Below are 144,179 nucleotides of genomic sequence, written 5' to 3'. Positions count from 1 at the left end.
TCCCATCCCGCAGCCTATTCCTCCCCTCTCATAGCCTAACCCTAACCTCCCACTAGTACCTAACCCTAACACTCCCATCCCGCAGCCTATTCCTCCCCTCTCATAGCCTAACCCTAACCTCCCACTAGTACCTAACCCTAACACTCCCATCCCGCAGCCTATTCCTCCCCTCTCATAGCCTAACCCTAACCCTAACCTCCCACTAGTACCTAACCCTAACACTTCCATCCTGCAGTCTATTCCTCACCTCTCATAGCCTAACCCTAACCTCCTACTAGTACTTAACCCTAACACTCCCATCCCGCAGCCTATTCCTCCCCCTCATAGCCTAACCCTATCCTCCCACTAGTACCTAACACTCCCATCCCGCAGCCTATTCCTCCCCTCTCATAGCCTAACCCTAACCTCCCACTAGTACCTATCCCTAACACTCCCATCCCGCAGCCTATTCCTCCCCCTTATAGCCTAACCCTAACCTCCCACTAGTACCTAACCCTAACACTCCCATCCTGCAGCCTATTACTCCCCTCTCATAGCTAAACCCAAACCTCACACTAGTACCTAACACTCCCATACGCAGCCTATTCCTCCCTCTCATATCCCAACCCTAACCTCCCACTAGTACCTAACCCTAACACTCCCATCCCGCAGCCTATTACTCCCCTCTCATAGCCTAACCCTAACCTCCCACTAGTACCTAACCCTAACACTCCCATCCCGCAGCCTATTCCTCCCTCTCATAGCCTAACCCTAACCTCCCACTAGTACCTAACCCTAACACTCCCATCCCGCAGCCTATTCCTCCCCTCTCATAGCCTAACCCTAACCTCCCACTAGTACCTAACCCTAACCCTCTCATCCCGCAGCCTATTCCTCACCTCTCATAGCCTAACCCTAACCTCCCACTAGTACCTATCCCTAACACTCCCATCCCGCAGCCTATTCCTCCCCCTTATAGCCTAACCCTAACCTCCCACTAGTACCTAACCCTAACACTCCCATCCTGCAGCCTATTCCACCCCTCTCATAGCCTAACCCTAACCTCCCACTAGTACCTAACACTCCCATCTTGCAGCCTATTCCTCCCCTCTCATAGCCTAACCCTAACCTCCCACTAGTGCCTAATCCTCCCTACTGAAGCCTAACTGTAATCTCCCACTAGTACCTAACCCTAATACTCCCATCCCGCAGCCTATTCCTCCCCTCTCATAGCCTAACCCTAACCTCCCACTAGTACCTAACCCTAACACTCCCATCCCGCAGCCTATTCCTCCCCTCTCATAGCCTAACCCTAACCTCCCACTAGTACTTAACCCTAACCCTCCCATCCTGCAGCCTATTACTCCCCTCTCATAGCCTAACCCTAACCTCCCACTAGTACCTAACCCTAACACTCCCATCCCGCAGCCTATTCCTCCCCTCTCATAGCCTAACCCTAACCTCCCACTAGTACCTAACCCTAACACTCCCATCCCGCAGCCTATTCCTCCCCTCTCATAGCCTAACCCTAACCTCACACTAGTACCTAACCCTAACACTACCATCCCGCAGCCTATTACTCCCCTCTCATAGCCTAACCCTAACCTCCCACTAGTACCTAACCCTAACACTCCCATCCCGCAGCCTATTCCTCCCTCTCATAGCCTAACCCTAACCTCACACTAGTACCTAACCCTAACACTCCCATCCCGCAGCCTATTCCTCCCTCTCATAGCCTAACCCTAACCTCCCACTAGTACTTATCCCTAACCCTCCCATCCTGCAGCCTTTTACTCCCCTCTCATAGCCTAACCCTAACCTCCCACTAGTACCTAACCCTAACACTCCCATCCCGCAGCCTATTCCTCCCTCTCATAGCCTAACCCTAACCTCCCACTAGTATCTAACCCTAACACTCCCATCCTGCAGCCTATTACTCCCCTCTCATAGCCTAACCCTAACCTCCCACTAGTACCTAACCCTAACACTCCCATACGCAGCCTATTCCTCCCTCTCATATCCCAACCCTAACCTCCCACTAGTACCTAACCCTAACACTCCCATCCCGCAGCCTATTACTCCCCTCTCATAGCCTAACCCTAACCTCCCACTAGTACCTAACCCTAACACTCCCATCCCGCAGCCTATTCCTCCCCTCTCATAGCCTAACCCTAACCTCCCACTAGTACCTAACCCTAACACTCCCATCCCGCAGCCTATTCCTCCCCTCTCAGAGCCTAACCCTAACCTCCCACTAGTACCTAAGCCTAACCCTCCCATCCCGCAGCCTATTCCTCCCTCTCATAGCCTAACCCTAACCTCACACTAGTACCTAACCCTAACACTACCATCCCGCAGCCTATTACTCCCCTCTCATAGCCTAACCCTAACCTCCCACTAGTACCTAACCCTAACACTCCCATCCCGCAGCCTATTCCTCCCCTCTCAGAGCCTAACCCTAACCTCCCACTAGTACCTAACCCTAACACTCCCATCCTGCAGCCTATTCCTCCCCTCTCATAGCCGAACCCTAACCTCCCACTAGTATTTAACCCTAACACTCCCATCCTGCAGCCTATTCCTCCCCTCTCATAGCCTAACCCTAACCTCCCACTAGTACTTAACCCTAACACTCCCATCCCGCAGCCTATACCTCCCTCTCATAGCCTAACCCAAACCTCCCACTAGTACCTAACCCTAACACTCCCATCCCGCAGCCTATTCCTCCCCCTCATAGCCTAACCCTATCCTCCCACTAGTACCTAACCCTAACACGCCTATCCTGCAGCCTATTCCTCCCCCTCATAGCCTAACCCTAACCTCCCACTAGTACCTAACCCTAACACTCCCATCCTGCAGCCTATTCCTCCCCTTCATAGCCTTTCCCTAACCTACCACTAGTACCTAACCCTAACACTCCCATCCTGCAGCCTATTACTCCCCTCTCATAGCTAAACCCAAACCTCACACTAGTACCTAACCCTAACACTCCCATACGCAGCCTATTCCTCCCTCTCATATCCCAACCCTAACCTCCCACTAGTACCTAACCCTAACACTCCCATCCCGCAGCCTATTACTCCCCTCTCATAGCCTAACCCTAACCTCCCACTAGTACCTAACCCTAACACTCCCATTCCGCAGCCTATTCCTCCCTCATAGCCTAACCCAAACCTCACACTAGTACCTAACCCTAACACTCCCATTCCGCAGCCTATTCCTCCCTCTCATAGCCTAACCCTAACCTCCCACTAGTACCTAACCCTAACACTCCCATCCCGCAGCCTATTCCTCCCCTCTCATAGCCTAACCCTAACCTCCCACTAGTACCTAACCCTAACCCTCTCATCCCGCAGCCTATTCCTCACCTCTCATAGCCTAACCCTAACCTCCCACTAGTACCTATCCCTAACACTCCCATCCCGCAGCCTATTCCTCCCCCTTATAGCCTAACCCTAACCTCCCACTAGTACCTAACCCTAACACTCCCATCCTGCAGCCTATTCCACCCCTCTCATAGCCTAACCCTAACCTCCCACTAGTACCTAACACTCCCATCTTGCAGCCTATTCCTCCCCTCTCATAGCCTAACCCTAACCTCCCACTAGTGCCTAATCCTCCCTACTGAAGCCTAACTGTAATCTCCCACTAGTACCTAACCCTAATACTCCCATCCCGCAGCCTATTCCTCCCCTCTCATAGCCTAACCCTAACCTCCCACTAGTACCTAACCCTAACACTCCCATCCCGCAGCCTATTCCTCCCCTCTCATAGCCTAACCCTAACCTCCCACTAGTACTTAACCCTAACCCTCCCATCCTGCAGCCTATTACTCCCCTCTCATAGCCTAACCCTAACCTCCCACTAGTACCTAACCCTAACACTCCCATCCCGCAGCCTATTCCTCCCCTCTCATAGCCTAACCCTAACCTCCCACAAGTACCTAACCCTAACACTCCCATCCCGCAGCCTATTCCTCCCCTCTCATAGCCTAACCCTAACCTCACACTAGTACCTAACCCTAACACTACCATCCCGCAGCCTATTACTCCCCTCTCATAGCCTAACCCTAACCTCCCACTAGTACCTAACCCTAACACTCCCATCCCGCAGCCTATTCCTCCCTCTCATAGCCTAACCCTAACCTCACACTAGTACCTAACCCTAACACTCCCATCCCGCAGCCTATTCCTCCCTCTCATAGCCTAACCCTAACCTCCCACTAGTACTTATCCCTAACCCTCCCATCCTGCAGCCTATTACTCCCCTCTCATAGCCTAACCCTAACCTCCCACTAGTACCTAACCCTAACACTCCCATCCCGCAGCCTATTTCTCCCCTCTCATAGCCTAACCCTAACCTCCCACTAGTACCTAACTCTAACCATCCCATCCCGCAGTCTATTACTCCCCTCTCATAGCCTAACCCTAACCTCCCACTAGTACCTAACCCTAACACTCCCATCCCGCAGCCTATTCCTCCCCTCTCATAGCCTAACCCTAACCTCCCACTAGTACCTAACCCTAACCCTCTCATCCCGCAGCCTATTCCTCCCTCTAATAGCCTAACCCAAACCTCACACTAGTACCTAACCCTAACACTCCCTTCCCGCAGCCTATTCCTTCCCCTCATAGCCTAACCCTATCCTCCCACTAGTACTTAACCCTAACCCTCCCATCCTGCAGCCTATTACTCCCCTCTCATAGCCTAACCCTAACCTCCCACTAGTACCTAACCCTAACACTCCCATCCCGCAGCCTATTCCTCCCCTCTCATAGCCTAACCCTAACCTCCCACTAGTACCTAACCCTAACACTCCCATACCGCAGCCTATTCCTCCCCTCTCATAGCCTAACCCTAACCTCCCACTAGTACCTAACCCTAACACTCCCATCCCGCAGCCTATTCCTCCCCTCTCATAGCCTAACCCTAACCTCCCACTAGTACCTAACCCTAACACTCCCATCCCGCAGCCTATTCCTCCCTCTCATAGCCTAACCCAAACCTCACACTAGTACCTAACCCTAACACTCCAATCCCTCAGCCTATTCCTCCCCTCATAGCCTAACCCTAACCTCCCACTAGTACCTAACCCTAACCCTCTCATCCCGCAGCCTATTCCTCCCCTCTCATAGCCTAACCCTAACCTCCCACTAGTACCTATCCCTAACACTCCCATCCCGCAGCCTATTCCTCCCCCTCATAGCCTAACCCTAACCTCCCACTAGTACCTAACCCTAACACTCCCATCTTGCAGCCTATTCCTCCCCTCTCATAGCCTAACCCTAACCTCCCACAAGTATCTAACCCTAACCTCCCACTAGTGCCTAATCCTCCCTACTAAAGCCTAACTGTAATCTCCCACTAGTACCTAACCCTAACACTCCCATCCGGCAGCCTATTCCTCCCCTCTCATAGCCTAACCCTAACTTCCCACTAGTACCTAACCCTAACAGTCCCATCCCGCAGCCTATTCCTCCCTCTCATAGCCTAACCCAAACCTCACACTAGTACCTAACCCTAACACTCTCATCCTGCAGCCTATTCCTCCCCTCTCATAGCCTAACCCTAACCTCCCACTAGTACCTAACCCTAACACTTCCATCCCGCAGCCTATTCCTCCCCCTCATAGCCTAACCCTAACCTCCCACTAGTACCTAACCCTAACACTCCCATCCTGCAGCCTATTCCTCCCCTCTCATAGCCTAACCCTAACCTCCCACTAGTACCTATCCCTAACACTCCCATCCCGCAGCCTATTCCTCCCCCTCATAGCCTAACCCTAACCTCCCACTAGTACCTAACCCTAACACTCCCATCCTGCAGCCTATTACTCCCCTCTCATAGCCTAACCCTAACCTCCCACTAGTACCTAACCCTAACACTCCCATCCCGCAGCCTATTCCTCCCCTCTCATAGCCTAACCCTAACCTCCCACTAGTACCTAACCCTAACACTCCCATCCCGCAGCCTATTCCTCCCCCTCATAGCCTAACCCTAACCTCCCACTAGTACCTAACCCTAACACTCCCATCCTGCAGCCTATTACTCCCCTCTCATAGCCTAACCCTAACCTCCCACTAGTACCTAACCCTAACACTCCCATCCCGCAGCCTATTCCTCCCCCTCATAGCCTAACCCTAACCTCCCACTAGTATCTAACCCTAACACTCCCATCCCGCAGCCTATTCCTCCCTCTCATATCCCAACCCAAACCTCACACTAGTACCTAACACTAACACTCCCATCCCGCAGCCTATTACTCCCCTCTCATAGCCTAACCCTTACCTCCCACTAGTACCTAACCCTAACACTCCCATCCTGCAGCCTATTCCTCCCCTCTCATAGCCTAACCCTAACCTCCCACTAGTACCTATCCCTAACACTCCCATCCCGCAGCCTATTCCTCCCCCTCATAGCCTAACCCTAACCTCCCACTAGTACCTAACCCTAACACTCCCATCCTGCAGCCTATTACTCCCCTCTCATAGCCTAACCCTAACCTCCCACTAGTACCTAACCCTAACACTCCCATCCCGCAGCCTATTCCTCCCCTCTCATAGCCTAACCCTAACCTCCCACTAGTACCTAACCCTAACACTCCCATCCCGCAGCCTATTCCTCCCCCTCTTAGCCTAACCCTAACCTCCCACTAGTACCTAACCCTAACACTCCCATCCTGCAGCCTATTACTCCCCTCTCATAGCCTAACCCTAACCTCACACTAGTACCTAACCCTAACACTCCCATCCCGCAGCCTATTCCTCCCCCTCATAGCCTAACCCTAACCTCCCACTAGTATCTAACCCTAACACTCCCATCCCGCAGCCTATTCCTCCCCCTCATAGCCTAATCCTAACCTCCAACTAGTACCTAACCCTAACACTCCCATCCTGCAGCCTATTCCTCCCTCTCATATCCCAACCCAAACCTCACACTAGTACCTAACACTAACACTCCCATCCCGCAGCCTATTACTCCCCTCTCATAGCCTAACCCTTACCTTCCACTAGTACCTAACCCTAACACTCCCATCCTGCAGCCTATTCCTCCCCTCTCATAGCCTACCCCTAACCTCCTACTAGTACCTAACCCTAACACTCCCATCCGCAGCCTATTCCTCCCCTCTCATAGCCTAACCCTAACCTCCCACTAGTACCTAACCCTAACACTCCCATCCCGCAGCCTATTCCTCCCCTCTCATAGCCTAACCCTAACCTCCCACTAGTACCTAACCCTAACACGCCCATCCCGCAGCCTATTCCTCACCTCTCATAGCCTAACCCTAACCTCCTACTAGTACCTAACCCTAACACTCCCATCCCGCAGCCTATTACTCCCCTCTCATAGCCTAACCCTAACCTCCCACTAGTACCTAACCCTAACACTCCCATCCCGCAGCCTATTCCTCTCCTCTCATAGCCTAACCCTAACCTCCCACTAGTACCTAACCCTAACCCTCTCATCCCGCAGCCTATTCCTCCCTCTCATAGCCTAACCCAAACCTCACACTAGTACCTAACCCTAACACTCCCATCCCGCAGCCTATTCCTCCCCCTCATAGCCTAACCCTATCCTCCCACTAGTACCTAACTCTAACCCTCACATCCCGCAGCCTATTACTCCCCTCTCATAGCCTAACCCTTACCTCCCACTAGTACCTAACCCTAACACTCCCATCCCGCAGCCTATTCCTCCCCTCTCATAGCCTAACCCTAACTCCCACTAGTACCTAACACTTACACTTCCATCCTGAAGCCTATTCCTCCCCTCTCATAGCCTAACCCTAACCTCACACTAGTACTTAACCCTAACACTCTCATCCCGCAGCCTATTTCTCCCCTCTCATAGCCTAACCCTATCCTCCCACTAGTACCTAACTCTAACCCTCCCATCCCGCAGCCTATTCCTCCCTCTCATAGCCTAACCCTAACCTCCCACTAGTACCTAACCCTCCCATCCCGCAGCCTATTCCTCCCCCTCATTGCCGAACCCTAACCTCCCACTAGTACCTAACCCTAACACTACCATCCTGCAGCCTATTCCTCCCTCTCATATCCCAACTTAAACCTCACACTAGTACCTAACCCTAACACTCCAATCCCGCAGCCTATTCCTCCCCTCTCATAGCCTAACCCTAACCTCCCACTAGTACCTAACCCTAACACTCCCATCCTGCAGCCTATTCCTCCCCTCTCATAGCCTAACCCTAACCTCCTACTAGTACCTAACCCTAACACTCCCATCCGCAGCCTATTCCTCCCCTCTCATAGCCTAACCCTAACCTCCCACTAGTATCTAACCCTAACACTCCCATCCTGCAGCCTATTCCTCCCCTCTCATAGCCTAACCCTAACCTCCCACTAGTACCTAACCCTAACACACCCATCTTGCAGCCTATTCCTCACTTCTCATAGCCTAACCCTAACCTCCCATAAGTGCCTAACCCTAATACTCCCATCCCGCAGCCTATTACTCCCCTCTCATAGCCTAACCCTAACCTCCCACTAGTATCTAACCCTAACACTCCCATCCTGAAGCCTATTCCTTCCCTCTCATAGCCTAACCCTAACCTCCCACTAGTACCTAACCCTAACACTTCCATCCCGCAGCCTATTCCTCCCCTCTCATAGCCTAACCCTAACCTCCCACTAGTACCTAACCCTAACACTTCCATCCTGCAGCCTATTCCTCCCCTCTCATAGCCTAACCCTAACCTCCCACTAGTACCTAACCCTAACACTCCCATTCCGCAGCCTATTCCTCCCTCATAGCCTAACCCAAACCTCACACTAGTACCTAACCCTAACACTCCCATTCCGCAGCCTATTCCTCCCTCTCATAGCCTAACCCTAACCTCCCACTAGTACCTAACCCTAACACTCCCATCCCGCAGCCTATTCCTCCCCTCTCATAGCCTAACCCTAACCTCCCACTAGTACCTAACCCTAACCCTCTCATCCCGCAGCCTATTCCTCACCTCTCATAGCCTAACCCTAACCTCCCACTAGTACCTATCCCTAACACTCCCATCCCGCAGCCTATTCCTCCCCCTTATAGCCTAACCCTAACCTCCCACTAGTACCTAACCCTAACACTCCCATCCTGCAGCCTATTCCACCCCTCTCATAGCCTAACCCTAACCTCCCACTAGTACCTAATCCTCCCAACTGAAGCCTAACTGTAATCTCCCACTAGTACCTAACCCTAATACTCCCATCCCGCAGCCTATTCCTCCCCTCTCATAGCCTAACCCTAACCTCCCACTAGTACCTAACCCTAACACTCCCATCCCGCAGCCTATTCCTCCCCTCTCATAGCCTAACCCTAACCTCCCACTAGTACTTAACCCTAACCCTCCCATCCTGCAGCCTATTACTCCCCTCTCATAGCCTAACCCTAACCTCCCACTAGTACCTAACCCTAACACTCCCATCCCGCAGCCTATTCCTCCCCTCTCATAGCCTAACCCTAACCTCCCACTAGTACCTAACCCTAACACTCCCATCCCGCAGCCTATTCCTCCCCTCTCATAGCCTAACCCTAACCTCACACTAGTACCTAACCCTAACACTACCATCCCGCAGCCTATTACTCCCCTCTCATAGCCTAACCCTAACCTCCCACTAGTACCTAACCCTAACACTCCCATCCCGCAGCCTATTCCTCCCTCTCATAGCCTAACCCTAACCTCACACTAGTACCTAACCCTAACACTCCCATCCCGCAGCCTATTCCTCCCTCTCATAGCCTAACCCTAACCTCCCACTAGTACTTATCCCTAACCCTCCCATCCTGCAGCCTATTACTCCCCTCTCATAGCCTAACCCTAACCTCCCACTAGTACCTAACCCTAACACTCCCATCCCGCAGCCTATTCCTCCCCTCTCATAGCCTAACCCTAACCTCCCACTAGTACCTAACTCTAACCATCCCATCCCGCAGTCTATTACTCCCCTCTCATAGCCTAACCCTAACCTCCCACTAGTACCTAACCCTAACACTCCCATCCCGCAGCCTATTCCTCCCCTCTCATAGCCTAACCCTAACCTCCCACTAGTACCTAACCCTAACCCTCTCATCCCGCAGCCTATTCCTCCCTCTAATAGCCTAACCCAAACCTCACACTAGTACCTAACCCTAACACTCCCTTCCCGCAGCCTATTCCTTCCCCTCATAGCCTAACCCTATCCTCCCACTAGTACTTAACCCTAACCCTCCCATCCTGCAGCCTATTACTCCCCTCTCATAGCCTAACCCTAACCTCCCACTAGTACCTAACCCTAACACTCCCATCCCGCAGCCTATTCCTCCCCTCTCATAGCCTAACCCTAACCTCCCACTAGTACCTAACCCTAACACTCCCATACCGCAGCCTATTCCTCCCCTCTCATAGCCTAACCCTAACCTCCCACTAGTACCTAACCCTAACACTCCCATCCCGCAGCCTATTCCTCCCCTCTCATAGCCTAACCCTAACCTCCCACTAGTACCTAACCCTAACACTCCCATCCCGCAGCCTATTCCTCCCTCTCATAGCCTAACCCAAACCTCACACTAGTACCTAACCCTAACACTCCAATCCCTCAGCCTATTCCTCCCCTCATATCCTAACCCTAACCTCCCACTAGTACCTAACCCTAACCCTCTCATCCCGCAGCCTATTCCTCCCCTCTCATAGCCTAACCCTAACTTCCCACTAGTACCTAACCCTAACACTCCCATCTTGCAGCCTATTCCTCCCCTCTCATAGCCTAACCCTAACCTCCCACAAGTATCTAACCCTAACCTCCCACTAGTGCCTAATCCTCCCTACTGAAGCCTAACTGTAATCTCCCACTAGTACCTAACCCTAACACTCCCATCCGGCAGCCTATTCCTCCCCTCTCATAGCCTAACCCTAACTTCCCACTAGTACCTAACCCTAACAGTCCCATCCCGCAGCCTATTCCTCCCTCTCATAGCCTAACCCAAACCTCACACTAGTACCTAACCCTAACACTCCCATCCTGCAGCCTATTCCTCCCCTCTCATAGCCTAACCCTAACCTCCCACTAGTACCTAACCCTAACACTTCCATCCCGCAGCCTATTCCTCCCCCTCATAGCCTAACCCTAACCTCCCACTAGTACCTAACCCTAACACTCCCATCCTGCAGCCTATTCCTCCCCTCTCATAGCCTAACCCTAACCTCCCACTAGTACCTATCCCTAACACTCCCATCCCGCAGCCTATTCCTCCCCCTCATAGCCTAACCCTAACCTCCCACTAGTACCTAACCCTAACACTCCCATCCTGCAGCCTATTACTCCCCTCTCATAGCCTAACCCTAACCTCCCACTAGTACCTAACCCTAACACTCCCATCCCGCAGCCTATTCCTCCCCTCTCATAGCCTAACCCTAACCTCCCACTAGTACCTAACCCTAACACTCCCATCCCGCAGCCTATTCCTCCCCCTCATAGCCTAACCCTAACCTCCCACTAGTACCTAACCCTAACACTCCCATCCTGCAGCCTATTACTCCCCTCTCATAGCCTAACCCTAACCTCCCACTAGTACCTAACCCTAACACTCCCATCCCGCAGCCTATTCCTCCCCCTCATAGCCTAACCCTAACCTCCCACTAGTATCTAACCCTAACACTCCCATCCCGCAGCCTATTCCTCCCTCTCATATCCCAACCCAAACCTCACACTAGTACCTAACACTAACACTCCCATCCCGCAGCCTATTACTCCCCTCTCATAGCCTAACCCTTACCTCCCACTAGTACCTAACCCTAACACTCCCATCCTGCAGCCTATTCCTCCCCTCTCATAGCCTAACCCTAACCTCCCACTAGTACCTATCCCTAACACTCCCATCCCGCAGCCTATTCCTCCCCCTCATAGCCTAACCCTAACCTCCCACTAGTACCTAACCCTAACACTCCCATCCTGCAGCCTATTACTCCCCTCTCATAGCCTAACCCTAACCTCCCACTAGTACCTAACCCTAACACTCCCATCCCGCAGCCTATTCCTCCCCTCTCATAGCCTAACCCTAACCTCCCACTAGTACCTAACCCTAACACTCCCATCCCGCAGCCTATTCCTCCCCCTCTTAGCCTAACCCTAACCTCCCACTAGTACCTAACCCTAACACTCCCATCCTGCAGCCTATTACTCCCCTCTCATAGCCTAACCCTAACCTCCCACTAGTACCTAACCCTAACACTCCCATCCCGCAGCCTATTCCTCCCCCTCATAGCCTAACCCTAACCTCCCACTAGTATCTAACCCTAACACTCCCATCCCGCAGCCTATTCCTCCCCCTCATAGCCTAATCCTAACCTCCAACTAGTACCTAACCCTAACACTCCCATCCTGCAGCCTATTCCTCCCTCTCATATCCCAACCCAAACCTCACACTAGTACCTAACACTAACACTCCCATCCCGCAGCCTATTACTCCCCTCTCATAGCCTAACCCTTACCTTCCACTAGTACCTAACCCTAACACTCCCATCCTGCAGCCTATTCCTCCCCTCTCATAGCCTACCCCTAACCTCCTACTAGTACCTAACCCTAACACTCCCATCCGCAGCCTATTCCTCCCCTCTCATAGCCTAACCCTAACCTCCCACTAGTACCTAACCCTAACACTCCCATCCCGCAGCCTATTCCTCCCCTCTCATAGCCTAACCCTAACCTCCCACTAGTACCTAACCCTAACACGCCCATCCCGCAGCCTATTCCTCACCTCTCATAGCCTAACCCTAACCTCCTACTAGTACCTAACCCTAACACTCCCATCCCGCAGCCTATTACTCCCCTCTCATAGCCTAACCCTAACCTCCCACTAGTACCTAACCCTAACACTCCCATCCCGCAGCCTATTCCTCTCCTCTCATAGCCTAACCCTAACCTCCCACTAGTACCTAACCCTAACCCTCTCATCCCGCAGCCTATTCCTCCCTCTCATAGCCTAACCCAAACCTCACACTAGTACCTAACCCTAACACTCCCATCCCGCAGCCTATTCCTCCCCCTCATAGCCTAACCCTATCCTCCCACTAGTACCTAACTCTAACCCTCACATCCCGCAGCCTATTACTCCCCTCTCATAGCCTAACCCTTACCTCCCACTAGTACCTAACCCTAACACTCCCATCCCGCAGCCTATTCCTCCCCTCTCATAGCCTAACCCTAACTCCCACTAGTACCTAACACTTACACTTCCATCCTGAAGCCTATTCCTCCCCTCTCATAGCCTAACCCTAACCTCACACTAGTACTTAACCCTAACACTCTCATCCCGCAGCCTATTTCTCCCCTCTCATAGCCTAACCCTATCCTCCCACTAGTACCTAACTCTAACCCTCCCATCCCGCAGCCTATTCCTCCCTCTCATAGCCTAACCCTAACCTCCCACTAGTACCTAACCCTCCCATCCCGCAGCCTATTCCTCCCCCTCATTGCCGAACCCTAACCTCCCACTAGTACCTAACCCTAACACTACCATCCTGCAGCCTATTCCTCCCTCTCATATCCCAACTTAAACCTCACACTAGTACCTAACCCTAACACTCCAATCCCGCAGCCTATTCCTCCCCTCTCATAGCCTAACCCTAACCTCCCACTAGTACCTAACCCTAACACTCCCATCCTGCAGCCTATTCCTCCCCTCTCATAGCCTAACCCTAACCTCCTACTAGTACCTAACCCTAACACTCCCATCCGCAGCCTATTCCTCCCCTCTCATAGCCTAACCCTAACCTCCCACTAGTATCTAACCCTAACACTCCCATCCTGCAGCCTATTCCTCCCCTCTCATAGCCTAACCCTAACCTCCCACTAGTACCTAACCCTAACACACCCATCTTGCAGCCTATTCCTCACTTCTCATAGCCTAACCCTAACCTCCCATAAGTGCCTAACCCTAACACTCCCATCCCGCAGCCTATTACTCCCCTCTCATAGCCTAACCCTAACCTCCCACTAGTATCTAACCCTAACACTCCCATCCTGAAGCCTATTCCTTCCCTCTCATAGCCTAACCCTAACCTCCCACTAGTACCTAACCCTAACACTTCCATCCCGCAGCCTATTCCTCCCCTCTCATAGCCTAACCCTAACCTCCCACTAGTACCTAACCCTAACACTTCCATCCTGCAGCCTATTCCTCCCCTCTCATAGCCTAACCCTAACCTCCCACTAGTACCTAACCCTAACACTCCCATCCCGCAGACTATTCCTCCCCTCTCATAGCCTAACCCTAACCTCCCACTAGTACCTAACCCTAACACTCCCATCTTGCAGCCTATTCCTTACCTCTCATAGCCTAACCCTAACCTCCCATAAGTGCCAAACCCTAACACTCCCATCCCGCAGCCTATTCCTCCCCTCTCATAGCTTAACCCTAACCTCCCACTAGTACCTAACCCTAACACTCCCATCCCGCAGCCTATTCCTCCCCTCTCATAGCCTAACCCTAACCTCCCACTAGTACCTAACCCTAACACTCCCATCCCGCAGCCTATTCCTCCCCTCTCATAGCCTAACCCTAACCTCCCACTAGTACCTAACCCTAACACTCCCATCCCGCAGCCTATTCCTCCCCTCTCATAGCCTAACCCTAACCCTAACCTCCCACTAGTACCTAACCCTAACACTTCCATCCTGCAGTCTATTCCTCACCTCTCATAGCCTAACCCTAACCTCCTACTAGTACTTAACCCTAACACTCCCATCCCGCAGCCTATTCCTCCCCCTCATAGCCTAACCCTATCCTCCCACTAGTACCTAACACTCCCATCCCGCAGCCTATTCCTCCCCTCTCATAGCCTAACCCAAACCTCCCACTAGTACCTAACCCTAACACTCCCATCCCGCAGCCTATTCCTCCCCCTCATAGCCTAACCCTATCCTCCCACTAGTACCTAACACTCCCATCCCGCAGCCTATTCCTCCCCTCTCATAGCCTAGCCCTAACCTCCCACTAGTACCTAACCCTAACACTCCCATCCCGCAGCCTATTCCTCCCCTCTCATAGCCTAACCCTAACCTCCCACTAGTACCTAACCCTAACACTCCCATCCCGCAGCCTATTCCTCCCCCTCATAGCCTAACCCTATCCTCCCACTAGTACCTAACACTCCCATCCCGCAGCCTATTCCTCCCCTCTCATAGCCTAACCCTAACCTCCCACTAGTACCTAACCCTAACACTCCCACCCCGCAGCCTATTCCTCCCCTCTCATAGCCTAACCCTACACTACCACAAACTATCCCTAACTCTCCGGTCCCTGCAATATGCTGACAGTTTATGCACCGACATTGTGGACATGTAAATATTCTGCCGTTTAGCGCTGACATTTCAGCAATGTCAACATCATAAGTGTAGAAATGATGCTTAGCGTGTGGTAAATACTTAGACACAGGTGTTTGTTATTGTATGTCTTTATATTACAGCTTTTAGCCAGACATGTAATCGTTCAGGTTCAGTTCTAAGGCCCCAACATATTATTATGCAAGAAATCCTCTCTCATAGTTACTAACGTACGTCCCAGTTGTGCTTGTGACAAAGGAAAGTTTCCTGGTATTCCTCTATATAATAACACGTTTATATTGCTGTAACATAATAATGGTTGCCTTATCATAAAAACAATAGCGATTAATGAATACTGCCCCCGCTATCTAATAAAGTATTGCTATTTCTGATTATACATTAATTTACACCCCTAATATATTCATTAAATTATATTGCCCCCATAAAATAACTAATAATGTTTATTGCCCCCTTAATCAGGGACAGACTGGGGCTACTATACAGCCAGGACATATAATTGCGCACAAAAAGGGGGCGGGTCACGGCTTATGTTATGTTTATAAGAAGCTGAGATAATTAGGGTAACACCCATTAACACTGAATTAAGAATTGGACATAACTTTCTTATCCACAAAATATATCAGTAAATAAACTACCAGCATATAAAAAATCATTGTTACTACGCCAATAGGGCATAACACCTTCTTCCACTATAAAAGTCATTTTTCTGAATATTATTACATAACACCTTCATCCTCTCGCCTCTGTAATTACTCTCCAATCCGCTGAATAGTAAATCCAGAAGTTTGGAGGTGAAACGCGCAGGCACAGAGGATTTTTGGTAAATGTGCCCCTCCCCATGTGAGGCCGGGGTATCAGGGAAGTTGGGGGTGGGCACTGTTCTGCCCCCGCTTATCCCTAAATACAATCTGAGACTCTTCATTCAAATGTATGCTGCATATCCGCCAATCACAGGTGTGCTACAGTTACTATGACATCATAAAGGGTCTGTGACACGGGGATTCCATCACCTGGGACCTCGACTGTTGCCAGGACAAGACGCATATTCTCTGCTCTCTTGGTTTTACTTCATAATTGTCATTATTGTGGTGAATTGTCACTATTGTGGAGTATATAGGCGTATCGCTAATTACGGTGCAGTGATGGGCTGCCTGTGCAGCACGATGTGCCTCCCAGCACCGAGGGGAAAGATAAGTATCCGTTATATTTATTGCTTGTACATAGAGGACCTCACAGACCGCAATAGGGGTGGAGGTCACCCAGAATTGGGTGTTTCTGGGCAGAATGGGTGGAGTTTTGTCCAGTAGGCCTAAATATGGGGAGATAGGTATATTGGATTGATATTCTCAATGTGCACACAATTTCCACACTTTAAGTTTTGGTTTTTTTTTACATGTATTGCACATAAAATATAAGAATACACCTGGTGAATGTAGCTCCCTATCACTGTATGTAGCATTAGGGGTACATGGGTGGGCGATGTTCCTCCTCCTTTCTACTCATGGTAGCCCTGGTTAGCTCTTGGCACTAAGGTGACCATAGGGATCCTGCTCATGTGGGTCTTCTAGTAACATTCATATAGGGACACATAGGTGGTATGGGGGGTGTCACAGTAACATGGATGCAGACTCACAAACAATGGAGATTTATCCTCCCCAGCACAGGACCTGAGACGCCATATTTACACCATTATGTGCACCTCCCGTAGCCTCCCACAATTCCCAGCAGCCGTGTCTCATAATGTGGTCATGTTGTGCAGTAACACTCACGTTTCACCATTATCAGCACTGCAGCGTCCATCTCCCCACCCCTGGCTGGGCTTTGTGGTTCAGCAGCACTTCTGCCTCTGTCACACATGTCGGCTCCCCCTGCAGGCGCCCCTCTCTCTGTGCAGTGTACGCCTCCTCCTGCCAGCAGCTGCCTCTTCTCCTCATGCCACGCCCAACTGTCACTAACTGTCCATGCACCCTGGTGACGCTCATACGCCCGGGTGCCCAGGGAGCAGGGTCACTCCGTCTCCAGAGGGTGTTACACTAACAATGTGTATGCATTACTGACAGTATATGACATTTAGTTAATACTAACTGGAGTACCCGGCGTTGCGCGGGATTTTAAGAATATTTGTTTACAAAAATTAATATAAATATTAAACACGCAGTATAAATAACAATACGCTCGTATGTAAAATTTCACAATCTTCGCTTGTAAACTGTGGATTTGTATAAAAAGACAGAAGGGCAGAAGCACAATTTTTTGCTTTTATATATTAGATAAGTACCTAGATAGATCCTCCTCCCCCAAACACTCCACAGTTTCTTATATAGCACAGCACATTATGTATCTCCTGATATACTCTGTGCTGCTTGGGGACCGTGCTACTTCCACTATATAACTCTCAGTGTGTGGGTTTGTACTACCTCCATTCCCCTCCTCACATCATGGCACTGGCCCTGTCACATGCAGCCTTGTCATCACTGACATATCATGCATGTCCTGATATACTCTGTGCTGCTGGCCCACCCCTAGGGGTGCTAGTGGTGTGTTACCCCTAAAGTGTTTGTTCACAGAGTGTAAGTAATATATGTCGCAAGTTTGGTGTAAATTGGTCCAGGCATTCCAGAGTTATGCTGTCTGCTGAAAAACTCTGTGCTGCTGCCCAGCTTGTAAGTCATATGTGTACCTAGTTCGTAGTAAATTGGTGTAGGCATTCTGGAGTTATGCTGTCTCCTGAAATACTCTGTGCCGCTGTTCCACACCTAGGGGTGCTAGGGGTGTCTAACCCCCACACGGTTTGTTCGCAGATTGTAAGTGAGATGTGCCCCAAGTTTGGTGTAAATTGCTCCCGCCCTTTCATAGTTTTGCTGTACCACCGCTAGGGGTGTCTAACCCCCACAGAGTTTGTTCCAAGATTGTAAGTCATATGTGTACCAAGTTTGGTGTAAATTGCTGCAGGCATTCCAGAGTTAAGCTGTCTGCTGAAATACTCAGTGCTGCTGCCCCACCCCCAGAGGTGCTAGGGGTGTCTGACCCCCCACAGTGTTTGTTGCCAGATTGTAAGGCATATGTGTACCAATTTCTGAGTACATTGCTCCAGCAATTCTGGAGTTATGCTGTCTCCTAATATACTCTGTGCTGCTGTCTGCCCCCCTAGGGGTGCTAGGGATTATAAATTGTTTTAGTTGTCTCCGCCATGTTTTAATATGCTTGTATGTAAAATTTCACGATCGTCGCTTGTAAACTGTGGATTTCTATAGAAAGACAGAAGGACAAATTTTCATTTTAATATATTAGATAAGACCCAGTAAAAAAGCTGAAATGATCTTATCTCAGTCATTATACAGTATTTTACTCATTGATACATTACTATAATCTTATATATAACGGTGGACGTCAGTACTGATAGTTATAACAATAAATTATAGGCCACAGTGGGGAAGTTACAGCTAGTTCCACGGCCCTGTTCTGCATTATTGCTTCCGTGGTATACAATATGTGTGCGCTATATAAATAACTGGTAATAATAAAATGCTGGAATTGCGGAGTCTTATGTAGTCACAGCTTATGATGTCTCTTCCTCTGCTCCTTATAGCCAAGCAGGACTGCCAGGCTGCAGAAGGGGAGGAAGGCGGCAGCGACGCACCCCGGCCCAGTGCAGCACCCAATGCCCTGCACTGCACTATCACTCGGAGACCTGAAGAAGGATGATCTGATATTTGTTTCCAGCTGCTGCCAGTAAGATATCAGACAGTATTACTCTGATATATGTATGTATGTCAGCATTACACCAGCAGGGACGTTTTGTAGGTTGTCTAATCATGTCGCCATATCATCAGTGTCGACATTTAGAACATGCTGACGTTATGAGTGTACAGCCCCCCCATATGTACTGTGACTCTCTGTGAGGCCTATATTAGTTATGTGTATGGCAGGCGACACTGCGAGTGACCCATAGGTTGCTATGTAAGAAGCTCAGGGGGAGGCCAGGCTTTTAGGCGCTTGTCTCTGTTGGTGGTAAGATGGGATAATTATGTATTGTAGTCCCATATTACTGGCTGCTGGGATATTGCTGTAATTGCCCCCATAGGGGCACATGCATTGGTGACTGAGGATGGTGAAATGAGCAAAGTCAGGGACTAGTGTGAGTGACCACTCACATGTCATCCTAGTCCCCCTCCTGACAGACGAGAGGCGGGATGTAATGAGGTCAGAGTGCAGTCGGCCACAGAACTGGGACTTCATTACATCCCGGCCGTGGTCTCCAGGTAACATAACTCTTCCAGTGCAGGATAGGCAGCTGCAGTATAACTGGGGAGATGACTCTATGAGGATCTGGGAAACAGACACTGTCGGGGTAACTAATGATCCTCTCTCTTTATAGAGGGGCTCCTGGCGAATCTGCCTAGGGGCTATGCTAAGACATCTGAGGATGAGCACACCTATGAGGACGTGGTGTGTGATGGCATGGCCGGCATTATTACAGTATGTAACATGCAGTTACGCTTTTATTCCCTTTTTCCCTTTTCTTCTGAGCTATAAACGTGTTTAACCCTATAAAATGTACATTTTTTTTTTACTCAATTAATAAAATTGGAACGGAAGCTCAGAGAATGCAAACTGTCAGTGCAGGCTCAGGTTCTCAGGTCACAGGTCACCATACATTACAGAGACCATCCCAGTGCCCACATCCTATACAGAGAGCATACCTGTTATTCACATACTATACAGACACCATCCCATTAAATAATATAATATACATATAGCATCCCAGTGACCACATCCTATACAGAGAGCATACCTGTTATTGACATACTATACAGACACCATCCCATTAAATAATACAATATACAGAAAGTGTCCCAGTGCCCACATCCTATACAGAGAGCATACCTGTTATTGACATACTATACAGACACCATCCCATTAAATAATATTATATACAGACAGCGTCCCAGTGAACGACATACAATACAGAAAGCATCCCAGTGACCACCGTACTATACAAGATCATTGCAGTGATTGCCCAAAAATACAGAGCCCTCTGATGACACCATCATATAATGTGGACGGCCGCTGTAGCTGAATGGTGTGCAATCCGTGTGCTTTATAGCTTCATTTCCCCCAGTTATATTTTACATACATAGTTTTGTGTCTCTATTGACTTTATCTTTTCTCACTGGTTACCTGTTACCGTAGGTGCGTAAGCCGGAACATCGGCAGGAAGTTGAAGAGCCTGCGGCAGAAGATCTTGAGGCTATCCCTGGATGCAGCCATTGGGTGGAAGAGAGCACGGCCTTTCCTGCTGTGATCCTGGTGGATCATGTGACGGCAGTCACCAGCATGGCCTTCCCTCGCAGGTAAGTCGCTGTCAGGTACTGTGGAACATGCGCGTCTTCCGTGCTCTGGTTGCTGGGGTAGATTTCAGGTCTCTTGTCTTACAAACATGCTGTCATATAGAAACAGTATCTCCATATCTGCCTGCACCTGGGCGGCTACAGAAGCTCCGCCTACAGTGTATATCCATGTCCTATAGGGGGAGATCATTTCCCGCAGCAGCACTGTGCTCTAGGCCCACAAGCTGGAACGTTCCCATCATCCTCTGTATGTATGAAGTCCTGTAAATTGGAGAATTAGAAGAATTTATTTCCTTCCTGAAGTCTTACACCCTGTACAGTGTCCTCCTGTGTGAGGCGTCATTGTCATACTACACCCCTATCACCAGCCCTGGTCACTTTCATCAGCCCTGGTCACTTTCATCAGATATTGGTCCAAAAGGCTTCACTATGATAACTGTATCCAGCAGAGGCCACTAACACGGCCCAGACGCTAGATAGTAACGTATCAGGAAATAATGAGATGACCACGTAGGGAAGGCGGCACAGCGGCTATGTGATGGGAACATTCATATTTACTAAGGGTATTAGAGACCAGGGAGACCAGGGAATTTGCTAGAACAAGAGGCTATGGCTGGTCGGCTGTTTTACATTAATATAATGTGTATGCTGTTATTTGGACATACTGTATAATTATCTCCCACTTTATTAAAGAAAACACAAAATGATAACAAATTAACAAAATACTCCAGCTCCATCTTTCCTGCCCCTTGTCTCTCCAGCTTCCTGCCCCTTGTCTCTCCAGCTTCCTGCCCCTGGTCACTCCAGCTTCCTGTCCCTTGTCTCTCCAGCTTCCTGCTCCTTGTCTCTCCAGCTTCCTGCCCCTTGTCTCTCCAGCTTCCTGCCCCTTGGTTTCTCCAGCTTCCTGCTCCTGGTCACTCCAGCTTCCTGCCCCTCGTCTCTCCAGCTTCCTGTCCCTTGTCTCTCCAGCTTCCTGCCCCTTGTCTCTCCAGCTTCCTGCCTCTGGTCTCTCCAGCTTCCTGCCTCTGGTCTCTCCAGCTTCCTGCCCCTGGTCACTCCAGCTTCATGCCCCTTGTCTCTCCAGCTTCCTTCCCCTTGTCTCTCCAACTTCTTGCCCCTTGTCTCTCCAGCTTCTGGCCCCTGGTCACTCCATCCCCCTGTCTTTCCAGCCTCTTGCGCCCTGTTATTCTGGCCACCTGAGGCATCACTCAAGCCCCCTGACCCATCACTCCAGCCTCCTGAGTCACCGCAAAGAGCCAAGCCCCTTCCCCTCCAACTTACCTTCTTATTAGCCCACATGCTCTTCCTTTCAGCAATGCAGGCGTGAGCCATGCATGTGCAGAAGGCGCTGGGTCCTAGTGCCCAGCATCTGTTGACTGCCGTTACACAGAGGCAGCACTGGAAGGTTTACTATGGCTACGCTCCCAGGTCACAGCGCTCAGGGTAATAGCCCTGGCAGCCCATCCCTGGAGACATGGCCATGACACTTTGAATAGCCACCACCCAGGAGTACCTAATACATGGCCAATACATTTCTCAGACCACGTGTTTCACTCAGTACCACGACTCTGGGCCACAGAAGCTGTTACACCTTTCAGTTTAAAGTTATAAAACACTGACCATTTGCATATATATTAATATTGTGTCTACTAAGAATCGGCTCCTATGTGAGACGCTTTTTCTGTACTTGCAGATGGCAAAAGTTTTTGTGTTATTTTAATTACATTCACAGATCGAAGTTTGTTTGTTTTTTTAGGGAGATGATTAACAAGAAAAATGCCTCTTCTGGCTGCTGGATGCTGGCAGAGCCCGATGGGATGCCGAGGGTGAAAGTATAGAGGCGAGAAGCAACCCTGAATTCACACATCTAATGTGCTGTATCTAATGTCTCTCAATTTTTTTTTTCAAGTCGTGTATCTTTTTTTTTTTTTCAAGTCGTGTATCTTTTTTTTTTTTTTCAAGTCATGTATCGAATATCAGTTTCTTCAAGTCATGTATCTTTTTTTTTTTCAAGTCGTGTATCTTTTTTTTTTTTCAAGTCATGTATCTAATTTCAGTTTCTTCAAGTCATGTATCTTTTTTTTTTTTTCAAGTCGTGTATCGAATTTCAGTTTCTTCAAGTCATGTATCTTTTTTTTTTTCAAGTCGTGTATCGAATTTCAGTTTCTTCAAGTCATGTATCTTTTTTTTTTTTCAAGTCGTGTATCGAATTTCAGTTTCTTCAAGTCATGTATCTTTTTTTTTTTTTTCATGTCATCTATCTGGTTTGAGTTTTTTCAAGTCATGTATCTAATTTCTTTTCTCTGATGTCACGTATCTAAGCTATCTCAAATCATGTATCTAAGCTATCTCAAATCATGTATCTCAAATTATATTTAAAAAAAAAAAAAAAAAAATATATATATATATATATATATACACACACACACAGAAATGTATATAGATATGTATGTGGTGTTTCTACAATAACACAGAGAGACATGTCAGTCAGTGGCTGGTGTGGTATTTGGATCTCCTATGTAATAATGTGAGTGTTTCCCATAGTACTATTTGTGTGACCCATATTCATGTGTTACACAGCTCTGGAGATGTAATATGTAATAACAGCACCCGGCGGTGTTGGGGCAGTATTGTGGGCATCTGGGCAGCTACACTGAGCCCCACCCATCACGTGACAAGTGCTGCAATACTTGGTCTGTACTGTACCTGCCCTTTGTTGCTCACTATCATATATTGTGCATATAACACACTCACACTTCCTGTAGGTGCAAGCATAATTGTGGCTGCATAGATCCGCATGATATACCATAATCCTCCCTGGGTTACATAGCATTATCTACTCATAAGGAAGACGCCATAGTGCCACACATACCCACATGCAGCAGGTTACAGTCAGGTGGAAATAGCTATTTGCTTTGCTGATGACTATAGTCCTGAGAGGTACTTTGGTGCTGATGCAGAACCTCTTTTGCTGCAGTCATGATTACGACTTTGTACTAATGCTAGTAACAGGCCTGTCCCCGGTGTAGAGGCGCCTTTCCCCGGCGTAGAGGCGCCTGTCCCCGGCGAAGAGGCGCCCGGCCCCCGCGAAGAAGCGCCCGTCCCCGGCGTAGAGGCGCCCGTCCCCGGCGTAGAGGCGCCCGTCCCCGGCGTAGAGGCGCCCGTCCCCGGCGTAGAGGCGCCTGTCCCCGGCGTAGAGGCGCCCGTCCCCGGCGTAGAGGCGTGTATCTGATACGGGCGTGCATCTGACTGTGCAAGGACTTTCTGCATCATTAGACACTACCATCAGATCCATCATGGAAACTTGCAGGTGCAGAATCTCCATCACATGATGGCCCCAATGTAGGTGATTAAACGCCTGAGCTCAGAACCTGTTATGCGACACACGTGTAACACGCCCATCGCACAGCGCATCTCCATGTGTGCGACGGCCACCGCCCAGGAACACCCAATACTGCTCCTCCTTACAGCACATACATACCGCAGGACGCATGCACTGTGCAGCTCACTAGTGATTAGATGCAGGCGCAGTTATTACACATCAGCCACCTGCGCACATATCACCACTGCCTGTGACTCAGATCCGGGCCCTTTACCTGCACAGAGAGACGCTGTAACGACACGCCCAGTGCTTTTACATGACATCACTGTAGTATCGTACAGTCAGTAAAACCTCTCCACATGGTGTCATACAGTACGTGCGTTACATTCTCAGTGATGAGTCTAACATCGGCATTCTGGCGGCCGGGATCCGAGTGTCATTATGCCTACCGCCGGGAGCCTGTTTCCAACCCGTATTGCCAGAGCCATGCAAAGCCTTCCACTGTATATAGACCCTCATTCCGAGTTGATCGCACGTTTTGCTGCTCGTGCGATTAACTTGACTCCGTCTATGGGGGAGGGTGTTTTAGCATAGCAGGGCTGCGATCGCTCGTGCAGCCCTGCTATGCTAAAAAAGTTTTTTGCAAAACAAGACCAGGGTCAGACTTACTTACCCTGTGCGACGGATCCAGTGACGAAGGTCCCGGAATTAACATCAGACATCCGCCCTCCAAACGCCTGCGTTCGCCTCACCACGCATGGAAAACGGTCAGTTGATGCCCCAGAACGCCTCCCGTCTGCCAGTCTTCTTGCGATCGCCTCTGCGATCACTTTTTCTGCTGGCGGCGCACTGCCCGACGACATCTATCGCCGGGCAACGACGCGCGTGCGCAATGTGTCCTCCGCACATGCGCAGACCCGACCCGTTCGCACCGCTGCAACAAACTGCAGCGTGCGAATGGTTCGGAATGCCCCCCATAGGGTAATACATGTCATATCCATGGGCAAGGGGGTTTCCTTCAGCGCTTGTCAGCACGCAGGTTACTTAAACGATTGTGTATTTATTTACTTACGTTTTGCTATAAATAGGATTTTAATACTACATACTGGTAAATCCTTTTCTCGTAGTCCGTAGGAGATACTGGGAATCCATTTAGTACCATGGGGTATAGACAGGTCCACTAGGAGCCTTGGGCACTTTAAGAATTTAATAGTGTGCACTGGCTCCTCCCTCTATGCCCCTCCTACCAGACTCAGTCTAGGAAACTGTGCCCGAGGAGACGGACATACTTTGAGAGAAGGATAGATAAGCAAAGTGGTGAGATTCCGAAACAGCACAACCATAACAAGAGGAAAGCCATGCTAACAAAACTTGAAACAGGAACAGCAACAGCTGAACCGAACAACAGTACTTAAACAATTAACAGTGCAGGAAGAACGAAGCACCGGGTGGGCACCCAGTATCCCCTACGGACTACGAGAAAAGGATTTACTGGTAGGTAATTGAAATCCTATTTTCTCTTACGTCCTAGGGGATACTGGGAATCCATTTTGTACCATGGGGGATGTACCAAAGCTCCCAAACCGGGTGTGAGAGTGCTGAGGGTCCTGCAGAACTGATTGACCAAACTGAAGGTCCTCAGAGGCCAAAGTATCGAACTTGTAAAACTTTGCAAACGTGTTCGAACCTGACCAAGTAGCTGCTCGGCAGAGCTGTAAAGCCGAGACACCCCGGGCGGCCGCCCAAGAAGAACCCACCGACCTAGTAGAGTGGACCTGTACAGATTTTGGAACTGGCAAGTCTGCCGTGGAATAAGCATGCTGGATTGTGAGCCTGATCCAGCGTGCAATGGACTGCTTTGAAGCGGGACACCCAATCTCATTGGGATCATAAAGAACAAACAGCGAATTTGATTTCCTGTGATGAGCTGTTCTCTTAACATACATCTTCAAAGCCCTCACAACATCCAAAGACTTTGAAGTAGCAGAAGTGTCCGTAACAACCGGAACCACAATAGGTTGGTTGATATGAAACATAGACACCACCTTAGGAAGAAATTGCTGACGAGTCCTGAGTTCAGCTCTGTCCTCATGGAAATTCAGGTAGGGGCTCTTGTGAGACAACGTCCCCAGCTCCGACACACATCTTGCTGAAGCCATTGCCAACAGTGTGACGGTCTTCCACATAAGGGCCTTTACGTCAACCTCCTGTAATGGTTCAAACCAGTCCGATTGGAGGAACTGCAGCACCAAGTTGAGATCCCAAGGTGCCGTCGGAGGCACAAAGGGAAGTTTGATGTGCAGAACACCTTTCACGAACGTCTGAACCTCAGGGAAAGAAAACAGACAAGGCCGAAATCTGGAATTTTATGGAGTCTAGACGTAGGCCCGCATCCACTCCCCACTGCAGAAAAAGCAGGAAACGTTCCAGATGAAATTCCACCGCAGAATATTGTCTGCTTTTGCACCAAGAGACATATTTTCTCTAGATACGATGGTAATGTTTAGACGTTACCCCCTTTCTAGCTTGAATTATAGTCAGAATGACCTTGTCAGGAATCCCTCTCCTGGCTAGAATCAGCCGTTTAACTTCCATGCCGTTAAACATAGCCGTGGTAAGTCTTAATAGCCGAACGGGCCCTGTTGAAGGAGATCCTCACTAAGAGGTAGAGGCCACGGATCTTCGAGGACCATCTCAAGAAGGTCCACATACCAGGACCTTTGTGGCCAGTCTGGAGCAATGAGGGTTGCTTGAACCTTTTATCTTTTTATTTTTTTTAGAATGCTTGGGATTAGAGGAAGTGGAGGAAACACATACACCAGTGGCGGAACTAGCGAGCGGTGGTCCCAGGTGCGACAAAATGCTTTGCCCCCACCCCCCCCCCCCATCCCATCCAAATCCACCCCCTCACCCCTGGAGAGGATCTGGTGAGGGGGACCTGCTCAGGGCCAGAGAAATGGATACCTAGCAACAGTGCCGTAACTAGACATTTTAGCACTGTGTGCAAGAAACGGTATCGGAGCCCCACCCCTGCATGCAAAACAGGGCCAGTGCGCGCCGTAGGCGCACAGAAAAATATATAGGGGCGTGGCTTTGTGGGGAAGGGGTGTGGCCACAAAATAATACCAATTCATAGTACGGCGCACAGTAGTCTCCATTATTCAAATTACGCCACACAGTAGCACCACTACACCAGGTAGAGACCCTTTTACACCTTATGGCGGACAGATTCCCCTTTTTACACATTACGGCAGACAGCGTCCCCCTTTTTACACATTACGCCAGACAGCGTCCCCCTTTTTACACATTACGGCAGACAGCATCCCCCTTTTTACACATTACGGCAGACAGCAAACCCCCATTACACATTACGGCACACAGCGTCCCCCTTTTTACACATTACGGAAGAAAGAAAGAAAGAATTATACTTACTGTCTCCGCTGGCAGTCAGGCTCCTCGGTGCAGCTTCTGGCAGAGATCCCGGCCAGGAGAGAAGGAGGAGGAGGGAGGTGGAGGGAGCCGCAGAAGCGCTGTGTTATTGATGGAGGCCCTGCTGCTGCTGTCCCTGTACTTCACCATAGGCTGTCCTCCGCCGCTGTGAATGCTGGGATGCGCTTCCCAGCATTCACAGCGGCGGAGGACAGCCTATGGTGAAGCAGAGGGACAGCAGCAGCAGCGCCTCTACCAATGACACAGCACTGCTGCGGCTCCCTCCTCCACCTCCCCCGTGGCCGCTGCAGTGCGCTCCTCTTCTCTCCTGTGTGCTGCGAGCTGCGGTTGCCCTCAGCACACAGCGGCATGTAATGATTCAGTTTGACTCATTACATGCTTTGGGCCACTGGACAGTGGCGGGCCCCAGTGCACGGCACTGCCTGCACTGGCGGTAGTTCCGCAACTGACATACACCATCTGGTAGACCCACGAAGTTGTCAGAGCATCTACAGCCACTGCTTGTGGGTCTCTCGACCTAGAACAATACCGCTTGAGCTTCTTGTTGAGTCAAGGGGCCATCATGTCGATTTGTGGATATCCCCACGAGGTGTCAACCACTGGAACACCTCTGGGTGGAGGACCCATTCCTTAGGGTGCAGATCGTGTCTGCTAAGGAAGTCTGCTTTCCAGTTGTCTACCCCCGGGGATGAAGACCGCCGACAATGCCACTGCGTATTTTTCCGCCCAGAGGAGAATTCTTGACACCTCTGACATTGCGGCTCTACTTTTTGTTCCGCCCTGATGCTATGGCAGTGTCGGCACGCCGGGGTTTATGGCTACACCAGTGGACTGCGGATGCGGACTACAGGAAAGGCGTGGAAGGCCTACCTTTCACAGGTGAGGCCCTATTTGGAGATGAACTCGACAAATTGATCTCCAAAGCTACTGCGAGTAAGTCAACATACATTCCTTGACGGTGGTCAAGTCAAGAAGTCGTCCTTCCAATAAACATCCTGGAACCCAGGGCTATCTACAACGTCCTTCAGCAAGGTGCATTTCTTCTTCAGAATTAGGCTATTCAGGTCCAGTTGAACAATGTGATGGCAGTGACATACATAAACCATCAGGGCGGAACAAAAAGTAGAGCCGCAATGTCTGAGGTGTCAAGAATTCTCCTCTGGGCGGAAAAATACGCAGTGGCATTGTCGGCGGTCTTCATCCCCGGGGGTAGACAACTGGAAAGCAGACTTCCTCAGCAGACACGATCTGCACCCTGGGGAATGGGTCCTTCACCCAGAGGTGTTCCAGTGGTTGACACATCGTGGGGATATCCACAAATCGACATGATGGCCCCTTGACTCAACAAGAAGCTCAAGCGGTATTGTTCTAGGTCGAGAGACCCACAAGCAGTGGCTGTAGATGCTCTGACAACTTCGTGGGTCTACCAGATGGTGTATGTCAGTTGCGGAACTACCGCCAGTGCAGGCAGTGCCTTGCACTGGGGCCCGCCACTGTCCAGGGGCCCAAAGCATGTAATGAGTCAAATTGACTCATTACATGCCGCTGTGTGCTGCGGGCAACCGCCGCCCGCAGCACACAGGAGAGAAGAGGAGCGCACTGCAGCGGCCACAGGGGAGGAGCAGGAGGGAGGTGGAGGAGGGAGCCGCAGCAGTGCTGTGTCATTGGTAGAGGCGCTGCTGCTGCTGTCTCTCTGCTTCACCATAGGCTGTCCTCCGCCGCTGTGAATGCTGGGAAGCGCATCCCAGCATTCACAGCGGCGGAGGACAGCCTATGGTGAAGGACAGGGACAGCAGCAGCAGCGCCTCCATCAATAACACAGCGCTTCTGCGGCTCCCTCCTCCACCTCCCTCCTCCTCCTTCTCTCCAGCCCGGGATCTCTGCCAGAAGCTGCACCAAGGAGCCTGACTGCCAGCGGAGACAGTAAGTATAATTCTTTCTTTCTTTTCTTTCTTTTTCTTCCGTAATGTGTAAAAAGGGGGATGCTGTCTGACGTAATGTGTAAAAAGGGGGATGCTGTCTACCTTAATGTGTAAAAAAGGGACGCTGTCTTCCGTAAATGTGTAAAAAGGGGGACGCTGTCTTCCGTGATGTGTAAAAAGGGGACGCTGTCTTCCGTGATGTGTAAAAAGGGGGACGCTGTCTGCCGTAATGTGTAAAAAGGGGGACGCTGTCTGCCGTAATGTGTAAAAAGGGGGACGCTGTCTGCCGTAATGTGTAAAAAGGGGGACGCTGTCTGCCGTAATGTGTAAAAAGGGGGACGCTGTCTGCCGTAATGTGTAAAAAGGGGGACGCTGTCTGCCGTAATGTGTAAAAAGGGGGACGCTGTCTGCCGTAATGTGTAAAAAGGGGGACGCGGTCTGCCGTTATGTGTAAAAAGGGGGACGCTGTCTGCCGTAATGTGTAAAAAGGGGGACGCGGTCTGCCGTTATGTGTAAAAAGGGGGACGCTGTCTGCCGTAATGTGTAAAAAGGGGATGCTGTCTGCCGTAATGTGTAAAAAGGGGACGCTGTCTGCCGTAATGTGTAAAAAATAAGATTTTAAACCTACTGGTAAATCTATTTCTCCTAGTCCGTAGAGGATGCTGGGGACTCCATAAGGACCATGGGGTATAGACGGGCTCCGCAGGAGATAGGGCACCTAAAAAGAACTTTTACTATGGGTGTGCACTGGTTCCTCCCTCTATGCCCCTCCTCCAGACCTCAGTTAGAGAACTGTGCCCTGAGGAGATGGACAATACAAGGCAGGATTTAGAAATCCAAGGGCAAGATTCATACCAGCCCACACCAATCATACCATGTAACCTGGATCATACATAACCAGTTAACCGTATGAACAACAACAGTAACGGTCCAAGACCTATTCCAACTGTAACATAACCCTTATGTAAGCAACAACTATATACAAGTCTTGCAGAGTTTCCGCACTGGGACGGGCGCCCAGCATCCTCTACAGACTAGGAGAAATAGATTTACTGGTAGGTTTAAAATGTTATTTTCTCTTACGTCCTAGAGGATGCTGGGGACTCCGTAAGGACCATGGGGTTTATACCAAAGCTCCCAATCGGGCGGGAGAGTGCGTATGACTCTGCAGCACCGACTGAGCAAACGCTAGGTCCTCATCAATGTCGCCGCTCGGCAAAGCTGTAATGCCGAGACGCCTCGGGCAGCCGCCCAAGAAGAACCCACCTTCCTAGTGGAATGGGCCTTAACCGAATTTGGTATCGGCAATCCAGCCATAGAATGAGCCTGCTGAATCGTATTACAGATCCAGCGAGCAATAGCTTGCTTCGAAGCAGGTGCGCCAATCTTATTGGCCGCATACAGGACAAACAGAGCCTCTGTTTTCCTAATTCTTGCCGTCCTGGCTACATAAATCTTTAAGGCCCTGACTACGTCCATGGATCTGGAATCCTCCAGGTCACTTGTAGCCACAGGCACCACAATAGGTTGATTCATATGGAATGAAGAAACCACTTTAGGCAAAAATTGCGGACGTGTCCTCAATTCAGCTCGATCCACATGAAAAATCAAGTAGGGGCTCTTGTGTGACAAAGCCGCCAATTCTGACACCCGCCTTGCTGATGCTAAGGCCAACAACATGACCACCTTCCAGGTAAGAAATTTCAACTCAACCTTGTTAAGCGGTTCAAACCAGTGTGATTTTAGGAACTGCAACACCACGTTCAGGTCCCATGGTGCCACTGGAGGCACAAAAGGGGGCTGGATGTGCAGCACTCCCTTTACAAACGTCTGGACTTCTGGAAGAGAAGCCAATTCCTTCCCTCTTGTGGCTGGGGACCCCAACCCACGTGGATAATGGTGCCTTCACCTTGCAACCAAAAGGAAAGTGACAAACGCAGTTCCGTTCTCCGCCTGTCTTGGAGCAAGCCCGGCGTCTCCAAGCTCCGCCTTCTGCCGGCTACCGATGCAGGGACCTGGTCAGTGACCAGTGGGGGCCAGCCGAAGCCAACCGGGAGGTGTGGCAGCAGCGTGTCGACGCATACACAGCAAGCCTGATCCAAAACGTGGTTCTAGGTGCCACATTGTAGGAGCCTGAGGTGTCAGCAACATACCCACATAATGCGCAGTGGGTGGAGTCAGTAACAGGCGGTTGCTGATGGCAAGAGAGAATCCCCTATTGGCAGGTGAGAGCCGAACCCAATGTGTAATAAGTGGGTATAGGCGTGTCTGGTCACACCTTTCCTTCCATACTATGCATAGACAGGGACAGCGACAGGTCATACCATGCATAGACAGGGACAGCGATTGGCCATACCATGCATAGACAGGGACAGCGATTGGCCATACCATGCATAGACAGGGACAGCGACTGGTCATACCATGCACAGACAAGGACAGCGACTGATCATACCATGCACAGACAGGGACAGCGACTGGTCATACCATGCACAGACAGGGACAGCGACTGGTCATACCATGCACAGACAGGGACAGCGACTGATCATACCATGCACAGACGGGGACAGCGACTGGTCATACCATGCATAGACAGGGACAGCGATTGGTCATACCATGCATAGACAGGGACAGCGATTGGTCATACCGTGCACAGACGGGGACAGCGACTGGTCATACCATGCACAGACAGGGACAGTGACTGGTCATACCATGCATAGACAGGGACAGCGACTGGTCATACCATACACAGACAGGGACAGCGATTGGCCATACCATGCACAGACAGGGACAGCGACTAGTCATACCATGCACAGACAAGGACAGCGACTGATCATACCATGCACAGACAGGGACAGCGACTGGTCATACCATGCACAGACAGGGACAGCGACTGGACATACCATGCATAGACAGCGACTGGTCATACCATACACAGACAGGGACAGCGATTGGCCATACCATGCACAGACAGGGACAGCGACTAGTCATACCATGCACAGACAAGGACAGCGACAGGTCATACCATGCACAGACGGGGACAGCGACTGGTCATACCATGCATAGACAGGGTCAGTGACTGATCATACCATGCACAGACAGGGACAGCGACTGGTCATACCATGCACAGACAGGGACAGCGACTGATCATACCATGCACAGACAGGGACAGCGACTGGTCATACCATGCACAGACAGGGACAGCGACTGGTCATACCATACACAGACAGGGACAGCGACTGGTCATACCATACACAGACGGGGACAGCGACTGGTCATACCATACACAGACGGGGACAGCGACTGGTCATACCATACACAGACAGGGACAGCGACTGGACATACCATACACAGACAGGGACAGCGACTGGACATACCATGCATAGACAGGGACAGCGACTGAGGCAGCACAGTATTGGGGGTGATCAGTACCTACACAGCTCAGCTGACTCCTACAGTATATAGTATGTACCACAGTCACTGGCACTGCATCATGTACATGTCCTCCTTACAGAGCTCAGTCCCCGGCACTACAGCCGGCCTGATCCACCTGCTGCTCACACTGACACCTCCATACAGCACACACAGGGAAAGGCGGGAGTGGAGCACACTGCGGGCGGGGCGGGAAGGCGGGCCAGGGAGGGGAGTACACTGCGGGCGGGCCGGGGAGGGGAGTCCGGGGTCCCGGCACAGACTCTTCCTTCTTCCCTGTGGGGCGGGGACACGATAATGAAACTTTATTACAGATAATATCGGAGCAGCAGAGCCGGAGGTTCCGGAGAGCAGAGAGGAGAATGGTAATATACTGTATATATAGTGCTGCTGCAGCAGCCTGTATGGGTGCAATGGTCTGCAGCCTGTATGGGTGCAGTGGTCTGCAGACTACAGACAATAATGATGCTGCTTTATACAGTATGTATGTATAAGGAGGGCATGTAGCCAGCCTGGAGTGGGCCTACTCATTCCCCCAAGACTGTGGAACCCTCCTTGTGGAACTGCAAGCCTCAGCATGCCCGGTCAGTCCTCTAAAGGAGAATTACTGAGGTGCTGCGACTTGTAGTTCCACAAGAGCAAGTTATAGAGGGGGTCATTCAGACCTGATCATTCGTTAGAGGTTTTTTTGCAGCGCTGCGATTAGATTGTCGCCGCCTATGGGGGAGTGTATTTTCGCTTTGCAAGTGCGCGATCGCATGTGCAGCCGAGTGGTACAAAAAAGTTTTGTGAGGCTCTGAGTTGCCCAGAACTTACTCAGCCGCTGCGATCACTTCAGCCTGTCCGGTCCCGGAATTGACGTCAGACACCCGCCATGCAAACGCTTGGACACGCCTGCATTTTTCCAACCACTCCCAGAAAACGGTCAGTTACCACCCACAAACGCCTTCTTCCTGTCAATCTCCTTACGATCGGCTGTGCGAATAAATTCTTCATACAATCCATCGCTCAGCAACGATCCGCTTTGTACCCGTACGACGCGCCTGTACATTACGGTGCATGCACAGTTCTGACCTGATTGCAGCACAGTGAAAAATCCTAGCGTATGATCAGGTCTGAATGACCCCCATTGTCTCTGAGCTTTACCTTCATCATCACTTACTGAGTAGTGACACTTCCTACAGCTGCCTCTAGGGGGCGACTCTGCTGTTCTGTGGTTTCACTATCTTGAGATCTGAAGGGAAGTGAAAGTAAAACCAAGAAACATAAGTTACTTTTTCCTATAATGATGACCCTATTGGGTGCATGGTAGAGGCTAGATCCAAGTGGCCTAAGGGACCTTTTCCGTCAGGGGGAGGAGCCACGACACAAGGGGGAGGAGCTACGCCAGCGGTACAGGTGGTCTAGTATCCACACCACCAACTATTACCTTTAGTAATTAGGTGGCAAGCGAAGCGAGCCACCGTGCCCGAAGCGTGGCGAGCGAAGCGAGCCCGCAAGGGTACTTTTCGGGTACCTTGTTCGGCCGCAGCTCCTCCCCCTGGTGACGGGTCTCCTCCCCTAGGTACGTCAGAAGGTCCCTTCTCCCACTTCAATATAGAACCAACCTTGGGTGCATGGCAGGGTGCTGCTGAGTCTTCCCACACCCCAAACAGGTCTTATCCATTAATCTGCTGTCTGATACCCCATACTTGAGGAACTGCTAGGATGTTACAAATGAAAATATTTTAGCTGAGCGGTGGCCATGGGGAGCCCGGTGGCTGGCCATACAATGAATGATAGCCCAAAGTGATAACCATACATTATTTTTATTCCCTGTAGTTGAGAATGAGAATTACAGATCCTCCGCACTTCCTGATGAAGCTCTCTAGTGCTATATTCTGCTACATAAAGCTGTCGCTGTAATAAGTTTCCTGTAAGAGACAAATGCTGGAAATACATTACACATTATCAGTGCAGGCTTGCTCCAGCCCTGTCCTTGGCGCAAGACATACGTCTGAGAACAGGCGTAATTATTCCTCCAGCCAACTCTGCTAGTCCGCAGTTCCACTGACATGCGCTCACTTGGCGCAGTGCTACAGCCCAGCTACACTCCTTCAGTTCCAGATGGAGATTCATACTGAAATGAGTGCTGTATGGCTCTTCATCACTGTATTTGTGTGCACACCATTCTAGAGCATGTACACCGCATAAACACTTAGGATGCGCTGCGAAAAGGAACGCACGTTCAACCCTCCGTAAGACCTATTATTTAAATGGACTGTGGGAAGAAACCAGAGCACCCAGAGGAAACTTAGTCATTCATGCACATCTCAAATGGAGAGGACCCTGGTCAGATTAGAAAGCATGGCAATACTAACCACTGTGCTACAATCGCAAATTTCAGATGATCTTTTATTTCCTATTTATACATAGGCCAGTGGTTCCCAAACGTGGTCCTCAAGGCACCCTAACAGTCAATGCACAGGTGACTTTAGTAGTACATTTGATTCTACAATCTGTGCACAAGGGATGTACTATAAACCAGGACTGCTGAGGTGCCCTGACGACCATGTTTCTCTGACGTCCTAGTGGATGCTGGGAACTCCGTAAAGACCATGGGGAATAGACGGGCTCCGCAGGAGACTGGGCACTCTAAAGAAAAGATTAGGTACTATCTGGTGTGCACTGGCTCCTCCTGCCCTGGGCAGCAATTGAAGTACCTTTTGGCAATAAAAATACATATATACAGTCTGGCACTGTATATATGTAAAAAACCCCGCCATTTTTTTACACAGAAAGCGGGTCAGAAGCCCGCCACTGAGGGGGCGGGGCCTTCTTCCTCAGCACACCAGCGCCATTTTCTCTTCACAGCTCCGCTGGAAGCAGCTCCCCAGGCTCTCCCCTGCAGTATCCAGGTACAAGAAGGGTAAAAAAGAGAGGGGGGGCACATAAATTTAGGCGCAAATAAAACATATAAGGCAGCTATTGGGTAATCACTTATTATAAGTGAAAATCCCTGTGTTATATAGTGCTGTGGTGTGTGCTGGCAAACTCTCTCTCTGTCTCCCCAAAGGACTTTGTGGGGTCCTGTCCTCAGTCTGAGCATTCCCTGTGTGTGTGCGGTGTGTCGGTACGGCTGTGTCGACATGTTTGATGAGGAGGGTTACGTGGAGGCGGAGCAAGGGCAGATAAGTGTGGTGTCGCCCCCGTCGGGGCCGACACCTGATTGGATGGATATGTGGAAGGTCTTAAACGACAATGTAAGCTCCTTACATAAAAGGTTTGATGACGCTGCAGCCTTGGGACAGCCGGGGTCTCAGCCCGCGCCTGCCCAGGCGACTCAGAAACCGTCAGGGGCTCATAAACGCCCTCTATCTCAGATGGTTGACACAGATGTCGACACGGAGTCCGACTCAAGTGTCGACGATGATGAGGCACATTTACAGTCTAAAATGACCAAGGCCATCCGATACATGATTATTGCAATGAAAGATGTATTACACATTTCTGAGATTAACCCGGTTAATACCAAGAGGGTTTATATGTTTGGGGAGAAAAAGCAGCCAGTGACTTTTCCCCCATCTGATGAATTAAATGAATTATGTGAGGAAGCGTGGAGTTCCCCTGATAAGAAACTAGTGATTTCTAAGAGGTTACTGATGGCGTACTCTTTCCCGCCAACGGACAGGTTACGTTGGAAAACATCCCCTAGGGTGGACAAGGCGCTGACACGCTTATCTAAAAAGGTGGCCCTGCCGTCTCAGGATACGGCCGCCCTAAAGGAGCCTGCGGATAGAAAGCAGGAAGCTATCCTGAAGTCAGTGTATACACACTCTGGTACTCTACTGAGACCTGCTATTGCTTCAGCCTGGATGTGTAGTGCTGTAGCAGCATGGACAGATACTCTGTCAGACGACATAGATTCCCTCGACAGGGATACTGTTTTGCTAACCCTGGGCCATATAAAAGACGTCGTCTTATATATGCGGGATGCTCAGAGGGACATTTGCCTGCTGGGCTCTAGAATTAATGCTATGTCCATTTCTGCCAGGAGGGTCTTATGGACTCGGCAATGGACAGGAGATGCTGATTCTAAAAAACACATGGAGGTTTTGCCTTATAAGGGTGAGGAATTGTTTGGGGACGGTCTATCGGACCTCGTGTCCACAGCGACAGCTGGAAAGTCGACTTTCTTGCCTCAGGTTTCCTCACAGCCTAAGAAAGCACCGTATTATCAAATGCAGTCCTTTCGTTCTCAGAAAGGCAAGAGGGTCAGGGGCGCATCCTTTCTTGCCAAGAGGCAGGGGTAGAGGTAAGAAGCTGCACCATGCAGCCAGTTCCCAGGAACAAAAGTCCTCCCCTGCTTCCACTAAGTCCACCGCATGATGTTGGGGCTCCACAGGTGGAGCCAGGTGCGGTGGGGGCGCGTCTCCGAACCTTCAGCAACCAGTGGGTTCGCTCACAGGTGGATCTCTGGGCTGTACAAATTGTATCTCAGGGATACAAGCTGGAATTCGAAGCGACTCCCCCCCCCCGTCGTTACCTCAAATCAGCCTTGCCAGCTTCCCCCATGGAAAGGGAGGTAGTACTGGCGGCAATTCACAAGCTGTACCTCCAGCAAGTGATTATCAGGGTCCCCCTCCTTCAACAGGGAAGGGGTTACTATTCCACAATGTTTGTGGTACCGAAACCGGACGGTTCGGTGAGACCCATTCTGAATTTAAAATCCTTGAACACTTATATAAAGAAATTCAAGTTCAAAATGGAATCACTCAGAGCGGTTATTGCAAGCCTGGAAGAGGGGGATTTTATGGTGTCGCTGGACATCAAGGATGCTTACTTGCATGTCTCCATTTACCCACTTCACCAGGAGTACCTCAGGTTTGTGGTACAGGACTGTCATTACCAGTTCCAGATGTTGCCGTTTGGCCTGTCCACGGCACCGAGGATATTTACCAAGGTAATGGCCGAAATGATGATACTCCTTCGGAAGAAGGGAGTTATAGTTATCCCGTACTTGGACGATCTCCTCATAAAGGCGAGGTCCAGAGAGCAGTTGTTGATCAGCGTAGCACTCTCTCAGGAAGTGTTGCAACAGCACGGCTGGATTCTGAATGTTCCAAAGTCGCAGCTGATTCCTACGACGCGTCTGCTTTTCCTGGGCATGATTCTGGACACAGAACAGAAGAAGGTGTTTCTCCCGGTGGAGAAGGCCCAGGAATTAGCATCTCTGGTCAGGGACCTCCTGAAACCAAAACAGGTATCGGTGCATCACTGCACGCGAGTCCTGGGAAAGATGGTGGCTTCATACGAAGCCATTCCCTTCGGCAGGTTCCATGCAAGGATCTTTCAGTGGGATCTGTTGGACAAGTGGTCCGGATCGCATCTTCAGATGCATCGGCTGATCACCCTGTCCCCAAGGGCCAGGGTGTCTCTTCTGTGGTGGCTGCAGAGTGCTCACCTTCTCGAGGGCCGCAGGTTCGGCATACAGGACTGGGTCCTGGTGACCACGGATGCAAGCCTCCGAGGATGGCGAGCAGTCACTCAGGGAAGAAACTTCCAAGGGCTGTGGTCAAGTCTGGAGACTTCTCTACACATAAATATACTTTAACTAAGGGCCATTTACAACGCCCTGAGTCAAGCAGAGCCCCTGCTTCGAAACCGGCCAGTGCTGATTCAGTCAGACAACATCACGGCGGTCGCCCATGTAAACCGCCAGGGCGGCACAAGAAGCAGGATGGCAATGGCGGAAGCCACAAAGATTCTTCGGTGGGCAGAGAATCACGTGCAAGCACTGTCAGCAGTGTTCATTCCGGGAGTGGACAACTGGGAAGCAGACTTCCTCAGCAGACACGACCTCCACCCGGGAGAGTGGGGACTTCATCAAGAAGTCTTCACACAGATTGCAAAGCGATGGGAACTGCCACAGGTGGACATGATGGCGTCCCGCCTCAACAAAAAGCTAAAAAGATATTGCGCCAGGTCTAGGGACCCGCAGGCAATAGCTGTGGACGCCCTAGTGACACCGTGGGTGTACCAGTCGGTATATGTGTTTCCTCCTCTTCCTCTCATACCCAAGGTACTGGGAATAGTAAGAAAGAGAGGAATAAGAACAATACTCATTGTTCAGGATTGGCCAAGAAGGACTTGGTACCCGGAACTGCAAGAAATGCGCACAGAGGACCCATGGCCTCTGCCTATCAGACAGGACCTGCTGCAACAAGGGCCCTGTCTGTTCCAAGACTTACCGCGGCTGCGTTTGACGGCATGGCGGTTGAACGCCGGATCCTAGCGGAAAAAGGCATTCCGGATGAAGTTATTCCTACGCTGATAAAGGCTAGGAAGGACGTGACAGCAAAGCATTATTACCGTATATGGCGAAAATATGTTGCTTGGTGTGAGGCCAGGACGGCCCCTACAGAGGAATTCCAGCTGGGTCGATTCCTGCACTTCCTACAGTCAGCGGTGACTATGGGCCTAAAATTGGGGTCCATAAAGGTCCAGATTTCGGCCCTATCCATTTTCTTTCAAAAAGAACTGGCTTCACTGCCTGAGGTTCAGACGTTTGTTAAGGGAGTGCTGCATATTCAGCCCCCTTTTGTGCCACCAGTGGCACCCTGGGATCTTAACGTTGTGTTGGATTTCCTGAAATCCCACTGGTTTGAGCCACTTAAGACCGTGGAACTAAAGTATCTCACGTGGAAAGTGGTCATGCTGTTGGCCTTAGCATCGGCTAGGCGTGTGTCGGAATTGGCGGCTTTGTCATGTAAAAGCCCATATCTGATCTTCCATATGGACAGGGCAGAATTGAGGACTCATCCCCAATTTCTCCCAAAGGTGGTATCATCGTTTCATTTGAACCAACCTATTGTGGTGCCTGCGGCTACTCGGGACTTGGAGGACTCCAAGTTGCTGGACGTAGTCAGGGCTTTGAAAATATATGTTTCCAGAACGGCTGGAGTCAGGAAGACTGACTCGCTGTTTATCCTGCATGCACCCAACAAGCTGGGTGCTCCTGCTTCAAAGCAAACTATTGCGCGCTGGATCTGTAGCACGATTCAGCTGGCTCATTCTGCGGCTAGATTGCCGCATCCAAAATCAGTAAAAGCCCATTCCACAAGGAAGGTGGGCTCTTCTTGAGAGGCTGCCCGAGGGGTCTCGGCTTTACAGCTTTGCCGAGCGGCTACTTGGTCGGGTTCAAACACCTTTGCTAAGTTCTACAAGTTTGATACCCTGGCTGAGGAGGACCTGGAGTTCTCTCATTCGGTGCTGCAGAGTCATCCGCACTCTCCCGCCCGTTTGGGAGCTTTGGTATAATCCCCATGGTCCTTACGGAGTTCCCAGCATCCACTAGGACGTCAGAGAAAATAAGAATTTACTCACCGGTAATTCTATTTCTCGTAGTCCGTAGTGGATGCTGGGCGCCCGTCCCAAGTGCGGACTTTCTGCAATACGTGTATATAGTTATTGCTTAAATAAGGGTTATTGTTATGAGCCATCCGTTGAGTGAGGCTCAGTTGTTGTTCTTACTGTTAACTGGGTATGGTTATCACAAGTTGTACAGTGTGATTGGTGTGGCTGGTATGAGTCTTTCCCGGGATTCCAAATCCTTTCCTAGTAATGTCAGCTCTTCCGGGCACAGTTTCCCTAACTGAGGTCTGGAGAAGGGGCATAGAGGGAGGAGCCAGTGCACACCAGATAGTACCTAATCTTTTCTTTAGAGTGCCCAGTCTTCTGCGGAGCCCGTCTATTCCCCATGGTCCTTACGGAGTTCCCAGCATCCACTACGGACTACGAGAAATAGAATTACCGGTGAGTAAATTCTTATTTTTGGGGCCACTGACATAGGCTAAAGCAGTAAATACAGCCCATATGTCCTGCTTTAAGCAAAACTGATGCTTTGTGCCGCTGTCTCAGTTCTTCTCTGTGGACAGCACGTACAATGTAATGGTTAGCATTACTGCCTCACAACTGTAAAGCGCCGCGGAATATGTGTGTGCCATGTAAATAACTGGTAATAAAATTAAATAAATGGGGACAGCAACTTACACTGTCCGTATGGCAACAATTTGGACAAAGAGAGATCTTTGCACCCCTCATTGGCAGCCTAGGCTTTGGGGGGTGCATGCAGAGATGGTAAGCCAGGTCAGATCTAGTGTCTGCCAGCGCGCAAAATGTTGAATTTCTCTGACGTCCTAGATGATGCTGGGGTCCACATTAGTACCATGGGGTATAGATGGTTCCACCAGGAGCCATTGGCACTTTAAGAGTTTGAGAGTGTGGGCTGGCTCCTCCCTCTATGCCCCTCCTACCAGACTCAGTTAAGAAAATGTACCCGGAGGAGCCGGTCACAGCTAGGGGAGCTCTACAGAGCTTTTCTAGAAAAGTTTAATTTAGAGTTTTTTTTATTTTACAGGGAGGCTGATGGCAACAGCCTCCCTGCAGCGAGGGACTAAGGGGGGGGGGCAGTGTCCGCCCTGGAGGGTCTGAGCCACTGTCTCCGCTGACTGGACACTGAGCTCCAGAAGGTTCTGCTTGTTCTCCGCCACAGGGGATCGCTAACCCCAGCAGCATGCTGCCACCCCCTTACAGAGCTGAAGAAGTGGTGAGTGAGACACAGACCCCCCTAGCAAGTGTGGGGCCGGTGTGAAGATGGTGGCAGCGGGGAAGGGAGCGCAGTATTAACTCCGCTCCTGGGAAGGCTCAGCGGTACATGGTGTGGCGCTGTGAGGGGCGCCCTGGGCCAGCGCTTACCCCCTACACTGGTCCAGAAGCCTGTCGGGGTCCTCGGATCTCAGCCAGCACTAATTCCTCAAGCCAGTATAATCCATGAAGAGCGGGAAGACAGCGCTATTAAGAGGGCGGAGCTTCTCCTCAGAGTGGACCCAGCAGCGTTTCAGCACCATTTTCCTGACTGCACAGCGCTGAGAAGGAGAACAGGTCCCTCCACAGCAACTCCAGCTATCTGTACATAGTACCAGGGGATTGTAGAAGGGGGGGGCTGCAATACGACTGTGTAAAAGCGCTGTGTGTGGGTTGGCTCCAATCTTTGTGTCTCTCTTGCCATTCTTGGGGGGGAAACTCTGTCTGCCCTCACGTGTGTGTGTGTGTGTGTGTGTGTGTGTGTGTGTGTGTGTGTGTGTGTGTGTGTGTGTGTGTGTGTGTGTGTGTGGAGTGTGTGGTGGTCTCCTTTAGCTATGTCCAGGGACACTGTGTCATATGCTGCAGAGGATTTGTCCTCCCAGGATGATCCCATTCCATGTAATCAGGATAGCACTGGTTTAGCACAGATACCAGCAAGGGAACCTGAGTGGTTTTCCTCTATCAAATCTTGGATTTCTCAGATATCTGACAGGGTTGCAAGTAATCAATCTGCAACCCAGGTATTACAGAGCTCTATGGCAGTATGGCCGGTTTCTGGTACCTCAGGACACCCCGCTATATACCCCCACAAACGTACGCTTGTGCATGTCACACAAGACGACACGGATACCGATTCTGACACCACAGACGGTGATGGGGATGTATTGCGGGGTCTGCATCTCTTGCAAAGGGGGTGCAATTGTTGATAGAGGCTATCAGGGATGTGTTGAATGTTAATGATATCACACCTGAGCAGGTTGAGGAGGCTTTTTTCACTGAAAATAAAAAAGCCTCGCTAACCTTCCTTGCGTTAAAGGAATTGAATGCTGTGTTTGAAAAGCATGGGTAAACCCTGAGAAAAAATTCCAGGTCCCTAAAAGGGTCCAGGTGGCGTTTCCTTTCCCTGAGGAGGATAGGAAAAAATGGGAAAACCTGCCGATTGTTGACGCATCTGTGTCCAGACTCTCAAAGAAGGTGGTTTTGCCTGTTCCAGGATCTACCGCCTTAAAGGAGGCGGCTGATAGAAAGATTGATAACACACTTAAATCAATGTATACTGTCTCTGGGGCCATATTACGTCCCACTATTGCTACCGCATGGATTGCAAAGGCAATAGTAAAGTGGTCGGCTGCCTTACTTGAGGATTGGATACGATGGACAGGGATGATGTTGCATTATATTTACGCAACATACATGATTCAGCAGGTTTTATGGTAGAATCCATGAAAGACCTGGGTTTCATGGCTGCGGAAATCTCTTCCATGTCTGTTTCAGCTCGTCGGGGACTGTGGCTGCGCCAGTGGTCGGCCGACGCGGAATCCAGAAAGAGTGTGGAGTCCCTACCATACACAGGTTAGGCTCTCTTTGGGGAAGCTCTAGACCCGTAGATATCCACAGCTACAGCGGGTAAGTCTCCGTTTCTTCCCTCAGCAGCACCTGCTCCGAAGAAATCCTTCTCTTCATCTGCAACGCAGTCCTTTTGGCCTAACAAGCCTAGAAAGGCCAGACCGTCCAATACCTTCTTTAGGGGAGGTGGAGTTAAGTCCAAGAAACCTGCCGCTGCAGCTTCCCAGGAACAAAAGCCTGCTTTAGGTACGCCAAAGCTCTCCGCATGACGGTGGACCGCGGCCGGGAGGTGGGGCCAGTGGGAGCGAGACTGAGACACTTCAGTCAGGTCTGGGTATCGTCCGGCCTGGATCCCTGGGTGATAGATATTGTATCCCAGGGATACAGGCTGGAATTTCAAAGTCTCCTTCCTCATCGTTTTTTCAAATCAGGCTTGCCAACTCTGTTGGCAGACAGCACTGTACTACAAGAAGCTGTCCAGAAGTTGGTGGAGGCACAGGTCATTGTGCCAGTGCCACCTCACATGCAGAACAAAGGTTACTATTCGAACCTTTTCGTGGTACCGAAACCGGATGGTTCGGTCAGGCCCATTCTGAACCTAAAATCATTGAACCCCTTTCTAAAGGAGTTCAAGTTCAAGATGGAGTCTCTCAGGGCTGTGATATCAGGTCTGGAAGAGGGGGAATTCCTGGTATCACTGGATATCAAGGATGCGTACCTCCACATTCCGATATGGCTGCCGCATCAGGCTTATCTCCGTTTCGCATTGCTGGACTGTCATTTCCAGTTCCAGGCCCTGCCATTCGGCCTCTCCACAGCACCGAGGGTGTTTACCAAGGTGATGGCAGAAATGTTTGTTCTCCTCCGCAAACAAGGGGTGAACATCATTCCATATCTGGGCAATCTGCTGATAAAGGCATCATCCAAAGTGAAGTTGCTGCAGTCCATTTTTCTCACAACACGCCTCCTCAAGAGTCATGGTTGGATTCTGAACCTTCCAAAGTCACATTTGGAACCAACCCAGAGGTTGTCCTTCCTGCGAATGATCCTGGACACAGAAGTGCAGAAGGTGTTTCTTCCGCAGGAAAAGGCGTTGGTGATACAAACTATGGTCCGAGATATCCTGAAGTCAGCCTGGGTGTCGGTTCATCAATGCATTCGCCTGTTGGGAAAGATGGTGGCCTCTTACGAGGCTCTCCAGTACGGGAGGTCCACGCTCGGACCTTCCAACTGGATCTTCTGGACAAGAGGTCAGGATCTCATCTCCACATGCACCAGAGAATTCGTCTGTCGCCGAGGGCCAGGATTTCACTCCTCTGGTGGTTGCAATTACCTCACCTTCTGGAGGGCCGCAGGTTCGGGATTCAGGATTGGGTCCTTCTAACCACGAATGCGAGCCTTCGGGGGCTGGCGAGCAGTCACTCAAGGAGTAACCTTCCAAGGTCGGTGGTCAAGCTTGGAATCCGGCCTGCCCATCAACATCCTGGAACTAAGAGCCGTCTACAACGGTCTTCTTCAGGCGGCCGCTCTTCTACGAAATCGAGCCATTCAAGTGCAGTCGGACAACGTAACAACAGTGGCTTAGATAAACCGACAGGGCGGAACGAAGAGCAGAGCGACAATGTCAGAGGTGACAAGAATACTCCTCTTGACAGAAAATCACGCATTGGCACTGTCAGCCATCTTCATTCCGGGAGTAGACAGCTGGGAAGCAGACTTCCTCAGCAGACACTATCTCCATCCAGGGGAGTGGGGACTCCATCCGGAGGTGTTCAAGGAAATAACAGACATTTGGGGATTACCCCGTTAGACATGATGGCCTCTCAACAAGAACAAGAAGCTTCGGCGTTATTGTTCCAGGTTGAGGGACCCACAGGCAGTGGACGCCCTGGTGTCTCCGTGGGTGTTCCATTCAGTGTACGTGTTTCCACCACTCCCACTCATCCCAAGAATCCTAAAGCTTGTAAGGAGAACAAGGGTTCAAGCGATCCTCATTGCACCGGACTGGCCAAGAAGGGCTTGGTACGCGGACCTTCTGAATCTACTGCAAGAAGAGCTGATGCCTCTTCCTCTTCGGGAGGACCTGCTGCATCAGGAGCCGTTCGCCTATCAAGACTTACCGCAGCTACGTTTGACGGCATGGAAATTGAGCGCCTGATACTTGCTCGGAAGGGCATTCCGAAGAAGGTCATTCCTACTCTCATACAGGCTAGGAAAGGGGTAACGTCTAAATATTACCATCGTATTTGGAAGAAATATGTCTCTTGGTGTGAATCCAAGAAGTTTCCTACGGTGGAGTTTCAACTTGGACGTTTTCTCCTCTTCCTGCAAGCAGGTGTGGATATGGGCCTGAGGTTAGGATCTGTGAAGGTCCAGATTTCGGCCCTATCCATTTTCTTTCAGAAACAATTGGCTGCCCTCCCTGAGGTTCAGACTTTTTTGAAGGGAGTTCTGCATATCCAACCTCCCTTTGTACCGCCTACGGCGCCTTGGGACCTTAACGTGGTGTTGCACTTCCTCCAGTCGGATTGGTTTGAGCCTCTACAGGAGGTTGAGGTCAAATTTCTTACATGGAAGGCGGTCACGTTGTTGGCCTTAGCTTCTGATAGACGTGTGTCCGAATTGGGGGCTTTATCCTGTAAAAGCCCTTACTTGATCTTCCACGAAGATAGAGCTGAACTTCTGACACGTCAGCAGTTTCTTCCGAAGGTTGTGTCGGCATTTCATATCAACCAACCTATTACATCAGAGTCCTTGGATATTGTGAGGGCTTTGAAGATCTATGTGAAGAGGACTGCTCGTCACAGAAAGTCGGACACTCTGTTTGTCCTATATGATCCCAAGAAAATTGGGTGTCCTGCTTCTAAGCAGACGATCTCTCGCTGGAATAGGTTCACTATTCAGCACGCTTATTCTACGGCAGGATTGCTGTGTCCAAAATCTGTTAAGGCCCACTCTACTTGTAAGGTGGGGTCTTCCTGGGCGGCTTCCCGGGGTGTCTCGGCAGTGCAACATTGCCGAGCTGCTACTTGGTCTGGGTTGAACACGTTTGCAAAGTATTACAAGTTCGATACTTTGGCCTCTGATGATCTGAAGTTTAGTCAATCAGTTCTGCAGGAGCCTCCGTGCTCTCCCTCCCATTCTGGGAGCTTTGGTACCTCCCCATGGTACTAATGTGGACCCCAGCATCCTCTACGATGTAAGAGAAAATAGGATTTTGGTTATCTACCGGTAAATCCTTTTCTCGTAGTCTGTAGAGGATGCTGGGCGCCCGCCCAGTGCTTCGTTTTCCTGCAAATGTTATTTGGTTCAGTACAACTTCATTTTAATTGAGTACTGCATTGTTACTTGGTAAGTAATGTTTCAGCAGTTTCTGTGTAGTTAAAGCTAGTTATATTGATGTGCCTTGTATGTGTGAGCTGGTATGAATCTCGCCACTTTCTGTGTATAATCCTTCTCTCGAAGATGTCCGTCTCCTCGGGCACAGTTTCTAGACTGAGTCTGGTAGGAGGGGCATAGAGGGAGGAGCCAGCCCACACTCTCAAACTATTAAAGTGCCAATGGCTCCTGGTGGACCCGTCTATACCCCATGGTACTAATGTGGACCCCATAATCCTCTGCGGACTACGAGAAAAGGATTTACCGGTAGGTAACCAAAATCCTATTTTCCCCTCGTAGTGGTGAGGAGCAGCATTATCCTCTTGGCCAGCTGGCAATACCACTCTCGGCCAGAAGGGGGAATTATTGCTGCATAGACTAGCAAGCACATACTGGTATGATCTCCCCAGCATAACATTGCAATCCCTTATAGTGTGCAGGCAATGTGCTGGGTGGAGGAGGCACATTTTTAACACATTTGCGTAAACTATATTCAAAAACACACCAAGAATAAAAATTGGCTACTTTTTTTTTTTTGTCGACTTTTTCTACTGTCAACCTTTTATATGTCGGCATTTTGACCCTGTCGACCCTATGGTGCTGACCTTTTGACTATAGACCTTTTTATATTAGACTATGCATTTAATTCAATTCAGCCAGTGCCGCAACCTACATTGGCCGTTGTGCCCCATTAAATAAGGCTGGAAGCCGTTTACTTTTAAACCTTCTGCAAAGAATAATGGCCCTCATTCCGAGTTGTTCGCTCGCAAGGCGAATTTAGCAGAGTTGCTCACGCTAAGCCTCCGCCTACTGGGAGTGTATCTTAGCTTCTTAAAATTGCGAACGAAGTATTCGCAATTTTGCGATTAGCACACGTCTTAGCAGTTTCAGAGTAGCTTCATACTTACTCGGCATCTGCGATCAGTTCTGTGCTTGTCGTTCCTGGTTTGACGTCACAAACACACCCAGCGTTCGCCCAGACACTCCTCCGTTTCTCCAGCCACTCCTGCGTTTTTTCCGGAAACGGCAGCGTTTTCATCCACACGCCCATAAAACGCCGTGTTTCCGCCCAGTAACACCCATTTCCTGTCAATCACACTACGATCGCCGGAGCGAAGAAAAAGCCGTGAGTAAAAATACTATCTTCATAGCAAATTTACTTGGCGCAGTCGCAGTGCGAACATTGCGCATGCGTACTAAGCAGAAAAACGCTGCGATGCGAAGAAATTTACCGAGCGAACAACTCGGAATGAGGGCCAATAGCTCGGAGCATTACCGCAGAGCTTGCAATCAAACCAAACTCCTCAATAGGCTGCTAGAGACTAATATTAGATGGACGACAACCAGATCATTTTTAAGTGTATTGCGCAAAGCAGAGGACGCACTCTGTGACTGCTGATGCGATGTTATGACATTGGCACCTGTTCTCCTGTAAATATTTGTTACAGGATCCCCGGTCCTTCCTCTTCCTGCCATCTCCCCCTCCCCCCTCCTCCTCCTAGTCTGCGCTCTATTAAAATCTTTTTATTTTTTGTTGACAAACCAGCTGCTTCCCCGGTGTCAGAAATGATTTCACTACAGTTCCCTTCCTGAATGCCGGGATGTACTGTAGTTGCAGGACGCGAGAAGTCTCTGGCATCACAGCCCTCGTGCAACTTTTACTTCACAAGTAGTTACAACTAGTTAAAATGGAATGTGAACTACCGAAGTAGGGATGGCGCTGACAGGTGTTGTGAATCCTCGAGCTGCTAAATAGGAAGGGCTAGTTAAACCCTTTGTAAGGAACAATAAATAGAAAGTAATTCAGCGCTCATTACTAGTTAAATACTTGAGAAATGTATTAATTATAAACAAATGTAATTGGTTTCTTATGTATCGACATACATTTTACTGTTGCAACAGATAATAATAAAAATTGGTGGTACCACAGAACAAAAAAAAAATGCAAAAAATATATATAAAAAATTATTGGTTAAAAGTTCCAAAAAATAGGGCCTAGATCAACACTGCTTATTTGTTGAAGAATTCTTAAATTGCTGGGTAGGTAGCAAGATGCCTTATCCTAGGGAAATGAATATACAGTGTTACCAGTTCGCTGTAGTGAGTGAATTCTTCAACAACTAGTTAAAAGCCTGTCAAAACGACGGACACCAGGGCCGGATTATAGGGTGGGAAGGTCGATACTCACACAGGAATTGCCAGGGTTCTGGATGTCCTGCTGCTGGGAGCTGGGGCTCTGTCATGCGGAGGGTGTAGCGTTATATATATATATATATATATATATATATATATATGCACTATATACACCAGTACTGGCACGTGTAAACTCACCAGTCCCCCGCACAGCTCTTGCCCAGTCTGGGGGTAGAGGAGACCAGTAGCCACCAGCAGCTGGCTGGAGAAGTCTGGGCATGACCTGTGCGGGGATGTGGGAGGGGCGAGCACCGTACCCCACCCCTCGACCGATGCGCAGTGTATATATAGCAGTTGAGCCAGTTATTTGCATCCTCCTCACCCGCATCATCTGCAGCCCCAGCACCGACACCCCCCCCCCCCCCTCCTCCCAGTCATCGCACTGCTCACCCCACAATGGGTCTCACCCCTTCTTGCCAGACTGATTCACCTTCTCCCACCGCCGGTAAGTGGCCACACGTGTCTCCGGTGCCTCTGCTCTGAGCGCTGCGGGACTGTCTGGTGGTTCCAGCATCTGTTTTCTGGTTACTGCCGCTACCTGTTGCCGATTGCCGGGATGGCAAGTAACCTGGGGTTGCAGCATAATATATGGAGGAGGGGGTGCAGAGTATGCGGTATATGGCGGAGGAGGGTACCTTGTATATAGGGGGCACTATATGGAGGGGTATGGGGGTGCAATGTGTATATAGGGGCAGTATATGTTTTGGGGGGGGTGTAGTGTACATACAGTAGGGTATGTGTGTGTGCCCTTGTCCCAAACAGCACTCTGAGAGGCAGCCTCCAGAGGTGAGGAGCAGAATTAGATTTAATCGTAATTGGAAATCAAAAAAGGATAGAAAATCCAGCCAATTCTGAATATGAAAGGTTGTTTTAACTGGGAACTGCCCCACCAAATATTCTACCCCTATCCCCCACTCCCCCCCCCCTCTCTCTCTCTCTCTCTCTCTCTCTCTCTCTCTCTCTCTCTCTCCAGCACCCTCCTTCCATATTCAGCAAGAGTGAAAGAGATCAATATTTTTTATTTATTAGCTGCAGACAGTAACATCTCCCTGCATTATCACTTACATTTGGTCTGTGTGGCGGCCTCTAGTGGCCACCGGCGCATATAACAGGCGAGAAGCAGCTTGGCCTTTTATCATATAGGATATTCCTCAGTCTTCTATATCCACTCACATTTGGATCCAGAGTGAGGCGTCCTATTTTGTTATATAACTTTTGCCATAAATTGATGGTCCTTCTTCCTTAAAGACCAAAGTATATACCTCTACCTTTTGGTTATTAGCTAGATGTGGTTTGATACGATTTTTTGTTTTATTTTATTGTTTATTTCTCTTACGTCCTAGAGGATGCTGGGGACTCCGTAAGGACCATGGGGTATAGACGGGCTCCACAGGAGACATGGGCACTCTAAGACTTTAGATGGGTGTGACCTGGCTCCTCCCTCTATGCCCCTCCTCCAGACCTCAGTTAGATCCTGTGCTCAGAGGAGACTGGGTGCACTGCAGGGGAGCTCTACTGAGTTTCTCTGAAAAGACTTTTGTTAGGTTTTTTATTTTCAGGGAGCACTGCTGGCAACAGGCTCCCTGCATCGTGGGACTGAGGGGAGAGAAGCAGACCTACTTAATTGATAGGCTCTGCTTCTTAGGCTACCGGACACCATTAGCTCCAGAGGGTCGGAACACAGGTGTCGTCCTCGCTGTTCGTCCTGGAGCCGCGCCGCCGTCCTCCTCACAGAGCCGGAAGATAGAAGCCGGGTGAGTATAAGAAGAAAGAAGACTTCACAGGCGGCAGAAGACTTCTGATCTTCACTGAGGTACCGCGCAGCGGTCACGCTGCGCGCCATTGCTCCCACACACACACACACACACACACACACAAGGCACAGCATGGGCGCAGGGGGGGCGCCCTGGGCAGCAATAATTACCTCACTAACACTGGCACAGGTATCAGAACCTGCAGAGGCAGTATATTATAAAACCCCCGCCAGTATAAAAATTTGAGCGGGACCGAAGCCCGCCGTCGAGGGGGCGGGGCTTGATCCTCCAGCACTAACCAGCGCCATTTTCTCCACAGCAAGCTGCAGAGGAGCTGCTCCCGGACTCTCCCCTGCTGAACCAAGTAACAGAGGGCAAAAACGAGGTGGGGGGGGGCACATTTATTTGGCGCAAAAGGTGTATTCACATATATATATATATATATATATATATATATATGTATTTCTCTGACATCCTAAGTGGATGCTGGGACTCCGTAAGGACCATGGGGAATAGCGGCTCCGCAGGAGACTGGGCACAACTAAAAGAAAGCTTTAGACTACTGGTGTGCACTGGCTCCTCCCACTATGACCCTCCTCCAGACTTCAGTTAGAATCTTGTGCCCGGCTGAGCTGGATGCACACTAGGGGCTCTCCTGAGCTCCTAGAAAGAAAGTATATTTAGGTTTTTTATTTTACAGTGAGATCTGCTGGCAACAGACTCACTGCAACGAGGGACTAAGGGGAGAAGAAGCGAACCTACCTAACTGGTGGTAGCTTGGGCTTCTTAGGCTACTGGACACCATTAGCTCCAGAGGGATTGACCACAGGACCCGACCTCGCTGTTCGGTCCCGGAGCCGCGCCGCCGCCCCCCTTACAGAGCCAGAAGCAAGAAGTGTTCCTGAAAATCGGCGGCAGAAGACTTCTGTCTTCAACAAGGTAGCGCACAGCACTGCAGCTGTACGCCATTGCTCCTCATGCACACCTCACACTCCGGTCACTGATGGGTGCAGGGCGCTGGGGGGGGGGCGCCCTGAGGGCAATATAAGACACCTTGGCTGGCAAATCTACACCATATATAGTCAGGAAGGCTATATAGGTGTAAAAATACCCCTGCCAGAATTTCAGAAAAAGCGAGAGAAGTCCGCCGGAAAAGGGGCGGGGCCATCTCCCTCAGCACACTGGCGCCATTTTTCCCTCACAGCTCCGCTGGAAGGAAGCTCCCTGGCTCTCCCCTGCAGTCTACAAGCTACAGAAGGGTAAAAAAGAGAGGGGGGGCACTAAATTTAGGCGCAGTATATATAATATAAGCAGCTGTAAGGGAAAAAACACTCATTTATAGTGGGATCCCTGTGTTATATAGCGCTCTGGTGTGTGCTGGCATACTCTCTCTCTGTCTCCCCAAAGGGCTTTGTGGGGTCCTGTCCTCTGTCAGAGCATTCCCTGTGTGTATGCGGTGTGTCGGTACGGCTGTGTCGACATGTTTGATGAGGACGCTTATGTGGAGGCGGAGCAGATGCCGATAAATGTGATGTCACCCCCTGCGAGGTCGAAACCTGAGTGGATGGTGCTGTGGAAGGAATTACGCGACAGTGTCGACTCCTTGCATAAAAGGTTTGACGACATACCAAATGTGGGACAGCCGGCTTCTCAGCCTGTGCCTGCCCAGGTGTCTCAAAAGCCATCAGGGGCTCTAAAACGCCCGCTACCTCAGATGGCAGACACGGATACTGACTCCAGTGTCGACGACGATGAGACTAATGTAACTTCCAGTAGGGCCACACGTTACATGATTGAGGCAATGAAAAATGTGTTGCACATTTCTGATGTTACCCCCGGTACCACAAAAAAGGGTATTATGTTTGGAGAGAAAAAACTACCAGTAGCTTTTCCTCCATCCGAGGAGTTAAATGAAGTGTGTGAAGAAGCGTGGGCTTCCCCTGATAAGAAACTGGTAATTTCTAAGAGATTACTAATGGCGTACCCTTTCCCGCCAGAGGATAGGTCACGCTGGGAAACATCCCCTAGGGTGGATAAAGCGCTCACACGCTTGTCAAAGAAGGTGGCACTACCGTCTCCGGATACAGCCGCCCTGAAGGAATCTGCTGATAGAAAGCAGGAGGCTATCCTGAAGTCTATATATACACACACAGGTGTTATACTGAGACCAGCTATTGCTTCAGCATGGATGTGCAGTGCTGCAGCTGCGTGGTCAGATTCCCTGTCGGAAAATATTGATACCCTTGACAGGGACACTATATTGCTAACCGTAGAGCATATTAAAGACGCACTCTTATACAAGAGGGATGCACAGAGGGATATTTGCCGGCTAGCATCTAAAATAAGTGCAATGTCCATTTCTGCCAGGAGAGGGTTATGGACTCGGCAGTGGACAGGAGATGCAGATTCTAAAAGGCACATGGAAGTTCTGCCTTATAAGGGTGAGGAGTTGGTCGGGGATGGTCTCTCGGACCTCGTTTCCACAGCAACAGCTGGGAAGTCTACATTTTTACCCCATGTTCCCTCACAGCTAAAGAAAGCACCGTATTATCAGGTACAGTCCTTTCGGCCCAATAGGGGCAAACGGGTTAGGGGCGCGTCCTTTCTGCCCAGAGGCAGAAGTAGAGGCAAAAAGCTGCAGCATACAGCCAGTTCCCAGGAGCAAAAGTCCTCCCCCGCTTCCTCTAAGTCCACAGCATAACGCTGGGGCTCCACAGGCGGAGCCAGGTACGGTGGGGGCCTGTCTCAAATATTTCAGCAATCAGTGGGCTCGCTCACGGGTGGATCCCTGGATCTTTCAAGTAGTATCTCAGGGGTACAAGCTGGAATTCGAGACGTCTCCCCCCCGCCGTTTCCTCAAATCTGCCTTGCCAACCACTCCCTCAGGCAGGGAGGCAGTGTTACAGGCAATTCACAAGCTGTATTCACAACAGGTGATAGTAAAGGTGCCCCTACTTCAACAAGGACGGGGTTACTATTCCACAATGTTTGTGGTACCGAAACCGGACGGTTCGGTGAGACCCATTTTAAATTTTAAATCCTTGAACACATATATAAAAAAATTCAAGTTCAAGATGGAATCGCTCAGGGCGGTTATTGCAAGCCTGGACGAGGGGGATTACATGGTATCACTGGACATCAAGGATGCTTACCTGCATGTCCCCATTTACCATCCTCACCAGGAGTACCTCAGATTTGTGGTACAGGATTGTCATTACCAATTCCAGACGTTGCCGTTCGGTCTATCCACGGCTCCGAGGGTCTTTACCAAGGTAATGGCCGAAATGATGATACTCCTTCGAAAGAAGGGAGTTTTAATTATCCCGTACTTGGACGATCTCCTGTTAAAGGCGAGGTCCAGGGAGTAGTTGTTGGTCGGGGTAGCACTATCTCGGGAGGTGCTACAACAGCACGGCTGGATTCTAAATATTCTAAAGTCACAGCTGGTCCCTACGACACGTCTTCTGTTCCTGGGGATGGTTCTGGATACAGAACAGAGAAAAGTGTTTCTCCCGGAGGAGAAGGCCAAGGAGCTGTCATCTCTAGTCAGAGGCCTCCTAAAACCAAAACAGGTGTCGGTGCATCACTGCACGCGGATCCTGGGAAAGATGGTAGCTTCCTACGAAGCAATTCCATTCGGCCGGTTCCATGCAAGAACCTTTCAGTGGGACCTGTTGGACAAGTGGTCCGGATCGCATCTTCAGATGCATCGGCTGATAACCCTGTCTCCAAGGACAAGGGTGTCTCTGCTGTGGTGGCTGCAGAGTGCTCATCTTCAAGAGGGCCGCAGATTCGGCATACAGGACTGGGTCCTGGTGACCACGGATGCCAGCCTTCGAGGCTGGGGGGCAGTCACACAGGGAAGAAACTTCCAAGGACTATGGTCAAGTCAGGAGGCTTCCCTGCACATAAATATTCTGGAACTGAGGGCCATTTACAATGCCCTAAGTCAGGCAAAACCCCTGCTTCAAAACCAGCCGGTACTGATCCAGTCAGACAACATCACGGCGGTCGCCCATGTAAACCGACAGGGCGGCACGAGAAGCAGGACGGCGATGGCAGAAGCCACAAGGATTCTCAGATGGGCGGAAAATCACGTGTTAGCACTGTCAGCAGTGTTCATTCCGGGAGTGGACAACTGGGAAGCAGACTTCCTCAGCAGGCACGACCTCCACCCGGGAGAGTGGGGACTTCATCCAGAAGTCTTCCAACTGATTGTAAACCGTTGGGAAAGGCCACAAGTGGACATGATGGCGTCCCGCCTAAACAAAAAGCTAGAAAAGTATTGCGCCAGGTCAAGAGACCCGCAGGCGATAGCTGTGGACGCTCTAGTGACACCGTGGGTGTACCGGTCGGTTTATGTGTTCCCTCCTCTTCCTCTCATACCAAAGGTACTGAGGATAATAAGGAGAAGAGGAGTAAGAACTATACTCATTGTTCCGGATTGGCCAAGAAGAGCTTGGTACCCGGAACTTCAAGAAATGATCTCAGAGGACCCATGGCCTCTGCCGCTCAGACAGGGGGACCTGCTGCAGCAGAGGCCCTGTCTGTTCCAAGACTTACCGCGGCTGCGTTTGATGGCATGGCGGTTGAACACCGGATCCTGAAGGAAAAGGGCATTCCGGAGGAAGTCATTCCTACGCTGATTAAAGCTAGGAAAGAAGTTACCGCAAACCATTATCACCGCATATGGCGAAAATATGTTGCGTGGTGTGAGGCTAGGAAGGCCCCAACGGAAGAATTTCAGCTGGGCCGTTTCCTGCACTTTCTACAGTCAGGGGTGACTATGGGCCTAGAATTGGGTTCCATTAAGGTCCAGATTTCGGCTCTATCGATTTTCTTCCAGAGAGAACTGGCTTCACTACCTGAAGTTCAAACTTTTGTTAAGGGAGTGCTGCATATTCAGCCCCCTTTTGTGCCTCCAGTGGCACCTTGGGATCTCAACGTGGTGTTGGATTTCCTAAAGTCACATTGGTTTGAGCCACTTAAAACCGTGGAATTGAAATATCTCACGTGGAAAGTGATCATGTTGTTGGCCTTGGCTTCGGCCAGGCGTGTATCAGAATTGGCGGCTTTGTCATGTAAAAGCCCTTATCTGATTTTCCATATGGATAGGGCAGAACTGAGGACTCGTCCACAATTTCTCCCTAAGGTGGTATCAGCCTTTCATCTGAACCAACCTATCGTGGTGCCTGCGGCTACAAAAGACTTGGAGGCTTCCAAGTCGTTGGATGTAGTCAGGGCCCTGAAAATTTATATTTCCAGAACAGCTGGAGTCAGAAAGACTGACTCGCTATTTATCCTGTATGCGCCCAACAAGTTGGGTGCGCCTGCTTCAAAGCAGACTATTGCTCGCTGGATCTGTAGTGCGATTCAGCTTGCACATTCTGCGGCTGGACTGCTGCATCCTAAATCAGTTAAAGCCCATTCCACGAGGAAGGTGAGCTCTTCTTGGGCGGCTGCCCGAGGGGTCTCGGCTCTTCAACTTTGCCGAGCAGCTACTTGGTCGGGGTCAAACACGTTTGCTAAATTCTATAAATTTGACACCCTGGCTGAGGAGGACCTAGAGTTTGCCCATCCGGTGCTGCAGAGTCATCCGCACTCTCCCGCCCGTTTGGGAGCTTTGGTATAATCCCCATGGTCCTTACGGAGTCCCTAGCATCCACTTAGGACGTCAGAGAAAATAAGAATTTACTCACCGGTAATTCTATTTCTCGTAGTCCGTAGTGGATGCTGGGCGCCCATCCCAAGTGCGGATTGTCTGCAATACTTGTATATAGTTATTGTTTAACTAAAGGGTTATTGTTGAGCCATCTGTTGAGAGGCTCAGTTGTTATCATACTGTTAACTGGGTATTTGTATCACGAGTTATACGGTGTGATTGGTGTGGCTGGTATGAGTCTTACCCGGGATTCAAAATCCTTCCTTATTTTGTCAGCTCTTCCGGGCACAGTATCCTAACTGAAGTCTGGAGGAGGGTCATAGTGGGAGGAGCCAGTGCACACCAGTAGTCTAAAGCTTTCTTTTAGTTGTGCCCAGTCTCCTGCGGAGCCGCTATTCCCCATGGTCCTTACGGAGTCCCAGCATCCACTACGGACTACGAGAAATAGAATTACCGGTGAGTAAATTCTTATTATATATATATATATATATATATATATATATATATAGACGTCTAATTCAAACAGCAGCGGCACTCGTGGGATTTAAAGTCAAAAATCAACGTGTATTTCACATCAAGATAGCCGACGTTTCGGGGCACACACGCCCCTTTGTCAAGGTGAGTAATTTTTGACTTTAAATCCCACGAGTGCCGCTGCTGTTTGAATTAGACGTCTGCATCATTTTCTCCAGAAGGCACCGGGGTATTACTGACAGAGGGGTGAGTGCCGGTCCATACAAAGACTTTATATATATATATATATATATATATATATATATATATATATAAAAAGCACTGTACAGACTGGGACTTTGTTCCAGTGTCCAGTGGCGCGGGCTGTGTGCTGGCATACTCTCTCTCTGTCTCTCCAAAGGGCCTCATTGGGGGCTGTCCCCATATTTGTATATCCCAGTGTGTGTGGGTGTGTCAGTACGTGTGTGTCGGCATGTCTGAAGCGGAGGGCTCGTCTAGTGAGGAGGCAGAGCAGATGATTGTGGTGTCTCCGTCGGCACCGCCGACACCTGATTGGTTGGATATATGGAATGTTTTAAATGCAAATGTGACTTTATTACATAAAAGATTGGACAAAGCAGAGTCCAGGGAAACAGCAGGGAGTCAATCCATGGCTTTGACTGTGTCACAAGGCCCTTCGGGGTCTCATAAATGTCCCCTTTCCCAGATAGCAGACACTGATACCGACACGGATTCCGACTCCAGTGTCGACTATGATGATGCACGGTTAAACCCAAGGGTGGCCAAGAGTATTCATTATATGATTATTGCGATAAAAGATGTTTTGCATATTACAGAGGACCCCTCTGTCCCTGACACGAGGGTCTGCATGTTTAAGGAAAAGAAACCTGAAGTAACGTTTCCCCATCTCATGAGCTGAACGCTTTATTTGAAAAAGCTTGGGAAACTCCAGACAAGAAACTACAGATTCCCAAGAGCATTCTTATGGCGTATCCTTTCCCCTCACAGGACAGGTTACGGTGGGAATCCTCGCCCACGGTGGACAAGGCTTTAACGCGCTTGTCCAAAAAGGTGGCGCTACCGTCTCCAGACACGGCAGCCCTCAAGGATCCTGCTGATCGCAGACAGGAAACTACCTTAAAATCAATTTACACACATACGGGTGCCCTGCTCAGACCGGCATTAGTGTCGGCATGGGTGGGTAGCGCAATTGCAGCGTGGGCAGATAACTCTTCATCTGACATTGACACCCTAGATAAAGATAGCATTTTTTTGACTTTGGGTCACATTAAGGACGCAGCGTTATATATGAGAGAGGCTGCGAGAGATATTGGGCTGTTGGGTTCAAGAGCCAATGCCATGGCAATTTCGGCTAGAAGGTCCCTGTGGACCCGCCAATGGACAGGTGATGCCGACTCAAAGAGACATATGGAGATTTTACCTTACAAGGGTGAGGTTTTATTTGGAGAGGGCCTCGCGGACCTGGTTGCCACAGCTACCGCGGTTAAGTCTTCTTTTTTTCCTTACGTTCCCCCACAGCAAAAGAAAACACCTCAATATCAGATGCAGTCCTATCGGTCGCATAAGTTCAGAAAGGGTTGGGGCTCTTCCTTCCTCGCCAGAGGTAGAGGGAAAAGAGCGCCTGCTACGGCTAGTTCCCAGGAACAAAAGTCTTCCCCGGCCTCTACAAAATCCACCGCATGACGCTGGGGCTCCGCTGAGGGAGTCTGCACCGGTGGAGGCACGTCTTTGACTCTTCAGCCAGGCCTGGGTTCAGTCGGATTTGGATCCTTGGGCGGTCGAGATTGTATCCCAAGGTTACAAACTGGAGTTCGAAGAAGTGCCTCCTCGCCAATTTTTCAAATCGGTCTTGCCAGCTTCTCCCACAGAGAGGGAAATAGTTTCAGCTGCCATACAAAAGCTGTGTCAACAGCAAGTGATCATCAAGGTTCCCCTAATGCAACAGGGGAAGGGGTATTATTCAACCCCATTTGTGGTCCCGAAGCCGGATGGCTCGGTCAGACCTATTCTGAATCTAAAATCCCTGAACCTGTATTTGAAAAGGTCCAAATTAAAGATGGAATCTCTCCGGGCAGTTATCTTCAGTCTGGAAGGGGGGGATTTTATGGTGTCACTAGACATAAAGGATGCATACCTTCATGTCCCCATTTATCCCCCTCGTCAGGCGTACCTGAGATTCGCTGTACAGGATTGTCATTACCAGTTTCAGACGTTGCCGTTTGGGCTTTCCACGGCCCCGAGGATTTTCACCAAGGTAATGGCGGAAATGATGGTGCTCCTGCGCAAGCAAGGAGTCACAATTATCCCATACTTGAACGATCTCCTGATAAAGGCAAGATCAAGAGATCAGTTACTGAGAAGTGTGTCTCTCTCCCTGAGAGTACTACAACAACACTGCTGGATTCTAAAGCTACCAAAGTCACAGTTGGTTCCGACAACTCGGCTGTCATTTTTGGGCATGGTTCTGGACACGGAATAAAAAGAGGGGTTTTCTCCCAACAGAAAAAGCCCAGGAACTCCAGAACATGGTCAGGGACCCGCTAAAGTCAAAAAGAGTGTCAGTTCATCACTGCACTCGAGTATTGGGAAAGATGGTGGCAGCCTACGAGGCCATTCCGTTCGGCAGGTTCCACACGAGAACTTTTCAATGGGACCTTCTGGACAAGTGGTCAGGGTCCCATCTACAAATACATCAGAGGAGAATCCTGTCCCCCAGGGCCAGGGTATCTCTCCCGTGGTGGCTTCAGAGTGCTCACCTTCTAGAGGGTCGCAGGTTCGGCATTCAAAACTGGGTTCGTGTGACCACGGACGCGAGCCTCCGAGGATGGGGAGCAGTCACACAAGGAAGAAATTTTCAGGGAATATGGTCAAGCCAGGAGGCTTGTCTACACATCAATGTGCTGGAATTAAGGGCCATATACAACGGCCTACAACAAACGGAGAGTCTTCGCAACCTACCCGTTCTGATTCTGTCAGACAACGTCACAGCCGTGGCGCATGTAAACCGCCAAGGCGGGACAAGGAGCAGAGCAGCAATGGCAGAAGCCACCAGGATTCTTTGCTGGGCGGAAAATCATGTAAGCGCTCTGTCAGCAGTCTTCATTCCGGGAGTAGACAACTGGGAAGCAGATTTCCTCAGCCGACACGATCTCCATCCAGGAGAGTGGGGACTTCATCAAGAAGTATTTGCAGAGATAACAAGTCGTTGGGGACTTCCTCAAATAGACATGATGGCGTCACGCCTCAACAAAAAGCTTCGGAAGTATTGTTCCAGGTTGAGGGACCCTCAGGCAGTGGCAGTGGACGCCCTGGTGACACCGTGGGTGTTTAATTTGGTCTATGTGTTCCCTCCACTTCCACTCATCTCAAAAATATTGAGAATCATAAGACGAACAAGAGTGCAGACAATACTCATTGTTCCAGATTGGCCTCGAAGGGCCTGGTATTCAGATCTTCAGGAGATGCTCACAGAAGATCCGTGGCCTCTTCCTCCCAGGGAGTACCTGTTGCAACAGGGGCGCTGTGTGTTCCAAGACTTACCGCGGTTACGTTTGACGGCATGGCGGTTGAACACAAAATCCTAGCTAGGAAAGGTATTCCGGGGGAAGTTATCCCTACTCTGATCAAAGCTAGGAAGGAGGTAACGGCGAAGCACTATCACCGTATCTGGAGGAAATATGTATCTTGGTGTGAAGCCAAGAATGCTCCTACGGAAGATTTTCAGCTGGGTCGTTTTCTCCACTTTCTACAGACAGGAGTGGATATAGGCCTAAAGTTAGGCTCCATTAAGGTGCAGATTTCGGCCCTATCAATATTCTTTCAGAAGGAATTGGCTTCTCTCCCAGAAGTCCAGACTTTTGTAAAGGGAGTGCTGCATATCCAGCCTCCTTTTGTGCCCCAGGTGGCACCATGGGACCTTAATGTGGTGTTACTGTTCCTTAAATTACACTGGTTTGAACCTCTTCAAACGGTTGAATTAAAGTTTCTCACTTGGAAAATAGTCATGTTGTTAGCCTTGGCATCTGCAAGGCGGGTGTCCGAATTGGCGGCTTTGTCTCACAAGAGCCCCTATCTGATTTTCCATGTGGATCGAGCAGAATTGAGAACTCGTCCTCAATTTCTACCTAAGGTGGTTTCATCGTTTCATATGAACCAACCTATTGTGGTGCCTGTGGCTACGGGGGACTTGGAGGATTCCAAATCCCTTGATGTAGTCAGGGCCTTAAAAATTTATGTGGCCAGAACGGCTCGAGTTAGGAAAACAGAGGCACTGTTTGTCCTGTATGCAGCCAACAAAGTTGGCGCTCCTGCTTCTAAGCAGACTATTGCTCGCTGGATCTGTAACACGATTCAGCAGGCTCATTCTACGGCTGGATTGCCATTACCAAATTCGGTAAAGGCCCATTCCACTAGGAAGATGGGCTCTTCTTGGGCGGCTGCCCGAGGCGTCTCGGCATTACAGCTTTGCCGGGCAGCTACTTGGTCGGGTTCAAACACTTTTGCAAAATTCTACAAGTTTGATACCCTGGCTAATGAGGACCTCATGTTTGCTCAGTCGGTGCTGCAGAGTCATCCGCACTCTCCCGCCCGGTCTGGACCTTGTATATAGTTGTTGCTTACATAAGGGTTATGTTAAAGTTAAGATCAGTCTTTGGCTGATACTGTTTTGTTCATACTGTTAACTGGTTACGTATATTCCAGGTTATACGGTGTGGATGGTGTGGGCTGGTATGAATCTCGCCCTTAGATTAACAAAAATCCTTTCCTAGTACTGTCCGTCTCCTCTGGGCACAGTTCTTTAACTGAGGTCTGGAGGAGGGGCATAAGGGGGGGGGGGGGGGCAGTTCACACCCATCTAAAGTCTTAGAGTGCCCATGTCTCCTGCGGAGCCTGTCTATACCCCATGGTCCTTACGGAGCCCCCAGCATCCTCTACGGACTAGGAGAAAAAGATTTACCGGTAGGTTTAAAAACTTATTTTTATTGTGATTATGAACGTAATACAAATTCACATCTTATTACGCTTGTAGGAATTTCCCTTTCTCTAGATGCCCAGTACGGTTACAGTAGCTAGCCTGTTCCACTACTGCTCCTATTATATTCAGTAGATATATATGAAAACATTATACAGCAGTTGCCTCCAGACCGTGTACGCTGGTACAGTAGGTACCGGCTAGGTGTCTGCTTCCCCTGATGTGGCCGAGGCTTTGCAGGGAGCTTTGAGTGTGATGAGAAGGGAGAGGACAGTTTATGGAGATGTAATACGTCATAGTCACCATATAGGATAATGGGCGGGATGTACTAAGCGGAAAATGCGGTAAACTCCCTGTTTACCGCATTTTCATGATGTACTAACCCCCGGCCGGCAGGACAGCGCCGTGGCGGACGTCCATAGAAGCCTATGGGCTTCTCTCCGCGGCGCTGTGTGAGGGATCCGATCGGATCCCTCCCAGCATGCCCTGCGGCCGCCCCCCGTCACCCCGCGCATTCGCAAACTGACTTCTGGGGCCGAATCCCGGAAGTCTGGCTGCCGCTGCGCATTGCGGAGGACATCTCTTATTGGAAGAGCTATCCTCCGCAATGCTGATTGCATATGTTAGTACATATGCGATCAGCATCGTGGCGCAGGGCGGCGATGTACATTAGTACATCCCGCCCAATATCTTAGAGCAGGAGCAGCCAACTTCTGACACACCAGCTGCTGTGGAACTATACTTCCCAGCATTCCCTGCCGCAGTTTTACTATACCTTAACAGCAAAACTGTGCCAGAGCAGGCTGGGATGTGTAGTGCCACAGGTTGCCTATAACCACATGCTCATAGGTCTGAGATCATTTCCATCCGTCAGCTTCCAGCCACGAGGGTAATACAGGTTTGGTATCTGTTATGCAGAATGCATGAGACTCGTGGTTTGATGGCGATTCTCCATAGTTTGGAGCACGATGCCTAAATTATACTCTCTTACCCCTGTTTCTCTGTATACGGTTCCCGGCATTGCCATGCTAATTCAGGGGTGGGGGGGATTCTGAGTCGGATTTGTTAAAACAGATGCATTTCCCGATTTCCGAAATGCATCTTAGAAGAAGAAGTACCAGGGGGGTAATTCAGACCGGATCGCTAGGCGGTGTATTCGCAGAGCGCGTGATAAGGTCTAAACTGCGCATGCGTATGCACCCCAATGCGCAGGCGCATCGCACGGGTACAAAGCGGATCGTCGCTCAGCGATGGGTTTGTGCGAAGAATCCGTTCGCATGGGCGTTCGCAAGGAGATTGACAGAAAGAGGGCGTTTGTGGGTGGCAACTGACCATTTTCTGGGAGTGTTTGGAAAAACGCAGGCGTGTCCGAGCGTTTGCAGGGCGGGTATCTGACGTCAATTCTGGTCCCGGACAGGCTGAAGTGATCGCAGCGGTGGAGTAAGTCCTGGGCTGCGCAGAGACTGCACAAAATCTGTTTGTACAGCTCTGCTACACATGCGATCTCACACTTATACAGCTGAAATACATTCCCCCTGTAGGCGGCGACTATCCGATCACATGACTGCAAAAATCGCTTGCTAGCGATCAGATCTGAAATAGGCCTCAGGAGACTGTGCCAATCGTTATGATATTATATGCAATTATGCAATACGTATATTGGAGGTCATTCCGAGTTGTTCGCTCGCAAGGCGATTTTAGCAGAGTTGCTCACGCTAAGCCGCCGCCTACTGGGAGTGAATCTTAGCTTCTTAAAATTGCGAACGATGTATTCGCAATATTGCGATTACAAACTTCTTAGCAGTTTCAGAGTAGCTTCAGACTTACTCTGCCAGTGCGATCAGTTCAGTGCTTGTCGTTCCTGGTTTGACGTCACAAACACACCCAGCGTTCGCCCAGACACTCCTCCGTTTCTCCAGCCACTCCCGCGTTTTTTCCGGAAACGGTAGCGTTTTTTCCCACACGCCCATAAAACGGCCTGTTTCCGCCCAGGAACACCCATTTCCTGTCAATCACACTACGATCGCCGGAGCGAAGAAAAAGCTGTGAGTAAAAATACTACCTTCATAGCAAATTTACTTGGCGCAGTCGCAGTGCGAACATTGCGCATGCGCACTAAGCAGAAAAACGCTGCGATGCGAAGAAATTTACGGAGCGAACGACTCGGAATGAGGGCCATTGTGTGTGACTGAGTCTGTATACAGAGCACGACGGAACTTTGCCGCTGCATTGTAGCACTTTGTATACAGATGTGGATTCAGTCACACATCATATACTGTTTCTGATCGGAGTGTTGAGGGTGTGCCTGTGTGACTCTTACGTACGGGGAAGCAACGCCTGTTTCTGACGGATGTCTTGTACCTTGCAGTGGGGCTGGTGCCTGTGCCAAATCTAATGGTGGCTGCATCTGCAGATGCTAGAACAGCGGACAGGACAGGATAGCGCTTTCAGGCGCTCAGATTTGCGACTCTCTTTGGAGTTTTGTCGCATTAGCGTATAAAAGTAAGTAATATTCTGCAGATGTGGGGGAAAGCAGCTGCAGAAGCGTCCGACTCAGAAACCACCCCCTAAATATTTTAGCGCTGCTCCTCACAGTGACTAACATGAAGCAGGCGGTGATCGGGCCACTGTAAGGCGCAGCTTCTCAAACACGGCCCTTAGGACCCCTAGCAGTTCATGTTTTCCAGGTCACCTGTGGTTTTTTTTAAAATGTGACAGTTGGTTATACACAGTGCAGCTGCCGGGTGACCTGGAAAACATGACCTGTGCGGGGTCTGGAGGACCGAGTTTGAGAACCATTGCTGTAAGGAAATAATCACAGGACAGCAGGAATTATTTATTTCTCTTCTCCTTTGTGATTCTTCTTGATATCAGATTTCCAGATCCGATATTACCTGATGACAAACTGTGCATACATCCTATTTTCTTGTTTAAAAGTATAAGAAGACTTATAGGCCCTACACACTGGCCGACATCACTCAAAGAAATGAATGATCTTGTTCATTAATGAACGAGATACCGTTCATATCTTTGAGTGTGTGGAGGCTCCAGCGATGAACGATGCACGGCCCTGCGCTCGTTCATCGCTGGTGCCTCGTCGGCTGTGCATGCAGGCCAATATGGACGATCTCATCCATATTTGCCTGCACTGCTACGGAGCCGCGTGACGGGGGGAGTGAAGTCACTGCCCCGTCGGCCGTATCCGCCGTCGGGCAGCTCGGCGGCGGATCGGCCAATGTGTAGGGCCCTTTACAAAATCAGGTTCAGATAATATCCTATTATATCACTACAGAGGCCCCGTAGCCTCATACTGACGTCTAAGCGTTCTTCTTTTTCCCCCATAGATGGCTGAAGAGCAGGATGATCTGGTCCCTGAGTGCACTGTAAGTGGGGGACAGTGTTCCGAAGAAGCCCTTGGAGATACTGTGGACGCAAAACCGGACCGAAGCCAACGGTTTTCGCTATTCTCAAAGTAAGACGCAGCGAGTCACCGTCTTCTGTGCCTCTGTCTTCTGTGTCACCCACCGTCTGCTATATGGGTATGCAACGTCTGGTACTTCAGCTGCCGTGGGACTACAAATTCCAGCATGCACTGCTACAGATTTAGCATGCCCTAAACGGCAAGACTGTGGCAGGGCATGCTGGGATGTGTAGTTCCACAGCAGCTGGTGGGCTTCACATTGCCTACCTCTGTACTCTCAAGGGTAGTAATCTTAGAATTGTGAAGGATGACTTGATTACAAGGAAAGAAGACATTGGATTGAAACAAAATGTAACCAATTGGGGAGAACAATGCATAACACGCCTCCATGTGATCCCTCTGTTCTAACTGTACCATAATTGTCCAATAGCTCAGCCTCTTTCCCTAATCCAGGAATAACTGAAATATAACAAAGAAACAGTTATGCCTTTAGCCATTAGATGGCAGTAGAGTCACATTTATGGCTTGCAAGTATAACGGACTGTATATAACTTATAATTGGGAGACAATACAGTTTGACCCATTAGACATAGGTCACCCTATAGCTAAATGGAAGGACAAAACACCTATTAGGAGGAATTTGTTACTTGCAATTAAAATAAGCCTCCTACAGATGAATGACTGGCAGTGAAATTATTCTACTAGAATATGTATCAAATAGCTGGCATGGGGTTTGCTTTAAAAAATAGTACAATTTGTGTCTCCTTGTATTAGAATAAAGTTAGTAAAAGATGAGCAAATCATTTACAGTATATTTAAGTGGATCCTTGTTACTTTTCAAATTGTATGTTTCAATCCGCATGTAATATGAATCACTACCACTGGATGGCGCAGCAGTGCAGTGTCAAGTTATTAGTGTGGAAAATACTGGTATATAATGTTGAAATGTGGTATGCAGGGCCCACCGGGGGAATGCAGAGGTAGGGGCCCATTTTAGGGGTGTGGCCAGTCTGCAGAGGGGTGTGGCCTGCCATCTCATTGGTTTGACTAACCATTAGTCTGGGCCTTTTCAAAAATATATACAGTAAATTCAGCTGCTGCATGCATGATAATGTACCAGATTAATAACAGATTTATAACAGCAATGCACTGTAGAAAATACACCATAGTCCAGTATAAGGTAACATATGTATAATGTATATTTCAACTGCATAGTCTGAAACCTGAGCCTAAAGGGCCCCATACACTACAATGATATGTCTGAGGCTGAAGTCGGATGTAATTTCCCTTGAACTCCCCCGGGACCTTCCCGGGAGTGATTCCATACGATTTGGTACTTTTGTGCTATTTTTGCATAAGATATATCGCATGCGATTGATGAAGCCGCTATACATCGCATGCAATATATCGTACGGCATACAATTGTACCATGAGATATATCTGATGGGCTAGATAGAGGGCTACGAGGGCTGGGAATGTCCTGAGAATGCCAGTCACACTTCCCTGTGATACATCGCATGCCATATATCACATGCACAAAAAACACACTTCTGTCATCCGATTCCATCCAATTCCGATATATCATTAGTGCAGCACCAACGACCTAGGGGAGCCTATCCGACAGCCACGGGGACGCGCATAAGATTGGATACGATCTAAAACACATACGATTATACACAATTTCATACAATATATCAGACAGATATATCGGAATTGTATGAAATCGTGTTAAATCGTACTAGTATATGGGGCCCTTTAGAGCAGGAGGTAGGCCCCCAGACAGTGGGGCCCACCGGTGGTTTCCCCTGTACCCCTGTGGGCCAGTCCAAGCCTGCTGGTACATACTGTAGGTGAAAATTTAGGGTCCGATCCCATTCGAGTTTGATTTTTTTTTTCTAAGTGTTATCTCGGGAATTTACTAAACACAAATCTCGGCAGTGTTGGGGCTATTCGTATTGTGATACACTTCCGACCACACAAATACGAATCAATAGACCATCGGTCAAACGTGGCTGTTATTTTATACAACACAACAATTTACTAAGAATTCGTATTCTCAAAGCATAGTATTCGTACAGAAATGGAGCTTTCAAATAGAACTGCGTTTTGCGGGTTTTGATAGTCATGCACGTATCAGTGAGATCCGTCCATGCTTCTCTGTGTCTGAAATAGTTAAAAATCAAGAAAAAAAATTGCGTGGGGTCCCCCCCCTCCTAAGCATAGCCAGCCCCGGGCTCTTTGAGCCGGTCCTGGTTGTTAAAATACCGGGGGGAAATTGCGTAGGGTTCCCCCGTATTTATACAACCAGCACCGGGCTTTTGGTCTGGTCCTGGTTCCAAAAATATGGGGGCAAAAGAAGTAGGGGTCCCCCGTATTTTTTAAACCAGCACCGGGCTCCACTAGCCAGGGAGATAATGCCACAGCCAGGGGACACTTTTATATTGGTCCCTGCGGCCGTGTCATTACCCCCCCAACTAGTCAACCCTGGCCGGGGGTTCCCTGGCGCAGTGGGGACACCTTAAATCAAGGGTGTCCCCCCCCCTCCAGGCACCCAAGGGCCAGGGGTGAAGCCCGAGGCCGTCCCCTCCACACAGTAACTCTATGGGGCAGACCTACTGGGGGGCAGGGTAATTTTTGAAGTTGAAAATTTTTGTATGGCCCCCGAAGGATTTTATAAATATCCAAATGGCCCTCGGTAGAAAAAAGGTTCCCCACCCCTGGTCTAAAAAAATACAATAAAGAACAAAACAAAAACATACTGACTCAGTCTCACAGGCCCACAAAATAAACCATACATCAAGATAACATCTCTCTAAAGGAGACCGAAAAGTGCCAAACAACATCATTCGGGAATATAGAGCACCCAGGGCTCAGAGCAAGAGGAACCAATAGCCAACAACTCACTACCGAGACGTAACAGAGAAATAACTAGACAGAGACCCACACCAAGTGAGCTAATGCAAAACCATAGAATCACCTGAATATATAACAGTCATATAACAAATAAAAATTATCAGAAGACACCTTAACGGGTATACTAAAAAAAAACCCAGCAAGGACAGAAGCAGAAAACCTGGTCAAAAGTGTTCATACTTACTAAAAACAACACAAAAGATAACTAGATTTTCTGCGGCTCCAACCGCTAAAGCCCCAGCTATCCCGCGCCGATGATACAGCGGTAACGTTTCGAAGCGGAAGCGGCTTGTGTTCCACGCTCACAAGGCCCTGTGAGCGCACATGTCACTAAGGGGGGGATTCAGACCTGATCGCACGCAGGCATTTATTTTGCAGTGCTGCGATCAAGTAGTCGCCACCTACAGGGGAAGGGGGTAATCGATGTGCAGGGGTACAAATGCATGTACAGAGAGCTACACAAACAAAAGTGTGTGCAGTCTCTGCACAGCTCAGGACTTACTCAGCCGCTGCGACGATCCGGCCAGGAGCTGACGTCAGGAACCCTCCCTTAAAATGGCTGGACACGCCTGCGTTCTCCCGGATACGGGAGTGCAAAATAAAGGTTTATCAGGGGCCTGCGAGACCACCCAAATAAGAGTTCAGCAACAGTAAATGTGGCCTACTAATAATCAGTAATATATACAAGGGAAGAAATGGTAAAAATAAATACAAAATATATCTAACATAATAACGATAACTAAATAATGACCCATAGGAGTATAGACGTGACTATTTAGAAAGAAGGACACGTAATAAGATGTTCATTATAATCCGAATGCTAATTTACAATCTAGACACAGTGCGGTGTAGACTTAGTAACATACAAGTAAACTGATCAAGATAATACAATATGCCAGCCAGTCACTATTGTTAGCACCGGTATCCCAACGCGCCGCATTACAGGGAAGATGCACTCAATGAACGACAGCTCCCTGCAGGCTTTAGCGCCGGAATGCTTTGGTGCTAAGGGCTGCTGGGAGCTGTAGTTTATTTAGTGCATCTACTTCCCTGTAAAGCGGCATGTTGGGGACACCGGCGCTAACAATAGTGACTGGCTGGCAGAACTGACTGACTGGCTGAATCAATGTAACTGCACTGCACAGCACTGTCACCTTCTTTTACATTGATACAGCATCCAGACATTACCCTCCGCGATATCACCCTCTCTATCTGTTACATTAGCCATCTCGGGGTTTCCAGGCCGGCAGCCCAGGTGCTGTGTTGCGGAGTCAGGGCCTCTGGAGATCTGGGCGTGGCTGTGGCGGGAGGCACTTCTGTGACATCACACGCAGAGGAGGCTCCGGGGCTCAGAGAGTATGTGGTGCAGGGAGGACTATGAAAGTCTTCCACTGCGCCGCTTTAATACACATCTATGCCAGTGGGCGCAGCAGCTTTTGTTCCACGTGCGGCTATGGAGTGGGGTTTTTGATGCCGGAGGGGACAGGCGGACTGGCAGCAGGACATAGGAAGTCATTCCGACCTGAACGTAACTGTGCTAAATTTAGCACAGCTACGATCACTTACACTGATATGCGGGGGGACCCCCTGCACAGGGCTAGTCCGCCCCGCATGTCAATGCCCCCCCCCCCCCCCCCCCGCACTAGTACAAAAGCATCGCACAGCGGCGTTGCTTTTGTACTTGAAGAGTAACTCCCAGCCAGCGCAGCTCCTGCGGCTGTCCGGGAGTTGCTCGTTGCTGCCCTGGACGCAGCGTCTGTGTGTGACGTCACGCAGCCGCTGCGGACCACTCCCTCACGGTCTGGCCGGACCGTGCCCACAAAGTGGCGGCGTGCAGCCCCCACCCGCCCAGCGACCGCCTCTGCCTGAGGCAAAGGCGATCACTAGGCACCAACAGCCGTCGGCTGTCAGCCATGCGCCGGCGTACTGTGGTGCAGGCGCATGCGCAGTTCTGACCTGATCGCTGCGCTGCGATGAACTGCAGAGAGCGATCAGGTCAGAATGACCCCCATAAGACGCTGCAGTGAAAGGGTTTCCCCCCCCCCCCCCCCCCCCTATCTACAGCACAGAGACTTGCTGCAGATGCAGTGGCATACCCTCCAGCTGCACCTTTTTGGCAGGTACAGTACCTTTTTTTTATGGTCTGTACCGATTTCTGGCTCTCCAAACTTCCATTGAAAGTATAGGAAAAGGGGTGTGGACACGTCACTTTACCCGTGGCCACGCCCCCTTTTGGAATTTGAAGCGATGTTTATGTGTAAAGTGTTGGAGGGTATGTTGCTGCAGATGCAGTGGGCCTATTTTGGGGTGTGGGCCTGGAGCTGCAGCTCCATCAGCCCCATTGTTAATCCTGCTCTTGGAACACACAGCAGCCAAAGGGCAGAGCCTCCTATTGGATGTAACCTGTGTGGGAGGGCGTTTCTCGCCCAATCAGCTGTGGACTGGGTGTGACAGACCTGCTGCTAACCCAGTGAGAGCTCCTAGCCACGCCCAGCGTTATCCACACAGGCACAGAGTCACTGATCTGGGCAGTTATATAGGACATAGGCCCTCATTCCGAGTTGTTGGCTCGCTAGCTGCTTTTAGCAGCATTGCACACGCTAAGCCGCCGCCCTCTGGGAGTGTATCTTAGCTTTGCAGAATTGCGAACGAAAGATTTGCATAATTGCGAATAGAAATTTCTTTGCAGTTTCTGAGTAGCTCCAGACTTACTCTGCCACTGCGATCAGTTCAGTCCTTCTCGTTCCTGGTTTGACGTCACAAACACACCCAGCGTTCCCCCAGACACTCCCCCGTTTCTCCAGCCACTCCCGCGGTTTTCCCAGAAACGGCAGCGTTTTTCCGCACACACCCATAAAACGGCCAGTTTCCGCCCAGAAACACCCGCTTCCTGTCAATCACATTACGATCACCAGAACGATGAAAAATCCTCGTTATGCCGTGAGTAAAATACCAAACTTTTTAGTAAAATAACTAACCGCATGCGCTCTGCAAACCTTGCGCATGCGCAGTAAGCGACTAATCGCAATATAGCGAAACTCGGCAACGAGCGAACAACTCGGAATGAGGGCCATAGATGGGTGTCGGGAATTATGTACTGCGCAGCCCAACAGCAGCCTATGGGCATTAGGTTCTCTTGGTGCAGACCCATGGCTGTTACAAGACTTTTTTGGAAGCTGTGCCCTGACACCTGGATGATATTCAGATGTAAATGTTTGCGATTATGGCGGATATTTTCACAACCACATTTTAAATACGGGATGTAATAAATATGCCCCATAGTCACAAATACTTACATTTCAATAATTGATTGGCAGCGTCCGTTTGTAACAACATTTTTACCATCTTAATGTTCGTGAAGTTCAGAAATAGTTTGTGTTTCAGCAGGAAATGTAGATAAACAATTAATAATAATAATCATCATCATCATCATTATTGTTTATTAATACGGCCCCAGAGACACTGTGGTGCTGGATTCTGCGTCTGTGTGTAGAACCCATTGCTGACTCTGCGTCTGTGCGCTAAACCCATTGCTGACTCTGCGTCTGTGTGTAGAACCCATTGCTGACTCTGCGTCTGTGTGTAGAACCCATTGCTGACTCTGCGTCTGTGCGCTAAACCCATTGCTGATCTGCATCTGTGCGTAAAACCCATTGCTGACTCTGCATCTGAACGCTAAACCCATTGCTGACTCTGCGTCTGAACGCTAAACCCATTGCTGACTCTGCGTCTGAACGCTAAACCCATTGCTGACTCTGCGTCTGCGCGTTAATGTCCTATCTGTCTCTGCTTCTGTGCGCTAATGCCCTGACTCTGCCTCTCTTCACTAAACACATTTCTGACTGTGTCTGTGCGCCTGTGTTCTATACCCCTAGCTGTCGCTTCATCTGTGTGCAAAACCCCTAGCTGTCTCTGCGTCTCCGTACGAAACCCCTAGCTGTCTCTGCATCTATGTGCAAAACCCATAGCTGTCTCTGCACCTGTGTGCGAAGCCCCTAGCTGTCTCTGCATCTGTGTGCGAAGCCCCTAGCTGTCTCTGCATCTGTGTGCGAAGCCCCTAGCTGTCTCTGCATCTGTGTGCGAAGCCCCTAGCTGTCTCTGCATCTGTGTGCGAAGCCCCTAGCTGTCTCTGCATCTGTGTGCGAAACCCCTAGCTGTCTCTGCATCTGTGTGCGAAACCCCTAGCTGTCTCTGCGTCTCCGTACGAAGCCCCTAGCTGTCTCTGCGTCTCCGTACGAAGTCCCTAGCTGTCTCTGCATCTGTGTGCGAAACCCCTAGCTGTCTCTGCGCCTGTGCACAAAGCCCTTAGCTGTCTCTGCGTCTGTGTGCAAAACCCCTAGCTGTCTCTGCACCTGTGTGCGAAACCCCTAGCTGTCTCTGCATCTGTGTTCTAAACCCCTAGCTGTCTCTGCGCCTGTGTGCAAAACCCCTAGCTGTCTCTGCGCCTGTGTGCGAAACCCCTAGCTGTCTCTGCGCCTGTGTGCGAAACCCCTAGCTGTCTCTGCGCCTGTGTTCTAAACCCCTAGCTGTCTCTGCGTCTGTGTGCGAAACCCCTAGCTGTCTCTGCGCCTGTGTTCTAAACCCCTAGCTGTCTCTGCGTCTGTGTGCGAAACCCCTAGCTGTCTCTGCGCCTGTGTGCGAAACCCCTAGCTGTCTCTGCGCCTGTGTGCAAAACCCCTAGCTGTCTCTGAGCCTGTGTGCAAAACCCCTAGCTGTCTCTGCGCCTGTGTGCGAAACCCCTAGCTGTCTCTGCGCCTGTGTGCGAAGCCCCTAGCTGTCTCTGCGCCTGTGTTCTAAACCCCTAGCTGTCTCTGCGCCTGTGTTCTAAACCCCTAGCTGTCTCTGCATCTGTGTGCGAAACCCCTAGCTGTCTCTGCATCTGTGTTCTAAACCCCTAGCTGTCTCTGCATCTGTGTGCAAAACCCCTAGCTGTCTCTGCGCCTGTGTGCGAAACTCCTAGCTGTCTCTGCGCCTGTGTGCAAAACCCCTAGCTGTCTCTGCGCCTGTGTGCGAAACCCCTAGCTGTCTCTGCGCCTGTGTGCGAAACCCCTAGCTGTCTCTGCATCTGTGTGCAAAACCCCTAGCTGTCTCTGCGCCTGTGTGCGAAACCCCTAGCTGTCTCTGCGTCTGTGTGCGAAGCCCCTAGCTGTCTCTGCATCTGTGTGCGAAGCCCCTAGCTGTCTCTGCGCCTGTGTGCGAAACTCCTAGCTGTCTCTGCGCCTGTGTGCAAAACCCCTAGCTGTCTCTGCGCCTGTGTGCGAAACCCCTAGCTGTCTCTACATCTGTGTGCGAAACCCCTAGCTGTCTCTGCGCCTGTGTGCGAAACTCCTAGCTGTCTCTGCGCCTGTGTGCAAAACCCCTAGCTGTCTCTGCGCCTGTGTGCGAAGCCCCTAGCTGTCTCTGCGCCTGTGTGCGAAACCCCTAGCTGTCTCTGCATCTGTGTGCAAAACCCCTAGCTGTCTCTGCGCCTGTGTGCGAAACCCCTAGCTGTCTCTGCGTCTGTGTGCGAAGCCCCTAGCTGTCTCTGCATCTGTGTGCGAAGCCCCTAGCTGTCTCTGCATCTGTGTGCGAAACCCCTAGCTGTCTCTGAGCCTGTGTGCGAAACCCCTAGCTGTCTCTGCATCTGTGTGCGAAGCCCCTAGCTGTCTCTGCATCTGTGTGCAAAACCCCTAGCTGTCTCTGCGCCTGTGTGCGAAACTCCTAGCTGTCTCTGCGCCTGTGTGCAAAACCCCTAGCTGTCTCTGCGCCTGTGTGCGAAACCCCTAGCTGTCTCTGAGCCTGTGTGCGAAACCCCTAGCTGTCTCTGCATCTGTGTGCGAAGCCCCTAGCTGTCTCTGCGTCTGTGTGCGAAACCCCTAGCTGTCTCTGAGCCTGTGTGCGAAACCCCTAGCTGTCTCTGCATCTGTGTGCGAAGCCCCTAGCTGTCTCTGCATCTGTGTTCTAAACCCCTAGCTGTCTCTGCGCCTGTGTGCGAAGCCCCTAGCTGTCTCTGCGCCTGTGTGCGAAACCCCTAGCTGTCTCTGCGCCTGTGTGCGAAACCCCTAGCTGTCTCTGCGCCTGTGTGCGAAACCCCTAGCTGTCTCTGCGCCTGTGTGCGAAACCCCTAGCTGTCTCTGCGTCTGTGTGCGAAGCCCCTAGCTGTCTCTGCATCTGTGTGCGAAGCCCCTAGCTGTCTCTGCGCCTGTGTGCGAAACCCCTAGCTGTCTCTGCATCTGTGTGCAAAACCCCTAGCTGTCTCTGCGCCTGTGTGCAAAACCCCTAGCTGTCTCTGCGCCTGTGTGCGAAACCCCTAGCTGTCTCTGCGCCTGTGTGCGAAACCCCTAGCTGTCTCTGCATCTGTGTGCGAAACCCCTAGCTGTCTCTGAGCCTGTGTGCGAAACCCCTAGCTGTCTCTGCATCTGTGTGCAAAACCCCTAGCTGTCTCTGCGCCTGTGTGCGAAACTCCTAGCTGTCTCTGCGCCTGTGTGCAAAACCCCTAGCTGTCTCTGCGCCTGTGTGCAAAACCCCTAGCTGTCTCTGCGCCTGTGTGCGAAACTCCTAGCTGTCTCTGCGTCTGTGTGCGAAACCCCTAGCTGTCTCTGCATCTGTGTGCGAAACCCCTAGCTGTCTCTGCGCCTGTGTGCGAAACCCCTAGCTGTCTCTGCGTCTGTGTGCGAAGCCCCTAGCTGTCTCTGCATCTGTGTGCGAAGCCCCTAGCTGTCTCTGCGCCTGTGTGCGAAACTCCTAGCTGTCTCTGCGCCTGTGTGCAAAACCCCTAGCTGTCTCTGCGCCTGTGTGCGAAACCCCTAGCTGTCTCTACATCTGTGTGCGAAACCCCTAGCTGTCTCTGCATCTGTGTGCAAAACCCCTAGCTGTCTCTGCGCCTGTGTGCGAAACTCCTAGCTGTCTCTGCGCCTGTGTGCAAAACCCCTAGCTGTCTCTGCGCCTGTGTGCGAAACCCCTAGCTGTCTCTGCATCTGTGTGCAAAACCCCTAGCTGTCTCTGCGCCTGTGTGCGAAACCCCTAGCTGTCTCTGCGTCTGTGTGCGAAGCCCCTAGCTGTCTCTGCATCTGTGTGCGAAGCCCCTAGCTGTCTCTGCATCTGTGTGCGAAACCCCTAGCTGTCTCTGAGCCTGTGTGCGAAACCCCTAGCTGTCTCTGCATCTGTGTGCGAAGCCCCTAGCTGTCTCTGCATCTGTGTGCAAAACCCCTAGCTGTCTCTGCGCCTGTGTGCGAAACTCCTAGCTGTCTCTGCGCCTGTGTGCAAAACCCCTAGCTGTCTCTGCGCCTGTGTGCGAAACCCCTAGCTGTCTCTGAGCCTGTGTGCGAAACCCCTAGCTGTCTCTGCATCTGTGTGCGAAGCCCCTAGCTGTCTCTGCGTCTGTGTGCGAAACCCCTAGCTGTCTCTGAGCCTGTGTGCGAAACCCCTAGCTGTCTCTGCATCTGTGTGCGAAGCCCCTAGCTGTCTCTGCATCTGTGTTCTAAACCCCTAGCTGTCTCTGCGCCTGTGTGCGAAGCCCCTAGCTGTCTCTGCGCCTGTGTGCGAAACCCCTAGCTGTCTCTGCGCCTGTGTGCGAAACCCCTAGCTGTCTCTGCGCCTGTGTGCGAAACCCCTAGCTGTCTCTGCGTCTGTGTGCGAAGCCCCTAGCTGTCTCTGCATCTGTGTGCGAAACCCCTAGCTGTCTCTGCGCCTGTGTGCGAAACCCCTAGCTGTCTCTGCGCCTGTGTGCGAAACCCCTAGCTGTCTCTGCGTCTGTGTGCGAAGCCCCTAGCTGTCTCTGCATCTGTGTGCGAAGCCCCTAGCTGTCTCTGCGCCTGTGTGCGAAACCCCTAGCTGTCTCTGCATCTGTGTGCAAAACCCCTAGCTGTCTCTGCGCCTGTGTGCAAAACCCCTAGCTGTCTCTGCATCTGTGTGCAAAACCCCTAGCTGTCTCTGCGCCTGTGTGCAAAACCCCTAGCTGTCTCTGCGCCTGTGTGCGAAACCCCTAGCTGTCTCTGCGCCTGTGTGCGAAACCCCTAGCTGTCTCTGCATCTGTGTGCGAAACCCCTAGCTGTCTCTGAGCCTGTGTGCGAAACCCCTAGCTGTCTCTGCATCTGTGTGCAAAACCCCTAGCTGTCTCTGCGCCTGTGTGCGAAACTCCTAGCTGTCTCTGCGCCTGTGTGCAAAACCCCTAGCTGTCTCTGCGCCTGTGTGCAAAACCCCTAGCTGTCTCTGCGCCTGTGTGCGAAACTCCTAGCTGTCTCTGCGCCTGTGTGCAAAACCCCTAGCTGTCTCTGCGTCTGTGTGCGAAACCCCTAGCTGTCTCTGCATCTGTGTGCGAAGCCCCTAGCTGTCTCTGCATCTGTGTGCGAAACCCCTAGCTGTCTCTGAGCCTGTGTGCGAAACCCCTAGCTGTCTCTGCATCTGTGTGCAAAACCCCTAGCTGTCTCTGCGCCTGTGTGCGAAACTCCTAGCTGTCTCTGCGCCTGTGTGCAAAACCCCTAGCTGTCTCTGCGCCTGTGTGCGAAACCCCTAGCTGTCTCTGCGCCTGTGTGCGAAACCCCTAGCTGTCTCTGCATCTGTGTGCAAAACCCCTAGCTGTCTCTGAGCCTGTGTGCGAAACCCCTAGCTGTCTCTGCGTCTGTGTGCGAAACCCCTAGCTGTCTCTGAGCCTGTGTGCGAAACCCCTAGCTGTCTCTGCATCTGTGTGCGAAGCCCCTAGCTGTCTCTGCATCTGTGTTCTAAACCCCTAGCTGTCTCTGCGCCTGTGTGCGAAGCCCCTAGCTGTCTCTGCGCCTGTGTGCGAAACCCCTAGCTGTCTCTGCGCCTGTGTGCGAAACCCCTAGCTGTCTCTGCGCCTGTGTGCGAAACCCCTAGCTGTCTCTGCGCCTGTGTGCGAAACCCCTAGCTGTCTCTGCATCTGTGTGCAAAACCCCTAGCTGTCTCTGCGCCTGTGTGCGAAACCCCTAGCTGTCTCTGCATCTGTGTGCGAAACCCCTAGCTGTCTCTGCGCCTGTGTGCGAAGCCCCTAGCTGTCTCTGCGCCTGTGTGCTAAACCCCTAGCTGTCTCTGCGCCTGTGTGCGAAACCCCTAGCTGTCTCTGCGCCTGTGTGCGAAACTCCTAGCTGTCTCTGCGCCTGTGTGCGAAACCCCTAGCTGTCTCTGCATCTGTGTGCGAAGCCCCTAGCTGTCTCTGCGCCTGTGTGCGAAACCCCTAGCTGTCTCTGCGCCTGTGTGCGAAACCCCTAGCTGTCTCTGCGCCTGTGCTCTAAACCTCTGAGTATCCTCAGCGTAGAGATATTGGAGGTCAAAAGAGCTGATGAGCTCCCCTAAATAGAACATATAGGGGGGAATTCAAATGTTTGAAAAGTTGGTTGGGTGTCTGATTTTTCCTGTCTGTTAGATAGGAGAAAAACAGACACTCAACTGACTTTTCAAACAATTGAATACCCCCCATAGAGTGAGAATAGGAGAGGTCCAAGAACAGAACCTTGGGTGACACCTACTGTTAGTGGAAGTGGGGGTGAGGTGCAGTCATGAGAGGAGACAGAGCAGGAATGATCAGAGAGATAAGAGGACAGCCAGGAGAGGGCAGTATCACGCAGACCAAGGGAGCAGAGGTGTAACTCTGGGAGACAATGGAGTCATCTGCCGCCGGGCTCCTGCTCTGAAGGGGGGCACCTCTCCTCCCATTCTGTGACTCCACTGAATTAAGTTAATTGATACAGTAGCTGCCGCTATCTCTTCATTGGCCGACTTCCTCACTGGTCCCTGCACCTTACAAGTCACACCCTCTTTATTATACTGTAAATACACATTTTACAAGTGTCACACCCAGGATTAGGACCCACGACCTATTACACTGGAAGCAGACACCTTACTGATGGAGCTATTTGCTCCTGTATAGGAAATCTGAGAATTCTAACTATATGAAGATACTTCTCTGACAATTACACGTAACTTCGTATAGTTAGAATTCTCGTACTTATTGTACAGGAGCAAATAGCTGTCAGTGTAACAGGCCGTGGGTTCTAACCCTGGGTATGACTGCTAACTTACGCCACTGCAAGGGAGTGAAGGATTTGTAGGAGGAGAGGGAGGTCCACTATGTCAAAAGCAGCAGAAAGGCCAAGGAGAATAAGCAGAGAGTAGTGGCCCTTGGATATGACCGCAAGGAGGTCATTGCAGACTTTCCTGAGGTCAGTTCCAGTGGAGTGGAGAAGACGGAAGCTAGAATGAAATAGGTCAAGCAGGGAGTTGGAGGAAAGAAAGGCAGTCAGGGGTCTATGGGCCTAATTCAGATCTGCAAATTTGTTAGCTAATGGGTAAAACCATGTGCAGTGCAGGTGGGGCAGATGTAACATGTGCAGAGAGAGTTAGATTTGGGTGGGATGTGTTCAAACTGAGATCTAAATTGCAGTGTAATAATAAAGCAGCCAGTATTTCCCCTTCACAGAAACAAAATAACCCGCCCAAATCTAACTCTCTCTGCACATGTTACATCCGCCACACCTGCAGGGCACATGGTTTTGCACATTAGCTAACAAATTTGCTGCTGCGATCAGATCTGAATTACCCCCTATGTACTAAGCCTTGGATCCAGACTGCTGCTACAGGCTGTGTTTGAAAAATGGCAGTAGCTTGGTTGGTACTTTGGGGGTCTATGTACTAAGGGCCCAATTTAGGTTGGATCTTCAGGTCGACCGCAAAAATTGCTGAAAGGATGAGTGTGGGGGGGGGGGTGCAGAAAATGTGAACGCCTCTGTCTGATTGGGGTTGGTGTGGTGTTGTGGAAACGGGGGGCATGGCGAGGGCGTGATCGCGACGGCTCCTGTGGATGGAGCCAAGCTGCAACGGCAGGAGACAACCTTAATTTCTACAATGAAGCAGAAATTGCGATGCGATCGCAATTTCTGCTTCATCAAGGGGGGAGGCGGCGGTCAGCATGCGTTCACAAGGATTGCAAATTCTGCTAATTAGAGAGATAAACTGTAGAGAGATAAAGTACTATCCAATCAGCTCCTGTCATTTTTCAAACACAGCCTGTAACATGGCAGCTAGGAGCTGATTGGCTGGTACTTTATCTCCGTCCATTTTCTCGCTCTCTAAGGCTAAGTACATAGACCCCTTTTTCTCTGTCCACTTTATCTTTCTCCAAGGCTTAGATGCTATGGTCTAATGTGGTTGTAAAGAATGCCCTAACTTACTCTGCATCTGTGCGCTAATGTCCTAACTGACTCTGCATCTGTGCGCTAATGTCCTAACTGACTCTGCATCTGTGCGCTAATGTCCTAACTGACTCTGCATCTGTGCGCTAATGTCCTAACTGACTCTGCATCTGTGCGCTAATGTTCTAACTGACTCTGCATCTGTGCGCTAATGCCCTAACTTACTCTGCATCTGTGCGCTAATGCCCTAACGTACTCTGCATCTGTGTGCTAATGTCCTAACTGACTCTGCATCTGTGCGCTAATGCCCTAACTGACTCTGCATCTGTGCGCTAATGTCCTAACTGACTCTGCATCTGTGCGCTAATGTCCTAACTGACTGCATCTGTGCGCTAATGCCCTAACTGACTCTGCGCCTGTGCGCTAATGCCCTAACGTACTCTGCATCTGTGCGCTAATGCCCTAACGTACTCTGCATCTGTGCGCTAATGTCCTAACTGACTCTGCATCTGTGCGCTAATGCCCTAACTGACTCTGCATCGGTGCGCTAATGTCCTAACTGACTCTGCATCTGTGCGCTAATGCCCTAACTGACTCTGCATCTGTGCGCTAATGCCCTAACTTACTCTGCATCTGTGCGCTAATGCCCTAACTGACTCTGCATCTGTGCGCTAATGCCCTAACTGACTCTGCATCTGTGCGCTAATGCCCTAACTGACTCTGCATCTGTGCGCTAATGCCCTAACTGACTGCATCTGTGCGCTAATGCCCTAACTGACTCTGCATCTGTGCGCTAATGCCCTAACTGACTCTGCATCTGTGCGCTAATGCCCTAACTGACTCTGCATCTGTGCGCTAATGCCCTAACTGACTCTGCATCTGTGCGCTAATGCCCTAACTGACTCTGCATCTGTGCGCTAATGCCCTAACTGACTCTGCATCTGTGCGCTAATGCCCTAACTGACTCTGCATCTGTGCGCTAATGCCCTAACTGACTCTGCATCTGTGCGCTAATGTCCTAACTGACTCTGCATCTGTGCGCTAATGCCCTAACTGACTCTGCATATGTGCTTTACTGCCCTAACTGACTCTGCATCTGTGCGCTAATGCCCTAACTGACTGCACCTGTGCGCTAATGCCCTAACTGACTCTGCGCCTGTGCGCTAATGCCCTAACGTACTCTGCATCTGTGCGCTAATGCCCTAACTTACTCTGCGTCTGTGCGCTAATGTCCTAACTGACTCTGCATCTGTGCGCTAATGTCCTAACTGACTCTGCATCTGTGCGCTAATGCCCTAACTGACTCTGCATCTGTGCGCTAATGCCCTAACTGACTCTGCATCTGTGCGCTAATGCCCTAACTGACTCTGTATCTGTGCTTTACTGCCCTAACTGACTGCACCTGTGCGCTAATGCCCTAACTGACTCTGCGCCTGTGCGCTAATGCCCTAACGTACTCTGCATCTGTGCGCTAATGCCCTAACTTACTCTGCATCTGTGCGCTAATGTCCTAACTGACTCTGCATCTGTGCGCTAATGCCCTAACTGACTCTGCATCTGTGCGCTAATGCCCTAACTGACTCTGCATCTGTGCGCTAATGCCCTAACTGACTCTGCATCTGTGCGCTAATGCCCTAACTGACTCTGTATCTGTGCTTTACTGCCCTAACTGACTGCACCTGTGCGCTAATGCCCTAACTGACTCTGCGCCTGTGCGCTAATGCCCTAACTTACTCTGCATCTGTGCGCTAATGCCCTAACTTACTCTGCATCTGTGCGCTAATGTCCTAACTGACTCTGCATCTGTGCGCTAATGCCCTAACTGACTCTGCATCTGTGCGCTAATTGACTCTGCATCTGTGCGCTAATGCCCTAACTGACTCTGCATCTGTGCGCTAATGCCCTAACTGACTCTGCATCTGTGCGCTAATGCCCTAACTGACTCTGCATCTGTGCGCTAATGCCCTAACTGACTCTGCATCTGTGCGCTAATGCCCTAACTGACTCTGCATCTGTGCGCTAATGCCCTAACTGACTCTGCATCTGTGCGCTAATGTCCTAACTGACTCTGCATCTGTGCGCTAATGCCCTAACTGACTCTGCATATGTGCTTTACTGCCCTAACTGACTCTGCATCTGTGCGCTAATGCCCTAACTGACTGCACCTGTGCGCAAATGCCCTAACTGACTCTGCGCCTGTGCGCTAATGCCCTAACGTACTCTGCATCTGTGCGCTAATGCCCTAACTTACTCTGCATCTGTGCGCTAATGTCCTAACTGACTCTGCATCTGTGCGCTAATGTCCTAACTGACTCTGCATCTGTGCGCTAATGTCCTAACTGACTCTGCATCTGTGTGCTAATGCCCTAACTGACTCTGCATCTGTGCGCTAATGCCCTAACTGACTCTGCATCTGTGCGCTAATGCCCTAACTGACTCTGCATCTGTGCGCTAATGCCCTAACTGACTCTGTATCTGTGCTTTACTGCCCTAACTGACTCTGCGCCTGTGCGCTAATGCCCTAACGTACTCTGCATCTGTGCGCTAATGCCCTAACTTACTCTGCATCTGTGCGCTAATGTCCTAACTGACTCTGCATCTGTGCGCTAATGCCCTAACTGACTCTGCATCTGTGTGCTAATGCCCTAACTGACTCTGCATCTGTGCGCTAATGCCCTAACTGACTCTGCATCTGTGCGCTAATGTCCTAACTGACTCTGCATCTGTGCGCTAATGCCCTAACTGACTCTGCATATGTGCTTTACTGCCCTAACTGACTCTGCATCTGTGCGCTAATGCCCTAACTGACTGCGCCTGTGCGCTAATGCCCTAACTGACTCTGCGCCTGTGCGCTAATGCCCTAACTGACTCTGCCCTGTGGGCTAATGCCCTAACTGACTCTGCGCCTGTGCGCTAATGTCCTAACTGACTCTGCATCTGTGCGCTACTGCTCTGACTCTGCGTCTTTTTTTACGTATGGATGTACTGTAGTTTGAGGCAGCTTAATGCACCTGTCCCAGCACACCCCAGTCCTCCAGCTGCCTCCTTCAGCAGGAGCAAAATATTTGCCTACAAGCAGCCATCATGTTGATGCGCTTATTCCCATGCTCACTCATATACGCGCACGTGACACCACAAAAGTGAATGAAAACACCAATTTCTCTGCGAGTCTGACCCTTTCTGTGTATAATAATTAGACGTGTGCGCCAGCCCAAATCCTACTTTGGTTTCTTGTTTTGGATCTTTATCTCCTTCGTATTTAGATCTGAATTTGTTTAGCCAAAACCTCCCGTGCAAGTTCTGTATCTTTTTTTTTTTTAAATCACAGAATTTGGGGATGTTTTTGTTCTTACAGTATTATTAACCTCAATAACATTAATTTCCAATGAATTTTGACCACCTCACAGTTCACAATATTGTATTCATCCATTTTAGGCCAAAGGTTGCAGCGAGCCGGCTGGTTACTAACCGACACAGCAGCACGAACATGCAGCAGTTTACAGCACATCTATAAAACATTGCCACACGGCAGTGCAGAAAAGAAAAGTGGTGCAAGATGGAATTGCACATCCCATATGTTGGCTATTAAAAAGGACATGCATAATTTAACAAAGCAAGCACTTCAGTGACAGGGACATACACTTTTGTGGCTGAAGTGCTTGCTTTGTGTGGACCCCCGCAAAACCATTTTTTAGAAGGACTAGCTCTGATGATGATGATGATGGTGTTGATGATGAGGGTGTTAATTACATTATCTTGTACAACAAATTTCATATCTTTCCCGCAAATGACGCAACATGGAGGAGGTGCCTAGATGGCTAATGTTCCTACCTCTACTAATTTTGGCCTCACAAATGGAGCACATGCCTTCACAAACATTGGGGGTCATTCCGAGTTGATCGCACGCTGCAACTTTTTGCAGCCCGTACGATCAACTAGATGCCGCCTATGGGGGAGTGTTTTTTTGCATAGCAAGGCTGCGATCGCTTGTCCAGCCCTGCTATGCAAAAAAAGTTTTGTGCAGAACAAGACCAGGGTAAGAGTTACTTACCCTGTGCGATGAATCCAGCGTTGATGGTCCCGGAATTGACGTCAGACATCCGCCCTCCAAACGCCTGGACACGCCTGCTTTCGCCACACCACTCCCAGAAAACGTTCAGTTGACGCCCCGGAACGCTTTCCTCCTGTCAATCTTCTTGCAGTTGCTGGGCAACGACGCACCTGTGCAATGCAACCGCAGCGCATGCGCAGTTCCGCCCCGATCGCACCGCTGCAATGAAGCGCAGCGTGCGATCGGGTCGGAATGACCCCCACTGTCAGGTTTGGGATAAAAATAATCCCACACCCAAGAGGTGGCTTTTTTAGTCTTCTGCCCAGGCATCGCAATGGCTTTATTTCTCTAACGTCCTAGTGGATGCTGGGGACTCCGTAAGGACCATGGGGAATAGACGGGCTCCGCAGGAGACTGGGCACTCTAAGAAAGATTTAGTACTACTGGTGTGCACTGGCTCCTCCCTCTATGCCCCTCCTCCAGACCTCAGTTAGAATCTGTGCCCGGACAGAGCTGGGTGCCTTTTAGTGAGCTCTCCTGAGCTTGCTAATAAGAAAGTATTTTAGTTAGGTTTTTTTATTTTCAGAGAGCTTCTGCTGGCAACAGACTCTCTGCTACGTGGGACTGAGGGGAGAGAAGCAAACCTACTAACTGCGGCTAGGTTGCGCTTCTTGGCTACTGGACACCATTAGCTCCAGAGGGTTCGAACACAGGATCTTAACCTTGGTCGTCCGTTCCCGGAGCCGCGCTGCCGTCCCCCTCGCAGAGCCAGAAGACAGAAGCCGGCGGGTGAAGCAAGAAGACATCAAAATCGGCGGCAGAAGACTCCTGTCTTCATATGAGGTAGCGCACAGCACTGCAGCTGTGCGCCATTGCTCCCACATTACACCCACACACTCCGGTCACTGTAGGGTGCAGGGGGGGGGGGGGGCGCCCTGGGCAGCAATTATGATACCTCTTGGCAAAAGTAACATATATACAGCTGGGCACTGTATATATGTATGAGCCCCCGCCATTATTTTTACACAGAAAGCGGGACAGAAGCCCGCCGCTGAGGGGACGGGGCTTCTTCCTCAGCACTCACCAGCGCCATTTTCTCTCCACAGCTCCGCTGAGAGGAAGCTCCCCAGGCTCTCCCCTGCAGTCTCAAGGTAGACAGAGGGTAAAAAGAGAGGGGGGGCACATAAATTTAGGCGCATTAATCATATATACAGCAGCTACTGGGTAAACATTAAGTTACTGTGTAATTCCTGGGTTATATAGCGCTGGGGTGTGTGCTGGCAGACTCTCTCTCTGTCTCTCCAAAAGGCCTGGTGGGGGTCCTGTCTTCATAGAGAGCATCCCCTGTGTGTGTGGTGTGTCGGTACGCGTGTGTCGACATGTTTGACGAAGAGGGCTATGTGGAGGCAGAGCAGGTGCAGATGGATGAGGTGTCTCCGCCGACGGCGCCGACACCTGATTGGATGGCTATGTGGAAGGTGTTAAATGATAATGTAAACTCCTTGCATAAAAGGTTGGATAAAGCTGAAGCCTTGGGACAGTCGGGGTCTCAGCCCATGCCTGATCCTACAGCGCAGAGGCCGTCGGGGTCTCAGAAGCGCCCATTATCCCAAATTGTTGACACAGATATCGACACGGATTCTGACTCCAGTGTCGATGGTGATGATGCAAAATTGCAGCCTAAAATGGCTAAAGCCATCCGCTACATGATTATAGCAATGAAGGATGTATTGCACATGTCGGAGGAAAACCCTGTCCCTGACACAAGGGTTTATATGTTTGGGGAGAAAAAGCAAGAGGTGACTTTTCCCCCTTCAAATGAGTTAAATGAATTATGTGAAAAAGCGTGGGATTCTCCTGATAAGAAAGTGCTGATTTCCAAAAGGTTACTATGGCGTACCCTTTCCCGCCAACGGACAGGTTGCGCTGGGAATCCTCCCCTAGGGTAGACAAGGCTCTGACGCGCTTATCTAAGAAGGTGGCCCTACTGTCACAGGATACGGCCTCCCTAAAGGATCCTGCGGATAGGAAGCAGGAAGGCATTCTGAAGTCTGTTTATACACATTCCGGTACCATACTGAGGCCGGCAATTACGTCGGCCTGGATGTGTAGTGCTGTAGCAGCATGGACAGATACTCTGTCTGAGGAACTGGATACCTTGGACAAGGATACTATTTTACTGACCCTGGGGCATATAAAAGACGCTGTCCTATATATGAGGGATGCCCAGAGGGACATTTGCCTACTGGGCTCAAGAATAAATGCAATGTCGATTTCTGCCAGAAGGGTCCCCACGGAAAGGGAGGTAGTGTTAGCGTCAATTCACAAGTTATATCTCCAGCAGGTGGTGGTAAAGGTTCCCCTCCTTCAACAGGGAAGGGGTTACTATTCTACAATGTTTGTGGTACCGAAACCGGACGGTTCGGTCAGACCCATTTTGAATTTAAAATTCCTGAACATTTATCTGAAGACATTCAAGTTCAAAATGGAATCGCTCAGAGCGGTCATTGCAAGCCTGGAAGAGGGGGATTTTATGGTGTCTCTGGACATCAAGGACGCTTACTTGCATGTCCCCATTTATCCACCTCATCAGGAGTACCTCAGGTTTGTGGTACAGGACTGTCATTACCAATTCCAGACGTTGCCGTTTGGCTTATCCACGGCACTGAGAATATTTACCAAGGTAATGGCGCAAATGATGGTGCTCCTTCGAAAGCAAGGAGTCACAATTATCCCATACTTGGACGATCTCCTCATAAAGGCGAGGTCCAGAGAGCAGTTGCTGATCAGCGTAGCACACTCTCAGGTAGTGTTGCAACAGCACGGCTGGATTCTGAATATCCCAAAGTCGCAGCTGATTCCTACGACGCGTCTGCCCTTTCTGGGCATGATTCTGGACACAGATCAGAAAAGGGTGTTTCTCCCGGCGGAGAAGGCTCATGAGCTTGTGACTCTCGTCAGAAACCTCTTAAAACCAAAACAGGTGTCAGTGCATCACTGCACGCGAGTCCTGGGAAAGATGGTGGCGTCATACGAGGCCATTCCCTTCGGCAGGTTCCATGCGAGGATCTTTCAGTGGGATCTGTTGGACAAGTGGTCCGGATCGCATCTTCAGATGCATCGGCTGATCACCCTATACCCCAGGACCAGGGTGTCTCTTCTGTGGTGGCTGCAGAGTGCTCACCTTCTCGAGGGCCGCAGGTTCGGCATACAGGACTGGGTCCTGGTGACCACGGATGCAAGCCTCCGAGGATGGGGGGCAGTCACTCAGGGAAGAAACTTCCACGGGTTGTGGTCAAGTCAGGAGGCTTGTCTGCACATCAATATCCTGGAACTAAGGGCCATATACAACGCCCTGAGTCAAGCGGAGCCTCTGCTTCGCAACCAACCGGTGCTGATTCAGTCAGACAACATCACCGCAGTGGCTCATGTAAACCGCCAGGGCGGCACAAGAAGCAGGGTGGTGATGGCGGAAGCCACCAGGATTCTTCGTTGGGCGGAGAATCACGTGCAAGCACTGTCAGCAGTATTCATTCCGGGAGTGGACAACTGGGAAGCAGACTTCCTCAGCAGACACGACCTCCACCCGGGAGAGTGGGGACTTCATCAAGAAGTCTTCACGCAGATTACAGATCGATGGGAGCTGCCACAGGTGGACATGATGGCATCCCGCCTCAACAAAAAGCTAAAATGGTATTGCGCCAGGTCAAGGGACCCTCAGGCGATAGCTGTGGACGCACTAGTGACACCGTGGGTGTTCCAGTCGGTCTATGTATTTCCTCCTCTTCCTCTCATACCCAAGGTACTGAGAATCGTAAGAAAAAGAGGAGTGAGAACAATACTCATTGTTCCGGATTGGCCAAGAAGGACTTGGTACCCGGAACTGCAAGAAATGCTCATAGAGGACCCATGGCCTCTGCCTCTCAGACAGGACCTGTTGCAACAGGGGCCCTGTCTGTTCCAAGATTTACCGCGGCTGCGTTTGACGGCATGGCGGTTGAACGCCGGATCCTAGCGGAAAAAGGCATTTCGGATGAAGTTATTCCTACGCTGATAAAGGCTAGGAAGGACGTGACAGCAAAACATTATCACCGTATATGGCGAAAATATGTTGCTTGGTGTGAGGCCAGGAAGGCCCCAACAGAGGAATTCCAGCTGGGCCGGTTCCTGCACTTCCTACAGTCAGGAGTGACTATGGGCTTGAAATTGGGGTCCATAAAGGTCCAGATTTCAGCCCTATCCATTTTCTTTCAGAAAGAACTGGCTTCTCTTCCTGAGGTTCAGACATTTGTTAAGGGAGTGCTGCATATTCAGCCCCCTTTTGTGCCACCAGTGGCACCTTGGGATCTCAATGTGGTGTTGGGTTTCCTGAAATCCCACTGGTTTGAGCCACTTAAAACCGTGGAGCTAAAGTATCTCACGTGGAAAGTGGTAATGTTATTGGCCTTGCCTTCGGCTAGGCGTGTGTCAGAATTGGCGGCTTTGTCATGTAAAAGCCCCTATCTGGTTTTTCATATGGACAGGGCAGAATTACGTACTCGTCCACAATTTCTGCCGAAGGTGGTGTCATCTTTTCATTTGAACCAACCTATTGTGGTGCCTGCGGCTACTCGTGACTTGGAGGATTCCACGTTGCTTGATGTAGTCAGGGCTTTGAAGATTTATGTGACCAGAACGGCTGGAGTCAGAAAAACTGACTCGCTGTTTATCCTGTATGCATCCAACAAGCTGGGTGCTCCTACTTCAAAGCAAACCATTGCTCGCTGGATCTGTAACACGATTCAGCAGGCTCATTCTGCGGCGGGATTGCCGCATCCAAAATCAGTAAAAGCCCATTCCACAAGGAATGTGGGCTCTTCTTGGGCTTGATACCCTGGCTGAGGAGGACCTTGTGTTTGCCCATTCGGTGCTGCAGTCATCCGCACTCTCCCGCCCGTTTGGGAGCTTTCGTATAATCCCCATGGTCCTTACGGAGTCCCCAGCATCCACTAGGACGTTAGAAGAAAATAAGATTTTACTCACCGGTAAATCTATTTCTCGTAGTCCGTAGTGGATGCTGGGCGCCCGTCCCAAGTGCGGACTTTCTGCAATACGTGTATATAGTTATTGCTTAATAAAGGGTTATGTTATGTGGCATCCTTTGGGTGATGCTCGATTGTTGTTTCATACTGTTAACTGGGTATGTTATCACAAGTTGTACGGTGTGATTGGTGTGGCTGGTATGAGTCTTACCCTGGATTCCAAAATCCTTTCCTTGTAATGTCAGCTCTTCCGGGCACAGTTTCCTTAACTGAGGTCTGGAGGAGGGGCATAGAGGGAGGAGCCAGTGCACACCAGTAGTACTAAATCTTTCTTAGAGTGCCCAGTCTCCTGCGGAGCCCGTCTATTCCCCATGGTCCTTACGGAGTCCCCAGCATCCACTACGGACTATGAGAAATAGATTTACCGGTGAGTAAAATCTTATTTTTTATCACGCTCAACATTTGCAGCCACTGGTGGCTGACTTACACAAACAACATCATCATCCTCATTGTCAGATAGTACACACGTATCTCCCTCATCCTGTCCCACTTCCACACATGAATCCTCAATTTCTATTATGTCCTCCTCATTATCACCGTCTTTACTTGTACCGCTCCCCACATGTGCAGATGGTGCAGAAATGGTGGAAGGAGGTGAAAGCGGCTTCTCTATGAGGACAGTGTGAGAAATATCAGACTTACACATAGATGGCGTGGACACCCCAAAACGTTCCTCAAGAATGTCTGATGGTTCTGAATGCACAGTTTGTCTTACTGTCTCTGCAGCTAACTTTCCTTTTGATGGTTTTTTCTTTACCACTTTAAAATTGAATGATTTTACATGCCCCGACTTAGCTGGGCATCGGCCTTAGTAGATGACGATGACGGAACATCCCTGGACTGATGCAGCAGACGGAACATCCCTGGACTGATGCAGCAGACGGAACATCCCTGGACTGATGCAGCAGACGGAACATCCCTGGACTGATGCAGCAGACGGAACATCCCTGGACTGATGCAGCAGACGGAGCACCCCTGGACTGATGCAGCAGACAGAGCACCCCTGGAGTGATGCAGCAGGCAGAGCACCCCTGGAGTGATGCAGCAGACGGAACATCCCTGGACTGATGCAGCAGACAGAGCACCCCTGGACTGATGCAGCAGACAGAGCACCCCTGGAGTGATGCAGCAGACAGAACATCCCTGGACTGATGCAGCAGACACAACACCCCTGGACTGATGCAGCAGACACAACAAACCCTGGACTGATGCAGCAGACACAACATCCCTGGACTGATGCAGCCAGACACAACATCCCTGGACTGATGCAGCCAGACACAACATCCCTGGACTGATGCAGCAGACACAACATCCCTGGACTGATGCAGCAGACAGCGCACCCCTGGACTGATGCAGCAGAGAGAGCACCCCTGGACTGATGCAGCAGACAGAGCACCCCTGGACTGATGCAGCAGAGAGAGCACCCCTGGACTGATGCAGCAGAGAGAGCACCCCTGGACTAATGCAGCAGACAGAACACCCCTGGACTGATGCAGCAGACAGAGCACCCCTGGACTGATGCAGCAGACAGAGCACCCCTGGACTGATGCAGCAGACAGAGCACCCCTGGACTGATGCAGCAGACAGAGCACCCCTGAGCGCACCCCTGGGCTGATGCAGCAGACAGCGCACCCCTGGGCTGATGCAGCAGACAGAGCACCCCTGGACTGATGCAGCAGAGAGAGCACCCCTGGACTGATGCAGCAGAGAGAGCACCCCTGGACTGATGCAGCAGAGAGAGCACCCCTGGACTGATGCAGCAGAGAGAGCACCCCTGGACTGATGCAGCAGAGAGAGCACCCCTGGACTGATGCAGCAGAGAGAGCACCCCTGGACTGATGCAGCAGACAGAGCGCCCCTGGACTGATGCAGCAGACAGAGCACCCCTGGACTGATGCAGCAGACAGAGCACCCCTGGACTGATGCAGCAGACAGAGCACCCCTGGACTGATGCAGCAGACAGAGCACCCCTGGACTGATGCAGCAGACAGAACATCTCTGGACTCCGGGGACCTTTTATAGAATCCAAAACCCGCGAGAATCCGACAGCGGGATGATGACGTTTTGCCTCAATTTGGGATCCAAATAAGGCAGGAAACCCAGAGCCTGGCTCGGATACCAACGTTCGGGTCTCGGAGAACCGGATCAGCTCATCTCTAATAATAATATAATCATTTGATATGATCTGATTACTAATTTGTACAAATACCTGAGCTAACGCAGAACACGACGTGATGCGCATTCTAGGTGTGTCGCATAACGGAGACACATTTCGGGAACAGCAGTTTCTTAGAAGAATGTTGATTGTGATCTCATCTTTAAGCATAAATTTACTGATGAACATCAGAGGTTACATGGTCAGCCATGAAGGGGAATCACCTCCTATGACGGACAGTCTGCGCCAATATAAAGTCACTTAGTACCGCCTTTATGCCCCAGGGCAATGGCTCTGTCGTTCTAGGTAGGGAATGAGGGGCTGATTTTGAGATCCACCGGGAATTGCGCATGGATCTTGCGAGACGGGATTTCTCATGCGGCTTATTCCCACCCGTTGTCCTGCTGAGAATCGGTGGTTTGCCGCTGTAATCACGAACAATCTGCTCAGTTTAGTTACTGGTATAGAAGAGTAAAACAACCTAACCTGGCATAAACAAGAGCACACAATGAATCAGATTGGGGGTGGTTGAGAATCCAGTGCTTTTGTTATTGTATTTTCATGGTTATTCGGTTTTCGCAATCGTCTCACTGGAAATCCTTTGTGTCCACCTCTCTGTAGCAATTACTGTCACATAATTCAATTGCCTTTATATTATTAACTGGTGAACAGTAACGCTCCGTGGCAGGTGAACAAAACAGGCCAACGGTATATTATGCAGTGATTTATCCCAGCATTGTTACAACGGGAAGGCAATTCATTCATTATTCACAAAGAAATCGGCTACACACAAGAAATAACAGCGACATAAAACCTCAATAATACTAAAATATAAATGGCTAGTTTCTGAATGACTATGTTTATGGAGTTCAGCTTAATATCTCCCACCCCGACCTCTCCGCTCTGCACAAGATCTGCGTTTCTCATCCACACTCATTGGTAGTCACTGCAGTTAGTCTCAGCGATTGGGTTGGAACTGCGTAGTGCGCTGGCGCATGGCAGTCGTCGTTGCCTAGCGATCGCCTCTGAGACGGGAGGGGGCTGAACGGCGGCGTTAAGCCGCCGTTTAGGGGGCGCGGTCCGGCCAACGCAGGCGTGGCCAGACCGTTGGGGGGGCGGGCCTCGGCGGCTGCGTGACGTGGCAGCGGCAGCGAAGAACAACTCCCGGCCAGAAATACAAAAGCATCACCGCTGTGCGATGCTTTTGTTTTTGTGCGGGTGGGGGTGGGGGCGGCCTGACATGCGGGGCGGACTAGCCCTGTGCTGGGCGTCCCCCCGCATGTCTGAGTGCCTGATCATCGTAGCTGTGCTAAATTTAGCACAGCTACGATCAACTCGGAATGACCCCCATTATTCGCTCCCATGCTTGATTGCAGGACTTTTTTCAGGCTGTACTCACTCTGTGGAATGCCCTCCCACGCACAACAAGACTCTCCTCTAGTCTCCAAACCTTCAAAGGCTCCCTGAAAATTCACTTCTTCAGACAGCTTATCATATTCCCGAACCATCCACATAACCTTCATAAACTTTCTTTAATAAATTACATCCCCACTGTACAGTCCACACCTGGCCTCACATGTTTTCTCTCTTCATATGACCATATCATGCAGGCCACCAAGAACCTTTCCAATCTGGTGGTCCATTATGCAATAGGTAGCATCTGTCCTTGTGTATCAATGCCTATTTCCCTATAGATTGTAAGCTTTTGAGCAGGGCCCTCCTACCTCTATGTCTGTGTGTTATTACCTAGCTTTGTTTCATCACTGCTGTTTCCAATTGTAGAACGCAATGGAATTTGCTACACTATATAAGAAACTGGTAATAAATAAATAATTGACTAAAATCCTTAAAACCTCGTACAGCGCCTGCGTTACACAGTGTGTACGCACAGAGGGGCGGTTATAATTTAAATGCACGGTATCAGGAATGTACCGCCCATTCGTTGGCGGTAGCTGCGAGGTGGCTACTTACAAGCGCAGAGATGGTGCGATTTATGGGAGGGTCACAGGCGTGTCACTGAACGGCTTGCCAACTCAGACGCATAATCAGAATTTAAAGTAAGTGACATGACGCTTGCTATCCATCTTACAGGGAACCATATCAATACTGAGTATATAATAAATATTATATTCCACTTTGTATAGAAACTTGGCTACAAGCGTAACAATGTCATCCAAGGGTGTAGCAATGAACGCAGGGGGTTGGCGGGTTCCGTCAGTGGTGGATTCATGCATTGTTAGAGCCATCTATTGAAGGTACATTTCTCAGTCCATTTAAATATTCCTGGCAAAACTTCCTGAATGCGTTGCTAGACGTCACTAAGGAGACAAGAATTTTATTTGCATGAAAAACAACGGATTACGGGGGTCATTCCGAGTTGTTCGCTCGCAAGCTGCTTTTAGCAGCATTGCACACGCTAAGCCGCCGCCTACTGGGAGTGAATCTTAGCTTATCAAAATTGCGAACGAAAGATTTGCAATATTGCGATAAGACATCTCTGTGCAGTTTCTGAGTAGCTCGAGACTTACTCTGCCAGTGCGATCAGTTCAGTGCTTGTCGTTCCTGGTTTGACGTCACAAACACACCCAGCGTTCGCCCAGACACTCCTCCGTTTCTCCAGCCACTCCCGCGTTTTTCCCAGAAACGGTAGCGTTTTTTCACACACTCCCATAAAACGTCCAGTTTCCGCCCAGAAACACCCACTTCCTGTCAATCACACTACGATCACCAGAACGAAGAAAAAACCTCGTAATGCCGTGAGTAAAATACCTAACTGCATAGCAAATTTACTTGGCGCAGTCGCACTGCGGACATTGCGCATGCGCATTAGCGACTAATCGCTCCGTTGCGAGAAAAAAATAACGAGCGAACAACTCGGAATGACCCTCTACATGTTTCACGGGTTTTCATCTCTAATCCTCAAGTGTCACCAACAGGTCATGTTTTCAGGATTTCTCTCTGTGAAAATAAGGGGAATGCTGACTGAGCAAAATAGACAGACACACCTGTGCATGATTAATGAAATCCAGAAAACATGGCATGTGGGGGAGAGCATTGGAGTTTCTGGATAATGCTACTGGCCAGATGACTGGAGGTAACAAGGTGCTAGGTACCTGGGAATGATACAGCTGCATTTGTGTCACTGGTGCGTATGTGATAAAACGTTGTTACAGTGACGAAAATATCAGTTCTTACCGGTAACGTCCTGCGAGGCTCCTACTGGACCTCACACCAAATTGATTTCCCCCCTTATAGGTATATTCAATTGAAGTCGGATCCATTTTGACTTTCATTTGTCAGAATGGATCCAACGTGGCCTATTCAATGGACGTCTCAAATCGACTTTTACAAAGGGGGGGGGAGCAGCGCTACAGCAGCAGCTATATAGCCGCTGCTGTAGCGCTGCTCTCCCGCGGCTCTCTCCCGTCCTTCCTGTCTTTCCTGTCTCACATCCGCCGCTCCGTCCCCCCTGTCACAGCCGCCACTCCGTCCCCCCGGTCATAGCCGCCGCCGCTCCCAGTCTCTCCCTCGCTCAGGGCAGAATACATGACCGACTGCAGCATCCCAACACTAAAGATCCCGACAGAGGACGGGGTAAGTAGTTTTCTCTATCGTCCTTGTGGATGCTGGGGTTCCTGAAAGGACCATGGGGAATAGCGGCTCCGCAGGAGACAGGGCACAAAAAGTAAAGCTTTCCGATCAGGTGGTGTGCACTGGCTCCTCCCCCTATGACCCTCCTCCAGACTCCAGTTAGATTTTTGTGCCCGGCCGAGAAGGGTGCAATCTAGGTGGCTCTCCTAAAGAGCTGCTTAGAGAAAGTTTAGCTTAGGTTTTTTATTTTACAGTGAGTCCTGCTGGCAACAGGATCACTGCAACGAGGGACTTAGGGGAGAAGGAGTGAACTCACCTGCGTGCAGGATGGATTGGCTTCTTGGCTACTGGACATCAGCTCCAGAGGGACGATCACAGGTACAGCCTGGATGGTCACCGGAGCCGCGCCGCCGGCCCCCTTGCAGATGCTGAAGTAAGAAGAGGTCCAGAATCGGCGGCTGAAGACTCCTGCAGTCTTCTAAAGGTAGCGCACAGCACTGCAGCTGTGCGCCATTTTCCTCTCAGCACACTTCACACGGCAGTCACTGAGGGTGCAGGGCGCTGGGAGGGGGGCGCCCTGGGAGGCAAATGAAAACCTTTTTTGGCGAAAAATACCTCACATATAGCCCCCAGAGGCTATATGGAGATATTTAACCCCTGCCAAGATTCACTAAATAGCGGGAGACGAGCCCGCCGAAAAAGGGGCGGGGCCTATCTCCTCAGCACACAGCGCCATTTTCTCTCACAGAAAGCCTGGAGAGAAGGCTCCCAGGCTCTCCCCTGCACTGCACTACAGAAACAGGGTTAAAACAGAGAGGGGGGGCACTGATTTTGGCGATATTGAGATATATATAAAGATGCTATAAGGGAAAACACTTATATAAGGTTGTCCCTATATAATTATAGCGTTTTGGTGTGTGCTGGCAAACTCTCCCTCTGTCTCCCCAAAGGGCTAGTGTGGGTCCTGTCCTCTGTCAGAGCATTCCCGGTGTGTGTGCTGTGTGTCGGTACGTGTGTGTCGACATGTATGAGGACGATGTTGGTGAGGAGGCGGAGAAATTGCCTGTAATGGTGATGTCACTCTCTAGGGAGTCGACACCGGAATGGATGGCTTATTTAGGGAATTACGTGAGAATGTCAACACGCTGCAAGGTCGGTTGACGACGTGAGACGGCCGACAAACTATTAGTACCGGTCCAGGCGTCTCAGAAACACCGTCAGGGGCGTTAAAAACGCCCATTTACCTCAGTCGGTCGACACAGACACAGACACGGACACTGAATCCAGTGTCGACGGTGAATAAACAAACGTATTTCTCATTAGGGCCACACGTTAAGGGCAATGAAGGAGGTGTTGCATATTTCTGATACTACAAGTACCACAAAAAAGGGTATTATGTGGGAGTGAAAAAACTACCTGTAGTTTTTCCTGAATCAGATAAAATAAAATGAAGTGTGTGATGATGCGTGGGGTTACCCCGATAGCAAATATTGGCGTTATACCCTTTCCCGCCAGAAATTAGGGCGCGTTGGGAAGCACCCCTTAGGGTGATAAGGCGCTCACACGCTTATCAAGTGGCGTTACCGTCTCCAGATACGGCCGCCCTCAAGGAGCCAGCTGATAGGAAGCTGGAAAGATATCCTAAAAAGTATATACACACATACGGTGGTTATACTGCGACCAGCGATCGCCATCAGCCTGGAGATGCAGTGCTGGGTTGGCTTGGTCGGATTCCCTGACTGAAAATATTTTATTCATATAGAGCATTTAATAGGATGCATTCTATATATATGTACGTGAGATGCACAGAGGGATATTTGCTCTCTGGCATCAAGATAAGTACGTTGTCCATATCACCCAGAAGATGTCATGGACACGACAGTGGTCAGGTGATACAGATCCCATACGGCACATGGAAGTATTGCCGTATAAAGGGAAGGAGTTAGTTGGGGTCGGTCCATCGGACCTGGGGACCACGGCAACAGCTGGGATATCCAACCTTTTTACCCCAAGTTACATCTCAGCTGAAAAAGACACCGTCTTTTCAGCCTCAATCCTTCCTTTTCCCATGAGGGCATGCAGGCAAAAGGCCAGTCATATCTGCCCAGACATAGAGGTAAGGGAAGTAGACTGCAGCAGGCAGCCCCTTCCCAGGAAAAGAAGCCCTCCACCGCGTCTGCCAAGTCCTCAGCATGACGCTGGGGCCATGCAAGCGGACTCAAGGTGGGGGGGTAGTCTCAAGAGTCTCAGCGCGCAGTGGGATCACTCGCAGGTTGACCCCTAGATAGTACAAGTATTATCCCAGGGGTACAGATTGGAGAGTCGAGACATCTTCTCCTCGCAGGTTTCTGAAGTCTGCTTTACCAACGGCTCCCTCCGACAGGGAGGCAGCATTGGAAACAATTCACAAGCTGTATATCCAGCAGGTGATAATCAAAGTACCCCTCCTACAACAAGGAAAAGGGTATTATTTTTCCACACTATATTGTGGTACTGACGCCAGACGGCTTGGTGAGACATAGTCTAAACTGAAATCTTTGAACACTTACATAAAAGGTTCAAATCGAGATGGAGTCACTCAGAGCAGTGATAGCGAACCGGAAAAAAGGGGACTATATGGTGTCCCTGGACATCAAGGATTACCTCCATGTCCAAATTTGCCCTTCTCAACAAGGGTACCTCTGGTTCGTGGTACAGAACTGTCAACATCAGTTTCAGACGATGCCGTTTGAATTATCCACGGCACCCCGGGCCTTTTACCAAGGTAATGGCCGAAAAGATGTTTCTTCAAAGAAAAAAGGCATCTAAATTATCCCTTACTTGGACGATATCCTGAAAAGGGCAAGTTCCAGAGAACAGTTGGAGGTCGGAAGAGCACTATCTAAAGTAGTTCTACGACAGCACGACTGGATTCTAAATATTCCAAGAATCGCAGCTGTTTTCCGACGATACGTCTGCTGTTCCTAGGAATGATTCTGGGCATAGTCCAGAAAAAGGTGTTCCTCCGGGAGGAAAAAGCCAAGGAGTTATTCGACCTAGTCAGAAACCTCCTAAAACCAGGCCAAGTATCAGTGCATCAATGCACAGGAGTCCTGGGAAAAATGGTGGCTTCTTACGAAGCGATTCCATTCGGCAGATCTCAGGGGATTTGCTGGACGAATGGTCCGGATCGCATTTTCAGATGCATCAGCGGATAATCCTGTCTCCAAGGACAAGGGTGTCTCTTCTGTGGGGGCTGCAGAGTGCTCATCTTTTAGAGGGCAGCACACTCAGCATTCAGGACTGTGTTCTGGGGACCACGGATACCAGCCTGAGAGGCTGGGGAGTAGTCACACAGGGAAAAAATTTCCAAGGAAGTGTGGTCAAGTCTGGAGACTTCTCTCCACATGAATATACTGGAGCTAAGGGCAATTTACAATGCTCTGAGCCTAGGAAGACTCCTGCTTCAAAGTCAACCGGTGCTGATCCAGTAGGACATCATCATGGCGGTCGCCCACGTTATCAGATGGGGCGACACAAGAAGCAGGAGGGCAATGACAGCAAGGATTCTTCGCTGGGCGGAAAATCATGTGATAACACTGTCAGCAGTGTTCATTCCGGGAGTGGGCAACTGGGAAGATTTCCTCAGCATAAATGAATTCCACCCGGAAAAGTGGAAACTTAATCTGGAAGTTTCCACATGATTGTAAACCGTTGGGAAAGACCAAAGGTGGTTATGATGGCGTCCCACCTGAAGCGCCAGGTCAAGAGACACTCAGGCAATAGCTGGGACGCTCTGGTAACACCGTCGGTGTACCAGTCGGTGTATGTGTTCCATCCTCTGCTTTTCATACCCAATGTATTGAAAATGATAGGAAGGAGAGGAGTAAGAACTATACTCGTGGCTCCGGTTTGGCCAAGAAGGACTTGGTTCCCGGAACTTAAAGAGATACTAAGAAGGGTCTTGATTCGGCAAGAACCGTGTCTGTTCCGGGACTTACCGCAGCTGCGTTGACGCCAAGGCGGGTGAACGCCGGATCCTAAGGGAAAGAGGCATTCCGGAAGAGGTCATCCCTACCCTGGTCAGAGCCAGGAAGGAGGTGACCGCACAACATTATCACCACTTAGGTGAAAATATGTGCCAGGGTGTGAGTCCAGGAAGGCTCCACGGAAGAATTTCAACTAGGTTAATTTCTACATTTCCTGCAAACAGGAGTGTCTATGGGTCTCAAATTGGGTCCATTAAGGTTCAAATTTCGGCCTGTTGATTTTCTTCCAGAAAGAAATTGGCTTCAGTTCCTGAAGTCCAGAAGTTGTTAAGGGAGTACTGCATATACAGCCCCTTTGATGTCTCCAGTGGCACTGGGCGATCTCAACGTAGTTTTGGGATTCCTAAAAAAATCACATTGGTTTAAACAACTCAAATCTGTGGATTTGATATATCTCACATGGAAAATGACCATGCTGTTGGTCCTGGCCTCGGCCAGGCGAGTGTCAGAATTGGCGGCTTTATCTCACAAAGCCATATCTGATTGTCCATTCGGACAGAGCAAAGCTGCGGACTCGTCCCCAGTTTCTCCTTAAGGTGGTGTCAGCGTTTCACCTGAACCAGCTTATTGTGGTACCTGCGGCTACTAGGGACTTGGAGGACTCCAAGTTGCTGGATGTTATCAGGGCCCTGAAAATATAGTTTCCAGGTTGGCTGGAGTCAGGAAATCTGACTTGCTGTTTATCCTGTATGCACCCAACAATGCTGGGTGCTTCTGCTTCTAAGCAGTCGATTGCTCGTGGGATTGGTAGCACAATTCAACTTGCACATTCTGTGGCAGGCCTGCCACAGTCTAAATCTGTTAAGGCCCATTCCACAAGGAAGGTGGGCTCATCTTGGGCGGCTGCCCGAGGGGTCTCGGCATTACAACTTTGCCGAGCAGCTACGTGGTCGGGGGAGAACACGTTTGTAAAATTCTACAAATTTGATACCCTGGCAAAAGAGGACCTGGAGTTCTCTCATTCGGTGCTGCAGAGTCATCCGCACTCTCCCGCCCGTTTGGGAGCTTTGGTATAATCCCCATGGTCCTTTCAGGAACCCCAGCATCCACAAGGACGATAGAGAAAATAAGAATTTACTTACCGATAATTCTATTTCTCGGAGTCCGTAGTGGATGCTGGGCGCCCATCCCAAGTGCGGATTATCTGCAATACTTGTACATAGTTATTGCTAACTAAATCGGGTTATTGTTGTTGTGAGCCATCTTTTCAGAGGCTCCGCTGTTATCATACTGTTAACTGGGTTCAGATCACAGGTTGTACAGTGTGATTGGTGTGGCTGGTATGAGTCTTACCCGGGATTCAAAATTCCTCCCTTATTGTGTACGCTCGTCCGGGCACAGTACCTAACTGGAGTCTGGAGGAGGGTCATAGGGGGAGGAGCCAGTGCACACCACCTGATCGGAAAGCTTTACTTTTTGTGCCCTGTCTCCTGCGGAGCCGCTATTCCCCATGGTCCTTTCAGGAACCCCAGCATCCACTACGGACTCCGAGAAATAGAATTATCGGTAAGTAAATTCTTATTTTACCCTCTCCTGTCCCCTACCTTAACCCTCGGGGAGTGCCGGATACAGCTAACCTGGCAGGGTGGCAGCTATTGCTAACCACCGCCCCTAGTGCCTAACCCTAACCACCTCCCTCCTACCCCAGGCCTTAACCCTAACTCACATACTCTAGTGTTCACACTCTAGAAGGGTGTCGCGCCCTGCCCTTTAGCGGTGCCCTGTAAAAACAACCTGCTACCGTGTGACTAGACAAGAGCGCACGGCATCTATTCACATTGTAGGTAGAGCTTGGGAGAAGGCCAGCACCTTCGTAGGTGCAGGGCACGCCCCTATCAGTGATGCCGCCAGGAGGGGCACGCCCCATCAGTGATGTCGCGGGGGGTTGGCATTCCACCATTAATGATGTAGAGGGGGCCGGCCACCCCCCCATTAGTGATGCCGACGGGGCCGCACCCTCTCCCCAGACGTTCGTGCCCCTTTTTCGTGTATGCGGCATACCTCCGCCCTGCCCATCGAAAATTCTTGGGGGGAACACTATACTCACCTTCTTGATGACGGTTTTCGGTGATCCTGCGCCTTTTCCTGAGTGGTGTCGGGATTCCGGCGTCTGTCACATGACCTCTGGCATCCCGACCGGCGGCCCTTCTGTATATAAGATTTTGTAACTGTCGTGTTCGAAAAATGACTGTTAGGAGCTGATTGGCTGGAGCACCATGTAGGATTGGTAACAAGTGATAACAAGAACATCGCTCATTGTTAAATCTGGCCCGTAACCTTCCCAGGTCTCATTTCTCAGCCGCCTCCCGCTGAACCAGATTTACTTCTTTGTCTTCATTCTTCTCACTCTGTTTATGTCTCCCACCAGCTGTATCATCGGAGTTCGTTTCCTTGTGTTGTTTTGTCCTGCCTGACACAAAGGTTTTGTTGCTTTTTAGGAATTACACCTTAACCCAGTGGTTCCCAAACTTTATTGTATCACGGCGCCCTGGATCAGCTTGTAAAAAGATCTAAAATATAACTGAAGAAAAAAAAAAAAAGATATTAAGTAGCGTAATAAGGCTCCTTCAGATCCCCCTGCGGGGAGTTCTACGGTAAGTAGCCCATATGCTGCTATAGGCAACGCCATCTTTAGATAGCATTGCCTATCGGGAACAAGGTCCAGAGTTTTGTATTCCGGAGCTTGGTGCATGCCGGCACATTGCGTTCTCTGGGGACTGCATTGCTGGATGTCCTCAGCAGATGTGCTCATATAGTCAAGAGATCTGACAGCCCAGGACAGTTCAAGGTTTCCAGGTCATAATGTTGTGGTAACCCGGTCCAAAAGCATTGCTGTACGGTGGATGAATATGTTTTATTATTGCATTGCTAATCCTTCTATGGTTCCCCTCTCTGTTGGCTTAATTGACTGTATTTTAGTTTGTGGTGTTCTTTGTTACCATGGATACATTACCTGCTGTAGAGCGCTGCCCTATCATTGCCTTCATTGTCACTCACCAGGTGATTCAGGTGCCACATTGAGGATCAGGAGTCATTCCAGTAAGTTGAGCACCCACTAGAATCTTCATATCTAGGTTTGTTTTACCTTTATTCTAGTATGGCCGTCATTCTATCGTCACCACTCTGCTGTGGCTTCTCCTGCCAGGGTGGAAAGTGAATGGCAGTCTTGCTATATTGCTTTGTGGAATTGCACTGTGTGGCTGGTTGGACTAATACACAGAGGTGGGGTCAAAGGTGTCACAGCAGCTTAACTGACTGCATCCACAGCAGCTTAACTGACTGCATCCACAGCAGCTTAAATGACTGCATCCACAGCAGCTTAAATGACTGCATCCACAGCAGCTTAAATGACTGCATCCACAGCAGCTTAACTGACTGCATCCACAGCAGCTTAATTGACTGCATCCACAGCAGCTTAACTGACTGCATCCTCAAATGTAGGAAGGGACTAACCACTTTATATTGGAGTGGGAAAGTAGTGCAGAGCTGCTTGGAAATATCTGTCCTTTATCTCAACTCTTCTGTCACATACAGTACTCTGCGCCATTTCCCAAAGCAGCTCCCCTGACTGGGCGTAGTTGCCCTATACCTGACCTGTTGGGTTCATGACCACCCTGCCTGCCTGAACAACTCATTTTCTCACATAATTCGTCAATTCGTTGGCCTGTCTCCCAACTACATTGGTGCTAATTTCTGTGTCAGCTGCTGCTTAGCGTGGCAAACCCGGGGGGCCACGACCCATAGGGGCCCATCACCTACGTGCACGGGTCTCTTGTGAAGGCCAGACACGCACCTAGCCGCACATCGCAGTAGCCCCTGACACCTTCCATGGTGCCTGATCCAGAGATGGACGCAGCGGAGCGATTTTCTGCTACTGTATACGCGTCTGAGGCGCACTGCGCATGTGCTGCATTGGTCTTGTGGCGGCGGTCACTGTGAAGATTTGTTTGCAGAGTGAGTGACAGGCAGGGAGTGTAACGAAGGGGGTTCCAATGAAACGCAGGCGTGTTGCAACCGTTTTGGGGGCGTCACAGCTTGTGACAGCGATCATGTATGCAGTAAAATATGTCTCCGCATCTGATTGGCTGATATTGGTGTTGCCAGTATCGATCTATTGGCATTCGTTTATTTCTCATTTACATTGGAACTCTTGCAAGAAAGAAGATTGCCAATGGATTTGTAAAGGGCTCGAGTGTTTGTAGGTTATTATAATTTCTATGGAAAAAGAGACTTTCACATTTATTAATAACTATCCAGACACTGGTCCTCGTTCAGTATGGATCGCAGGCGTGATCCTCAGCACAGTTACCTGATAATCTGGAAACTGGGCGTGCGGGGAACGGGTCCTGCGACTGCAGTGCAGTATTGCGAACATGTCTGACTGATTGTCAGGCAGATGCATTCGCGGGGGTGGGGGGGGGGAAACATTGCCACAAACAGGTGCGTGCCGCCCCCGTATTCCAGGAGTGGCGAGGACAAGGACAGCGTCGCGAGACACTGTTTCCTTGGCCTTGTAAGCCGCCCTGCGACGGCCAGCCTGAGTAAGCCGAGGATTGCTCTGCGTTCCGTGGCAGATGACTCGGTCAAGATGTTTGATCCCAGACTGCATCTCCAGTCGCAGTGCTGCGATGGCAAATGCAGCAACCCTGTATCCCGGTGTATATATGTAGATGGCGCGGATACAGTACGCTTCTGAGTTAGACATTTCTGGAACGCTGTTGCTTTCTACACATTCATTCAGACCCCAAAATGCATGAAACTGTGGAATGAGGCCCCCGATGTATGCGTGCCGTTACTGGGTGATACCCACGTTCAGTAGCTGCAGATAGGAGAGCGTTGTACTCAGGCACTTTGTAATTTTACATTCCCTTCCTGCATTAAGCCTGACGGTGAAATCCCGGCTCTCTCGTCGTCTTTTGTATTCCTTCAGAGGAGAATTAGCTGCAGAAGAAAAGCCAGTGATTATGTGGGGTAGAGGTTAATGTGCTCAATCTATTTACATTCAGTGCGAACCAACGTAGCGCTGTAATATTATTCCACCCACCGCCGAGTTCTGCAGGGATAACTCTAGCTTCACTGGAGCTTATATACTGTACTGATATGCTTATATCCTACAGTATGTGATAGTAAGGTTTATATACTGTACTGATATGCTTATATCCTATGTCAAGCCTGGCCAACCTGTGGCTCTTCAGCTGTTGTGGAACTACAAGTCCAAGCATGCACTGACACATTTTTAGCATTCCCTAATAACAGTGAGCTCCGGCACTGGTGAGTGTCGGCAGACAGTAAGCTCCGGCACTGGTGAGCGTTGGCAGACAGTAAGCTCCGGCACTGGTGAGCGTCGGCAGACAGTAAGCTCCGGCACTGGTGAGCGTTGGCAGACAGTAAGCTGCGGCACTGGTGAGTGTCGGCAGACAGTAAGCTCCGGCACTAGTGAGTGTCGGCAGACAGTAAGCTCCGGCACTGGTGAGTGTCGGCAGACAGTAAGCTCCGGCACTGGTGAGCTTTGGCAGACAGTAAGCTCCGGCACTGGTGAGCGTTGGCAGACAGTAAGCTACGGCACTGGTGAGCGTCGGCAGACAGTAAGCTACGGCACTGGTGAGCGTTGGCAGACAGTAAGCTACGGCACTGGTGAGTGTCGGCAGACAGTAAGCTCCGGCACTGGTGATCGTTGGCAGACAGTAAGCTCCGGCACTGGTGAGCATTGGCAGACAGTAAGCTCCGGCACTGGTGAGCATTGGCAGACAGTAAGCTCCGGCACTGGTGAGCGTCGGCAGACAGTAAGCTCCGGCACTGGTGAGCATTGGCAGACAGTAAGCTACGGCACTGGTGAGCGTCGGCAGACAGTAAGCTACGGCACTGGTGAGCATTGGCAGACAGTAAGCTCCGGCACTGGTGAGCGTCGGCAGACAGTAAGCTCCGGCACTGGTGAGCATTATCAGACAGTAAGCTACGGCACTGGTGAGCGTCGGCAGACAGTAAGCTACGGCACTGGTGAGCGTCGGCAGACAGTAAGCTCCGGCACTAGTGAGCGTCGGCAGACAGTAAGCTCCGGCACTGGTGAGTGTCGGCAGACAGTAAGCCCTGGCACTGGTGTGTGTCTGCAGACGGTAAGCTCCGGCACTGGTGAGTGTCGGCAGACAGTAAGCCCTGGCACTGGTGTGTGTCTGCAGACGGTAAGCTACGGCACTGGTGAGTGTCGGCAGACAGTAAGCTCCTGCACTGGTGAGTGTCGGCAGACAGTAAACTCCGGCACTGGTGAGTGTCGGCAGACAGTAAGCTTCGGCACTAGTGAGTGTCGGCAGACAGTAAGCTTCGGCACTAGTGACTGTCGGCAGACAGTAAGCTCCGGCACCGGTGAGTGTCGGCAGACAGTAAGCTCCTGCACTGGTGAGTGTCGGCAGACAGTAAACTCCGGCACTGGTGAGTGTCGGCAGACAGTAAACTCCGGCACTGGTGAGTGTCGGCAGACAGTAAGCTCCAGCACTGGTGAGTGTCGGCAGACAGTAAACTCCGGCACTGGTGAGTGTCGGCAGACAGTAAGCTTCGGCACTAGTGAGTGTCGGCAGACAGTAAGCCCTGGCACTGGTGTGTGCCTGCAGACCGTAAGCTCCGGCACTGGTATACTTACACCGGAGAAGAGATGTGAGCTTTGAGTAATTTATTTTCAGAATTCTGTATTATAGGTTGGTGTGGGTCCTCTTCAGGATATGAAGTGACTACTATATTATATGATAAAATGAATGGAATGCACTGAAGTAAGCGTGACGGCATACAAACCCCAAAGCTGGGGCAGGTTGTGTGTACAATGTCATTTACTGTGTGGTGGCCATTTTGTTATTGTGGTGTGGCGTCAGACTGGTCATCCTATAGCTGTGTGTGTTGGCGGAGGTTGGGTGTGTCTCAGGGTTATAGTGGGTGTTTGGCTTGTGATCTGCCTCTTTGTTTCATGACTATTCCTCCCTCCCATTTTGGTAAGCCATTGTGAGTGTTTGGCGGGAAGCAGCCAGAGCCCAGCAGCCATCTTGCTGCACTGTGAGGTTCACTCCCCCTCATTACACTGAGTAGGCTGATTTCTTACTTCTGGGGTCAGCCTGGCCGGGTGGGCTCAGTGTGAGTGTTATTGGTACGGGAGTGGGAGACCTGCCGTAGCTGTCGGGGCAAATGGCCCATGGGGATGTAGTTCTGAAGTGATCTTGCGCCAAATCAAATGGCTCCAATGATTGGCTGGCCACCGTACTACATTATTTACATAATAAAGCTGATTCATTTCACTCCACTTATGTCTGATGTTATTTATATATTGTATTTATATAGTGTTTAGGTCTAATGTTTGTGCATTTTGAGCAGGAGCTGTCATCATTTTATAAGCAAACTGACTACATTTGGATAAGAGCCACCCAAAGGCAAACAGAGAACTATGAAGACCGCGTAGAACGATCAGCTTCCCCCCATTGTGGCCTCCACCTATCAATAATAGTGAACCGCTACTGTAATCGGCAATACTGCCAACTGAAAGCAAACACAGGGTGACTCAGAATACTGGGAGTGCAGCTCAGGACATGACTTCCCTAGCTCAATATTATCTTAGGCACCCCGTGCTGAAATTTATTGTCGTTTATTAGTCTATTAGCAGATTAATACCTGGAGCAATTCAGTGCTAAATCCAAGGTGGTTTCTGTGAGCTACAGAGGAAGTAAATCCGGGAATACAATAGAAAAGGTTATTGTTTGGACACTGACATACTGTCGCTCACTTGTAAAACAAATATTGTGTAGAGCGTGACCGATTATCGGTAACGCCTGCCCTGTCTGTGGTTTGTTTTCTTTTGTTACCAGCATTGCCCCCCAGTTGCGGGCAGCCGTCTCCTGTTTTACAGTAAGTCATCCCAGTTTGAAATGCTTTATCTAAATCATTTAGGCTTATGTTTGCGTGGGTGAGACCCTAGGGACCCAATGCTGTACAGCAGGAGCACCCAACCGGCGCAGGTTACACCATAACTTATCACAGTCAATTATTTAACTTTTTAACTAGCATTGAGCCCTCCTGTGACTTCCTGTAAATGTCTTACTAATGATCTGGGGCAAAGGTAACAGCGGCCCGGATTCCCAGCCTGGCGCAAGTCCAAATGCGGAAACACTCCGCAGATATATGTAAATTATGCATACGCCGCGGAAAATGGTTGCATGCTGCTGTGCGTGCCGGGGCATACACACACGGCAGAGATAGAAATTGCAGACAGGCTGATCCATCTGATGTACTAAGACTTAAGTGATAAAGTGGAGAGTGATAAACTACCAGCTAATCAGCTCCTAACTGTCCTATCACAGGACCTGTTTGAAAAATGACAGTTAGGAGCTGGTTGGCTGGTAGTTTATCACTCTCCATCTTTTCCCTGTGAAATGGGCGTTTTGGGGGGCAATCGAGCGCGGATACCGCGTGGATGTATTGCACAGATCCGTGAGGTGGGACTTACCTGCGCGTTTGGAGATTGGACACCTTTTTCAGGGGGTTTTGCAGCAAGCGTGGGTGCGGCATGATAGGTTGGCATTCATCATATAGACGGAACAATGTCCACGCAAAACAATGTGCCGACACTGCCAAAGGAAAATAACTTGTGTCAAATATAGAACAATGGGGATTATTTATTACTGTGCAGATTCTAAGACCAGTGCATGCAACTATAGCAAATATTTGCTATTGGTATGTTTAGTATTATTTTTAGTTTTAGCTATTTCTTTTTTTTAATTTATCACATTTTTATATTTATTTATTATAATTTTGAATTTGTCCTTTTTAAATATATATATATATATTTTTTTTAAATGCCAATTTTTGTTTATGTGCACCTTTAGGTCGTCTTTTGACAGCGCCAGCGACCCCCCACCGTCCCCTTCCCCCTTATTTCTATTTGACCAACATACATGCCTACATGGTCATAATTACATTGACCACATCGACATCCATCATATACATAGTGATTAAATGTCAACATGTTTGAATGCCGGCATATCGTCACTGGTGGCCCAGCGGTGACTTAGCTGCTCCTGCGCAGCTTTCAGGCCCCTGCAGCCGCAGCCTAACCCTAATGATGGCACATCACATGTCGACATTCTGACACTGTCAACTGCCTGTCGACCTTTTAACAATGCTGACATCATAACTGGAAACATAGTGGTGTCAACATTATAAGTTTCGGCGTTGTAAGTGTGGATATTTTAACTACACCCCGGTGGTGTACGTCCATACACAAATGAGGACAGCTGTGGATGGAGAAAACCGTGCACAGCGAGGCCTGAATTGATACACGCATTGGCGTGAGGTAGCGAGCAGCCTGCCGCAGCGAGAGGCAGCCATATGCATGTCCCATTCAAAATCAGGCCCAGTGTCTTATGGTTTCCGTCATGCCAAGCATTGCATGGATAATGGGGAATCAGTCTTACATCCAGTGAGGAGCTCAGGGCCATTGCTGCTGTAAAATGTGTTTGAATATTCCGCAGCCTTTGGCCTGTTCCATGGAGTGAGACCCCACTGTCCATTATTTCAATCACACTCACCTTGTGACACTAGGGTAGTGTATGTTGTGTTCATGGGGGCCAGTGGAAGCGACGTTGTTCCCTCTCACTTGCTCTTGCCGTCAGGAAGTGGGGGCTCCTCATGCAGGGGTTACGGTTGCTGGGCTGTGACATCACAGCGCAGAGCAATGCTCCCAGCGCATCACTGAAGAACAGCAGCCGACAGCTGAGGTAAGAAACTGCCGGCTGCTTGTCCTCTGTGAAAAGAGGCGGTACTCAGTGTGGTGGCGCCATGGGGTCATTAAAAACATGATGGCCGCTGGCTATTATATCAGTTGTTCAGTGTTTCAGGCACCCTCCAAACCATTGGCGCCCTAGGCGACTGCACAGGTGCTGGCCCTGTGTATTCATAATACATTTTTCTCTTACGTCCTAGAAGATGCTGGGGACTCCGTAAGGACCATGGGGGATAGACGGGCTCCGCAGGAGACATGGGCACTAAAAAAGAACTTTAGGTATGGGTGTGCACTGGCTCCTCCCTCTATGCCCCTCCTCCAGACCTCAGTTTGATACTGTGCCCAGAGGAGACTGGGTGCATTACAGGGAGCTCTCCTGAGTTTCCTGAAAAGAAAGTATATTTGTTAGTTTTTTTATTTTCAGGGAGCACTGCTGGCAACAGACTCCCTGCATCGAGGGACTGAGGGGAGAGAAACAGACCTACTTTAATTTTAGGCTCTGTTTCTTAGGCTACTGGACACCATTAGCTCCAGAGGGAACGGAACGCAGGTCTCACCCTCGCCGTTCGTCCCAGAGCCGCGCCGCCGTCCTCCTAGCAGAGCCGGAAGATAGAAGCCGGGTGACTATGTGAAGAAAGAAGACTTCAGAGGCGGCAGAAGACTTCAGATCTTCATAGAGGTAACGCACAGCGGTAACGATGTGCGCCATTGCTCCCACACAGCACACACACGGCAGTCACTGTAAGGGCGCAGGGGGGGCGCTCTGGGCAGCAATAAGGACCTCCAAATCTGGCTTAAATAGTGATATACAGGCTAGGCACCGTATATATGAGATCCCCGATAGTTTTTTAAAATTTTTCAGCGGGACCGAAACCCCCAGCTGAGGGGGCGGAGCTTGTTCCTCAGCACTCACCAGCGCCATTTTCTCCACAGCACACCGCTGAGAGGAAGCTCCCCGGACTCTCCCTTGCTTACCATGGTGAAAGAGGGTTTTTAAGAAGGGGGGGCACATAATTTGGCGCAAAATAGATGATAACAGCGCTATCTGGGTAAACATATTGTGTTTTTTCCCTGGGTCATTAGCGCTGGGTGTGTACTGGCATACTCTCTCTCTCTCTAGGGTATTCAATTATCCGCAAATTCGCGGCAATTTTTTGCCAGAAAATTTTTCACGGCAATCGGGTGAAAATTGGCGCGAAAACGCTCCGATTTTAGACCTATTTAATTCCAAACAGGTTTCACGTGAAAATTCTTGCAGTGAAAAGTGCAGGTGAAAATGGGGAAATCAGCCTGTACCCCAAAAAATGCTAAACTAACATAGGAAAACAGAAGAGAAGTGTATTAGAGATCACATTAGAGAGTTTTTGGGGACTTAAATTGTGTGAAATGGCTGTTATATGCATTTTTAAAAAAAATGCCAAAAAATTATAGAAAGCAAGTTTTTTTTAGCAAAATAAATGCTCTCATTAAATTTGGGGTACATGAAAATGGGTATAAGTATATATTTGGGTCATTTTAGGGTACTTTGAAAAAAAGTGGAAACAGACCGATTACTCCCATCGGCAAGCCTAAAAACACCTGTCCCACTCATAAAGCACCCCAATATACCTGTCCCATACCTTGAACCCCAATTTCCATCACTTTGTACTTTTTCACCCCAAAAATGACATGTCATTATTGGGCAATTAAAAATAATTAAAAACTTCAACGTGCCTAATTAGTCATTAAGGGGGGTGTCCCAGGAGTTCTGTACCATATCCAAACATTTTTACCTTAAAATAGTGACTTTTTCCAGCTTTTCACCTGCTTCAGAGTAGGTGAAATGAAATTAGTGAAAAAATTATCACCGATAAATTTTCCCGGAAAATTGAATAGGCTGTAATTGCGTTTCGCGGGAAAAGTCCGGTTTTTCGCGCGAAAACCGGACTTTTCACGCTAAAAGTTCGTTATCGCTGCTAATTGAATATACCCCTCTGTCTCTCCAAAGGGCCTTAAGGGGAGAACTGTCTTCAGATAAGAGGATTCCCTGAGTGTGTGGTGTGTCGGTACGCGTGTGTCGGCATGTCTGAGGTAGAAGGCTCTCCTAGGGAGGAGGTGGAGCAAATGACTGTGGTGTCTCCGACTGCAACACCGACACCTGACTGGTTGGATATGTGGAATGTTTTAAGTGCTAATGTGAATTTATTGCACAAAAGGTTGGACAAAGCTGAGTCCAGGAATTATTCAGAGAGTCAGGCCCTGCCTGCCCCTATGTCACAGGGATCCTCGGGGTCTCAAAAGCACCCACTATCCCAAATAGTAGACACTGATACCGACACGGATTCTGACTCCAGTGTCGACTAAGATGATGCAAAGTTACAGCCAAAATTGGCTAAAAGTATTCAATATATGATTATTGCAATAAAAGATGTTTTGCATATCACAGAGGACCCCCCTGTCCCTGACACGAGGGTACACATGTATAAGGAAGAGAAACCTGAGGTAACCTTTCCCCCGTCTCATGAGCTGAACGAGTTATTTGAAAAGGCTTGGGAATCTCCAGACAAAAAACTGCAGATTCCCAAAAGGATTCTTATGGCGCATCCTTTCCCGAATAAGGACAGGATACGGTGGGAATCCGCCCCAAGGGTGGACAAAGCGTTGACACGCTTGTCCAAACAGGTAGCGCTGCCATCCCAAGATACGGCCACCCTCAGGGATCCTGCTGATCGCAAGTAGGAGACTACCTTGAAGTCCATTTACACACATTCTGGTACCTTACTCAGACCGGCGATAGCGTCGGCTTGGGTTTGTAGCGCTGTAATAGCGTGGACAGATACCTTATCGGCGGAAATTGATACCCTGGATAAAGGATACCATGTTTTCTCTAACGTCCTAGTGGATGCTGGGGACTCCGTAAGGACCATGGGGAATAGACGGGCTCCGCAGGAGACTGGGCACTCTAAAGAAAGATTTAGTACTACCTGGTGTGCACTGGCTCCTCCCTCTATGCCCCTCCTCCAGACCTCAGTTAGAATCTGTGCCCGGCCAGAGCTGGGTGCTTTTAGTGAGCTCTCCTGAGCTTGCTAATAAGAAAGTATTTTAGTTAGGTTTTTTTATTTTCAGAGAGCTTCTGCTGGCAACAGACTCTCTGCTACGTGGGACTGAGGGGAGAGAAGCAAACCTACTAACTGCGGCTAGGTTGCGCTTCTTAGGCTACTGGACACCATTAGCTCCAGAGGGATCGAACACAGGCCCTGACCTTGTCGTCCGTTCCCGGAGCCGCACCGCCGTCCCCCTCGCAGAGCCAGAAGTCAGAAGCCGGCAGAAGCAAGAAGACATCGAAATCGGCGGCAGAAGACTCCTGTCTTCACATGAGGTAGCGCACAGCACTGCAGCTGTGCGCCATTGCGCCCACACTACCCACACACTCCGGTCACTGTAGGGTGCAGGGCGCAGGGGGGGGCGCCCTGGGCAGCAATTAGGATACCTCTTGGCAAAAAGACACACATATACAGCTGGGCACTGTATATATGTACGAGCCCCCGCCATTTTATTACACAGACCCGGGACAGAAGCCCGCCGCTGAGGGGGCGGGGCCTTCTTCCTCAGCACTAACCAGCGCCATTTTCTCTTCACAGCTCCGCTGAGAGGAAGCTCCCCAGGCTCTCCCCTGCAGTATCAAGGTAGAAAAAGAGTAAAAAGAGAGGGGGGGCACATAAATTTAGGCGCAAATTATCATAAACAGCAGCTACTGGGTAAACACTAAGTTACTGTGTAATCCCTGGGTTATATAGCGCTGGGGTGTGTGCTGGCATACTCTCTCTCTGTCTCCCCAAAAGGCCTTGTGGGGTCCTGTCCTCAATTAGAGCATTCCCTGTGTGTGTGTGTGCGGTGTGTCGGTACGTTTGTGTCGACATGTTTGACGAGGACTGTTACGTGGAGGCAGAACAAGTGCAAGTGACTGTGGTGTCGCCGCCGACGGCGCCGACACCTGATTGGATGGATATGTGGAAGGTGTTAAATGATAACGTAAGCTCCTTGCATAAAAGGTTGGATAATCAGTCAGGGTCTCAACCCGTGTCTGATTCTACAGCGCAGAGGCCGTCAGGGTCTCAAAAGCGCCCACTATCCCAGTTGGTTGACACAGATGTCGACACGGATTCTGACTCCAGTGTCGATGACGATGAGGCAAAGTTGCAGCCTAAAATGACTAAAGCCATCCGATACATGATTATAGCAATGAAGGATGTATTGCACATACCGGAGGAAAACCCTGTCCCTGACAAAAGGGTATATATGTATGGAGAGAAAAAGCAAGAGGTGACTTTTCCCCCTTCACATGAGTTAAATGAATTATGTGAAAAAGCGTGGGATTCCCCCGATAAGAAAGTGCTGATTTCCAAAAGGTTACTTATGGCGTACCCTTTCCCGCCAACGGACAGGATGCGCTGGGAATCCTCCCCTAGGGTAGATAAAGCTCTGACACGCTTATCTAAAAAGGTGGCCCTGCCGTCACAGGATACGGCCGCCCTAAAGGATCCTGCAGATAGGAAGCAGGAAAGTATCCTGAAGTCTGTTTATGCACACTCAGGTACTATACTGAGGCCGGCTATTGCGTCGGCCTGGATGTGTAGTGCTGTAGCAGCATGGACAAGATAATCTGTCTGAGGAAATGGATACCTTAGACAAGGATACCATTTTACTGACCCTGGGGCATATAAAAGACGCTGTCCTATATATGAGGGATGCCCAGAGGGACATTTACCTACTGGGCTCTAAAATAAATGCAATGGCAATTTCTGCCAGAAAGGTCCTGTGGACTCTGCAATGGACAGGTGATGCCGACTCCAAAAAGCACATGGAGGTGTTACCTTACAAGGGTGAGGAATTGTTTGGGGACGGTCTCTCGGACCTAGTTTCCACAGCTACGGCTGGGAAGTCAAACTTTTTGCCATATATTCCCTCACAGCCTAAGAAAGCACCGTATTACCAAATGCAGTCCTTTCGATCACAGAGAAGCAAGAAGGTCAGAGGTGCGTCCTTTCTGGCCAGAGTCAGGGGTAGAGGAAAGAAGCTGCACCATTCAGCTAGTTCCCAGGAACAGAAGTCCTCCCCGGCTTCCACTAAATCCACCGCATGACGCTGGGGCTCACAGGAGCCAGGAGCGGTGGGGGCGCGTCTCCGAAATTTCAGCCACCAGTGGGTTCGCTCACAGGTGGATCCCTGGGCTATACAGATTGTGTCTCAGGGATACAAGTTGGAATTCGAAGTGATGTCCCCTCACCGTTACCTCAAATCGGCCCTGCCAGCTTCCCCCATAGAAAGGGAAGTAGTGTTAGCGGCAATTCACAAGTTATATCTCCAGCAGGTGGTGGTAAAGGTTCCCCTCCTTCAACAAGGAAGAGGATACTATTCCACAATGTTTGTGGTACCGAAACCGGACGGTTCGGTCAGACCCATATTGAATTTAAAATTCCTGAACATTTATCTGAAAAGATTCAAGTTCAAAATGGAATCGCTCAGAGCGGTCATTGCAAGCCTGGAAGAGGGGGATTTTATGGTGTCTCTGGACATCAAGGATGCGTACTTGCATGTCCCCATTTCTCCACCTCATCAGGAGTACCTCAGGTTTGGGGTACAGGACTGTCATTACCAATTCCAGACGTTGCCGTTTGGCCTGTCCACGGCACCAAGAATATTTACCAAGGTGATGGCGGAAATGATGGTGCTCCTTCGGAAGCAAGGGGTTACGATTATCCCATACTTGGACGATCTCCTCATAAAGGCGAGGTCCAGAGAGCGGTTGCTGATCAGCGTAGCACTCTCTCAGGAAGTGTTGCAACAGCACGGCTGGATTCTGAATTTTCCAAAGTCGCAGCTGATTCCTACGACGCGTCTGCCCTTCCTGGGCATGATTCTGGACACAAACCAGAAAAAGGTGTTTCTCCCGGAGGTGAAGGCTCAGGAACTCGTGACTCTGGTCAAAGGCCTCCTAAAACCAAAACAGGTATCGGTGCATCACTGCACTCGAGTCCTGGGAAGGATGGTGGCGTCATACGAAGCCATTCCCTTCGGCAGGTTCTATGCGAGGATCTTTCAGTGGGATCTGTTGGACAAGTGGTCCGGATCGCATCTTCAGATGCATCGGCTGATCACCCTGTCCCCCAGGGCCAGGGTGTCTCTTCGGTGGTGGCTGCAAAGTGCTCACCTCCTCGAGGGCAGCAGGTTCGGCATACAGGACTGGGTCCTGGTGACCACGGATGCAAGCCTCCGAGGATGGGGGGCAGTCACTCAAGGAAGAAACTTCCAGGGGCTGTGGTCAAGTCAGGAGACTTGTCTGCACATCAATATCCTGGAACTAAGGGCCATATACAACGCCCTGAGTCAAGCGGAGCCTCTGCTTCGAAACCAACCAGTGCTGATTCAGTCAGACAACATCACGGCAGTGGCCCATGTGAACCGCCAGGGCGGCACAAGAAGCAGGGTGGCAATGGCAGAAGCCACCAGGATTCTTCGTTGGGCGGAGAATCACGTACTAGCACTGTCAGCAGTGTTCATCCCGGGAGTGGACAACTGGGAAGCAGACTTCCTCAGCAGGCACGACCTCCACCCGGGAGAGTGGGGACCAACATGTGTGGGGAGGCGGACTCGGTGAGAGTCTGGTGTACTATGGCCGCTTCATAGATGATTTATTTATAATTTGGGGGGGCACATTAGAGCACCTACTTAGTTTCACTGAAAGTCTAAATAATAATAACTATGGACTTAAATTTACTTACACGTACAGCCATACTGCACTAAATTTTCTTGATGTAGCGCTAACAGTAGAGGATGAAAAATTGACCACAAAAACCTATATCAAACAGGTTGATCAGAATAACTATCTTCATTACAATAGCTCTCATAAAAGAGAGTGGAAAGAAAATATCCCCAGGGGCCAATTTGTCCGTTTACGTAGAAATTGTTCATCTGTGACATCATACAGGGCACAGGCAACTAAACTCATGACCTCATTCATAGAACAGGGATATCCGTCTACAGTACTTGAGGGGGCCTTATGGGAAGTAGAACAACTAGACAGGGCCATGTTATTAAAACCCAAAGAAAAGAAAATTAATACCTTGATGGAGGATAAAAATCAAAAAAGAAATATGATGTTTGTCACACAGTATAATATAATAGTTGTGCTTATAAGATCCAACAAACTATAAAAAGAAACATGTCCCTTCTAATGCTTGATGAGGTACTAAAACCACAACTAGATCAAAGAGGGGGAATGATCTTTCGAAAGAGCGATAATTTACGCTCTATTCTGGTGCCTAGTCACTTCGAAAGAACTAAAAAGAAATCAATTAGTGAGGATATATGGATACCTATAAAACCACCAGGATTTCACAAATGTGGGAAACAAAACTGCCTATCTTGTAAATATCTACCCAGAAAAAGTATGACATATACGTCGGGTAATACGGGGGAGCTATTCCATATTAAAGATTTTCTTAACTGTACATCAACATATATCATATATCTGATTACCTGTAGGTGTGGTGCCCAGTACATAGGGAGAACTACACGCACTATGCATATCAGATATATGGAACATAGAAGAAATATCTTGAAAGGAGCTAAACATCCATTATCCAACCATATTATATGTTGTCAGAACTCCAATTTTAACAACTGTACTATGATAGCAATAGAACAAATCAAAAACACTGCAAGGGGGGGTGATCGATTTAATAAATTATGTAAAAGAGAAGCATATTGGATATATAAAATGAATACACTAACTCCGATTGGTTTAAATGACACTGTAGAACTTAATGCAATTTAATATTATCTGTGATACATTATAATAAAATAAGTATAATAAATAAAACAAATATATAGATAACAAAGGTGTATTAAATCTCCACTATGTCTCTGTAACATCTGTCTGTACAGCCTGTTTTATTTTCTAGGACCAGGGTTAGGATTTGTTTTGTGGGGTGGGAAGAGGTGGGGTGGAGGGGGAAGATCTAAATAAAGGAAACAAAGTGGGAAAAAGAGATCTATGGTAGGGCGTGTCGAGCTATGTAGCATTATTATATGATTATGATATACCATATATTATGATTTAATAATGCAAGATAATCATGTGCAAAATGATAGATGTTAGGTGATGATCATGGAATCAGTATTATGTCAAAATTGCAGTTATACTTGTAATTATTGCATTATTAAATAACATACTTAATAATTATGGAAATTTCCTAAAAAAATTGAGAATAAAAATATCCATACAACTCACACACAGTAGTGTAAAGATCTAAGCACACTATGTGTGATGTGGATGATTTCCTCTAAATTTATCTTAGCTCTAAATTTATCCTAGTTCTAAATTTATTCTGCTTCTAAACATGTAGGTCAGTTGTGCCATATATAGATTTACCCATTAGAAGGTGGATTTTAGTATATTAAGTATAATGGTATAAAAGTATATATTGCACGTAATGTTCAAATATATAGTGTCTAAAGCAGCTATAATACTGATTTAAAGATGGATATTATGTAACCAAGAGCTTCGCACAAGGTAGAAAACAATGTGTCTGTTTAAATGAAAAGTCGTGAAAACGAGGCTTGGAACGCGAGCGCATTGCGCATGCGCGAACCGGCAATCCGGTATATAAGGTTCTATCAATGGAGGAGAGTTATTCTACACACTGAGGAAGCCGCTGAAGCCGGAGGGTAGGCGGAGAAACGCGTTTGGTGACTCTTTGGCCGTCTGAATCACTGCATTCTGCTATCACAGCTACTTTGGCCGCTACTGCTACTTTGGAGAGAGGCTTTTTCCTAAAAGGGAACACTGCGCAGGTCTTCATCTGTCCACCGGTCTCCATGAATCAGGCTGCAAAGCCCTTCATCAATTAAGGAGAGGTATCAATCCGAGGTACACAGCTAATGTACCTTAGGTGGACTTTGGACTGCAGTGTTTAATTACTGCTTCTCACATATATGCTTTTATATTAGCAGAATTTAGTTCTATCAGTTATCTATTGGTTATACTAACAACGTTATAAGTACTAATATGGATGGACTCTAATCAGTGACATCTGCTTGATTAACATCATAACTTACCTGCATGTGGACTGGCTTTAAAAAAATTTTTTGCTGCTTGCTGAATTAACATCTTGCACTTCACATGTGGGATTTATTAGCTAATGAAGATCGGCTCATATAAGCTTGTTATGTGCTATTAATTCAAAGTTATTTGTATACTATATCCCTATGTGTCTTCCTTAACTAAAGCCATATAGGGAGTATAACATCTACACAGTGCACTTTATTCATGTGGGAAAAAATATAGTATTTGTATGTGACAAAACACATTTTTAATATTATTTTGTATGTTTTTGTATTTTAGCACTGGCCGGTGCTTTATTGTGATAAAAATATATATATGAAGTAAAAATTGTTTTTACAAAGTGAGAAGCGCTGTCTTATTGTTTGGTTAGCACTTTGCAAATGTGTTTGAACCCGACCAAGTAGCAGCTCGGCAAAGCTGTAATGCCGAGACCCCTCAGGCAGCCGCCCAAGAAGAGCCCACCTTTCTTGTGGAATGGGCTTTCACTGATTTTGGATGCGGCAATCCAGCAGCAGAATGAGCCTGCTGAATCGTGCCACAGATCCAGCGAGCAATAGTTTGCTTTGAAGCAGGAGCACCCAGCTTGTTGGATGCATACAGGATAAACAGCTAGTCAGTCTTCCTGACTCCAGCCGTTCTGGTCACATAAATCTTCAAAGCCCGGACTACGTCAAGCAACTTGGAATCCTCCAAGTCACCAGTAGCCGCAGGCACCACAATAGGTTGGTTCAAATGAAAGGATGACACCACCTTTGGCAGAAATTGCGGACGAGTCCGCAATTCTGCCCTATCCATATGGAAAACCAGATAGGGTCATTTACATGACAAAGCCGCCAATTCTGACACACGCTTAGCCGAAGCTAAGGCCAACAGCATGACCACTTTTCACGTGAGATACTTTAGCTCCACGGTCTTAAGTGGCTCACACCAGTGGGATTTCAGGAAACTCAACACCACGTTAAGATCCCAAGGTGCCACTGGTGGCACAAAAGGGGGCTGAATATGCAGCACTCCCTTAACAAGTTCTACAAGTTTGATACCCTGGCTGAGGAGGACCTTGAGTTTGCCCATTCGGTGCTGCAGAGTCATCCGCACTCTCCCGCCCGTTTGGGAGCTTTGGTATAATCCCCATGGTCCTTACGGAGTCCCCAGCATCCACTAGGACGTTAGAGAAAATAAGATTTTACTCACCGGTAAATCTATTTCTCGTAGTCCGTAGTGGATGCTGGGCGCCCGTCCCAAGTGCGGACTTTCTGCAGTTCGTGTATATAGTTATTGCTTACTAAAGGGTTATGTTATGTGTCATCAGTTGAGTGATGCTTGTTTGTTGTTCATACTGTTAACTGGGTAAGTTTATCTCGAGTTATACGGTGTGATTGGTGTGGCTGGTATGAGTCTTACCCTGGATTCCAAAATCCTTTCCTTGTAATGTCAGCTCTTCCGGGCACAGTTTCCTTAACTGAGGTCTAGAGGAGGGGCATAGAGGGAGGAGCCAGTGCACACCAGGTAGTACTAAATCTTTCTTTAGAGTACCCAGTCTCCTGCGGAGCCCGTATATTCCCCATGGTCCTTACGGAGTCCCCAGCATCCACTACGGACTACGAGAAATAGATTTACCGGTGAGTAAAATCTTATTATTGACCCTGTGTCATATTAAAGATGCTGTCTTATATATGAGAGATGCTCAAAGAGACATTGGCCTACTGGGTTCTAGAGTCAACGCTATGGCGATTTCTGCTAGACTAGTCCTATGGACCCGGCAATGGACAGGTGATGCCGACTCAAAGAGGCATATGGAGGTTTTACCTTACAGGGGTGAGAAATTGTTTGGGGAAGGTCTCTCGGAGGCCATTCCCTTCGGCAAGTTCCATGCGATGACTTTCCAATGGGACCTACTGGACAAGTGGTCCGGGTCACATCTACAGATTCATCAGTTGATCACCCTAGGGCCAGGGTATCTCTCCTGTGGTGGCTGCAGAGTGCTCACCTTCTAGAGCAGGCATTCCCAACCACGGTCCTCAAGGCACACCAACAGTGCAGGTTTTAGTGAAATCCAGGCTTCAGCACAGATGACTTAATTAGTAGCTCAGTTATTTTGATTTAACCATCTGTGCTGCAGCCTGGATATCACTAAAACCTGCACTGTCGGTGTGCCTTGAGGACTGCGGTTGGGAATGCCTGTTCTAGAGGGTCGCAGGTTCAGCATTCAGAATTGGATTCTGGTAACCACGGACGCGAGCCTCCGAGGTTGGGGAGCAGTCACACAGGGAAGGAATTTCCAAGGTCTTTGGTCAAGCCAGGAGACTTGTCTTCACAACAACGTCCTGGAGCTGAGGGCCATATACAACGCCCTTCGTCAAGTGGAGACTTTGCTTCGCGATCTACCGGTTCTGATTCAGTCAGACAACATCACCGCAGTGGCTCATGTAAACCGCCAAGGCGGCACAAGGAGCAGAGTGGCAATGACGGAAGCCACCAGGATTCTTCGCTGGGCGGAAAATCATGTCAGCGCACTGTCAGCAGTGTTCATTCCGGGGGTGGACAACTGGGAAGCAGACTTCCTCAGCAGACACGATCTACACCCAGGAGAGTGGGGACTTCATCAGGAAGTCTTCGCACAGATTGCAAGTCGGTGGGGACTGCCCCAAATAGACATGATGGCGTCCCGCCTCAACAAAAAACTACAGAGGTATTGCGCCAGGTCTAGAGACCCTCAGGCAGTGGCAGTGGACGCCCTGGTGACACCGTGGGTGTTCCAGTCGGTCTATGTGTTTCCTCCTCTTCCTCTCATCCCCAAGGTGTTGAGAATCATAAGAAAAAGAGGAGTACAGACAATTCTCATTGTTCCAGACTGGCCGCGAAGGGTCTGGTATCCGGATCTGCAGGAAATGCTCACAGAAGATCCGTGGCCCCTTCCGCTAAGACAGGACTTGTTGCAACAGGGGCCCTGTCTGTTCCAAGACATTACCGCGGCTGCGTTTGACGGCATGGCGGTTGAACGCCGGATCCTAGCGGAAAAGGGTATCCGGATGAGGTCATTCCTACTCTGATAAAGGCTAGGAAGGACGTGACCGCTAAACATTATCACCGTATATGGCGGAAGTATGTTTCTTGGTGTGAGGCCAGGAAGGCTCCTACGGAAGAATTCCATCTGGACCGTTTCCTTCACTTCCTACAAACTGGAGTGAATTTGGGCCTAAAATTAGGCTCCATTAAGGTTCAGATTTCGGCCTTATCCATTTTCTTTCAGAAGGAATTAGCTTATCTCCCAGAAGTACAGACTTTTGTGAAGGGAGTGCTGCCTCCTTTTGTACCTCCGGTGGCGCCTTGGGACCTTAACGTGGTGTTGAGTTTCCTTAAGTCCCACTGGTTTGAACCACTTAAAACGGTGGAATTAAAGTATCTCACTTGGAAAGTGATTATGTTGTTAGCCTTGGCTTCGGCTAGGCGAGTGTCGGAGTTGGCGGCTTTGTCTCACAAAAGCCCCTATCTGGTTTTCCATGTGGATAGAGCAGAATTGCGGACTCGTCCTCAATTCTTGCCCAAAGTGGTTTCATCTTTTCATATGAACCAACCTATTGTGGTGCCTGTGGCTACGCGAGACTTGGAGGATTCCGAGTCCCTTGATGTAGTCAGGGCTTTGAAAATTGACGTGGCCAGAACGGCTCGGGTCAGAAAAACAGAGGCACTGTTTGTCCTGTATGCAGCCAACAAGGTCGGCGCTCCTGCTTCTAAGCAGACTATTGCTCGCTGGATCTGTAACACGATTCAGCAGGCTCATTCTACGGCTGGATTGCCGTTACCAAAATCGGTTAAGGCCCATTCCACTAGGAAGGTGGGCTCTTCTTGGGCAGCTGCCCGAGGCGTCTCGGCATTACAGTTGTGCCGAGCAGCTACCTGGTCGGGTTCAAACACCTTTGCAAAGTTTTACAAGTTTGATACCCTGGCTGAGGAGGACCTCATGTTTGCTCAATCGGTGCTGCAGAGTCATCCGCACTCTCCCGTTCGTTTGGGAGCTTTGGTATAATCCCCATGGTCCTTACGGAGTCCCCAGCATCCTCTAGGACGTAAGAGAAAATAAGATTTTAAACCTACCGGTAAATCTTTTTCTCCTAGTCCGTAGAGGATGCTGGTCGCCCGTCCCAGTGCGGACTACTTCTGCAAGACTTGTATATAGTTACTGCTTACATAAGGGTTATGTTACAGTTTTGTTCAGTCTCGGACTGATGCTGTGTTGTTTCATACTGTTAACTGGTTCGTATAACCCAAGTTATACGGTGTGAATGGTGTGGGCTGGTATGAATCTTGCCCTTGGATTAACAAAAATCCTTTCCTCGTACTGTCCATCTCCTCTGGGCACAGTTTCTCTAACTGAGGTCTGGAGGAGGGGCATAGAGGGGGGAGCCAGTGCACACCCATACCTAAAGTTCTTTTTTAGTGCCCATGTCTCCTGCGGAGCCCGTCTATCCCCCATGGTCCTTACGGAGTCCCCAGCATCCTCTACGGACTAGGAGAAAAAGATTTACCGGTAGGTTTAAAATCTTATTTTTACATTTAACTTTCACCAAAGGTTATTAAATCATTGCCTGTGGAACATGTCAGTGTGTGAGTATTTGCAGAGGGGGAGATTACACGTACACACGTGTGAAATGCATAGTGTGTGCTTTATGTGCTGCACTGTGAATGGCGAGGGTCTGGATTTGTGCTCTGGTCAGCAGTGAGGGGTAAGGTCTGAATAAACCCAGCAGAGGAGTGACAGAGGAGTTTCAATGTCCCCATAGAAAAATCCAGCAGGACACTGCTGACTCAGGGCGGCCTCTGGGCCTGCTAAACACCACAGCAGTACAGCTCAGTATACATCAGCCTTGAGTATGGTGGGCTTCCCGGCAGGCCTGGAGACCAGATCTAACTCTGCCAGCACGCAGGAGACACAGCTTGCTTACAGATGCAGAGTGGAGTACTACTTAATGACGAGCCCAGGTAATCACCCCTCTATGTACAGTGTGTGGTATTGCAGCTGTCCCCCTATGTACAGTATGTGCGGCTGTTCGCTGTGGTATTGTGGCTAACCCTCTATGTATGTGTGGCTGTACTCTGTGGAATCGCAGCTAACCCTTTATATGTGTGCGGCTGTACTCTGTGGAATTGCAGCTGACGCAATGTATGTGCTACTGTACTCTGTGGAATCGCAGCTAACCCTTTATATGTGTGCGGCTGTACTCTGTGGAATTGCAGCTGACGCAATGTATGTGCTACTGTACTCTGTGGAATCGCAGCTGACGCTATGTATGTGCGACTGTACTCTGTGGTATCGTGGCTAACCCTCTATGTATATATGTCTGTACTCTGTGGAATCGCAGCTGACGCTATGTATGTGCGACTGTACTCTGTGGAATCCCAGCTGATGCTATGTATGTGCGGCTGTACTCTGTGGAATCGCAGCTGACGCTATGTATGTGCGACTGTACTCTGTGGAATCCCAGCTGATGCTATGTATGTGCGACTGTACTGTGTGGATTCGCAGCTGGCATTATGTATGTGCAGTTGTACTCTGTGAAATCGCAGCTGAACCTCTATGTACTGTATGTGCGGATGTACTATGTGGAATCGCAGCTGACACGATGTATGTGCGGCTGTTCTCTCTGGACTCCCAGCTGACACTATGTGTGTGTGTGGCTGTACTCTGTAATCGCAACTGACACTATGTATGTGCGGCTGTACTCTGTGGAATCGCTGCTGACACTATGTATGTGCAGCTGTACTCTGTGGACATGCAGCTAACCATCTATGTATGTGTGGCTGTACTCTGTGGAATGGAAGCTGACACTATGTATGTGCGGCTGTACTCTGCGGAATTGCAGCTGACACTATGTATGTGCAGCTGTACTCTGTGGACATGCAGCTAACCATCTATGTATGTGCGGCTGTACTCTGTGGAATGGAAGCTGACACTGTATGTGCGGCTGTACTCTCTGGAATTGCAGCTGACACTGTATGTGCGGCTGTACTCCGTGGAATGGAAGCTGACACTATGTATGTGCGGCTGTACGCTGCGGAATTGCAGCTGACACTGTGTATATGCGGCTGTACTCTGGAATCGCAGCTGACACTATGTATGTTCTGCTATATTCTGTGGAATTGCTGCTAACCCTCTATGTATGAGCGGCTGTACACTATGGAATCGCAGCTAATCCGCTATGTTTGTTCGGCTGTACTCTGTACTGTAGAATCGATGCTGGCACTATATGTATCTTCGACTGTACTCTTTAGAATTGCAGCTTACTCTATAGGTATGTGCGGCTGTATTCTGTGGAATCCCGGCTAACAATCTATTTATGTGTGGTTATCTGGACACAGGTTCTCTAGAATCAGAGGTTCAGTATGATTCTTTTGATATCAAAACATCAGTATTTTTGCGCTTGTATGTATTGTCGTATTTTGTATTGTTATAATTTTCAGCAAGCAATTTAAGAGTCGTCATCTAGCATCAATACACCACCAGCGGAAGATGTCCGGCGCGAGTGAGCCGAAAGGTTCCGTGCTACTCCTCTAGCCCCAGGGGCCTAAATTTTGCTGAAAGTATCCTAGCCACAACGTGTTGCGATTAGAACGCACCAGGAGACTGCACTGATTAATTGATACACAACACTTGTATATCTGTGTGTGACTGAGTCTGTATATGAAGCACAACAGAAGTTGACATGGAAAAAGCCATGGCTGCTGCATTGTAGCACTTCATATGCAGATTCAGTCGCATATCAAATTAATCAGCACAGTCCCCTGGTGCATCCTAGTTGCATCGCGCAGCAAAGAAGCCCAAAGCTAGCAGAGTCTTTCAGAACTTGGCGCGCGGAGAGGTGTGGTATGGAAGGTAGATAGTAACTAGGTCGACAGTATCTAGGTCGACCACTATTGGTCGACAGTAACTAAGTCGATAGGTATGCTAGGTCGACAGGGTCTCTAGGTCAACATGTTCTAGGTGGACAGGTCAGTAGATCGACATGAGTTTTTTATCGGGGAGTTTTGTGTCGCTTTCTCCGTACACTGACCGGGAACCTTAATTAGTGCACCGAGTCCCCTCGCGTGATTCGCTGCGCTCGGCACACGTTACTATTCCCAATCGTAGTCCATGTGGATCATTAAGTATGAAAAAGTTCATAAAAAAGAAAAAATTGAGAAAAACTCATGTCGACCTTTTGACCTGTCGACCTAGCTACTGTCGACCTAGAGACCGGATCCCACGCGGAGAGTGGCTGTTTGGAGCTCCACATCTGTATGTACAGACAATTATATAAATGTACGTCAATCACTGATAAATAGTGTAAGTGTAGACACAATACATTTGAATATAGTTTTTGCGGTAATGGCTTTAGAATACGTAGTGTGAAATACCCCCGTCCTCTGTAATGCTCAGGCCTCGGGCTAGACGAATGAACTCGTATGACTGAGTGGAATTTGGTGGAATCTAGGGCGAGCTTTTTTTAGGCTAAACCTGATTTTTTTCTGTTGTTGGTGTTTTGTTAGCGTGACAGGTTTGATATTTGTTTCTTGGGTTTTTTAAACGGCATATTTCCCAGTCAGAAGTTTCCTGGAGACAGGGCAGGGATTTACTACAATCAATGCACAGTCGCACTTCATCTCTACCAACGCAACGCTGTACTGCGGCAGGTGGCGTTTCACATTGGATACAGATTTAAAACGGCAATAGAAATAAATGCTACATCAGGCTTGGTTAGTATTACGTTTTATATGGCCGTTTTAAATCTGCGCGTCAAAGTCGGCGTTGAGGGGCAGTTTTGATAACCAGCTGGTTAGTAAATAAATCCCTTATTCATCCCTTGGCAGAAATGACTTGGAAGCATTGATGAAAGAGAGAGATAGGTAACTGTAGACGGGGGATGTGGATTAACAGATCGACAGTCAAAAGGTTGATACTAAATAGGTTGATAGGGTCAAACGGTCACCATGAAAAAAGTAAACCGTACAAAAGGTCGACAGGGTAAAAAGGTTGGCATGAAACTGTCCGACGCAAAAAAAAAAGGTTGATACTTTTGTTTTGTTTTGTTTTTTTGCTGGACCCATTGCTGCTGCGTTCGGGATTGTTGGCGCAGCCTGAGACACACACCCCGAAGGCGGTCACAACACGCCCATGTTTTTGCCGTAACTCCCAATAACTTTCCCCATAATGTCCCTGACTGCCATACACATTGCGAATAAAGGCACTCTGCGCCATAGTGACGCACACTTGTAGTCAGCAGAGGTTTGTTTTAAGGCAGTGGGTGGGGGACACAGCGGACCAATAGCGCACTAGCACTATTGCAAAAGAGAGAAGAAAAGGAAAAACAAGTGCGCTGTGAAAAAAAGAGGAAGCTTGGATCATCAGAGGGAGCCTAAAATACCTGAAAGCCTAGTGGCCTGGCTATGGGTTAATACGGCCCTGGCGGTCATCTGTGGAGCTCTAAAATGTGGCAGTTGGTGATACACAGCGAGTGATCTGCAAAATGTGACCTGTGCGGGGTGCTAAGGACCGGGGATTGAGAAACCGTGAACTAGACCATTATCAGTTATAGGAATTTAAGGTCTATAATTAAATTATGCTGAACCTTTGGTACATACGTTGCCTAAGGACACTCCAGAAATATTCTTAGAAGTACTGTACTCCAGCCTCTTAAACTGAACTGTAGTTTATTCTGTGAGTAGAACACAACGTATAAGCCACTTTATAAGGGGTAATTCATTTCTTAAACGTGGTTAAAATTTACTGACATGGTTCAAACTTGGTCATAGTCCTGAATAATTGTCACCCCATCGCCGTCTGTCAATGTGTTTCAGATGTTTGTTATTGTGTTTATATTGTACCATATAGTTTTATTAGAGGCCACTGGGGGTCATTCCGAGTTGATCGCTCGCTAGCTACTTTTAGCAGCCGTGCAAACGCATAGTCGCCGCCCACGGGGGAGTGTATTTTCGCTTTGCAAGTGTGCGAACGCGTGTGCAGTCAAGCGGTACAAAAAAGTTTTTTGCAGTTTCTGAGTAGCTCTGGACTTACTCAGCCGCTGCGATCACTTCAGTCTTTTTGCTCCCAGAATTGACGTCAGACACCCGCCCTGCAAACGCCTGGACACGCCTGCGTTTTTCCAACCACTCCCAGAAAACGTTCAGTTGACACCCACAAACGTCCTCTTTCTGTCAATCTTCTTGCGATCGGCTGTGCAAATGGATTCTTTGTTAAATCCATCGCCCAGCAACGATCCGCTTTGTACCCGTACGACACGCCTGCGCATTGCGGTGCATACACATGCGCAGTAGTAACCTGTTTGCTGCGCTGCGGAAAAACGGCAGCGTGCGATCAACTCGGAATGACCCCCATTGTTCTTTGTTGTCACTCTTCTGCAACTTCATACGGGTCTGTTCTTTGTCAGTCTAAAATGTAAATAAAGGCCGTAAGTTTGCTGTGCATAGGAGAGAAATCTTTCCCCCTAGTCACTTGTGTATCCTGAGTTATGTATTCTGAGCTCCTACAATGAGAGCTGGGAATAATTTTTTATTTTATAGAGGGCAGCTGGTATTCTAAGGTGAATGATCATGTAATGCTCTGGTAAAATGTAAGCGTCGCTGACGTTTCTCATTCGCCGCTCTTTCTCCCAATAGGAAAAAGAAAAATGAACCAGAGAAGACAGAGAAGCAGAACTTCCGCATCGTTACCCCAGAGTTCCAGTACACAATGAGTTATGGGAAAGTCGGCAGATGCGTTATCATTAACAACAAAAACTTTGCTGAACAAACAGGTGACGCTGCTTTTCTGTTCCTTCATACAAAGACGTTGGGGGGTATCCAAATGGGCGTGAGGTTTTACCTGAAAAAAAAAACTTGCACCCAATTTTGAATTACCACGATACTTGCGGTTGTACAAGGGTTCCAGAGCAAGTCTTGATGGTTTTTCCTAAAAATTAAGATTTTTACTCTGGGGCTTCAAATATAGAAAACGCAGTGTTTTCTATAGAAATCACCGCTGCTCATTTTCTCACCTTCAATTGAATAGGAATAACCCTGTAGCTAAAACGCTGCAGGGATTTTAAAAAATGAGTGCACAATTGAATATGCCCATTAACTTCAACTGTTAGGATTCTGTTATTTCCAGGATTGTGCCTGATAGTGATACTGAGTGATATATACGGAGACAAGTGCTGACTCTGAGGTATAACCACAATGACACATGCAGCCTGTGAGAGAAAACATCTATAAATGCAGCTTGTGAGAGATAATCACGATACATGCAAGATGTAAACACAACCGAGCACCTGCAATTCCATGTTCTATGACATTATTCCATAGTACAAACTATTGGTGGCTCTTAGTGACTGGATAGGCTGCACGCTCAGTGATGTCACTGGCTCCTAGTGATTGGATAGGCTGCACTCTCAGTGATATCACTGGCTCCTAGTGACTGGATAGGCTGCACTCTCAGTGATGTCACTGGCTCCTAGTGACTGGGTAGGCTGCACTCTCAGTGATGTCGCTGGCGCCTAGTGAATGGATAGGCTGCACTCTCCATTATGTCACTGGCTTCTAGTGACTGGATAGGCTGCACTCAGTGATGTCACTGGCTCCTAGTGATTGGATAGGCTGCACTCTCAGTGATGTCACTGGCTCCTAGTGAATGGATAGGCTGCACTCTCAGTGATGTCACTGGCTCCTAGTGACTGGATAGGCTGCACTCTCAGTGATGTCACTGGCGCCTAGTGAATGGATAGGCTGCACTCTCCATTATGTCACTGGCTTCTAGTGACTGGATAGGCTGCACTCTCAGTGATGTCACTGGCTCCTAGTGATTGGATAGGCTGCACTCTCAGTGATGTCACTGGCTCCTAGTGAATGGATAGGCTGCACGCTCAGTGATGTCACTGGCTCCTAGTGACTGGATAGGCTGCACTCTCAGTGATGTCACTGGCTCCTAGTGATTGGATAGGCTGCACTCTCCATTAGGTCACTGGCTCCTAGTGACTGGATAGGCTGCACTCTCCATTAGGTCACTGGCTCCTAGTGACTGGATAGGCTGCACTCTCAGTGATGTCACTGGCTCCTAGTGATTGGATAGGCTGCACTCTCAGTGATGTCACTGGCTCCTAGTGATTGGATAGCCTGCATTCTCAGTGATGTCACTGGCTCCTAGTGACTGGATAGGCTGCACTCTCAGTGATGTCACTGGTTCCTATGGAATGGATAGGCAGCATTATTAGTGATTTCACTGGCTCCTAGTGAATGGATAGGCTGCACTCTCAGTGATATCACTGGCTCCTAGTGACTGGATAGGCTGCGCACTCAGTGATGTCATTGGCTCCTAGTGAACGGATAGGCAGCATTATTAGTGATGTCACTGGTTCCACTCTCAGTGATGTCACTGGCTCCTAGTGAAAGGGTAGGCTGCACTCTCAGTGATGTCACAGGCTCCTAGTGAATGGATAGGCTGCATTCTCAGTGATGTCACTTGCTCCTAGTGAAAGGATGGGCTGCACTCTGTGATGTCACTGGCTCCTAGTGAGTGGATAGGCTGCACTCTCATGAATATTGGTTGAGCTCACAAAGTTTCTGCCTGTGGCGTTCACTTTACTGAGATACGATTGCATCTCCCGTCCCTGTATACGCGTGGTACGGGTCTTGCGTGTACACAATGCCGCAGGAGCCGGGAAAATGTGAACGCATCTCAGATGCATTCACTACTGAATAGGGCCCACAGTTTTATCTTTTCACGCTCCTGTTATCCGTCTAGAAGGACATTTATTCATCTCATTGAATTCTTAGGAATGTGCACACGGAATGGAACAGATAAAGATGCCGGTGACTTATTTCGATGTTTCAAAAGTCTGGGATTTGACGTAACTGTATACAATGACAAGAACTGTGAACAGATGGAAACATTACTGCAAAATGGTAAATATATGGGAAATTACCATTTTTGGGGGGACAGTCCCGAATTCCACAGTGACGCAGTGCGCCGTTATAGTGACTGGGTGTTGGGTGCATGGTCACTATGACTCAGTGTTTGGGGTGTGGTTATGTTGACTAGGAGTTGGGTGTGGTTATGTAGATTAGGTGATGGGGGCGTGGTCATGTGGGCTAGGTGTATATAGGGGGCGTGGTTATGTGTATTAGGTGTGTGTCGGGAGCGTGGTTCTGTCGATTAATTTATTTTTGTGTCCCAGTGGCATTTGCTCAAAAATGTTTGTTTTTTGCCCTGTTTATTATTATATGAAATGTCAGTAGATATGTATAGCCTTTATTAAAATAGTGTATTGAAACATTCTGAATACCGCTACATACGGTAGCATTTTCCTCTGTACATGTCACTTCGACTGCAGATCTGTTTAAGTCCAAAAATAGCAGGGTCATTCCGTGTCAAATTAACACTCTTTTTGTTAAAATTTTACCTCACCAGCTCAGATTTTGTTCCAATTTGGTATATGAAGAGTATATATGTAGTCTAAGAAAAATACAAAACTTTATTTAAATATCTCATGCCGTTTCCAAATTATGGCTATGTAAAGTTTAAAAAAAAATCTACCAAAAACGCACAATCAGCATATTTTCAAATCGCCATAGCAGCTCTCCTAATTAAGATAGAGAGGTGGGAGTTGTGTAATTTTACTGCGTTTTTTATGCCCTTTCTTATGATATAGAACACGATAGGCTTTGTAGGAAAAACTGAAATTTATGATTATCTCAAAAAGTACCTCGACAAAAAAGTTAAAAAAATTTCAGGAAATAGTCTATACTAATGGTAAATGTCAGAATTTAAAAGTGGGAGGATAATGGGTTCATACTTAAAAATAAATTTAAAGCAAGGTAGTTTATTAAATAAAAAAGCCGGGTGTATTACAAGTAGAAAAAATAATAGATTTGATGGCTTCATTAGTTTAATTCTATAAATCAAGTTGAATAGAAATACTGGACATTGTATTAGTCAGTCATCAATGTTAGCTGAGGATAGTCTGACAATGCCTCAGTGTCATCAGGAGACATGACATAAAACGTCTTCCAGTTGGAGTTGTTTGTCTTCATTTTCATTATTGTCCATCACATAAGCAAGCCACCATTTCCTGTTATAAAGTCAGTGTGTTGATTTGACACGGAATGGCCTAGCAGGAAGTCACAGTAAAAGTGAGCTTGGTTATGTACAAAGATATAGAGGTTTATCATAGGGCAAAAACCCTCATTGCTGCTGAGAACATCAGAGGTTTGTTTCCAACAATAACCACATCTCTGGCCATAAGGTTCACCAGCCTACACCCCAAGGGTGCCAACAATAACCCCATCTCTGCCCGTAAGTTTCACCAACCTACACCCCAAGGGTGCCATCCAGAACCCCATCGCTGGTAATTGACCAGCCTACACCCCAATTACTACTTTTGTTGACTTGTTATGGGGCTCAAATCTGGGCTGCTCCTCCTACTTATGTAACATACAGTATGGGGCTTATTCTGAAAGTAAGTTATACCCAGTGAAGCCCACTGCACAGACCAGAAAACTGATGCCATCATAAAGGGGTGAAAGCCATCTGGTAGGTAAGTGGTTAATTGGTTGTTTCTAATCATGGTAATACGAAAACATGCAGGGAATTGAAGCTTATTTACTGTTGTCCCCTGGGACGATGAGCCCTGTGGCAGGTGAGCAATGAGCACTGTGGGAGTCTAGTGATTTGCCTTGAGGGAGGCTAGCGACACGCACTGTGGGAGGCTAGCAACGCGCACTGTGGGAGGCTAGCGACGCGCACTGTGGGAGGTGAGCAATTTGCACTGTCAGTGCGGGCATTCATCTCTGTACAGCATTGAGTATTACAAAATCTTAGAACCCTCACACACTTCTAGTTTATATATACATATAGATGCATCAATTTTACATGTAAGCTGCATTTTTAGCGCAGTGTCATATCTTTGTATCTACCTGGCAAGGGCAATTTAGGTGAATTACATACTACGGGGGCAGTTCACAAAGTTATATTGGAATGCGGAATTAATACCATTGTGTCTGAAAATTAAGAAACTGATATGTGATATAGCTGAATTACTTATAGTGCAATCATTTTGCCAACAGTCTGTATCAGGACGAGAAATTCTTTTAATATTATTAGCCCTTATAGTTGCTAATATAAATATATATATATATATATATATATATAAGTTGACTTCTGCCAGCAGTGGATCAATCTGGAATATTTAATGGTGCTTTGTGGCAGCATTGTGTCTCATTCATAGCGCCATATTGGCTACCATCAGCCAGTGATTTCATATTACCTCTATATTTGCTACAAAATTACTAGTGCAATTATTATTTCCCAGTAGCAAGAGGTGTATATAATATAATAATTTATTATACTGTATGCCCTTCCATGGTGGGTACACACAGTCATTAGGCGATGTTCTCCTTATGTGAATTTAATTGAGGGTAGTACAATTGATTACTGACACACAATTAATATTTCCTTATCAGCAACCAAGAAATAATATACTATTATATACTGTAATAAGAAATTTTGTAAAGGGACAAAACACACACAAACACTGTGATAGACTGTGGGGGTTTTTTATTTTACATTTATTGTTTAATTCTTCCATTTCTGTATTTACATTGTTGTTCACTTTTACATTTTTTATTATTTCACAGAGGCCTTTTACTAGCATCAATAATACAAGTTACATTTTATAGAGTCTAACTATTAATAATTCTGTTTGTGCACCACTGTAAGAGCAATTCTTTTCTTTCTTGAATTTGCTTCAACATATATTGGCACCAATATTGTCTGTGGCAACACCCCCAAACGTGATTGTACTTGATGTGATGGCTATATGGGGCAATAATGAGAGTAAAAGTATATAATATTGATACATACTTGTTCTTCCCAATCCCCTTTTACTTTTATTATTAATTGAAGCTTATTTACTGTTGTCCCCTGGGACGATATGCTCTGTGGGAGGCGAGGGATTTGCAGTGTGGAAAGCGAGGGATTTGCAGTGTGGGAAGCGAGGGATTTGCAGTGTGGGAGGCTAGCGGCGCACACTGTGGGAGGTAAGCGTCACGCACTGTGGGAGGTTAGCGATTTTCACTGTGAGAAGGGCATTCATCTCTGTACGAGGCAAGAACTGCGCCCTGTTCGAGCACCCATATTGATGACTGACTACAGACAGAACCTTGGTCAGTAAAGGGAAATGGTAACTCCCCAACAAGACTTCATTGTGTGCTCTGTACAGCCGCAGGGCTGGTGGAGGGCAGGTGTTTTGGGACTTCTTGGTGAAGACGAGTAATCATTCTGACAGGCAACGGTGGGGGCAGCCATATTGGGACTGAACCAGTGCTGGCATCAAGGAGACATGTACCTCCATCGCTTGTAACAGACGTCTCTAGAAACCATGGTAACCATGGACTCAGGTGCTCTGAGATAATGGCGTATACAGTACAGTGATGAGCTGGAAGGCCAGACTGTAGTTTATGGAGATGTTGGGCTGTTTGTATCTATAAAACGTTACATAATAAATAATATTATATTTCCTCCCCTCAGTGGCTCAGCAGAACCACAGCGACAGCGCCTGCTTTGCCTGTATCCTCCTGAGTCACGGAGAAGAAGGGCAGATCTACGGCACGGACGGGGCCATGGCAATAAAATCTCTAACAACACTTTTCCGAGGGGATAAATGTAAAAGTCTGGTTGGGAAACCCAAACTGTTCTTTATCCAGGTATGATTGGTAATGAGGTTGTGTGCTTCCTCAGTGCAGGAAAACTAACACTATAGAACTCCTATATACTCCTTCCACTATATAACTCTCAGTCTGTGGCTTCCTGCTGCCTCCATTCCCCTCCTCACATCATGTCACTGCCCCTGTCACATGCAGCCCTGTCCTCACTGACACATCACTCATCTCCTGATATACTCTGTGCTGCTGGGGGACCCTGCTCCTTCTACTGTATAACCCTCAGTCTGTGGCTTCCTGCTGCCTCCATTCCCCTCCTCACATCATGTCACTGCCCCTGTCACATGCAGCCCTGTCCTCACTGACACATCACACATCTCCTGATATACTCTGTGCTGCTGGTGTACCCTGCACCTCCCACTATATAACCCTCAGTCTGTGGCTTCCTGCTGCCTCCATTCCCCTCCTCACATCATGTCACTGCCCCTGTCACATGCAGCCCTGTCCTGACTGGCACATCACTCATCTCCTGATATACTCTGTGCTGCTGGGGACCCTGCTCCTTCCACTATATAACTCTCAGTCTGTGGCTTCCTGCTGCCTCCATTCTCCTCCTCACATAATGTCACTGTCCCTGTCACATGCAGCCCTGTCCTCACTGACTCATCACTCACCTGCTTATATACTCTGTGCTGCTGGTGTACCCTGCACCTCCCACTATATAACTCTCAGTCTGTGGCTTCCTGCTGCCTCCATTCCCCTCCTCACATCATGTCACTGCCCCTGTCACATGTAGCCCTGTCCTCACTGACACATCACCCATCTCCTGATATACTCTGTGCTGCTGGGGATCCTGCTCCTCCCACTATATAACTCTCATTCTGTGGCTTCCTGCTGCCTCCATTCCCCTCCTCACATCATGTCACTGCCCCTGTCCCATGCAGCCCTGTCCTCACTGACACATCCCTCATCTCCTGATATACTCTGTGCTGCTGTCACACTAACAGTCTACCTGTGGTATTTCAGGCTTGTCGCGGCTCAGAGTTTGACGAAGGGATTCAAACAGACTCCGGGCCTGCCAACGACTCTATGGAGACTGACGCCAATCCCAGATACAAGATTCCGGTGGAGGCTGATTTCCTGTTTGCATATTCCACTGTACCAGGTACCACTACCTATCTGTGATCGGCAGGGGGCACTCTCTGTTTGGCGGCTGAGGGAGGCGGCTCTTGAGGGGCTGTTCCCTAGCTCTGAAATCCGTATAACTGGAGTACCTGTCTCAGCTGCCTCTTCTCGGAGAACAATTTTGAGAGGGTTAAGAAAGTATGATTTCTTTTTTTCAGAATGAGCAGTTGTCCCTAAAATAAACACAATTTGTAACATCGGAGACAAGTCTTTATATTTAAACTTCATTTCCAGAACCATTCTGGAAAATGGAACCTATGGAGATATTGTAACAAGCTACCAAGACTATGTACTCTATGATCACCTCTGCTTCATGTTCCCGCAGGTTACTATTCCTGGAGGAACCCAGGCCGGGGCTCTTGGTTTGTCCAGGCCCTGTGCAGTGTCCTCACCGAATACGGAAAGCAGCTGGAGATCATGCAGATCCTGACTCGGGTCAACCACATGGTGGCCACCAACTTCGAGTCCTGGTCCGATGACCCACGCTTCAGTGAGAAGAAGCAGATACCTTGCGTAGTCTCCATGTTGACCAAGGAACTGTACTTCTAGTCGTCTTACATTCTGGACTCTCCGTGGTCGCAGATCTTCAGGGAGGATGATTGGGGTAGAGAGAGAGGTTTAAATGTCTAGTTACAGAGATCCAGGTTATGTGATGTTACAAAACCCATCAGTCACGACGTTTAGAGCTGTTCTTATGCGTACGTGAAAGAGACAATGTCTTTTGAATGCAATATGAGTGATGCGGACATTCTGCAACGTCCACAGACATTAAAGGGAAATTTCTAAAGAGTATTTCTTCTGCCGGCTAGCGGAACACTAGAGGGTCATGTCCTGTTTGGAGAGTAGAGATATTTCGAGCACGCCAGCTTGGAGACTGCACCAAGTTCCTCAGATGTTGCCACCACTGACCGCTTTGTGAGTGCTCCTGGATGGCTGGAGAATTGACATTTCTGTGGGTGGAATATCAGGGTCAAAAAAATTTGGACCCCCTGCTTAAGGCTTGTCTGGGGAAAGCATTTTGGAGAGTAGTAATTGGGAAGACGAGGCTTTTTTAAACACATGAAGTGGAAAGATGTTCATGAGCCACAAAGCAAACTGGTGTTAAATGTGTGCAACCCGGATCTGGCTCAGTGCTCACAGTCAACGAGAACTTGGTACCAGAATTAGAAGATGTTGGCCATACGGTTTTATCAGCAGTCTTACATACTGTATACACTTTTACAAATCCACACAATGTACAGTTGTATCACTAGACCCACCGCTGTGTCTTCCTGCTTTCACGGTAACGTCTTCAGAAACCTGAACAAATCAGAGCTCACGTTTTGTCTTCATCACGGCCGAAACTTGAGTCCAAACGGGAGAGGGAGGAGGAGACCCTAACAGTCTGCTGAGCAGAAAAATAACAAAGCTTTTGTGAATTATATATATATATATATATATATTGTTTTGAATTGCCTGATATATATTTTTATATATATATTTTCATGATATTTTACCTTTAGTGAACATATTGACCTAAAATTCTGATTTAATGATCATGGACATAGCTCCTCCCATACCCAGCACTGTCAAATCCCAGGACACTATATAGCAGGCATCAGGGGACGGAGCAGTCACAATGCTGGGCTATCACGAAAATCTCCCTCCCCCTCAACCAGCTAAACACAGCCATGGATTAGACCTAGTAAGGGTTAATGCAATGAAACCGGATCAAACAGCACTCTTCAACCAGCTCTTGTGGTAATAAAAGCAGATGATTAACCAACCTAGGTTTTTCCTCTAGTAGGATGGTCCCAACGCTAACCGCTGAGAGTACCGCCATTGGATTATTATTTTGTTTTGGTAGGCAGCTCCGTAGAAGAGGTCACCTAACAACCAATACAACAAACAGCATGAATACAAAGCACAACACTGACTGGATCACATATACCATTTTTTTATATTTCTGTGTTTTTAAACTCTGAGCAATACTAATCAAAAGTTGGCCAAAATGTTGTAGATTATGGGCTAGATTTATCAAGCCTTGAATAGTGAGAAATTGCACGGTGATAAAGTATCAACCAATCAGCTCCTACCTGTCAGTTTTCAAACACAGCCTGTAACATGGCCGTTATTAGCTGATTGGCTGGTACAGTATCACCGTGCAATTTATCACTCTCCAAGGCTTGATAAATCTGGGCCTTAGCCTGTTATAGTGGTCTGGAATAATGAAACCAGAAGATACATTAGTTTTGCATCCAGTAAATATATTAGAAAGTCGACCTCCCAGGAGGGAGAGGCAAACGTGATGATGAGATTTGCACCAGGATGCCCCACCCACTGCTGCTGAATAACACGATTTGCATCATTTTGCAGCAAGGGGCGGGGCCATGGTAATGCAGTTTCGTCATCAGGCCTCGACCACTTCAGAAGAAAGACAAGTGGTCAGGGGAGAGGGGACGTTTGCTCTACTGGGAGTACTCCCCAAAATCCGTGAGCGCCCAGTCATTCCGGGAGAATAGGCGAGTATGGTTTAGAAAATCAGAGCACTGGTATGACTGGGTGCAGCAATTTTTGGTAAACGACCCTCCTCATATATACATATTCTGCATTGGTCTTTCTATATGAAACACGAATACTTACTCAGTTGATATTGCATGTTTTTAGACAATATACACTTATATTTTGTCCATTATGGGAAAAATAATATAATAATAAGCCTCATTTATACCCCTCCAGAGGCTTGTACAGTTGTTTTTCAAAGAACAGTTTTTATTCTTATACTGCCCTCTGCTGGTTGGAGCGGATTCTCCCATATTCTGCCACTGCCGCAGGGTGTCCAATAGCGTCCAGGATTTCACGCAGAAACCTTGAGATCAACTTCTGTTTACAACAACTTCTTGTATCATCTAAGCAAACAGTTGTGTTCCTTTAATGTGAAAATATTCAGATGCCTATAACATTAAACGAACGTCTTTATGTAATTTTTTTAATGTGTTTTTTGGTATTATTATTTTTTTCCCCCAGCAGGAAAAATGTTATCCTCAATCTATATACAATAAGTCACATGGAGCAGTACACATGATCCAGAAACAGCTGAGTTATTTCATTGTGTACTTCCGCCGCTATTGTGCTGGCAGCTTTCCAAGAATTCCGGAGGCAGTTCATGCAAATAAGAGCGTGCAACAGTTTTTCGAAGATTTATGTAACTGGAGAGCTGCTGAGAACTGGTTGCTTCTCATGTAATTGCCCGGAGAACCTGTTCTAGAAACATGGACAATTGCCGGCTGTAGTAACTTTTTGTTCGCAGTCACCCATGCTCCAGTTTTGGTGAATGTCCCCTGATGCGTCCTGATTACCCTCACCGGCTAGTTCATATTATACCAGCAATCAAGAATAATTTGCAGTGAATTTTTAGCTGCATTAGGTGTGATAATCAGAAAATCAACCTCAAGGTGTCTTCAGCATTTGTTGACAATTGTCCTACAAAAAAACAAACTCTGGTAAGCGTCAACGTTTTGCTCATGTACAACATGCAGAGTTGTCTGAGATTTGCGTTCAAGAGTCTGATTCAGATTTGTAAGTAAAGCAAAAAATAAAAAATAAAATAATATTGCACCTCGGAAACATGACGTTGCACTGCGGGAGAGACAGATGTAATGTGCAGAGAGATTTAGATTTGGGTGATGAAAACTGACTGTAACAAAGTACAGCAACAATATTGTAGTAGATTCTCCCCGGGAATAAAATGTGTGAGCAGATGTAATATGAAGCATTAATGAAATGTAATAAATAATCAGTCTCTGTACTTTTATTGAAAATATTGAGGATATAATAAAATGTATTGTCATGTAAAATAAAAGAAATACATTTTTAAAATGAAGGATACTACATCCTATCTCACAACACAACAAATGATTTAGTAGCGGTGAGTTTAGTAGAAGAGACCCCAGGGCGTCAGGAATTAACAGACACCTAGGGGTATGTTTACTAAAGTTCTAAAATTGAACAGTGGTGATGTTGGCCATACAAGCCAATCATATTCTGTCTATCATTTCCTAGGATGCAATAGAGAAACGATAGACAAAATCTGATTGGTCTATACAGCACGAGACGCCTGGACGCTCCAAGAGGTGTAGTGTAGCCTTTACATTTCTCTAACGTCCTAAGTGGATGCTGGGGACTCCGTAAGGACCATGGGGAATAGCGGCTCCGCAGGAGACTGGGCACATCTAAAGAAAGCTTTAGGACTAACTGGTGTGCACTGGCTCCTCCCCCTATGACCCTCATCCAAGCCTCAGTTAGATTTCTGTGCCCGACGAGAAGGGTGCACACTAGGGGCTCTCCTGAGCTTCTTAGTGAAAGTTTTAGTTTAGGTTTATTATTTTCAGTGAGTCCTGCTGGCAACAGGCTCACTGCATCGAGGGACTAAGGGGAGAAGAAGCGAACTCACCTGCGTGCAGAGTGGATTGGGCTTCTTGGCTACTGGACATTAGCTCCAGAGGGACGATCACAGGTTCAGCCTGGATGGGTCCCGGAGCCGCGCCGCCGGCCCCCTTACAGAGCCAGAAGAGCGAAGAGGTCCGGAAAAATCGGCGGCAGAAGACGTTCCTGTCTTCAATAAGGTAGCGCACAGCACTGCAGCTGTGCGCCATTGCTCTCAGCACACTTCATACTCCGGTCACTGAGGGTGCAGGGCGCTGGGGGGGGCGCCCTGAGACGCAATAAAACACGATAAAAATACCTTACATGGCAAAAAATGCATCACATATAGCTCCTGGGCTATATGGATGCATTTAACCCCTGCCAGAATATACAGAAAAACGGGTGATAAGGCCGCCGAAAAGGGGGCGGAGCCTATCTCCTCAGCACACTGGCGCCATTTTCCCTCACAGCTCAGTTGGAGGGAAGCTCCCTGGCTCTTCCCTGCACTACAGAAAAGGTTAAAAAAAAGAGAGGGGGGCACTAATTAGGCGCAGTATTAAAACATACAGCAGCTATAAAGGGAAAAACACTTATATAAGGTTATCCCTGTATATATATATATAGCGCTCTGGTGTGTGCTGGCATACTCTCCCTCTGTCTCCCCAAAGGGCTAGTGGGGTCCTGTCCTCTATCAGAGCATTCCCTGTGTGTGTGCTGTGTGTCGGTACGTTTGTGTCGACGTGTATGAGGAGAAAAATGATGTGGAGACGGAGCAGAGTGTCTGTAACAGTGATGTCACCACCTAGGGGGTTGACACCTGAGTGGATGTACTGTTGAAAATTACGTGACAGTGTCAGCTCTGTATAAAAAAACAGTGGTTGACATGAGACAGCCGGCTACTCAGCTTGTGCCTGTCCAGACGTCTCATAGGCCGTCAGGGGCTCTAAAGCGCCCGTTACCTCAGATGGCAGATACAGACGCCGACACGGATACTGACTCCTGTGTCGACGGTGAAGAGACAACCGTGATTTCCAGTGGGGCCACACGTTACATGATTGAGACAATGGAAAATGTTTTATACATTTCTGATAATACGAGTACCACCAAAAAGGGGTATTCTGGTGAGGGAAAAACTACCTGTAGTTTTCCTGAATCTGAAAAATAAAATGAGGTGTGTGATGATACGTGGGTTTCCCCCCGATAACAATGGGAAACACCCCTAGAGGGGATAAGGCGCTCACACGCTTGTAAGAACAAGGGCTCTACCTTCTCATGAGATGGCCGCCCTTAAGGATCCTGCTGATAGAAAGCAGGAGGGTATCCAAAAATGTATTCACACACATACTGGTGTTATACTGCGACCAGCAATCGCCTCAGCCTGGAGGTGCAGTGCTGGGTTGGCATGGTCGGATTCCCTGACTGGAAATATTGATATCCTAGATAAGGATAGTATATTATTGCCTATAGAGCATTTAAAAGATGCATTTCTATATATGCATGATGCACAGCGGAATATTTGCCGACTGGCATCAAGTATAAGTTCGTTGTCCAATTCTACCAGTAAAATGGTCAGGTGATGCGGATTCCAAACGGCATTTGGAAGTATTGCCTTTAAAAGGGGACATTTGGGGTCGGTCTTTTAGACCTGGTGGCCACGGCAACAACTGGGAAATCCACGTTTGTACCCTAGGTCGCCTCTCCGTATTATCAGGCGCAGTCCTTTGTTGGCAAGCGGACAAAAGGTTCCTCTTTTCTGCTCGTGACAGAGGGAGAGGAAAAAGGCTGAAGAGATTACCCAGTTCCCAGGAACAGAAATCCTTTCCCGCCTCTGCAAAAGCCCTCAGTATGACGCTAGGGCCTTACAAACTCAGGCACGGTGGGGGCCCGTTCTCAATGAATTTCAGTGCGCAGTGGGCTCACTCGCAAGTAGACCCCTGGATCCTTCAGGTAATATCTCAAGGGTACATATTGAAATTCGAGACGTCTCCCCCTCGCCGTTTCCAAAAGTCGGCTTTACCGACGTCTCCCTCTGACAGGGAGGCAGTTTTGGAAGCCATTCACCCAGCAGGTGATAATCAAGGTACCCCTCCTGCAACAGGGAACGGGGTATTATTCCACACTATTGTGGTACCGAAGCCAGACGGCCCGGTGAAACCGATTCTAAATCTAAAATCTTTGAACACTTACATACAGAGGTTCAAATTCAAGATTGTGTCACTCAGAGCAGTGATTGCGAACCTGGAAGAAGGGGACTACATGATGTCTTGGGACATCAAGGATGCTTACCTTCATGTCAAAGTTTACCCTTCTCACCAAGGGTACCTCAGGTTATGGTACAGAACTGTCACTATCAGTTCAGACGCTGCCGTAGGGATGGTCCACGGCACCCCGGGTCTTTACCAAGGTAATGGCCAAAATGATATCCCTTCGAAGGAAGGGAATTTTAGTTATCCCTTACTTGGACGATTCCCTGATAAGGGTAAGATCCAGGGAACAGTTGGAAGTCGGTGTAGCACTATCTCAGGTAGTGTTGCGGCAGCACGATTGGATTCTCAATATTCCAAAATCGCAGCTGGTTCCGACGACTTGTCTTCTGTTTCCTAGGGATGTTCCTGGACACAGTCCAGAAAAAAGGTGTTTCTCCCGGAAGAGAAAACCAGGGAGTTATCCGAGCTAGTCAGGAACCTCCTAAAACCGAACCAAGTCTCAGTGCATCAATGCACAAGGGTTCTGGGTAAAAATGGTGGCTTCCTACGAAGCAATCCCATTCGTTAGATTCCACGCAAGAACTTTCCAGTGGAACCTACTGGACAAATGGTCCGGGTCGCATTTTCAGATGCATCAGCGGATAACCCTGTCACCAAGGACAAGGGTATCCATCATGTGGTGGTTGCAGAGTGCTCATCTTCTAGAGAGCCGCAGATTCGGCATTCAGGACTGGGTCCTGGTGACCACGGATGCCAGCCTGCGAGGCTGGGGAGCAGTCACACAGGGAAGGAATATCCAGGGCTTAGGGTCAAGCCTGGATACATCACTTCACATAAATATCCTGAAGCTAAGGGCCATTTACAATGCTCTAAGCTTAGCAAGACCTCTGCTTCAAGGTCAGCCGGTGTTGATCCAGCGGACAACATCATGGCAGTCACCCACGTAAACAGACAGGGTGGCACAAGAAGCAGGAGGGCAATGGCAGAAGCTGCAGGGATTCTTCGCTGGGCGGAAAATCATGTGATAGCACTGTCAACAGTATTCATTCCGGGAATGGACAACTGGGAAGCAGACTTCCTCAGCACGACCTCCACCCGGGAGAGTGGGGACTTCACCCAGAAGTCGTCCACATGATTAAAAAACTCGCCAGGTATTGCGCCAGGTCAAGAGACCCTCAGGCAATAGTTGTAGACGCTCTGGTAACACCGTGGGTGTACCAGTCAGTGTATGTGTTCCCTCCTCTGCCTCTCATACCCAAGGTACTGAGATTGATAAGATGGAGAGGAGAAAGCACTATATTCGTGGCTCCGGATTGGCCAAGAAGGACTTGGTAACCGGAACTTCAAGAGATGCTCACGGAGGATCCGTGGCCTCTACCTCTAAGAAGGGACCTGCTCCAGCAAGGACCCTGTCTGTTCCAAGACTTACCGCGGCTGCGTTTGACGGCATGGCGGTTGAACGCCGGATCCTGAAGGAAAAAAGGCTTTCCGGATGAAGTCATCCCTATCCTGATCAAAGCCAGGAAGGATGTAACCGCAAAAACATTATCACCGCAATGGGCGAAAATATGTTGCGTGGTGCGAGGCCAGTAAGGCCCGACGGAGGAAATTCAACTGGGTCGATTCCTACATTTCCTGCAAACAGGAGTGTCTATGGGCCTGAAATTGGGGTCCATCAAGGTTCAAATTTGCGGCCCTGTCAATTTTCTTCCAAAAAGAACTAGCTTCAGTCCCTGAAGTTCAGACGTTTGTAAAAGGGGTACTGCATATACAGCCTCCTTTTGTGCCTCCAGTGGCACTTTGGGATCTCAATGTAGTTTTGGGTTCCAAAAGTCACATTGGTTTGAACCACTTAAATCTGTGGAGTTAAAATATCTCACATGGAAAGTGGTCACGCTGTTGGCCCTGGCCTGGGCCAGGTGCGTGTCAGAATTGGCGGCTTTATCTTGAAAAAGCCCTTATCTGATTTTCCATTCGGACAGGGCGGAATTGAGGACTCGTCCTCAGTTTCTCCCCAAGGTGGTTTCAGCGTTTCACCTGAACCAACCTATTTGTGGTGCCTGCGGCTACTAGGGACTTGGAGGCCTCCAAGTTGCTAGACGTTGTCAGTGCCCTGAAAATATATGTTTCCAGGACGGCTGGAGTCAGGAAATCTGCCTCGCTGTTTATCCTGTATGCACCCAACAAGCTGGGTGCTCCTGCTTCTAAGCAGACTATTGCTCGTTGGATTTGTAGTACAATTCAGCTTGCACATTCTGTGGCAGGCCTGCCACAACCAAAAATCTGTAAATGCCCACTCCACAAGGAAGGTGGGCTCATCTTGGGCGGCTGCCCGAGGGGTCTCGGCTTTACAACTTTGCCGAGCAGCTACTTGGTCAGGAGCAAATACGTTGTAAAATTCTACAAAATTAATATCCTGGCTGAGGAGGACCTGGAGTTCTCTCATTTGGTGCTGCAGAGTCATCCGCACTCTCCCGCCCGTTTGGGAGCTTTGGTATAATCCCCATGGTCCTTACGGAGTCCCCAGCATCCACTTAGGACGTTAGAGAAAATAAGAATTTACTTACCGATAATTCTATTTCTCATAGTCCGTAGTGGATGCTGGGCGCCCATCCCAAGTGCGGATTGTCTGCAATACTTGTACATAGTTATTGTTACAAAAATCGGGTTATTATTGTTGTGAGCCGTCTGTTCAGAGGCTCCTACGTTTGTCATACTGTTAACTGGGTTCAGATCACAGGTTATACGGTGTGATTGGTGTGGCTGGTATGAGTCTTACCCGGGATTCAAAATCCTTCCTTATTGTGTACGCTCGTCCGGGCACAGTATCCTAACTGAGGCTTGGAGGAGGGTCATAGGGGGAGGAGCCAGTGCACACCAGTTAGTCCTAAAGCTTTCTTTAGATGTGCCCAGTCTCCTGCGGAGCCGCTATTCCCCATGGTCCTTACGGAGTCCCCAGCATCCACTACGGACTATGAGAAATAGAATTATCGGTAAGTAAATTCTTATTTTTTGCATTTTATCCGCATCACGGGTGCAGTGAAATTCCACTCGCAGTGCACTACAGACGCTCGGCTGCGATGAAGCACCACGGAACTTGGCGTGAGAAAAAGACGCAGCATCGCACAGCTGAGTCGCCTGGGAGGGGGTACGAGGACACATCTGTACAAATGTCTCTTAAGCCTTCTGTAAATACTGACTGATCCGCTTCCTCCTTCAGCTCCTCACTCTCCCGTACTGGGTGTTTATTTGCTCCTCGTGCAGTAAGCTCAGACAGTATAATGATGAATGGATCCCTAGCTGACGGTATTTCACTAGCGGCTTACAACCTTTTGGAAGGCTGTGTAAATATCTTTTCTCTATCGTCCTAAGTGGATGCTGGGGTTCCTGAAAGGACCATGGGGAATAGCGGCTCCGCAGGAGACAGGGCACAAAAAAGTAAAGCTTTACTAGGTCAGGTGGTGTGCACTGGCTCCTCCCCCTATGACCCTCCTCCAGACTCCAGTTAGATTTTGTGCCCGAACGAGAAGGGTGCAATCTAGGTGGCTCTCCTAAAGAGCTGCTTAGAGAAAGTTTAGTTTAGGTTTTTTTTCTTTACAGTGAGTCCTGCTGGCAACAGGATCACTGCAACGTGGGACTTAGGGGGAAAGTAGTAAACTCACCTGCATGCAGAGTGGATTTGCTGCTTGGCTACTGGACACCATTAGCTCCAGAGGGATCGAACACAGGCCCAGCCGTGGAGTCCGGTCCCGGAGCCGCGCCGCCGACCCCCTTGCAGATGCTGAAGCGTGAAGAGGTCCGGAAACCGGCGGCTGAAGACTCCTCAGTCTTCATAAGGTAGCGCACAGCACTGCAGCTGTGCGCCATTTTCCTCTCAGCACACTTCACTGGGCAGTCACTGAGGGTGCAGAGCGCTGGGGGGGGGCGCTCTGAGAGGCAAATATAAACCTTATACAAGGCTAAAAATACCTCACATATAGCCCATAGGGGCTATATGGAGATATTTAACCCCTGCCTGACTGGAAAAATAGCGGGAGAAGAAC

At 49.1% G+C, this 144,179-nt stretch overlaps 1 protein-coding gene across 2 annotated transcripts; it reads left to right on the top strand.

Annotated features, from left to right (window-relative positions):
• Window positions 1–33,017: 33,017 nt before the first annotated feature.
• On the top strand, window positions 33,018–136,493 carry CASP7 (caspase 7). 2 transcript variants are annotated; one of them, XM_063962564.1, is made up of 8 exons: window positions 33,018–33,150; window positions 63,799–63,932; window positions 64,775–64,902; window positions 126,308–126,444; window positions 128,459–128,587; window positions 132,210–132,385; window positions 133,367–133,505; window positions 133,851–136,493. In XM_063962564.1, exons 3-8 carry the CDS (start codon window positions 64,775–64,777, stop codon window positions 134,072–134,074), a joined length of 933 nt encoding a protein of 310 aa, XP_063818634.1. In that variant the 5' UTR covers window positions 33,018–33,150; window positions 63,799–63,932; the 3' UTR covers window positions 134,075–136,493. The 2 variants fall into 2 exon arrangements, with proteins under 2 accessions (XP_063818634.1, XP_063818633.1); XM_063962563.1 differs by lacking the exon at window positions 63,799–63,932.
• The last annotated feature ends 7,686 nt before the right edge of the window (window positions 136,494–144,179 follow it).

The sequence above is a fragment of the Pseudophryne corroboree genome, chromosome 3, assembly GCF_028390025.1.
Source record: "Pseudophryne corroboree isolate aPseCor3 chromosome 3, aPseCor3.hap2, whole genome shotgun sequence".
Classification (NCBI taxonomy): Eukaryota; Metazoa; Chordata; class Amphibia; order Anura; family Myobatrachidae; genus Pseudophryne; species Pseudophryne corroboree.
Note: the sequence above shows the minus strand (reverse complement) of the source record. Positions and strands in the feature narration are given on the sequence as shown.

Bases quoted from the DNA above. Each gene is read 5' to 3' on its own strand.
- CASP7 (XM_063962563.1), top strand. The intron at 132,386-133,366 runs GTATGATTGGTA...GTGGTATTTCAG, and splicing joins CCAAACTGTTCTTTATCCAG to GCTTGTCGCGGCTCAGAGTT. The intron at 133,506-133,850 runs GTACCACTACCT...ATGTTCCCGCAG, and splicing joins TGCATATTCCACTGTACCAG to GTTACTATTCCTGGAGGAAC.